This window comes from Rosa chinensis, chromosome 6, assembly GCF_002994745.2.
Source record: "Rosa chinensis cultivar Old Blush chromosome 6, RchiOBHm-V2, whole genome shotgun sequence".
In the NCBI taxonomy this organism is placed as follows: domain Eukaryota; kingdom Viridiplantae; phylum Streptophyta; class Magnoliopsida; order Rosales; family Rosaceae; genus Rosa; species Rosa chinensis.
In genome coordinates this window covers 44,481,448-44,615,428 of record NC_037093.1, presented here as the reverse complement: position 1 = coordinate 44,615,428, position 133,981 = coordinate 44,481,448, and the positions used below count along the sequence as shown (strand labels likewise).

Below are 133,981 nucleotides of genomic sequence, written 5' to 3'. Positions count from 1 at the left end.
GGAGATACTCTTCATACCATCCCATTGCAGTGGTTACAAGAATTGGACCATCTTTGTGTTTCTCATTCCACAACTTATCATTCCGGTTCTTCCATAGGCTCCATTAAAGAACCAACATTTTGTCAAACAAATCGGAAGACAAGGAAGTAGCTCTCTCAAGTAGCCAGTTTTTGAAATCCAAATGAGATGAAACATCAAGAACAAGATTGAAAGGGTGGGCACCCCAAATTTTATGAGCTATAAGGCATTGACATAAGATATGGCCCAAATTGATTATACGCATTTATATGCGTGTAATTATATCTAAAACACTATAAATAAGCAAATTCTCATGTCAATTAATATGTAATTAATCCATTTTTATTTACTGTGTAGGAAATAAGCGGAATTGCAGAAATGAGAGAAAATATTGCGAAATTGGAGTTTTCGAGAAAAAAATGAAATTATTGATGCGGTCAACCACGGTCAAAGTCAGAAAAGGAGCTGAATGAAATTATTCATAATTGTGGCCATGCACTTGAAATTATGAGGAGAGAAGGAATATATATATATATATATATATATATATATATATATATATATATATAAAGGGTTATTGTTTAATTAATCAATCATGATTGATTGATTAAACCAACAAGGAAATGGTGCACGTGTGTTTGGCTTCTGATGTTAGTGTGGCTTTTCTCTCACCACCATGTGCTAGACCACATCCATTTACCCTTTCAGACCATGTGCTGCTCACACTAGCACACTTAACGCATACATCTTTGACACGTGCCAGACCTCCTTACCCATTCAGCCCTCTTTCATCCTTGACACGAAACCTACCCTATATTAAGGGATATTTCTCTTTTCCTCAGGGAGAGCAGCGCAGGACACCACCAACAGTAGCCGCAGCCACATCAAAAACAGAGGCAGCCCTTTGGGCTGCTCTCTTCCCCATCTTCTCCTCCATTTTTCCTCTTTTATTTAGTTTTATTTTAGGGATTTCAAGGAATTTCTCACACAAGCTTCAAGAGCTCAATCTCTACAAGATTCAAGAATTGGGTAATTGTGGGAGTTATAATTCAAAAGTAGTCATGTTGGCTTTCTAGCTAATTGTGGCTATCATTGTTTTCTCCTACACTTCTCTTTTCTTTTCTCTTTGAATTTTGTAGTTTTAATTTCTATAATTATGGGTTGTGAGTAATTTTCTTGTTGGGTTTTAGGGTTGTGTCCCTAACCCAAATTTTGTGTAAAAGATGTTTAATTTAATGTAATGATGCAATTTTCATATGATGGATGTTTATATCTATTTTTATTGGGTTAAAATGCATGTCTAGGAGCCTAGTCAACTCTAGGGTGTGTATTTTGAGCATGTCTAGGATAGAGTTAGAGGCTTGACCCCCTCTAATTCCTAAGCTAGAAACCTTCAATTTCGTATTCGAGGGGTTATAAGCATGGTGATTTACACCCGTTGCGTGATTGCGCGGGCGGGTCGCTTAGTAGTCTAATTCCTCGATCTCTACGCCTCTTGATGTGAATTAGTGACCCTTGAACCGGCTCTAATTCATGCCAAGTGAGTCCCTACGGCCCTTGAACCGGAGTAGGAATACCATGAAAGGGAATTTCGGTCCTTGAGCCTTGAACCGCCTTGGATACGACTACCGCCAAAATAGGAAATATGCATCTATATTAGATTAGCTTCCGACACATGAGATTTGGGTGAATGAATCTCCCTAGCACCCAACATTTTCATTTTTATTGTTTACATTTCATTTTTATTTTTATTGCTTTACATTTCATTATTATTTGTTAAGTTAAAATCAAACCCCAAACATTAAACTCTTCCACTCATTTGTGCATATCCACCACTAGGCTCTTAGTTTTGATTAGGCTTTGGTGAAAACTAAAGCCGAGCATTGCTAAGGCTTGGTGCCTTAGATTAGTTTTATTTTATTTTTTTTGTTTTATTTCCTTTATTTGCTTAGTGACTTTAGTTCCGACCACCCAAGGATTGTGGGTTAGCCACTAATCCCGGTGGTACGATAAACTTTGGGCATAATATTTCCCTATCTTGACAATGATACGTACGCTTGCGTAAATGTGTATCCAAGTCACAAATCTTCCCAACGAAATTGACAGTGTAAACAATGAAGATCGCCCATATAACCTTTCAAAGATAAACAAGCACAAGTTGGCAACAAATTGTGAGAAGCTCTATACCCAAAAATTGCAACCTTTCCTGGAACTTTAGCTTTCCACAAAGCTTTCCACAATGGAGTATATGGGTCACCTCCTGAAGAAGAAGAAGACATAATATGACTCAAAGTAAAATCTCTAGCAACTTTATAAGCAAACTTTACTGAAAAGAAACCTTTCTTGTTCGGCTTCCATGTGATGGTATCTAGTGCTCTTCTCCGACTTAGAGGGATGCACATAACCTGTGTCACAACTTCAGGGGGAAAACAAGCATGCAATGCTGCCACATTCCAAGAGTGTGAGCCAATATCAATAAGGTCCGCAACTTTATCAAAAACAGTATTAGCCGGTTTAGATAAAGAGTGAGAAGAGATTGAGGGAATCCACTCATCTTCCCAAATACTAATGTGACTGCCATCTCCAACATTCCAAAGGAGACCAGCTTTGATAACAGGCCTAGCCTCCATGATGCTCCTCCATGCATAGGATGGTCTCTCTCCCATATTAGCAGTAAAAAAACTCCCATCGGGAAAGTAGATTGATTTGAACAAACGGATCACTAGTGAGGCTGGATTAGACATGAAATGCCACCCTTGTTTAGCAAGCATGCCAAGATTATGTTCATGTAAGCTCTTGAAACTCATACCACCCTCCTATTTAGACAAGCACATTCGCTCCCAAGAGCGCCAATGAATCTTCTTTTGATCATCCGTACTGCCCCCAAAAAATTGTGCACAAAATTGCTGAAGATCATCACAAAGAGATTTTGGAAGCAAGTAGCAATTCATCACATACTAAGGCACTGATTGAGCCACTGCCTTGATCAATGTTTCCTTCCCTCCAATACTATGGGTTTTAGCCCTCCAACTGACAAGCTTCTTTGTTAACCTTTCTTTTAAATAAGCAAAAACAGCCACCTTTGATCTCCCTACATGAAGTGGTAAGCCAAGGTACTGACCATGATCAGAAACTCTTTGAACACCCAGGATACTAACCAAAAAAAGTTGGGAATCCATACCAACATTAGAACTTAACACAACACTACTTTTTTGAAGATTTATTTGCTGACCAGAAGCTCATCCATAGATATCCAAAATAGCCTTGACACTCAAGCACTCATGCTCCGAAGCTTCACCAAACATAAGGCTATCATCAGCAAATAACAGATGATGAATAACGGGAGCTGAAGGATTCATCAACAAACCCTTTAGGGTGCCTTGAGCAACTGAAGTAGTGATAAAAGATGAAAATCCTTCTGCGCATAGTATAAAGAAATAGGGGGATAAATGGTTTCCTTGTCGGATTCCCCTAGTTGGAGTAATAAAACCAGTAGGTTTACCATTAATAATGAGAGAGTAACTCACAGATTTCAGTGAAGACAAAACGACCTCCACCCATTTAGAACAAAAACCCAGCCTTACCAAAATAGCTTCTAAAAAAGTCCATTCAAGACGATCAAAACCCAGCTTGAGTACGGAGCTTCTACATAAAGTAAGAAATCTCTTTAGCCACCAAAGAGTTATCAGAAATAAGTCTTCCTGGCACAAACGCAAAAGTTAATTCATAAGTAAATTTGTTGTTATATTATGATGAATTTGATAATCTTTCATAATTTCAGCTTGGTTATCAGTTGCAGAGAAACAAATGTTTGATTATTATACATTCATTTATTGTGTCATGCAATTTTCATTTTATGTTTATACAATAATTCTTTTATATCGATTAATTTTATTGGAAAAAAAAAAAAGGCTAATGTATTGACAGATGTTGAGCCCTGTGCATTTATTTCGCTTTCAACTCCAAAATCTTTAGGCCAACCATGCTTGCTTGTTTGACTTCCAAGCCGACAAGTCAAAGTATTCTTTCGCTGGCCACCTTTGAAAAATTTGTTTGGACAATAAGATCCAATCTTTGGCACATTTTTTTTTTTTTAATATATGGGTTTTAGAAAAAGTCAAGTTAGGACGCTCATCCCCACGCCCATAACATAATCTTTTGCTGCATTAGGGAGACGTAGTACATGTGCCCCGAGCATACATAGTTGAGTTACAATTATCCTCATAGAGGACATCTTGCAAGATATCAGGTGCCTCAATTAAAGAAAGATCCATAACATGATCTAAACTAGCAAAGTGAGCCAACATGTTGGCTACACTATTTGCTTCACGATAAACATGTCAAATTCTAACATAATCAAAAAACAAGCATATAATCTTTACAATCATCTAAAATCCGGCTAACCTCAGAGTTGTCCTCCATGTGATGATTAAGCGCAACAACTAATACGGAACAATCTTTGGCACATTATTGCTCACCTACAAATGCACATGGTTTTGAAAATATCTAGTCAAGATATATCATGCTCCCTTTCAATAACATTTAGTTTTCAATTTATTTTATTTTATTTTGATTCAAGAAATATAAAGTAGACATCTTATTGGATCAATAAGGATTTTCATATCTAGTTAAGATATATCATGTTCTCTTTCAATAACATTTTTTCAATTTTTTTTCTTTCTATTTTGAGTCGAGAAATAGAAAAGTAGACACATCTTATTGCACTGATAAGGACCTTTGATGTCACTGAGGTGGCAAAAACCAAAATATAAGTTATTATTACTAACCAAACATTTTTCTTACATCTGATCACTTGTTTCTCGTAAAGAATTAGCCTTTTTTTGTAAGGAGAAGAGAGAGCTAAAATAAAAAAAAAATCATTTTTTTTTATATAGAAAGAATTTTATATTTTGAGGAAAAAAACGACTATCTATATTAAATAAAACTAGGAGTACATCGATGCAAAAGTATAAATAAATAAGCAATAAAACATAATAAGATCCACAAGTGCATCTAACGATAAAGGTAACTAGATGTGACTTGATGCAGTGAGGCATCGTTGCACTGCTTATATCACTGTAGCACAGGTGATTCGCTCACCCGGAAATCGAAAACCACCGAGGGTGACAAAACTCGAACATTAACAGACAAGCTCCCCAGAACCAAAACTAGAAATATAACAAAATCAGCAACTGTTGCGGATCTAAAATTAAAAATCATACAGCAAAACACTGGATTAAATAGAATCTTACTTTAGTGCCCAAAACCGAAAGAAGACATTCACCTCCAACATTAACTCAAATGTTACTTTTTTTTTTTTGACCGTCAAACCTCGGTGTCAGTCAAAAGTTCAAAACATTAAACAATAATGCAACATTAGAATAAACTAGAGAGTTCGCCCGCGCGATGCTACGAGTTTGTGTTTTTTATAGGCGATAGAGTAGAAATCACAATCTTAGAATGTTTGCCGAATATGCTATTGTTTTACATATAATAAAAGTTGGTTCACAAACTTCTTCACTAACTCTTCCAAACTTGAGACAATTCCAGCAAACATGCATAAGAGAAGACAATTGGTAAGGAAACTGATGAAATACGTTCATTGGTTTAAAATGGTACTAACTTTGGAAGTAAGTTGTCATTTCGCATCTCTGCTAGTCCCACATTTCTCATTGATGAAATTTATGAAATCTTTTAAATCTCAGCTTCCACCATACTCTTCACCATCCTTGTTGACCTTTGGAAAAAAATTTCAATGTCGGATATCAACTCTCTCCATACTTGCATAGGATTTGCATTAGGCCATGTATTTATCCCTCTATAATCTCATTTTTCTTTTTAACATAATTCCCCTATCATGTTTTGTCAATGTCAAAACAAATTTACCAAAATACAATAAACTCACTTTTCAACCACCGTCAGTGCTAAGATCAGTCTAATTGCCCCTCTAGATAAGGATGCTACTGTGGGATCAACTTCACTGCAATTTGACAGAGAAGCACATCAATCAATGAAACTGGAAAAGACATTAGTATTAACATGATTAGCTTGATAACCACTAATCCACATATATATGTAACATGGTCAGTTTCCTAATGTGTGAAACTTGAGGATCCTGACCCTACTTCTTGATAGTTCTAAATCAGAAGATACTAAAATGAGAATAAAGTTGAACTAAAAAACAAAGCATACCTGATAGGGTGCATGCCTTAGTTATATTTCTCTTTCTCTAATTCTTCCATTATCAAATCTATGCATTCCTCCATTTCTGCCTTGTATGGATCACCAGCCTCTTCCACATTGCAAGTTGAATTAGATGCTAGAGAATACTTCTGTGTGGCTGAAAATTCCAGCAGGTCCAGCCTATATATAATCTCCTCCATTTTGGCTGCACGGGACGAATATGCCACAACCAACAATCCATAGACAAAGCTTTGTTTTCTTTTCTTCTTTCACGTTTGAACTTCACTTGGTGAAAAGTATCTACACAATTGCAAAATACTAATTGAATGATGATCTTCCATCCATTAGATAAAAAATGAACTCAACATACTATAAGAAACAGCAGACATAAGCTTTCATATTAAACTAAAATGGCATATATTGATAGTTCAAACACACAACCTGAAAGGTCTTTTAATTCAATTTTTACTGAAACAGCAATCAATTACAATCACTAAAGCTACCTTTTTTCATATACTCATGTCTTTAACGAAAATTTTAAGCATTTTCTTCTATTTCTAATATAAAGCAACCCTCTGATCCAATTAATATTTTCAAACTTGTCCTTCAATTTCTACCTACTGAATTTCCTAGCAAGTAGAATGGAGGAAAAAAAAATTAGGTCAATACAACACACTTAATCCAGTCCAACCAATTAGTCCTGGTACTATAATATTGGTCAAGGCTGTTGTAAATATTAATGTGGCTATTCATGTAATAGCAATTAGTGTTGCGTGATATATGCCAATTAAGATTGATTGGTGATTAACATAATATAATTAGTGATTGATTGATTGTAATCAGACGAGTGATTGATGTAATCGTTAAATAGTTACCTTTTGTAAACCTGAGGTACTCCTATATAAACCTCATTGTGAGATGAATAGAATCACTCCGTTTCTCATACTTCATTCTTGGTGTCTAAACTCTCCCTCTCTCAAATTCTTTTACTATCGTTTTACAACACATTATCAGCACGACAAGCTCTAGGATTCAGATTGCGAGTTGCGGAGAGAGGTGGTTCATCATTCAATCAAGAGAAGAGGAGAATAACTCCCAAGCTATTGGATTGGTTGGATTGGCTGAGAAGACAACCTTCTCAGTTCTGCACAAATAAGATGAAGATTCATCCGTTCTACATTGAGTTAAGTTCTCCAAATTCTAATTTTAATTCATGTTTTCAAACTTGATTATATGAACAATCGCCGTGATGCATGAACCCCCAAATTTACTTTATTAATTTATTTGGTTGATACATATATATCTGTCGTATATATTTGTTCATGTTTTTGGATTTGATTGACATATACCATGACACATTGACATGTAGGATTCCTATTTAATATTACTATAATGCCAGAAGCGTTTATTCAAATCATTGCTATAATAATGTGCATCAGTTCCTGTTAATGCCGTATATTACGCTCATCACCATAATGATTTCATTAGTGACTTTATGATATTTATTTACTTCATTACAATTTCTTAATGTTGTACATTAAGTCTATTGCCATAATGATTATGTAATATTTATGGGGTTAATGAAGCGTTAATGCCAGAAGCATTTAAGAAAAAAGAAGAAGACAGGTTAATGGTGAATATTAAATGAGGCTGAGTCAGAAGCTCAAATCAAGCCCAAAGTCACAACAACAAATCCGAGCCAGAAGCTCAAGCCCAAGTTGCAAGACCAGAACAGAAGCTCATCACATGTTGCCATGACAAAAGTTATGAATCTTCTCAAACTAGGCTCATCTAGTTGGATGCGATGTCTAGGCAAGGTTCAGATGAGGCTGTGTACTTAAGTGAGCCTCGCTCCACCTAAACCTCATCCTTCCTTACCTGGTCGTATTCAATTGGAGTTACAGAAAGGGTTGAGTAATAACTTTTCATTCCTTGGCAGACCAGTTTGAGCCCAGCAGGCCCACTCTCCCTCAGCATGACCTAGCAGCCCAGCAGGTCTCACACACCATTTGACTTATGCATGAAAGCCCGGGTCACAAGCCCGATAGGCTTCACTATCAAGCCCACTCCTTCTTTGGTCCAGCAGAATCAAAAATAAAAGGAAAAATGATTTCATATTGTAAATAGATTCACCATATTTAATATGTGTAATTAATTGCCAGAAGCATTTATTCACATAATTGTGTGATAATTAATCTGTTAAATTAGTAGCATGCAATTAATATCTCAACTGATTTGTGATTTTTATTTATCCAAATTTGTGAGATTATTTCAATTTGCTCAATTCAATATTATTGTGTTACTTGTCTAAATTTTCGCACTAGAATATATGTGTAGAAAATGCAGGTACCTAATGAACTAGAAGTTCTAAATGAACCAATAGTTCATACATAAATCGAACTTGTAGTTTCGATAATGCTATTTAAAAAACTTGAAGTTTCCTTCATAAATTCACCACACATGATAAAACCAGTAGATTTTACATGTCTAATCCGATTTTTCATACCATGTTATAGAACCTGAAGTTCTCATTACTTACTTATGGACCATATTACCCAAAGCACTAATATTATTTGTTCCTTTCCTATAATGTCAAATCTCAACATGTTTGACTTTGTTGCTTTGGAGGTTTCTGGAAGAAACTATCTAAAGTGGACTCAAGATGTGAAAATTCATCTGACTACAAAGAAGATGAGATCAACGATCGATACTCATGACAATGTCGTCACTAAGGCTTTTAAGGCGAGTGCCATAATGTTCATAAAGAAACATATGAAGAAAGCACTCCAAGTTGAGTATCTGATGAAAAGGATCCACAGACTCTTTGGGTCGCTCTGGAAGAGTACTTTAACTACCAAATGACCATTTTCTTGCCTGAAGCAAGACATGATTAGCAAGATATTGAACAAACCCATCTGCCCAAAAGAATACAAGGAGAGTCACTTTATTAATTCTCAGAATTGATCACTATCTTGTTGCTCACTGAAATGAACAACAACCTCCTGTTGAGGACTGATCAAGCCAAGCCCATCGGTACCTGAGCAGCACTTTTGCTTGAAGGAATTGATGTTGCTCATCGCAAACCTAATCTCGAAAGGAGAGATTGTGACCGTGGAAGGGACAAAGAGTCTGATCTTTTGAGACAAGTAAAGAGAGGTGGGCCCATAAATGGCTCATATAACCGGCCCTGGCCCCATGTTATAGTGCCCCTGCCTAACAAGCCAAAGTGGAAAGGAACACTGGTTCGGCCCGCCGCCACCAGAATCAGCATGATCTTTGTTATCGATGTAGAGGAATTGACTGCTGGTCCCGCACCTGTTGTGCGATAGCCGAAGCAGTAGATGAGTATTACGCCGGTCGCGGAACTCGAAATACCAACTTTATTGAAGGGTAATTTTCTATCGATTCCACACTAGAGATCATGGATTTTCAGGCAGTTACTGAACATACCAAGGATTAGAACTCAAAGACATGAGTATAATTGGCCCCTTGTGCCATATCTATTTCATCTTAATGAATGAAACATCTTCGGTTTTGGTGATTTATGTTTTCAATCATTTTGGATTATGAAAATGTGGTTATGTTCGAATATATTTAATTCAATAAACTTATTCATACATGTGATCCATTGAATTAAATAAATGAATAGGCATATTCTGTGGGGAAGTTTGTTGTCTGGTTAAAAGTGCTATTACACACACCATACTCCCAGATCAGAGATATTTTTCAAACTTATTGTCTATTCATACCTCTGTGACAACCGTATCAGGGCAATCCAACCTGATAGAGGGCTATGGCAAAGCCTACTTTATGTTGTCCAATGGTACTGAACTTACCATTAATGAGGCCTTATATTCTCCACGTTCCAGAAGAACGTTATTGAGTGTTAAGGATATTCAAACCAACAGTTACCACGTTGAAACCACTGAGAAAAATGAGTGGAATATCTTTGCATAACCTCTGAGTGTGCGGCCAGAAGCGTACATTGGAGAAATTGAAATCGGTTAGCTAGAAGCTAACTAATTCAAGCAACTACTTGCTATGGCATGACCTTTTGAGACACCCAGGTCAAAGTATGATGCACTGTATCCTCAACTCATAGCAGGTGCATCCCCTTCTGAATAAGGGTCTTGTATATAATGACACACTATGCCATACTCGTTAAGAATATTTAATACTAGACCATCATATGCAAAGACTAGTACATACACCACCATTTTTCTGCACAGAATGCAAGGGAAATTTGTGGACATATCCAACCACCATGTGGACCAGTTAAATATTAATGGTTTTGGTTGATGTATCGACAAAGTGATCACATGTAACACTATTGTCCACAAGAAAACGCTGCTTTTGCTAAACTCTCGCCCAGATCATGAAATTGAGGGCTCACCACTCGGATTATCCCATAAAGTCCATAAGACTTGATAATACTGGAGAGTTTACATCGAAGTCTTTTGATGATTATTGCATATCCTTTGGGATTGATGCTGAACATTTAGTTCCCTATGTTCACACCCAAGATGGTCTGGCAAGTAGAATCTTGGTAATGCGCACCAAGCTTCTAATTTCTGCATGGAGCTATGCAATCTTGCATGCAGTTATGTTAGTCCCATTGAGGCCCACTGCTACCAACCTTACTCCGTGTTACAGCTGGTGACTGGGTACGAACCTGATGTTTCGCACTTACGCACATTTGGGTATGCAGTCCTCGTGCCAATTGTGCCGTCACAACGTACAAAATTGGGTCCTCAACAAAGGATGGGCATACATGTCGATTATGAATCCCATCCATTATGTGCTCTTTCGAGCCCTTGACAGGCGATCTGTTTACCGCTAGATTTGCGGATTGTCACTTTGATGAGACAGTCTTCCCGCCGTTAGGGGGAGATAAGAACGTTACTGTTCCTGATGAACGACGTGAATTGACGTGGAATGTCCCCACTATCTTGATCCCCGAACCGCACAGTGTGATAATGAAGTGCGGAGAATTCTAGATCTACAGAGTGTAGCCCAAAATATGCCAGACGTTTTCTCTTATCTAGCTAAAGTGACGAGATCATATATACCTGCTGCAAATGTGCCTGCAAGGATAGACGTCCATGTAGGATGTGTCGTCCCAGATGGACGAGGTACGACCATGGCGGCTAACTAGTCATATGTCCCTGCCCTGAAGTGAGGTGAACTATTAGGTTCGAAGGATTCTTTTCCCTAGAAGAGAGTAAACTTGGCACAAACAAATCCTCTTGACATCGCAATCTCAAAACCGATCCATCTCATGAGATAAATTCGGATATGGGTCTGTCCTAGAAGAGACGATGTTGGGGGACGCTCCAACATTTGAACCCACTCCCGAGAATAGAGAAATCTCGGTAAATTTAGTGAGATTTGGAATCGGATTGAGATTATCATCGATGATATATTAGTATTTGCGGTGGCCACCGAAACTATAATATGCGATGACCTCGAACCTTGCTTTGTTGATCAATATCAATGAAGAGACGACTGGCTAAAAAGGGAAATAAGCAATCCAGGTCGAATTAGATTCCTTGACAAAGAGAAAGGTGTTTGAACCTGTTGTTCCCACACCTCCCCATGTTAAACCCATAGAATTTAAATGGGTATTTGTAAGGAAGCGTAATGAGAAAAATGAGATTGTGATACACAAGGCTCATCTAGTGGCGCAAGAATTTTCTCAACGCCCTGTGATTGATTACGAGGAGGCATATTCTCCCGTAATGGACGTCATAACGTTCCGCTACCTTATCAGTTTGGTAGTTTCCGAAAAACTGAATATGCAGCTTATGAATGTGGTCGTAACTTATCTCTATGGGGATCACGATACAGAGATATACATAAAAGTTCTTGAAGGACTTAATATACCCGATGCAAATAGTTCTAGACCACGGAACACGCTCTCCATTAGTTTTGAGGCGTTCACTTTATAGATTGAAAAAATCTTGACGGAGGTGGTATAACCGTCTAAGTGAATATTTGATCGGGTGGGGATATGTGAATAATAAATTATGCCCATGCGTGTTTATTAAGGAAACAAGTTCCAAGTTTGGAATTGTGGTGGTCTATGTCAATGACATGAATTTGATTGATACTCTTGAAGAGATCAAGGAAACCACAAAGCACCTGAAGTTGGAATTTGAGATGAAAGGCCTTGGGAGAACAAATTATTGTCTCGACCTGGAGCCCGAGCACAGTGCAGATGAAATTTTGGTCCATCAACCAAATTACATCCAGAAGATGTTAAGATGCATTAATGAGGATAAAAGCAAGCACACCCATGGTCGTCTGAAGTCTAGAGAGAATCGTATCGTCCTGCAGATGATAACGAAGAGATATTGGTGCCAGAAGTCCCATATCTAAGTGCAATAGGCACATTATTGCACTTGGCTTAATGCCCTAGACAGGACATCTTATTCGATGTGAACTTGTTAGCTAGATATAGCTCTGCGCCAACACACTGCCACTGGACTGGCATAAAAGACATTTTTCGCTACCTTAGAGGTACGGCGGATATGGGCTTATTCTATCTCTATGCATCAAGGAATGGATCAAACCCCCTTGATCCTCAGAATGACGTTTGCCTTGTTGGATATGCTGATATAGACTATCTATCAGACCCGCACAAGGCACGTTCCCAAATTGGTTATGTCTTTACCATTGGGAAAACTGCAATTTCTTGGAGGTCTACGAAATAGACACTTGTTGCTACCTCTTTGAATCATGCAGAGATACTAGCTCTTCACGAAGCAGTATGTGAATGTACATGGCTAAAAGCCATTACAAAGCATGTTCGAAGCACATGTGGACTGCATTCCACCACTGATGAACCAACCATTATCTACGAGGATAATGCTGCTTACATAGAGCAGATAAAGACGAGTTTCATCAAAGGAGACAACACCAAACATATTGTACAGAAGTTCTCCTTCAATTAGCAACAACAGAAGCATCAGAAGATTGAAGTTAAGCAGATTTGATTTGAAGACAATCGTGCAGACCTCTTCACCAAGTCACTATCAAAGTCTACATTCCAGAAGCATGTCCAAAGTATTGGTCTACGTAAACTATCTGAATTACCTAACATGTAATTTTCAGGGGGAGTCGAAATCAGGGGGAGTATCCTGAAGCATACTCGTTTGACCACGTGTACTCTTTTTGTCCTTCGTCCAGGGTTATTTTATCCCACTGCCTGGCAAGGTTTTAACGAGGCACATCTTTAGCATGGTCACCCCAATTATAGTACATCCTGAAGATGCTTTGATTCGACATATATATGCATTTGCTCATCTTTTCCCTTTGACCACGGGTTTCTCCCACTGGGTTTACCGGGCAAGGTTTTGGTGTAGCAACTCTAGTGCATCCCTCTCGTAGATATACTACCTACTTATGGTGCTGATAAGAAGACTCCACCTATTTCTGAAGCTGTGATACTTCTACTCCACACTCAAGCGCGTTGTGCTCTTTTTCTCCTTCGACCAAGGTTTTTTTTTCCCACAGGGTTTTTATTACTTGGCAAGGTTTTTGACGAGGCAACTTAGAAGCACATAGCAGGTGCAACACTATTGACATGGAATATCCAAGGGGGAGTGTTGTAAATATTAATGTGGCTATTCATGTAATAACAATTAGTGTTGCGTGATATATGCCAATTAAGATTGATTGGTGATTAACAGAATATTGACATGGAATATCCAAGGGGGAGTGTTGTAAATATTAATGTGGCTATTCATGTAATAGCAATTAGTGTTGCGTGATATATGCCAATTAAGATTGATTGGTGATTAACATAATATAATTAGTGATTGATTGATTGTAATCAGACGAGTGATTGATGTAATCGTTAAATAGTTACCTTTTGTAAACCTGAGGTACTCCTATATAAACCTCATTGTGAGATGAATAGAATCACTCCATTTCTCATACTTCATTCTTGGTGTCTAAACTCTCCCTCTCTCAAATTCTTTTACTATCGTTTTACAACAAAGGCCTGAATTTATTTTATTTATTTATTTATTTTTATGTCAAAATCTAGAAAGCTATTCGAATTTACATGGCCAATAACTGGGTAGATGAAGATGAAGATGAAGATGAATACACAATGAAGATTGAAGAGTATCAGAGTGAGAAAGAGCCAGGAAGGAGACAACCAATATAAAATAGGTGTGTTCGTTTGACTAATAATACTGTGTTGAAAGTTTAAAACGTGCTTGACCCAAATATAGTAATACACTAATAATGCAATTCTGCAAACACTGATGAGCCTCTAGGTACCTTCCTCCATCACAACCAGCACTATATATATATTGTAGCCCCAAATACTTCGAACTCAAACCAACACAGACAATTAGCCTTTCTCCACAGACAATTAGCCTTTCTCCACTTTCCTTTCAGCTCACTCCTTTCCTCTGATCACCAGCGGCTTGTTTAGCATCTCTCACATCCAATGGAGCACGGAGGAAAGCCCATGAAAATGAAAGTCAAGTTTGTCGACGATCAAGTCCCAAAGGCCTCAGCCTCAGACGCCATGTCTCTCCCTCTCTACATAACCAACGCTGTGTTTTTCACCCTCTTCTTCTCCGTTGTCTACTTCTTGCTCACTAGCTGGCGCGAGAAGATCCGTACCAATACTCCTCTTCACATGATTGATCTCTCTGAGATTGTTGCCATCCTTGCTCTTGTAGCCTCCTTCATCTATCTCCTCGGCTTCTTCGGCATCGATTTTGTTCAGTCCCTCTTTCTCCAGCCCAGTAGTGACATCTGGGCCGCCGACGATGACGAGGAAGAGATTATTCTCAAGGAGGATGCTCGTAAGGTTCCTTGCGGCCAGGCCCTTGATTGTTCAATTCCCAAAATTGCTCCAATTGCTTCACCTAAAGTTACCCACAAGGTGTCTTATGAAAAGCCAGCGATCGAGATTCCACCACCGACTGCAGAAGACGAAGAGATTATCAAGGCCGTGGTTGCCGGAACCATTCCTTCATACTCACTTGAGTCAAAGCTCGGTGATTGCAAGAGAGCAGCTTCTATTAGGCGTGAGGCTTTGCAGAGAGTTACAGGCAAGTCTTTGGAGGGTTTGCCTTTGGAGGGCTTTGATTATGAGTCCATTTTGGGTCAATGCTGTGAAATGCCAGTTGGGTATATCACCATTCCTGTTGGGATTGCTGGGCCTCTTATGCTTGATGGAAAAGAGTTCTCTGTCCCCATGGCCACAACTGAAGGTTGCTTGGTGGCTAGTACCAACCGTGGTTGCAAGGCTATTAACTTGTCTGGTGGAGCTACCAGTGTGCTATTGAAAGACGGAATGACCAGAGCACCTGTTGTCAGATTCAACTCTGCTAAAAGAGCTGCTGAATTGAAGTTTTTCATGGAAGACCCTGCCAATTACGAAACCATTTCCATGGTTTTCAACAAATCAAGCCGATTCGGTAGACTTCAGACAGTCAAGTGTGCCGTTGCTGGGAAAAACCTGTACATGAGATTCTGCTGCAGCACCGGCGATGCTATGGGGATGAACATGGTCTCCAAAGGTGTTCAAAATGTCCTTGACTTCCTTCAGAATGACTTCCCTGACATGGATGTCATTGGCATCTCTGGTAACTACTGCTCAGACAAGAAGCCTGCTGCTGTCAACTGGATCGAAGGCCGTGGCAAATCTGTGGTGTGTGAGGCTGTGATCAAGGGAGACATAGTAAGTAAGGTGTTGAAAACCAACGTGGCGGCCCTGGTGGAGCTTAACATGCTCAAGAACCTTACTGGTTCTGCCATGGCTGGTGCTCTTGGTGGGTTTAATGCGCATGCCAGTAACATTGTTTCAGCTGTCTACCTCGCAACTGGCCAAGACCCTGCTCAGAACATCGAGAGTTCTCACTGCATCACCATGATGGAAGCCATCAATGATGGAAAGGATCTTCACGTCTCAGTGACCATGCCTTCTATTGAGGTCGGCACTGTAGGAGGAGGTACCCAACTTGCGTCGCAGTCTGCTTGTTTGAACTTGCTTGGAGTGAAGGGAGCTAACAGAGAAGCACCAGGATCAAACGCAAGGCAGTTGGCCAGTGTTGTAGCTGGTTCTGTTCTTGCTGGAGAGCTATCTCTCATGTCTGCCATTGCAGCTGGACAGCTCGTCAAGAGTCACATGAAGTACAACCGATCGAACAAAGATGTTACAACTGTTGCTTCTTCAGAAATATAATCATCTAATGTCTTTTGACCTCGAGAATTTTTTGTGTACTGATCCCCCTGTAAATTTCTTCAGAAATATAATCATCTAATGTCTTTTGAGCAAATTGGCACATTAATTAACTAGAGTACTTCTGGTTCAATTCGATTCTTTGCTATTATTAGTTTGATGCAAGTGCTTCATTGCATTTGCCAATACTTTTTCTCTTGCATGGTTAGCACTGGTGAGCTAGAACAAACATGGATGTTCTATTACGTACATCAGCAAGAGAGACATTAGTTTGGTACTCAATTACAAAATTTTGATGATAAAAGAGATTTAATGGTGGAAGTGAAATGGTTGTCTTCTTATTTCCAGTTCAATATGCCATGCGCGGTTTTAGTACCTGGTGTATGGTCAACAATGGAGGACATCCGTTGGTCATCTTTCACAGAAACCAAGATTGGTTAGCAGCTAGGTTCTCTAAATGCTAGCAGTACCTTATAATTATCCAAGCTAAATGTTTTACCTAGTCACAAATTTAATTCGAATGAAGAACAGTTGTCAATTTTCACTTATCTACGAACCAAGAATTAGTAGTCACTACTAATTCTCACTTACCTACAAACAAAGAATTGCAATGTGTATACTCTTAGTCTCAAAGAATTGCCTTGCTCACATCAGTTTTCTTACGCCTGGGAAGTGGAAAAAATGAGATACATGCGGAATGGTATAAAGGATAACGAATCCTTTCGTTTGCTTTGTGTAATTTTGTATGTTTTCATGTATATTTCTCTGTTTGATTATTGATTACAACTCTGTAAATCAGTTGAAAGTTTTGGTCTGAACTTCTGTAATGCTAAACCTTGTTCTTCACGTGACTTTGTAGCCCAAAGCACTTGCTTCTTCACTTGGGCTTTACTAAATTGCATCTTGGCCCTCAAACAAGATCCTTACAATTGATATAGTTGTCTCCTCAATGGGATTTGTTGAACTCTGCGTACGTGTAAAACAAAACACGAGCATTTTGTATGAACAAGTAACCAAGTGATTTGGCTAGTAATTTGTCTTCACATCAAATTATATTGATAGGCAATGAGTCGATATCAGAACATTTTATGGGGCACAAATATTGCAGATCGACCAACTTTTGGGGCACGAAGATAACACAGCAAGGCCATTCCTTTTCTCTATACAAACTCAGCAGTAGACCCTTTCATTGTACACCTGCTCATTAATTCATATACTTCGATCATCATAACCTAGCCTGTGATGGAGTTCATCAAGCAGAGCAAATGTATCTGTTTGGCCTTGATCCTCATATTGGGGGCTTGGTCTTGTGAAGCCACCTCTCGCAGCCTGCAAGATGCATTAATGTATGGGAGATACGAGCAATGGATGGCTCATTACGGACGCGTATATAGTGACACTGATGAGAAGGAGAAGCGCTTCAAGATATTCAAGGAAAATGTAGCATTTATAGAATCTTCCAATGACGAAGCAAACAAACCTTACAGACTAAGTGTCAATGGATTTGCAGACCTTACAAATGAAGAGTTCAAAGCTTCAAGAAATCGATTTAGGGCTCATGAATGTTCCACAAAGACCACTTCTTTCAAATATGAAAATACTACTGTGCCAGCAACAATGGACTGGAGGCAGAAAGGAGCTGTTACCCCAATCAAGGACCAAGGCCAATGTGGTAATGAATGTTCTAATGATTTTTATGTAGAGATCAGGCTCTACAACTCCCCTTATAGACTTTAAATGATTTCTATTCTAACTGCCATCAATTTGCTGCAGGTTGCTGTTGGGCGTTCTCAGCAGTGGCAGCCATGGAAGGAATTACTCAACTCACAACTGGTAAACTGATTTCTTTGTCCGAGCAAGAGCTGGTTGACTGTGATGTTAATGGTGAAGACCAAGGTTGTGAGGGTGGCCTCATGGATGATGCCTTTCAGTTCATCAATCAAAACCATGGACTAAGTACCGAGGCCAATTATCCCTACACAGGTGTTGATGGTACATGCAATGCTAAGAAGGCAGCAAACCATGCAGCCTCGATAACTGGCCACGAAGATGTGCCTGCAAACAGTGAAAGCGCCCTACTTAATGCTGTTGCTAATCAACCAATTTCTGTTGCCATTGATGCCAGCGGATCTGATTTCCAATTCTATTCGAGTGGTGTTTTCACAGGAACATGCGGAACGAGTCTAGACCATGGCGTTACCGCTGTTGGTTATGGTGTCAGCGATGATGGGACTAAGTATTGGTTGGTGAAGAACTCATGGGGGACAGAATGGGGTGAACAAGGATACATAAGAATGCAAAGAGATGTTGATGCACCGGAAGGCCTCTGTGGTATTGCTATGGAAGCCTCTTATCCCACTGCATAACATACCAACAAATGAGATCATTGCCTAGTACCCTTCTAGGTATACAGTATGATATGTACATGAACTTGTGCTTGTAATACGTATGTACGTAAAACTACCATATCTGTAAGATATTAGCAAGTCTAATTCAGACAAAAATGGTGGATCTTTTCTCTGTTTAGTTGAATTATACATCTTTTCTCTCTTAGACGTCTCTTGCACTACAAGAACCCCGGCCCTAGTCCTGAAAACACCTAATTCTCTGCTTCGTGTTCGCCCAGCATCCTCAGGGTTGTGCTAACCTATTTTGTGGTCGACCACAGTGAACACTGGCGCACTGAGTTCTTTTGTTCGCCCTATTGCTGTGTCTTCCATCTCTAAAAGTTTTCAGACCTTGAATATCCCTCTTCATCCTTCAATATACAATTTGTGCAAGAAAAGAAAAGATCAGAAATCTAAAGTTGACACTAGATTGAAAGGAGAAAATCTTAGGACATATTGCCCCAACTTGTTCTTATCCTGAATGAGGGACTAATTGAAACATTCTGTCAAGTGTTAACCTTGTAGATGAGAAATACCACCACTAGATCAATGTGAATAACCAAGTGATAATATTAGTGCATTAACACTTCATCAAACAACAGCATAAGGATTAATTAAGAAAGAAAATGCACATGTGCAAAAGTTTATGACATCTCTCTTTTCTGTCGAGCTGAATGCACAATGATCAGTCTTTGTTAAATGCGTGTGAAGCTGTTGTTGAATGCATAATGAAGATACCCACATCTGTATTTTTTTTTTTTCACGGTACAATCTACTTGTTTATATGTCTGATAATAGAAAGAATCTAGTCACTCAAATAATAGAAAATTAATTATTTGTACCTAATAGTTGAATATGATTTAATACTGTTAGAGCTATTGAACTGTAATGCTCTTGTTTAAGTATATCAGATCCTTTCAATAAATGTTTCCAGTCTAAACTTAAATCAGAAACTATATATGACTTATAGGTATCCATTGCTCTCTCTGGAGTTTAAAGGTTGCCAAATTTTGTTTGCCTAACTTCTAAGTTTGCGAACACGACTGTTTATGCTTTGGTTGGCCACCCATGACTCTAAAAAAATTGTTTGCATATTTATCTTGTGGAGGACATATTATTGATTACTTGCAAAAGCACATGCTAATGAATCTTTCAAATCTGTTGAAGCTATCTGTTCAAGCTTGAACAGATTTGAATTACATTTTTTTCTCATCTTGTTATATTTCTTTTTTTATTGAGTCAAGAAATAGAAATGATCAAGGACCTTTGTAGTGATTGAGGAGGTCAAAGACCAAGAAATGAGTTCTTATAGGTTAGATCTAAAGTGAATAAAGTTTGTGTTGAATGGCTTGAGAAGTCAAGCTCAGTATGATTGTATTTATAGTCATTTACATGATTAAAGTCCTAGATGATTACAATATCAAAGCAGAATTCAACTCTATCATAACAGAAAATATTCTAGAATTCAAAATACAAGATAAGAAGGGTGAGATACTTGAATCTAAACAGATGATAAGAAACAGCTTCAATTTGAATTTGAATCATTTGAATGATATGGTTTATCATCCCCCCGCAAGCTGACTGAGCGGGCAACCACAGGAAGCTTGGAAGCCAATAGCTTGAAACGAACTGGAGATAGTCCTTTCGTAAATATGTCAGCAAGCTGATCTTGAGTGCATATGTAATCAACATCGAGTTCTTTTCTGATGACCTTTTCTCTGACATAGTGGTAGTCTACCTCAAGATGTCTTGTACGTGCATGAAAAAGTGGATTAGAAGCTAGAGAAATGGAGCTAATGTTGTCACACCAGATTTTGGGACATGTAAGAGATAGCTGCAAGTCTTTGAAAAGAGAGCGAAGCCAAGAAATCTCAACTGCCGTGTAAGCCAATTGGCGATACTCAGCCTCAGTGCTCGAGCGAGATACAGTACGTTGAGTTTTAGAACTCCAAGAGATGATGTTTTTGCCAAGATACACACAATATCCTCCGGTAGAATGGCGATCATCTGGATCTCCAGCATAATCTGCATCAGAAAAAGCACTAATGGAGAGAGAGCTAGGTTGATAGAATAGGCCATGAGTGGGAGTGTGTTTCAAGTAACGAAGAATTCTTTTAACTGCAACCCAATGGAGTGTAGTTGGTCGATGCATATACTTGCAGACTTGATTCACAGCAAATGCGATGTCAGGTCTTGTCAAAGTAAGATACTGAAGAGCTCCAACAGTGCTTCGATACTGAGTTGGATCTGAAAGTAAGGTACCCTCATGAATACTGAGGCGCTTTCCACTTACTACAGGAGAAGAGAGAGGCCTGGCATCCAACATGTTTGTGCGTTTCAAAAGATCAGTGACATACTTTGTTTGAGTAAGAGAGAGGCCATGTGACTTCCTTTGAACTTCAATGCCAAGGAAGTAATGTAATGGACCAAGATCCTTCATTGAAAACTGTAGGTTTAGTTGATGAATGAGAGTATCAATATGGGCTGAGCTGTTTCCAGTAATCAATATGTCATCAACATAGATAAGTAAGAAGACAGTAATGTTTCCATCCCTATATATAAATAGAGAGTAGTCTGCCTTGGACTCTTCAAAGCCAAGTTCTATCAAATAATCAAAGAACCTCTGAAACCAGGCTCTTGGAGCTTGTTTTAGGCCATAGAGTGATCGAACCAGCTTGCACACATGAGAGGGAAGGTTAGGATCAACAAATCCTTGAGGTTGTCGCATGTACACGTCTTCAGTGAGATATCCATTCAGAAATGCGTTTTGAACATCGAGTTGGCGTATAGGCCACTTGTGATGAACGGCAAGAGCAATGATAAGTCGAATGGTAGTATGCTTGATGACCGGGCTGAAGGTTTCAGAAAAATCAACACCTTCTTGCTGGTGAAACCCGTTTGCGACTAAGCGAGCCTTATAACGCTCAATACTGCCATCTGCCTTCTTTTTAATGCGGAACACCCACTTGCAAGGGAGAATATTCATAGTGGGATGAGCTGGAACAAGCTTCCATGTACCACTTTTCTGTAGTGCATTGAATTCAGAACACATTGCACTTCTCCATTGAGCTTGCTGCACTGCTTTGCTAAAACAGGTTGGTTCAACTTCACTGATATTAATAGAAGCATTCAGAGCATATTTTGGGTTTGGCTTGAGAGTCCCGGTTTTGCTTCGCGTTACCATATTATGTGGGGAAGAGGAGTTAATCAACGATGGTGCTTGGTGAGGTGGTGGGATGAGTGGATTATTATGAGAAGAGTTGGTGATGATTGAACTGGTATTTGAAGTTGCATGGTGAGTGTTTGAAATATTGGACGTAGAGATAGGAATAGATAATTGTGGAGGATTATAAGGAATTATGGCTAGAGTGGGAGAGTTGGTATTTGGTGTATTTGAATTAAGAAGTGGGCTAGGAGGGCTACTGTCAGATAGTGGAGAAGTGTTATTAATTGGACTTGCAGAGGATGTAGGGGAATTAACTAGATTATTGGGAGGCGGTGAGGATAAGGATGAAATTTGGTTAGGCGGTGGTGAAGGTAACGAAGGAGATAAGGTAGATTTAATAGGAGAAGATAAAGTGGAGATAAGATAAGGAAAGGAGTTTGAACCTGTGTCTGGTGAGGTAGAGGACGCCTTCGGAGATGTGAGATTGACTTGTTGGAAAGGAAAAGAATCCGCGTCAAATACGACGTGTCTAGAGAGATAGACTCTACCTGTAGAGAGATCAAGGCAACGATAGCCATGGTGTTGGAGAGAATAACCAATGAAAACACATAGTTTAGATCTAAGTTGGAGTTTATTAGTATTGTAGAAACGAAGATTAGGAAAACAGCTGCATCCAAAAACACGAAAAAAATTGTAATTTGGAACACGATCAAAAAGTTTTTGATAAGGTGACACAAGATTAAGAACACGAGAAGGAAGTCTGTTTATGGTGTAGATGGCAGTGTTAAAGGCATCGACCCAATATGAGGAAGGCATATGTGAGTGAGCGAGTAAGGTTAGACCCATTTCGACAATATGTCAGTGTTTACGTTCAGCCATGCCATTTTGTTCAGGATGTTTTGGACAAGAGAACTGAAGACCGATTCCATGAGTGTCAAGAAAAGATTTGAGAGCATTGTTTTTAAATTCCCCACCTTCATCAGTTTGCAATGTTTTGATTTTGGATGACAAAAGATTTTCAACATAGTCTTTGAATTTGACAAATATCCCAAGTACTTCAGATTTTAAACGCATTGGAAATAACCATGTATATCGAGAGAAGTCATCGACAAAGATCAAATAATATTTGTAACCACTATTAGATAAATATGGAGAAGTTCATACATCAGAATGTAACAATTCCAATGGAAAATGGGAAATTGAATTTGATGAAGTAAAAGGTAATTTGTGACTCTTTCCAAGAGGACAAGAATTACAGAATTTGATCCTAGACGTGCCCGAGAGAGGCAGACGTTTATTTGAAACCAAATTTGATAAAGTAGAACTAGCTGGATGTCCTAAGCGAAAATGCCAAACTGACGACGAAGCTTGAGTGCCATAGAGAGCAAACAACCCTGGATTATTAGCTGAGGTCTTGGAATTGAGACGAAACGGATAGAGACCGTTCTCACATTCACCCCGAAAAAGCGTCCTCTGGGTATGAAGATCCTTCACAACAAAATAAGAGGGATTAAATATGAAGTAACAGGAATTGTCATTAGCAAATTTATAAACAGAGAGAAGGTTATAAGAAGCAGTAGGACAAAGTAAGATATTGTTAAGATGAAAGGAAGAAGCGGGAGAGTGGAGACGAGAAGAGCCTATATGAGAAATAGGTAAGGGAGAATTTTTACCAGCACCATCAACATGATCAAGACCATGATACTCTGTCGGATTGGCAATGTTACTGATATCACCAGTTATGTGAGTATTAGCTCCTGTGTCAGTGATCCATGTAGAAGAGGAAGCACCATGATTGGCAGCCAAAGCAGTAAGTTTCTTGCTTGGAGTTCGACCTTCGTAGGACAGATTGAGTCGATTGAAACAGTCCAAAGCAGAGTGTCCAGGTCTAGTGCAAATTTGACATATTATACGACCAGTTCCGAAATGTTGTGGGAAAGGATTACCTGGAGCAGGACCAAGGATGGAGCCAGGAGCACGAGGAGGAGCTCGAGAGGGAGGCATGCTACGATTAGTATAAGTGTTTGGAGGTGAGATGATAGGACGACCACGGGCACCACCACGACGACCGAAAGGAAAGCCACGGCCTGATCCACGTGGTCTAGTAGCATGAAGGGCTGTTGGTACACCATCAAGAACTGGTTGAGCTTGTTCATTGAACCTTCTTTCAGCAGACAAGAGAAGAGCTTCGAGATCATCATAAGTAATGGGGTTGTCTCTGGCTTGAGCGGAACTAACTGTCGTTTCATACTGAGCACCAACATTGTGCATTACAATAGTGAGTAAGTCGCCTTCAGACATAGGGCTTCCAGCCAAAGCTAACTGATCAGCAATGGAGTTTATTTTGTCCAAGTAATCAGAGATGGACAAAGAACCACGAGTTGTGCGCATGAGTTCACCACGAAGCTGCAAGATGCGATTGTGAGATGGTGAAGCATAACGCTTCTCAAGAGATTGCCAGGTTGTTCTAGAGGAGGTGGATCTGGCAACGGTGGATAAAACAGCAGGAGTGAGAGATGTGTTGATCCATCCCAAGATCATTTGATCTTGTTGCAGCCAGGGTTCGTACTCGGGGTTGACTTCATCAGTGAGTTTACCATCTTTATCTTTGATGAAGCATGGAGGGCAAGGAGTTGAGCCGTCAACAATGCCCATGAGACCTCTGCTACGGAGGACAGGAACCAATTGGGCAAGCCAGAGGACGTAGTTGGAGCGATCAAGCTTGATAGTCATAAAGCTTGATACGGAAGGGGCGGTGGTGGACGATATGGGAGCAATGGTGGAGGAGGTGGTGGAGGAGGTGGTGGAGGAAGTGGAGGCCATTTGGATTTTCGGGAGAGAAAAAAAAAATTGGTCGTGAGACTAAATGGCTCTTGATACCATGATAAAGTAATCTGGGGTTCACATCCAAAACCAATTGGCAATGGATGGAGTGGCCCAAACCCTTATAAACTCATAGGCAATGTCCCATTTTTCCCATGTGGGATGTATATATTCTCAACACGCCCCCGCACGTGTGGCGAATTTTCAAGACATACACGTGGACAACTTGGGTGACGTGAAGCCCGTGTGGCCGTTAGGCACGCACACGTGGGTAACCCGCTCTGATACCATAAAGTGAATAAAGTTTGTGTTGAATGGCTTGAGAAGTCAAGCTCAGTATGATTGTATTTATAGTCATTTACATGATTAAAGTCCTAGATGATTACAATATCAAAACAGAATTCAACTCTATCATAACAGAAAATATTCTAGAATTCAAAATACAAGATAAGAAGGGTGAGATACTTGAATCTAAACAGATGATAAGAAACAGCTTCAATTTGAATTTGAATCATTTGAATGATATGGTTTATCAAGATCATGTATCTGCACTCCTCCAGAAAGAAAAATCAAAAACAGGAAAAGGGGGTCATTTATGTTTTCTACGAAGAAGAGAGGATTAAAAATCGTAGTGATTATATTTTCTTAAACCTCTAAGAAATCAAATAAGAAAGATATAGGGCTTAAAAATCACCTGGAAATATGAAATTACATGTATAGTGTTATGACTCATATTAAAACTTTTCTTACTGACTTTTGGGAAGCTAATAACATCTCAATATGGTCTTTCAAAAGAAAACAAACAACTATGATTGGTTGGCGACCTCATTCACCCAATTACTACAAACTAAATTTTGATGGATCAGTTAATAGCGATGGTAAAGCTTTCGCTGGTTTCGTCATTAGAGATCAAAATGGAATTGCCATTTGTGCAAGTTCGATTCCTATTGGCTTTGCTTCAATTCTTCAAGCAGAGTCGATTGGATTGAAGACCGGCTTACTCTGGGCAAGTCGACTCCAAATACCAAATCTTCAAGTTGAAGGTGACTCCTTATTACTAATTAAGATGATCAATCATATCTACAAGGTGTCGTGGAGAATCTTCACTCTATTGGAGGATATCAATCATCTTTCCTCTCATTTTATCAATATCTTCTTCACTCATGTATAGGGAGAGGCAAATATGGTTTTGACCATTTTGCTCATCTAGGTCAGACTTTATCTCAAAATAGTATTTAGTGTAGTCAGTTTCCTTCTTCTGTCCATCATCTATTACACTTTGATCAATGTTTGTATATGATCCTAGGGGAATTTATATATTATCCTTCAAAAAAAAATGTATAGTGTTATTTTCTCACTGAAATCAATAATATATGGTGTTAAAAACAACGAAGAAGGATATAAAATGAAAATCCAAACTGATAACTAGGTGTCATCATGGGCAGGGCTAGGGCCGGCTCTACCCTAAATTTTAAGGCTTAGGGTAGGGTCAGGCCGGGCCTAGTCAAAGTCAACAAAATTTAGGGTCAAGGCTTAAATATGCTAACCCTTACCCGCCCAAAAAGCCCGAGTCACTAGGGCCAAAAGGGCTGGGTCCGGCCGGCCTTCCAAATAGGGCAAAATAGGGCCGAAATTGGCCTAAAATGGCTTTAATTTGTTTAACAAAAAGAAATACATTATTCTTTTTTCCTTAAAAGGTGACTCCATGGTCATATAGGCAATATAAGACTCATTGTTTTTTGTTGATCATATTTAATATATATATATATATATTGAGATTAACTTATAAGTTATAACATTTATAAATATTAGTTAATGAGGTTATATTTAATTAATTATCTTTATAAATCTCTAAATTAATTTTTATTTAACAAAGGAAACAAGAATTAAAGAAAATAAAGCTTAGGAAATCAATTACCAAAAAAGAGATAAGTTGTATGCTATAGAAAAAAAAAATTTATTTTTAAAATAGAAAAAATAGAAAATATTAGGGTTTAAACGGGCGGGACTAGAGGGCCGGGCCGGGCTTAGCCCTAACAGGCTCAAACGGGTAGAGCCGAAGGGCCGAGCCGAGTTTCAATTACATGGCCCTTACCCTACCCTATTTGAGAAAGGGTTGGGTCGGCCCACCCTAATGCAAGGGCCGGGCGGGCTTAGAGCCGAAGGGCCAAATGGTGACCCCTACTGATAACCTTTCATTAGTGAGTAGAAGGGTTTCAACTATTAAGAACGTCAACAATCAATTATACGAGTCATTTTGGTCATACTTCACCACAGTCAAATCTTTATTTTTACTTCAAATTTATCTGAACCGTAGCCAACTTTGTTACATTCCCGGAGTTGGAAGCTCACCTCGATGGCAGTCATGGCACCACATGCGTGCAACAGAGTCTTGATGTCGTTAACACCGTTGCCCTCCTCGTTCTGCCAACCTAGTTGTTTAATACTGTGTTAGTTTGAACACGACACAATTATAAACCGCAAATACACGACCCCTCTACCCCATCATAAGCTGGCTTTCACTACAGACAATCTAGCCTAGCCTGGCTTCCATAACCACCACCACAAATCAACAAAGTCGGAGATGGAGAGAAGAAAAAGAAGAGACATATCACATTATCACATGGTGGAGTACGAAAAAGCCAGGAAATAGCTCTACCCAATAAACAACGCCTCTGTCTTCATTTGACTATTAAACGCGCTCGACCCAAATCAGTCAAACCGTAACTCAACCCTGACCACCTTCTCTACATAAATTGCACCCAAGACCCCTTCACACCAGCATTCAGTCCCTCCTCCTTTTCCGATCCGATCTCCGATCTCCTCCGTCCGATCCCGGCGCATTGAGATGGAGCACGCTACCGGCAAGGGAGGCAACAAGCCCGTGAAAACGAAAGTCAAGTTCGTCGACGATGAGGAGACCAAAGTCGTCAAGGCCTCCGACGCCTTGCCTCTGCCGCTCTACCTCACCAACGCCGTCTTCTTCACTCTCTTTTTCTCCGTCGCCTACTTCCTGCTCACCAGCTGGCGTGAGAAGATCCGTTCCAACACGCCTCTCCACATCCTCAATCTCTCTGAGCTCGTCTCCATTCTGGTCTTGGTTGCCTCCTTCGTCTACCTCCTCGCCTTCTTCGGCATCGATTTCGTTCAGACCCCAGCTCTCAAGGACGAAGAAGAAGAAGATGTTCGCGTGGTCCCTTGCGGCCAAGCCCTCGAGTGCCCGGTTCCCCAGATTGCCCCTAAAGTTGCACCGAAGGTGTTTGATGAAAGGCCGGTGACCGAGACACCCCCACCGACTGCAGAAGATGAGGAGATTATCAAGGCTGTGGTTGCCGGAACCATTCCTTCATATTCACTCGAGTCAAAGCTCGGCGATTGCAAGAGGGCTGCTGCTATTAGGCGGGAGGCTTTGCAGAGAGTTACAGGCAAGTCTCTTGAGGGTTTGCCATTGGAGGGTTTCGATTACGAGTCCATTTTGGGTCAATGCTGTGAAATGCCAATTGGGTATGTCACCATTCCTGTTGGGATTGCTGGGCCTCTTCTGCTTGATGGAAGAGAATTCTCAGTCCCCATGGCCACCACTGAAGGTTGCTTGGTGGCTAGTACCAACCGTGGTTGCAAAGCTATCAACTTGTCCGGTGGGGCTTCAAGTGTGCTTTTGAAGGATGGAATGACCAGAGCACCTGTTGTTAGATTCAACTCTGCTAAAAGGGCTGCTGAGTTGAAGTTCTTCATGGAAGATCCCGACAATTACGAAACCATCTCTATGGTTTTCAACAAATCAAGCAGATTTGGTAGACTTCAGACCGTCAAGTGTGCTGTTGCTGGGAAGAACCTGTACATGAGATTCTGCTGCAGCACTGGTGATGCTATGGGGATGAACATGGTCTCTAAAGGTGTTCAAAACGTTCTCGATTTCCTCCAGAATGACTTCCCTGACATGGATGTCATTGGCATTTCTGGTAACTACTGCTCAGACAAAAAGCCTGCTGCTGTTAACTGGATTGAAGGCCGTGGCAAATCTGTGGTTTGCGAGGCTGTTATCAAGGGAGACATAGTGACGAAGGTGTTGAAGACCAATGTGGCGGCCTTGGTGGAGCTTAACATGCTCAAGAACCTAACTGGTTCTGCAATTGCTGGTGCCCTTGGTGGTTTCAATGCACATGCCAGTAACATTGTTTCAGCAGTCTACCTAGCCACTGGTCAAGATCCAGCTCAGAACATCGAGAGTTCTCACTGTATCACCATGATGGAAGCCATCAATGATGCCAAGGATCTTCACGTCTCAGTGACCATGCCTTCTATTGAGGTCGGCACAGTAGGAGGAGGTACCCAACTGGCATCGCAGTCGGCTTGCTTGAATTTGCTCGGAGTGAAGGGTGCCAACAGAGAGGCACCAGGATCAAACGCAAGGCAGTTAGCAAGTGTTGTAGCAGGTGCTGTTCTTGCTGGAGAGCTGTCTCTCATGTCTGCCATTGCTGCTGGACAACTTGTTAAGAGCCACATGAAGTACAACAGATCTAGCAAGGATGTCACTGCTGTTGCTGCCGCATAAGATCTTCAAGATGCCGAGGTTTAAAAGCCTTGAGAGTAGATGGCTCTTAGGCAAAGCTTCCAGCAGAAGTTAGATGATATAACTGAGGGGGCCTCTGTTCAGGTCCCCTGCATTCTTTATTGTCTTTTCCTTTGTAAATTTTTGTATCTCCTGTTAGTACATTGGAACTCAATTTGAAAAACAACTGTTCTTCATATTTGGTAAACTATGCAAAAACTCTGTTGTGGTTCCTTTTTCAAACGTAGTTTTAAGCAACACTCTTCTGGGAATGTACATGTGAAGGGGTCCCCCGGCCATGAGAAACTTAAATGTGAGAACTAGAATTATACATGGTACATATTTTTCATTCAGTTAATGAGATAATCTGCAAACAGAAATGAACACAAGAAGCGCAAGAATGATTAAGCCAGTATCCAGGTCATATTACCTACCATGCCAAAAGTTGTTTTTTTTTTATGACATACCATGCCAAAAGTTGTGCGGTAAATTTGTAATCAAATGCTGATGCTTCATTTCATAACTGTCCGCACAAAACCAATTATAGATACTCTTGGAGCAAGTTCACCCGTTGGGTTACCGGATCACCTACTATTCACTGTTTTTTAGTGTATATTTTTATTTTCTGGATCACGAAATACACTGTGCCCGTGACCCAGGGCACGTAATACACTGTGCAGGTCACCATGGTAACCCAGAAAGTGATCCAGGGTGACCCAGGGCACGAAATACACTATACTTGTGACCCAGATGGTGAAAATAACACTAAAAAATAATGAATGGTGGGTGACCTGGTGACCCAACGGGTGAACTTACTTTTATAGATACTCTTATGAAGTTGTAAAGCCAGTAACCACACTGGGGTCCCTCCTCGGCCACCTAGACTGGCATACGTGAGCAATGACGAAACTTTCCAGGTAGAAGAGTCGAGAGAGTTTCATTCTCTCCTTGACTGAAGAAGACCCGAAATCTATAAATCCACGATCTTAATCCCTCAACTCACCAAAAAGAAGCCAGCTTTCAGCAAAATTGATCGAGATGGCAGCAACCCAAATCCCAGTGGTCGTTCTTGAATCCTCCAATGGCCGCAGGACCATGCCTGTGCTTGGCTTCGGCACAGCATCCAACAATCTATGAACTTGCTTTTATAGATACTCTTATGAAGTTGTAAAGCCAGTAACCACACTTGGGTCCCTCCTCGGCCACCTAGACTGGCATACGTGAGCAATGACGAAACTTTCCAGGTAGAAGAGTCGAGAGAGTTTCATTCTCTCCTTGACTGAAGAAGACCCGAAATCTATAAATCCACGGTCTTAATCCCTCAACTCACCAAAAAGAAGCCAGCTTTCAGCAAAATTGATCGAGATGGCAGCAACCCAAATCCCAGTGGTCGTTCTTGAATCCTCCAATGGCCGCAGGACCATGCCTGTGCTTGGCTTCGGCACAGCATCCAACAATTTACAACCAGAGGTTTTGATAGAAGCTGTTCTCGAGGCCATCAAGCTCGGTTACCGCCACTTCGACACGGCTTCCCTGTACGGCTCGGAGCAGAGTCTGGGAGAAGCCATAGCCCAAGCACTCAAACTCGGCCTCGTGGCTTCTCGAGACGAGCTCTTCATTACTTCCAAGCTTTGGCCTAATGATGCTCACCCTGATTTGGTTCTTCCTGCTCTAAACAAATCCCTTGGGAATCTTCAATTGGATTACCTTGATCTGTATCTGATCCACTGGCCCATCAGTGCCACGCCTGGGAAATTGAGTCACTTTCTCGAGGAGAAGGACCAAATGCCGATGGACTTCAAGGGTGTGTGGGCAGCCATGGAACAAGCTCAGAGACGTGGCCTCACCAAATCCATTGGAATCAGCAATTTCTCTACCAAAAAGACTCACAATTTGCTCTCTTTTGCTACTATTCCTCCTTCTGTCAATCAAGTTGAGATGAGCCCATTTTGGCAACAAAAGAAGCTCAGGGACTTTTGCAAAGCCAATGGTATAGTTGTGACTGCCTTCTCCCCATTGGGTGCCATAGGAACCAGTTGGGGTACCAATCATGTTCTCGAAAGCAAAGTGCTTAATGAAATCGCTGAGGCTCGGGGAAAGACTGTTGCTCAGGTCTGCATTAGATGGGTTTACCAGGTAGGAGCAACACTTGCAGTGAAGAGCTACAACAAGGAGAGGTTGAAGCATAATATGCAGGTGTTCGACTGGGAACTAACACAAGAGGATCTTGACAAGATCAGTCAAATCCCACAGCGCAAAATGATGCTTCGAGAAGAGATGGTGACGGCTACTGGCCCATACAAGTCCCTTGACGAGTTATGGGACGGAGAGTATTAACTTTACATTGTTTGAAAATGTATGTTTATTTGTATCAAAATAAGGGTGCCAGCTAGGTCATCCTGTATCCATGGCATGCATTGTGTAAGACTTTTGTTCGATTCTGGAAACGTAATAACGTATTGCTTGGTTTTATTCAAAAAACACTACAGATACTCTTGAGTATATAGATATAGATATTACTAGCATTTCAGATCGTACATTCTTCAAAAGACAGGTGAAAGGGGGAAAAGGAGGTGGGAAACCCAGCCTTGGTATATACCACAAAATTTAATAGAAATGGATGATATGGCACTGTACTCCAGCCGGTTATACAAGAAGATTGTGACTCTGATGGTATGCGGAAGTATATCACTAATAAAATAGTCATATAAAGTCATTCCATTATTGTTGGGCCTATACATGACTGGAATATGTTGCTTAGAACATGTTGAACTTCTCCAGAAGTGTGCTCACTCTTAACAAGATCTACCAACAGAGGAAATAACTGAGAAACGTGCCTCCTAAATGAAACCTTTTCCAAACCACTCAATGCCTGCAATGAAGAGACAGCTAAGAAAGTCCTGGTAGCCAATTCCTCCTTTTTTGCTGTACCCAAAGGAAGAATCCAGTGCAAAACTGGCTGACCGGTAGGCTTCTGCTCAGAAGATTGAAGCTCAGTACACTTTAGGTATATCTGCAATATGTTTTCACAGACTGCCACAAGTTTAGCTTCTATGTCCATTTCCTTGGAAAGAGATGGATTATCCACAAGTGCGTTTTGGAGGAAGTTAAGATAGTTTTTGTAAGATTCATTCTCAAAATGAACAATAGGTGGTGCAGTGAGTTCTAGGATGGAACACACTTTTTCCAGCTTCTTCTGCAGAATTGTCTCAGAGTTCAGTTGGTGAGCGTGCGATGCCACAAGAGAATATACTTCAAGAAGAACTGCAATGTTAGCAGCTGACAAAGTTTCTAGGTTTATTTTGTACAAATCAGCAGCGACCTGAAAAGAAAAAGGACAAGAAAATGAAATGACATATTAAAAAGAAAAATCGCATTAGCAGTCCAATTGTGTTTACAAGTAAAAGTTCACACAGATATAGTTCACTATCTAAATTTAGCTACTTAGTCGCAGTATTTTTGGAACATGATGGAAAAGATTACTAGTAATATCAAGGCTAAAGCATATACTAGGGTACAGCTAGCTGTTATTGATATTTGGTATCATACTTTTAAAACCAAATCAAATCTTGTTGCCTTCATTAAAAGAAGTTCCACAAGAAATCAAACTAAGCAAAAAATCTGTATTAATACAAGGGGAGAAAGGAAACCTGTAAGATGAGTAGCTGCATAGAAACATGACTCTTGATTCTTGAAACCACATATGAAGCTGTTTGCAAATTATCATCCTCAAGATCCTCATTTGAGTACCCCTGATCAGACGACATATCGATATCACTAAAAGATTCAGAAAGACCAGGAACATTGACATTATCCATGGTTCTCAAGACCTTCAAAAATCCAGGCACTGCAGATGTGGCAGCCTCCTTTAAAGCCAGAAAAATTGCTCTCCATTCATCTTCTGAAAGCCTTCCACCCACCTCACTAGACAAACGCATTAATGCAGCAACTCCTGCAGTAGCAGGACCCTGAATGGGACTTCTGATGAGTCCTGTCAGAATGGATATCACACTTGGTAGTTGAGACCTAACAACATCAAAGAAACTGACGAACAGATCTATGAGGCAATCCGCCGCAACAGCTGAAGTTTCAGAATCCCATGTACTTCCTTCAGGACGTGGGGACATCGAAATTGGCGAGGACTGGTCATTTTTCATGTCTGTATCTTTCTTATCGCTGACACCATTAAATATGGGGAAAATAACAGAATTGAAAACCGCAGTCCAAAACAGGTGTGAGAAAAGATGACCATGGTCCTTTAGAATGTTGAAAAGAACTTCCAAGGATCCTTTCCTGATAGCTGATCTAGGATCAGATGTTAGTTTGGACAAACCTGCAATAATAACAGAATATCAATCTTATGAAAGCTGAAATATTTAGGCAAGGCTATGTTTTTTCATAAAATTTGAAGATCATGCTATTGATGAATTTTAGCCCTTTAAGCATACTATGATCCTTCTGGTCAAATTCCCTCCCAACAATCACATAATAATTTATTAATTTTTCATATGCCTATGGCTTAAGAAGGTAATCTAGCTGAAGCTTGGGTGCATGTTAAGTGGCAAAGTTGCATGTGCATCTGTAGTAGTGCGATCTACAATGCTAAGAGATTGTAGCACTTTCTCAAAAAACAGCTTTAAAATATACCTGTTAGCAATGGAACCCAAAATGATGTATGATCATCTTTATCATTGAAATTCTCAACAGTTGAAGCACCTTCACTTGCGCTAGGACTTGAAGAACCACCAATCTCACTGTTCTTATTGTAAACAAGGCCTCCTTCTGCAAGTTTGACGGCACAGAAACGCAGAAATGCAATAGCATTGAGGCTAACATCACTATTGAATCTGCTATTTGTGAAGGTTAAGAGGCATCTAACACAATCAGTAAAAGTCAATGTCTCTGTCTCAGTTATGTAAGGGAAATACTCTCTGACTATCTTTTCCATGGTCTCAAAGGCCAACAAGACTATATTTTTCCTCTCATCAGCAGCAGCAATTGTGAAAACCTGACAACAGAACAACATCACATTATAGTCAATGCATTTTACAAAGGGGGAAGTTAATCCTCTTGGTTATTTAAAGCGGAAATATCAGCTGATTGGTATGCCTTGTTCACCTTTACTAGAACCTAAAAGAAAAAGAAAATAAAAGGAAAAAGAGGACAACTTTAAACAATCAACTGATGAAGTAACTAGATGAAATACCAGACAACTATACTTCGGCATGCTCCATGATCAAAGTTTTGCAAATAACTACATAAAACTAACAAGCTCTGCATAAATATACCCAAGCTTACCTTGATATATTAAGCTAACATTAAAGCATACAGATACTAAGGTACTACTGATGCTAAAAGGATTTGAACAGTTTGCCAGTCACAAATCTTTAAATGATTGTTCACACCAACTGAGTTTAACAGGCAGCACAACAAAATAAAGATTTTAACATACCATAAAAACACTTTTCCAGCCAGATTTCACGTTATTGACCCGGCTGAGGACCATTTGTGAAATGCACCGAACTATTAATTCCCTAATTTCTGTAGAGCTGCTTTTCTGCATAACAATCACAAATGGTCTTAAAAATTCATTCTGGAAATTGTAATTTGCCAGCTCCTCACGCTCTAAGAATTTCATAGCAAGCTGACGCAAGGAATCCATCACAAATATTGCAACTGAAAGATTCTCTGACAAGCCAACTGATACAAAGAAATCTGACAGTACATTCCATATTCGAGACCACACTAATCTGATGCGGTTCATATTATAATGCCTGCAAATACAAATATTCAGTTTTGATTAGCAAGATCCACCCAACTTCTGTATTCAGATAGAGTTGCTAAGCGCATCATCACAAAAATAGTCAAGAATGCAGATATATATATATATATATATATATATATATAGAGAGAGAGAGAGAGAGAGACTAGTGTATCAACTCTGCCAAAAATATCACACGTGGGGAGAGAGGGGGGTGGGTTAAGTTCTACATGAAAAGATCACATGAAACTATTTAAATAGAAGATCTTGTAATTTGGTGACTTTGACTACTCATAAAAAAATAGCATTGCAGCAGAATCCTATAAGAAATGCAGAAAGAATCTTACGCTATTTCAACTATTTTTGTGAGGCTGAAAACACGAGGATCTGTTGGAGACTGCAATTCTGACATGGAAACTTTACATAAGGACTTCACAAAAGCAACTATGGCTTCACTGTTCAAGCTTTGGCTATGAGCAAATACATGGTTCAACTCAAAATTCCCAATCTGATCCAGCAAATTCAAATTCGAAATAAAATTATTAATCTGTTCTGGAGATACCAGTCCCGAAGTGTTGATTCCAATACTAGTGCTATCATATGAACCCCCACGAACAACAGCCATCACAGCTGGATTCTGGATAGTTCCTTTTTTCTTTAGAGAAGCAAAACCAATAGGCTTTGGTGATTTGTCATCCGCTTCAACATTAGATCCACTGAAAAAGGTTGCATCAGTAGGTGCGCCCTCACCCAACAGTTGCAGATGCTCAATTCGGGAAAGGCATGTTAATATGTGCTCCCATGCTTCCTGAAGATGATTACCATCTTCAACGGCGATTGCTATTATTGCCTGTATACAGTAAATATTTAGGTAAAGCTGATATACAAGGACAATCCAGTAAGTCTAACTGAGGGCCATACATTTAACATGAACTGAAAGTAATAAATAAAATTTAATGATATATTCCACCTGGAATGATCTAAGCACTCATAATCTCTTCAATATTATCAATACAAATACAATTAACATATTTTCCAAGAAAATCCATATCTGCAAAAGATTTTGGAAAATACAAGTACAACACGATATACTGAATAACATACCTTCACAGCGTCAACATTCTTTTGCCGCATATCTGCAGCATTATGTAGATAAGTAAACTTTGCCATTGATGTGACAAATGCATCTCTCTGGGTCTGCATTCCCATCAGAGCAGTAACATGAATTGCATGTCGGAAACCCAGTAAGCATTGAGCAGTAGCAAGCCTGTCATCACTTTGGTCCAGAGTCACACTGAATGCGGCCAGCATAGGACCCCAGCAGGCCTCCACCATGAACCTCAATATGGCCACATCTGTCACAGAATGATAAACAGACCTGCGGTACCAAGCAATAATGAATTCCCAAATATTACAAGACTCGAATAGGCAGACAACAGCTGTCCCAATTGATCTCTGATCTCAGGTCTCAAACCAAATCAGTAAAGCCATAGGCTTGACTGGGATCAATTACTTCAATTTCCATAATGAAAGACAGATTTACGAGCAGTGAGCGTTTAGTACTGACTTTCAACCTACCACTCTCATGTTCCTTTGTATGAGACAAAGTATATACAAAACAGAGTTGAATTGCAACCCGACTCATATGAACAAAACAAGAAGCTGTCTCACATTATTGTATAATATTAAACTGAATCCAAGAAAGGATGATACTTGCCAAGAAAAGAAATTAGAAAGTAAGATACGAATTCAGCAAAAACAAATATCATTAGATATTATCATATAGCTAAACCAGTACTGCACTTTCTCACTTTTGCATGCTTGATCAGTCTACTAGTCTAGTAATAAGCCAAACACCCTGAGTAACAACTTAGAATCCATGAATATAGTTAAAACAGTTATCTCTAATAGTATTCATCTTAACTTACTCTGATTTCCCTGACTTCGCCTTAAATTGCTCTTGGATGTCCTTTATAAGAAGCCCATTTGCACCCAACGCTTTTTCTTCAGTCTGCTTCCCAGTTACTAGATTCAGGATACCATCCAGGCCCAATAATTTGTTAAAGCTGTTTTCCTGCTTGCTCTGTGGTACAGAAGAGTCAGCCTTCATCTTAATTTCATTTTTAACAATCTGATCATATAGTGCACCAAGATATTCCTCAGGTAGATCCTTGCCATCATCTATTCCTCGGTTGTTACGTATGAAATCGGCCTTGGTCATCTGGATAATCAGCAAATGCAGTATCAGCACACAGATTCGTTTTCTACTTAGGAATTTGAATTCTTTAAGAGAGAACAGAATGTACAGAGCAGGGTTAATGAATCAACTGAACTTCAAATATTTTAGCTGAAAAACCAAACAACAGCTCCCCAACAAGAAACAAAGAAGGAAACAACAGCTCCCCAATTTAAATTAGCAAAAAAAAAAAAAATCCCTAAACTCTGGATCTTTGAAGGCCATAAAGAACCTAGAATTGAATCCTCTCCCACAGATTACCCAACTCCCAAACCCCCCCCCCCCCCCCCCCCCCAAAAAAAACCAAAGTATACAATCTAGAAGATAACTTCTGAAAGGCGCTAAATGCATAACAAAATCAGATACAACAAGCAGTTTTAATCAATTTTATTTATCCATTCTAGAATAACATTTAAAATTTCTACAAGTAGAACTGGTAGTATCCCGCAATCACCTCCTCCTTCAAAAAAAAACCAAAACCAAAAGAAAAACAAAAATGGAAAATGATAAGTTGACAGAATAATATTTTTATCTGTAAAAAAAATGATGGTAAAGATTAATGATGTTATTATAAAGAAATGGATTTGACCCCTTGATAATTACAAGCACATCTTGGGAAACAACAATCAATAGGAGATGATGCTAAGGAGGAAACCAAAAAAATCTGAACATTCACCCCAGATGTTTTGATATGGAACAAAATGCCAAAACATGGCCCAAAACTTGATACTATTTGACATAAAACCAAAAAAATACAGGTTATACTACAAACCTTATCTTTAACCATGATATTATGGGCATCCGTGTTGAGCATTATCACAGAGTATGCAAGGACATAAGCAGTATCTGCACTAGTAAATGAATTCGGACTGCATTTACAATAACGCTCAGCAAACTTCTCCATGATTCGGTCAATTTTCTGTGCTTCTCCAGGTAACTTGAACCCCCGCAGGAAAAACCTAATTGCTTCACCAAAATCCATCCCTTTGAAATTAAAGGAATCTACATAAGCATGCATAACTTTTAGACAAAATTCTTCCCTTTCACCCAAATAGTCACCGATCATGGTTTCATTTAGGCCCGCAGTGTTGTTCTTCAGGAAAGAAGCCACATCTGCTGGAGAACCCCCAATTTTTTTTGTGCTTATCAGAAACTCAATGCCCTTGGAAGGTTTCCTATTGAACAGTGAGATACCTTTCTGCATTGAAAACAAAGAGATTGTCACTCAAGGGAGAGCCAGGCTTATTCCTGGAAAGACGAAAGCACAAAACACCAGACACAGAAGAGAAGGATGGGAAATTGATATATCCCAAATACCAAACAACTGATATGAAAAACAACCATGAAAGTCACACTGCATAATGAGTGGATACTCTTGCATTTTACAGAGTCTCCACCTGTAAATGAGGAGAATATAGCAGTGAAAATATAGCCCCAAACAAGTAAAGCAGAGCTCAACCTGCAGTTCAAGTTTAAAAGCTCGACGTTGCTCGAGAGTTGCAGCATCTGAACTTCCTTCTGGATGTAATTCATTGTCTAAAGCGGTTCCTTCTTCACCATTTAGGGTCAATTGATTCTCTGTTTTCTCTGATGTAGTGTCACTCTCATTGGTATTTGGTAGATAGGAGTCTCCCAGTCTCTGTCGGTCCATCCAAGCTCCCATTGACTTAATGATGTTAACCAAGCACTTCACTGATTCATGCCTGAAAGTAATATCCTGAACCGGAGATAATGTTGTTGTTGAACCAGAAGGTGGACCTAGAGCAGTTTTCAGAAGGCCGTTGACAATCCTGCAAACATCTGATGGAATTATAAGGGTTTTAATACATTTTACAAAAAACACAATGCATAAGGAATGACATTTAAAAAGGTGAAATATGTATATGTATGTCCTAGAGAGATAGATAGATAGATAGATAGATAGATAGATAGAGAGAGAGAGAGAGAGAGAGAGAGATATTCCACCATACAATGAGTACTAAGCTTGATCAAATGAAGTATAAATACTATCAAAACAGGAAAAAAAATTGGGTTTGAGCTAGACCTGGGGCAATATCAATCCTTAAATTGTTTGAAGCTAAAGCATGTTTCAAAGCTCTACACCTGAGTTTAATTTCAATAGCAAAAGGGCACCAGACTAGCTTTAAAAAAATATATAAAAAACAAAAACAAAACAAAAAAAAGATAAATAAAGTAGGCTACAGTAGATCCTTAATGATAAAAGTTTTTTTTTTTTTTCCATGGGTGTTAGAAAGAGAACAGATTTTTTTTTAATTTCAAAAGTAATATCTCAGCAAAAGGTCCAAGCAGACTGATTAAAAAACATATTTGTAATTTGGAGATTTCAAATTGAGGTTCTGAACTCTCATTCAGACAGAATCTTGAGTGAAAAACGTCCAACCAGACTGATTGAAAAACAATTCTCCTGCTACACGCACCCAACATTAATCCTTGGACACTCTAATACGTAATAACTAATTAACTATTTTGGAGATATGTTATTGCTTCTTACTGCATAAGTTCTGACCCTCTGAAAGTGTTAATGTACTAAAAATTTGTTTTTCTTTCCATGATCTTATCATTCTCTGAACAAGAAAAATAAGACTAGGGAAAACAAATATTGAAGTTTAAAAGTATTATTTCTAAATGCATTTTATAATCTTAAATATTAATCACAATCTAGTTGAAATAATAAAATACAGTCATTTGGAATTTCAAGTAGAGGTTTCAGACTATCACTCAAGACAGAATCTCAAGAGGAAAACATTCAAGCAGACTGACTGAAAAACGATTTTTCCTCTACATAGGATACAAGGAACCAACATTTTCAAACATTTTCCTTGGATCTCACACTAAAATATATTATGGAGATAATTTATTGCTTCTTACTGCATAAGTTCTCAACCTCTTAAAGTCTCGGTCTCATTTGAAACAAAGGCACCCCAATTATGCAAACTAGGTCATGAGTGCAGTTATCAAACAAAAAATTGTGTCTCCCAATTAGAATTCAACTCTCTCCAAAGGTTGTTATTTATGTGAGCTCTGAATGGCAAACTATAACATGTAACTTATCGCAAAACCAACAATAATTAGCTACCAAAAGAAAATGTTTTTTCTAATAGCATCTCAGTATGCAAGTAAGATCTGCAACAGACAAGTGCAATACCTTTCGAAAATGTTTGGGGAATCCACATCACAGTCATAGTTGACAAAAATGTCAATGATAATCTGTGGATCCTGAGAGATCTTCTCTAATAAATTGAGGACCGTCATTTTCTGCAAGAAACTAGGCTGGAGAACATTCTCAAGCACGCGTAAGACGAGCATGGGAAAAAATATACCGATTTCTGCTTTCAACCCTGATCTAAATTTTGATAACAAGCTCGTGAAAATAGAACACTGGAGCTGGAAAATAGCCATAACTGACAGCGCACTGTTTTTTAGCAATGATAAGCATAGGAACTGCTTGATGCCATTGAGAAACCTGCCAAGAAAATGAAACTATCAGGTTCCTCACGAGTAATTCATAAAAATAGCTGCAAAATGTGGCTGAAAAAACAGGATCTTCTACATCAATATATCAGAAACAATACACATCAGATGAAAAATGAGCAACAGATACGTATTTAGCTTTCGATCCTCTTCTTACTCCAGTCTTTAAAATGACATCCGTCGAACTTAGTTTTCTATAATAAAGACATAACTAGGCTCAAGAGTGATGCTTATTATAACTATTCAGTATTTTAATAGCTCAAAATAACATATAAATGAGTAGAATCCACAGTATCCACCCAACTCCCAAATAAAAGGTATGCTGGTGTGAGTGAAGGAATATAACTATTCTTTTTTCTCTGTATAAATGATGTTAAATCACTATAAAGTCCTTAACAACAACAAAAATGCCACTTGAAGCGCCATAAATCATTGCTTTATAAAGTGCCTGTACTGTATATGAATCCATTATACATGGCTTAGTCACTAGTTTAATTTCCCTCGATCTCCATATATACGCCTAAAGCAAAATGAAAGAAACAGAAACAACAGGCATTGCTCTGTCACTAGTTCACCATCATAGCTGGTTCATATTTCAGTTTGCACTAATATTACTGCTCAGTCACTCGTTTGCCACTATACCAGATTCAGATAATTGCTTACACTAATATACATGAATTCATCATACATTGCTTACTCACTAGTTAATATTATGACAGAATCAGAAACAACAACAGGCATCCATATTGCTAAGTCACTTTCCTCAGTTACCAGACCGGATTCATTTATTAGTTTGCTACTTATTATGAATCCATTATACATTGCTTAGTCACTAGATTAAATTGCCTCGTCTCCAAAAAAGCAAAATGAAAGAAACAGAAACAACAACAGGCGTCTACTAGAGTTATGAGATAAAATTAGATCTGATCACTTGCCTGTCATTAGAGAGCCAAATAGGACCCCCATTGTCCATAACCACCTTCAGAAGCTCCAACGACAATATTTTACCCCTCAATAGTATTTGATCATCAGAGTACTCCTGTGACGAGAACTTCATCGACAACTTACACAAATTCTTAAACAAAAGAAATCCATCATCCCGAATCTTACTACTACCACCTCCCTCGCCAGATTCAGCTTCATCATTGGACTCTCCAGCCCCCGACTCACCGCGTCCAGCGGCGGCATTTCCATTTTGCAATCTCCTGGGGGCCGGAGCCGCCATTTTGATACTATCAGGACCCCCATAACTAGCTTCCATAACCTCATTGATGAAATTCTGGCAGAACATAATGGAGCTCCCTTCATTCAGATTCTTATCAGTAAATTCCAGCAATTCGCTGACCGAAACCCTGGAGATGGTGACGTACATAGCATCGGCCTCCACTCTGGTAAAGACGATGACCATAATCTGAGCCAAAACCGACTTGGCACAGATCTGATTGGTCCCATTCAATCCACCAAGGTACACATTGTAACAAGTCCTCACAATACTCACCAAGCAGTCCCCTCTGATCGCCACTAACGGCGATCTAACGGCGGCGAGCAGAGCCTTGAGGACGGCGAGCTCGATCGCCTCGTCGCCGAGGCCACCGCACTTGCAGACGGAGTCGATGAGCTTGAAGAGGACGAACTTGGGGGCGGCGGCGTCGATCTGCCCGCGGAAGAGACCGAGGGAGAAGAGCTTGAAGGCGCATTCGAGGGCGGGCTCGACGACCTTGGCGTGGGCGGAGTCGACGGCGAGGAGGAGGGGGCGAGGACGGACTCGGCGTCGGGGAAGAGGAAGCCGACGATGGGGGAGTTGGGATCGTTGAGGGGGGAGTCGGAGAGGGAGTCGAGCTTGTCGAGGGCGGATTTGCAGGCGGAGACCAAATGGGAGTGCTTGCGCCAGGCGGCGTTCTTGATGATTTTGTCGAGGGAGGGGCCGAGGAGGCGGCCGGCGCGTGAAACCCCGCCTAGGGTTTGAGAAGCCGACATTGACGAAGAATCTGGATTAGTGGCAGGAGGAGGACCATAAGGGGCGGATCTGTGGGTTTGATTGGTGCATTGATCTGAGAAATGAGGTTAGATTTGAGAGAGAGAAAGTGTGAATGGTTTCGTTATGAGCTTGATTTGTTGGTTGTTGCCTGAAGGAAGGAAGGAAAGGAAGGAGGGAGGGGCCTGAGCCGACAATTGCGTAATCGGAATTTTCTAATAGGGACTGTGTGTGTGTGTCTAAAGCTTCATTGGGTTGTCGCTGTGTCATTTGCCTAGAGTATTCTAACGTAGTAGTATACCTTTGACCCAAATTCCCAAAACAATAATATACGTATTTTCTATGGATGTTTTTCTTTTCTTTAGGTCAAAATGAATAATCATTTTTAAATATTTTTCTTTTTTTGAAGAAAAATGTTCACTATTTTCTTTCATACTTTAATTATTTTCTTGATATATAGTTTATGTATTTTTTCTTTTTTTTGATGAGTTCCATATCTTCTTCTTGCTGTTCTATCATAAAGGGAAATTACCTTAAAATCCAATACTAAAAGTCTAATGCAAGATTTGGAATTTTGGATCAATGTGGCAATTATAAGTAAAAAGAATAAGATATGGTATTCATAAGGACTTAAGGAGGATAAAACAAGGATAGGATAGTGCTTGGTACAAATCAACTTAGAACTTCATACCATCTATTAAAATTTTATGATTACTTACCGTCTCTCATTGAGTGTCATTTAGTTAATTATTTTATAAAAAAAATTCTTTAAAGTCATTTTAAAATTAAAATAAATAAATAAAATATTCAAAAATATCAGGATTGAACAAATAAAAGAGATAAAATGAGCTAATTTCAAACGAATGGTATTCCTTGGCCAAGAAATTTCTTAGGCATGTCATAGCAAATTAAACTTCCCTCAAACTTCCCAGACTCACAGCTAATCTTGATAAATTCCATTTCACCAAATTTATGATAAAAAAAAATACAAAATTTAAATAATTTTTCTTTTATCTTGAAGATTAATCGAAAATCGGACCACAAATGTCCGTTCAGTTCATCACTTCGTCTTGTTAATACCATGGTTCTGAATGGGTCGGGTAGGTTCGGGTCGGCTAGGTTCGGGTCAGGTAGGTTCGGGTCGGTCGGGTATGTTCTGTTCGGTTCGGTTCGGTTCGTCGGGTCGATCAGACACTGAAAACGCAGGGTATTTATACGAATATCTTCTTCTCCAAAGAGACTGGCTTTGGTCAGCAAAAGCCAAACACAATGAGACCCTCTTCCGCACTTCAAACTGTCACCATCTTCAGCTCTCTACCCAAAACCTTAATAGGCTTTAATGCACAGCCACACTGTCAGTATCTGCAACTTTCAAAACCCAAGAGATGTTTACTGATAATAACAATGAGAGACAGAAGCAAGAACCCGAGGCCTTTGCAGAAGGGAAGGAATCTCAGCATCGAAGCCATTCAGACAATTCAAGCTTTGAAGAGAGCCAAGAAAAACGAGGGTCTTATGGAGCAAGTCTTCAATTCTAAGTTCAGGCGCTTATTGAAGCTCGACATGATGGCCGTGCTCAAAGACCTCCTCCGCCAAAATGAATGCTTCTTGGCCCTCAAGGTTTGCTCTTTACAATCTTAATTTCATTTCATTTTCTTCTTCAATCTCTGTTTTCTTGAATTTGTCTAAAAAGTTGACTTGGGTACTCTTTCGTTTCCTTTATTTCTTTGCTATAATTGAAGTAGATGATGAATTGGGTACTGAAATGTCTGCATATTACTTGTTTTTGCTATGTGTTTTCCTTGAAGACTCAGTCCCCTTTCATTTGAACCAGTTCTAGAGATTTTATTTATCTTGCTTTGTGATGTATTTTCCTTATAGTGATTATTTGCTTCAGTTTGTTGTTTCTATATGATGGAGTTGCTGTTCTTGATATCGTTTTTCCATTGCTTCTTACAGGTCTTTGAAGACATTAGAAAGGAGTACTGGTATAAGCCACAGGTTTTGCTTTATGCTGATATGATCAAGGTAATGGCTAGCAATGAATTGTTTGAACAAGTCGAAAATCTTTGCTTGTGCTTGAAACAGGAAACTAATTTACAGCCCGACATTGAGGGTTTTAACGCTCTCTTGACAGCATTATTAAGTTTTAACCTCCCTACACTTGCTATGGAGTGCTATTACTTGATGAAAGGCGTAGGGTGTGAACCAGATAGGTCATCATTTAGAATACTTATTAAAGGTCTAGAATCTGTGGGAGAGACAGGTCCCTTAGGTATTGTAAGGCAGGATGCTCAAAATTTGTATGGCGAGTCTCTGGAGTTTCTAGAGGAGGATGAAGAAATGGCAGTGAGTCAATGATGACTTCGTCGGATATGGTCATTATGATATTGCCTTGCAAGGAATTTGTATGAAAATCTGGGCCATGATGGATAAAAATATTGATTTCATCTCCTGGAGGATAAACTGAGACCGAAATTCTATGTAAAACTTAGAAGAAGTATGCAATAGCCTAAAAGTTGGGAACGGATCAACTTGGTTCTTTGTAACACTTAAACGAGTTGGTTCACATTAACTTTTTTGGTCTGAGTACTCGTTCACTTTGACAAAGTATATTTGCCACTTCTCGGTACATAATAGAGTCATGATATAACTTGCCATTGCAAACTCTCTTTTCCTTACCTAACCCATTTGACTCTTTATCAACTTCTTAACACCCCTCATGGCCTGAAAGTTGTAATGTGCTATGTTGGAATCAACCCCTGAATATGTGCTAACAAACATGTAACGGATACAGGAACAACTAATTGTTGTGCTGCTTTTATGAATATAAGCCACTTCCTTTTATCTTTTCTAATCTTCTTGATGAGGTTTCTGTCTATATAATGTTCCAGTTTAGGCTAATTTCTGTCTGAGAGGAATCTTACTCGGTTTTAGGATTTTTATACTGAATTGTCTTATATTTACAATTTCCTAGAAAATCGTTGCATACTAGAAGTGATGGAAATTAGATATTACAACTACAAAAATCAGGTTCACTCGTATTGTTTCATTTTTACTGTAGAATCAATAGACTTACCACGACGATACACTGATGATAGCGCTTCTTTGAGGACTGAGATGCACATTGTAGGTCTTTGTTTCCTCCTTTTCTCACACACTATCACCATTGTGGGTTCAAAAATGTTTAGCAAGTTGGTTATGGGTATTCTGTCATTTTAAAGTGTACAAAAATGTTTAGCACTGTATATGTGGCATACAGTTGTTCATTGACAACGAATGTGGGTATGCAGTACAGGCCCTGAAACTGATGCTGCAATGCTTTGCTCACTAGGATCATAGTCAGGATCTTCTTCTTACAAAACTAGAATTGTTTCCACCAGGAAATGATCAAGCGTTATCCAGCCTGGTGAACCCGCTGTTAATTCCCAAGCTTTGGAAGATGATCCCGACTATGATCAAAGTTTTGCTGCATCGTTTTCAGGGCCCGTAGAGTGTAGACCCAGCCTCAGCCCCACCGGTTGTTGATGCACAGTTTCACAAGGGAAACAGAAGAGCATGTCTTTTGGTAACAATAGCAGACCACTAAACAAATCAAATCTAAGGAAGCTGAAGACCATGGCTGAGATGCCCGGAAGTACCAGCTGCTACTGATGTCAAGACAAATGCAGCTAATCTAAAAGGCTGAATAATAGTCTGTTAGTATTTGCATTATGCAGCTTCAGCGGTGTCGATGAATTCTCAATGTAATTCAGTACGAAAAATTGTCAATAAAATATATGGAACATTTTCTATGAAGTCCTCTCATGTACACACTGAGATTTCTCCGTCTTTCAGCCACAGAACATTCATTTTTTTTGTTGATTTTCCTTTTCATTCCGAATGCACTGCATTTTGACATGTTCTATCATCTTCTGGTTTTTATTGGTGAATGTTAAATACTCTTTTTGAGCCATGGATCTCATGAATCATCCTACATGAAAGTTTGGCTTATTTCTGAAAAAAAAGTGTAGTTCCAGAATGGGGTAACTTTTGCCTTAGAAGCACTATCTGGTGAGCCATCTCCAAACAAAAAATATTCACAAAGCAAATACAGCCATTAAAGTCGGAATATAAACAAGAATGCAGTGGCATCACTTTAAATAATTACATGTTCCATCAAGTATTACACGTTCTAATCCTTCTATCATTACGAGACAAAACTGGGACCTCGTATTCCCTTTTTTTTTTCAACTTTCTTCTACAATTTTCCTTCTTTTTGACCATAACCTAAGCTTTTAAGGATAGCAGAAAAATTAATGTGACAAGGACTCATGACCAGGAGCAGTGTTCTATTCTTCAATGCATCTGGTTCCCATACTAGAACTGTTTCCCTTCAAATGTCTGACCAAATTGCCATTTTGGTGGAGCAACATTGTAAGATGTGAGTGTTTTTCCGCTACTGACTGTTACCTCAAAAGAAAGAGGCTGTCCTTGAAGATTGACATTGCTTTGCCAATTCTGTCCCCAGTTTCTAGCCATCGGTATCCACCCGGTTCTCGAACCCTTCACCTTAACAGCAAGCACTTCACCGTCCGAACCTACATTGGTAATCAAGACTTCATAGAAGTGAGAACTTCCACTCATAGTGAATCGCAGCCCTCCAATTCTGTCACACCTCACCCTGCACAAAAATGCATAGACCTTTTTGCTTAGTGCAAGCAATTAAAACCTGAACAAAGAACAGATAATTGTAAACAGCACATCTCCTTTACCTCCTATACTGAACTGGCACAATATCAGCCTTTTTCTTTGCAATTTCAGCAAATGCTGCCTCTGACATCTCAAAGTGTTCCTTGGGGAAATTGCACCAGCCACCATAATCTGCGGAGAGCCCAAAATTCGGTGGACAGAAATCAGTAGCAGTGAGAATAATAGTGGGACTCCCTTGCAGACACCATAAGATGTGGTCAACACATCTCAGCTCATAACAAGCACCACAAGTACTCCCTCTGTTGAACAAAATCCCACTTAGCGCAGCACTGTATTTCCCATAGCTAATCTTGTGAAGGTCCCCATAACCACAAGCTCCTTCTGCAACAAAAATTAAGAATAGACCTCAAGAACCCACTAACAAAGTTGAGAATATGTAAACAAAGAGCAGCTATTGTAGTCATAAACTTGAAAAATTTGCAAACCCTTGAATAAATTAGACCTTGAGCACCCATTTTAAAGTTGAACACTGAAAATCTGGAACACCCTAAACCCCAAAACCCTTGAAATACTGCAAATTCTTAATAGACCTTGAGAAACCTTCAATGAAATTGAAACCTGTAAACATGGACTAACATTATATAGGCAAAAGCCTGAAACTTTTGCAAATTTCACCATAAAATAGATACCCATTAAGCATACAATAGGCCTTGAAAACCCAATATGAAGTGGAAAGCTTGAAACTTCTGCAAAGTTGTTTAGACTAGAAGCAAGAAGAGTACCAGTAATGATAGATCCATCTGTTTCTTTGGTGAATGTTGCAGTAGCAGTCTTCCAATCTTCATCTTGGGCAAGAATGTTGCTCCATAGATGCAATAAAACCAAGCAGAGAAGAATTATGGCTTGAAGGGTTCCCATTTGAGACTATAAGACCTATCAGTGAGAAGTATGTGTGTACTTGAACTGGGTTCCTTTGTGGGTGAAGAAAGCTATCACCTTTCTGTGTCAAATGACCAGAATCTCCTTGCTGAGATGGAGCTAGGCTCGAAGTGAAGCTCTAATGGAAAAGATGAAGCACTTTGACAAATGGGTGCCTACAATGGCGGCCCTGGTTCACATTGGAGGGCACATTCTCCGAGGGCGAGATTAGGGGTGTGTTGGTCTCTGTACCAGGAAAAGATGGATGCTTTATTTCCTTTTATTTCTTTTTAGCGGGTAATGGAGACTCGGAAAATCTGAAAAGGGGGCTTTGGCGCCTGCATTTGTCTACGCTTCGAGGTTTGTACTGTAGTGATGGGGCGGACAGAGATACGGAAAGCTCGAAAGAAACAAATAGATTTTGGCGTTTGGGATCTTTGAACAAATATATACAATACAAAAGCAAATTACTGTTGGTGTAAATTAAAGTAATTTTGAAGTATCATTTAAGTAACTCATGACATATTTACTTAAGTGGAATTGAGTTGATTATTAAATTTAACTCTTTTTTTTAGTTTTAAACTTCGAGTTGTTATGAAATAACTCAAATAAGTTCTTGATTTTGAGATGGGATTCATTTTCATTCTAATTCATTTTTGTGTTAGTAAATGTAGGAAAAACATGTTCCGGAATCGACTCTCTTATTCCAATACTCATTCGAATTAAGTAAACGTATCATCAACATCTATATAAAAGAAACTAATGACAATGAATGATACACATCTCTCGTATTCTCTCTTATATCCCTCTTTGTATGCTCCTATCTTCTTCTTCTTCTTCTTTTTTCCTAAACTCCATAATATAAGAGGTTTTGGTGCAACCTTCCTTTTTTTTTCTTTTTTTTTGGCCACAATCATGCTCTATGAGTAATTTATTTATATAATCTTTTCTTATTCTATAGTTCTTGGAGCCCTATGCTTTGAGTAAACTCCATAATTTAAGAGGTTTTAGTGCAACCTTCCTTCTTTTTTTTTTTTTTGGCCACAATCATGCTCTATGAGTAATTTATTTATATAATCTTTTCTTATTCTATAGTTCTTGGAGCCCTATGCTTTGAGTACAATAATTGAACCTCATGTTCAACATACGACACTGAAAGTTCTAATATTTAGTTCAGAATCAGGTCTGAAGTTTTATGAGTATGTAAAATTCTTTGAACATATCATACAAAATATCATGTCTTAGAACCTTATTTTCTTCAAGTATGGAGCTTTTTGTCTATCTATATGATTCATTGTTCATTATAACACTTTGAACCTAAGTTTCGAATTTTTTTTTTTTTGAGGATTATTATGAATCAAGAATAATCAATTGGGATAATAAAGTCAATTTACAAAATATAAAATAAGAAAAATAAAGTAAATATAGTGGAACGTGGTGGTGGTTTTTTTCAATGCAAAACGCAGTGGTGATGGTTTCTATGAGATAGTGAGAGTTATTTTTAACTACCTCCCCACATACTAACACATTATTAAAAAAACAAAAAATAAAATAAAATAAAAAATCTCTACACACAGTGTGTGCAGGCCGATGCTAGTTATTATTATTGTACGTTGCAACTTTATGATGCTGATAAGTACATACCAACATTTGGTAGAATTAGGTGAGTTTTGTAGTAGTCTATATATTTTGTGGGTCTTGTCTGTATTTGCAAGGCAACTAGACGGTTGCATAACTAAATAGACACAATCTCGTAGTGATAGAATGAAACGAAGTGTTGCTCAAATTATTTTCAGTTAACAACATAGTGAGAAAATTGGTTTTTTTTGCACTAGTATTGTGCATTTTAAGTATGTCAAAATTACTATACATGAAATGGAGTAATCAATAATGCACTTTTTTGCTAATTGATACATCTTAGAAACTTGGAAGACAAAAGAAGAGTGTAAATTTTCGTTATTACCCGAAGATTCCCTCATACTTGGTCGTAATAGAGGATTTAACATTCATGTATCATGTCTTCCCTATTATATTATGTATATTCATTAATTAATACCTAATGATAGCTAGACCAGTTATATATATATACACACACACAGCCCTTCTTGGTTGCGGATATCCTCACCTAAGCAAAAGGTGCGGATTTCTAGTTTTTCCCCACTTTTCGATCATATTTTCACATCTTAACCATTCAGTTTTTAGGTCTTAATGTATAGATCACTTCTGCAAATTTTCAGCCAATTTAGTGATCTTTAAGGCATCAAAAACTGCAATTTACTATTATAAACACGAACGGTTCCTGTTCGACAGATTCGGTTCGTTCGTGTAAATTGCAGTTTTAGATGCCTTAACGATCATCAAATTGGCTGAAATTTTGTAGAGATGATCTATACATTAAGATCTAAAAACAGAACAGTTAAGATGTGAAAATATAATCGGAAAGTGGGTAAAAATGGGAAATCCATACGTTTTGCTTAGGTGCGGTTATATATATATATATCAGATCCTATCCAGAGCAAGGTTAGGGTTTAAGATCACTTTTCGGTCGCATATCCACATCTTGACCGTTCATTTTTTAGGTACTAATGTATAGATTATCTCTGCAAAATTTCAGTCAAATTGATGGTCGTTAAGGCGTTGATAAATGTCTTAAAGTTAGTACGGTTCAGGTTGGACAGATTTAGTTCGTCCATTGGTTTGAACGAGTTAAATATCTTATAGATCATCAATTTCGCTGAAATTTTGCAGAGATGATTTATACGTTAGTACCTAAAAACTGAATGGTCGAGATGTGGATATGAGACCAAAAAGTGACCCTAAACTCTAACTTCGCTTTAGATAGGATATTATATATATATATATATATATATATATATATATCATCTCTGAAAATTTTCAGCTAAATTGATGATCGTTAAGGCATTGATCAGGTTGAACAGGTTCAGTTCGTCTATTAGTTTAAGCGAGTTAGATAGCTTAACGATTATCAATTTGGCTAAAAATTTGCAGAGATGATCTATACATTAGTACCTAAAAACATATCGGTCAAGATGTGGATATGCGACCAAAAAGTGACCCTAAACTCTAAATGCGCACTTTAATTTTAAAGCGGAGCTTTGCTCTGGATAATATTTATAAGGACATCCTTACTTAAGCTCAGGTACGAATTTTCAGTTTTTAGCCACTTTTCGATCACATATTCATATCTTAACCGTTCAGTTTTTAAGTCCTAATGTATAGATCACCTCTGCAAAATTTCAGCCAAATTGATGATCGTTAAAGCATTCACAACTGCAAATTACAACAATATACACGAACGGTTCCAATTCGACAAATTTGGTTCGTTCGTGTAAATTGCAGTTTTGGATGCCTAAACGATCATCAATTTGGCTGAAATTTTGCAGAGATGATCTATACAGTATGACCTAAAAACTGAACGGTTAAGATGTGAATATGTGATTAAAAAAAAGTGGCCTTTGAGAAATTGTGTGTGTGTGTGTGTGTTTATATATATAGAGTAGTCATTTATTTACACAATATTGTACACTTCCCTTTAAAAAAAGGGTTACAGTTTAAAAGTGAAAAATAGGTATGTTGTTTGAACTCTCCTTAATAGGTTTTGCAGCTAACATAGGCAAAGGTCAAGTTCTTGAAGCTGAAATGTGGAGTATTTATCTTGGTTTGTAGGCTGCGCATGGTCTTGGTATAAAAAAGTATATGCTTTATAATTGAATCTGATTCGGAGACTCTAAGAGCATCTCCAATGGAGTACTCAAATGAAGTGTGTCAAAATTGAATTTGAAGGATGACTTGGCAATGTTATTTCTGTTCAACTTCTTCTCCAATAGATGTCAAATAGATGAGGGTGGAGAAGATGTGCAGCGGTGAGGTCATAGATGAAGAAGAAGGAGCTATGAGAGAAGAGATATGGGTAGGAATCTGAAAGTTTCAGCGTGGGTAGGAAGAATGAGAGAGAGAGAGAGAGAAAGAGAGAGAGAGAGAGAGAAGGAAAGAGGGAGAACGGGAGAAATAATAAAATAATAAAAGACAGATGAGTTTGGTGCTGTCAAATTTGATAATCCAAGTGAAGAGGTCATTTCCACATTAGATTTGACATATGGGTTGGAGTGATTTCATATGTCTTTTATTACCGTTAAAACCCTCCACGTGAATTTGACTAATCCATTGGAGATGGTCTAATCACTTTGTTCCAGAGCCGCAATTGTGACAATCATCCTTTTGGAGCATTTCTTAGTAGCTACAACTTTCTTCACGTTATTTGAGGAATCAGGAATAAGTGCTTAACCATATCTATAGAGAGAGAACTATGTTAGCAGATTACCCGGCTAAATTCAGCCTTTCGTTGAAGCTTGGATATCAAACATTGATGAAGTTTCAATTGTAGCTGCCCCGGCCATGCCTGATGAACCTAGTGGCTAGTGGTGCTTCTCGCCAGCGTGCATGGGCTAACCTTCTGTTTTTTTCTTTTTGTTTCTGGGCGTTATGCCTCCTTTACACCCAAAAAAGAAAAGAAAAGGGAAATGATAGTGAGGACATATGACTCAGGTCGTTGACTCTGTTTTTATTATGCCTGGCCTAGTAAGATATTAAGGCACCAAACACATACTCAGCACCATCTTATCTACAGTATAATAATGCTAACTCGGACATTTGTATACTTGGCCTCATTCACTAACTCATCCGATAATAAGCAACAGATAGATACTTCTCATTCACTAAAATTAATGATGCGCTAGGATAGAAATGAACATGGAAGGGATTTGTGGAGCATAGCCATACTCTGAAAACACGCACAATGAAGCATTTACTTCTTCTTAAATGTCTACGGTGAGAATTTAACTCTTACATTCTCCGTCACTAAACCCGAAACCTCTAAACCAAAGATCAGGACCATAGAAAGCAAGAATGAGTAAAAGAGGATAAACAGTTTTCGACTTCTTAGATAGTCATCTTAAGCCTTTCGGAAAAAAAAAAGATAGTCATCTTAATGGGATTTATCTTGTAGGATGTAGATATGTAGTGAATAAGTGAGGTGTTATGAGCCTCATTTCTGTTATTCCTGGGGACGGTGGGATGCATATAGCCTCACTTCGAAATAAATATCAGCGTGGGATTTGTTTTACTTCTATTCTTCAAAATTCCAACATTTATGCAGCCAGCCAACAAGTATGTCTCCATGAATATTGATAGAAATAAACGAGCGAATGGTGAACCAGAGTTCAGACAGATAAGCCACTACCAACGACTCTTGTTGAGTACGGCCATACTCGAGCACAGAAATGGAAGAGCACGCTGTTATAATGAGCAAGCATGTTCTCTCTTACGTGCCTACGGCGGGAATTTAACTCTCGACTTCCCTGTCTCTAAACCTTAAGCCTTTACAGAAAAGAACACAAACATAGAAAGAATGAGTAAAGGAGGAAAACAAGGTTCTTACTTTATAAAATGAATATCACTGTGAGGTTTTGTTTTACTTCTATTCTTCAAAATTTCCAACATTCACGGAGATTTATGACACTCATACTATGATATCTTTCAAAGGTACAATGCAGCTGGTTGGGGTATTATTGCCTTTCTCCCGAATAACGATTGAATTGTGGTCGCCACCGCCATTGCTGTTATTATGGGCGTTATTGCTGATGGTCTTGGGAGAGTGATACAGATTGAATGCTGCTTGATCCAAAGTTCCTTCTCTGTAAACAAACACACTGTCATCTTCTTCCATTTTTCGCCACTTCCTGTTTCGGTCTTTAATTCGATGGAGATCATGGAGTGGCATTCCTCTGAAATATACCAAATACAAAGTAAAATCAAAAGCTCATTCAGTTAATAAGCCCCTCAGAATCCAATGTTTCGTGTTAATAGCTTTTCAGATAAAAGCATATAATATGTTATCTTGCCTTCTATGTCAGTAAAGATGTACCAAAGAACAACAAGGTTGTTAAATGTATCATGCATGTAGATAGATTCGTGAAGATTAATTAAATCTAGAGCCTACGTGACCTCTGCAGATTATTTCAGACTGTATTAAACTATTCCCATTATAAAATGATATTACTCCCAATTTTCCAGAAATTAGAGTTCCCTTTTTCTATGTAAAAATAAATAAAAGATACATTGCTTATTTAAAAAAACAAAAAAAACACAGGAGATGGTATATATTTATTTTGAAGGGTAAAAAATGAGATGTACAAATAGCACCACTCAAACATGAGAAAAATATGAATTATATCATACATTGTGTATTCAACTGATTAGGTTAACACACGAAACCTGATTTGATTATTTATGACATCACATTTTTCATAAATAATAATAATAGAACATGTTAACCTAAACCGTTACAATCACTAAACGAGACAAATCATGAAGTTTGTTTATCAGATAAGATGCACTCACGAAACGAAACAAATCATGAAGTTTGTTTATCAGATAAGATGCACGATCAATTTATTAATTATGCTATTAAGTTCATATGAATATTTCCAACCCCAATAGACCAATTCCAAGTAGTATTACAACTTAGCACGTTACGACCAAGCATCCACAAACTTTGAAACTAACAACCTCTGCCAGTGTAATTCAATACCGAACAAGTGAAAACCGTCCACTTTTGAAGTTTTCTTTCATTAAAACTTGCATCTTAATCTAAAGAATGAACCTTTTCTTAGTTTCTTGTGTGCAGTATTGTTGGGTGGGTTAAAGTGCATTTCCAAAATTTGGGCACTCAAAAATCAAAATATTGGTGGGACTTTGTCTAGGAAGGGACTATGGTCCAAAATTGCCACAGTTGCTACACATGTTTTTGTTGCATACAATGACAAATAACCCACCCACCCACCCCAACTAGTCCAACAAACAAAATTAAAAAGCATAACAAGTTGTTTAGGCAACTTAATCAACAAGATTAGAATGATTATCTCTCAAGAAAAAACTTAATCAGAATGATTAATTAACACCCACAACACATAAACAAACCCAGCAGACTGAGCAGAGCAAAGCCAAAACCCAAAACCCTCAAAGAATAAACGAGTAATAATAACAAAATCGGGAAAAGCAAAACCCCAGAAATGAAAAGAGAAAGCAGAGGGGGCTCCGTACCTTATATGGAAGAGATCGGAGATGTCACACATCTCGAGGTAGAAATTAACGGCCTCGAGGAAAGCCCGGTAGGAGTAGATGTGGAGCCCATCGATTCTCGGGTAGGGCAGCCTCGGCCTCGGCAGCAGCTGCGGCTCGTTCGCGGCACCCCACTTGCTCCTCCACCCTCCGGCGGCGGAGAACACGTACTCCTTCCACATGACCGCCGAGTTCGGCGAGGCCGCCGCCGCCGGCCGGGATACGAAGCCCAAGGTGGCCATGATGGGCTCGAGCTCGTCGTGGGTCATAATGGGTTTGAAGGTCCGGGTGTACCAGAGGGCCAGCTTGCGCATAGAGCCCTTCATGTAGTCCTCCGCCATGGGAAGAATCAAAGAAGAAGAGAAGAAAGAGAAGAGAGGAAGAGAGATTCTGGTGAGAGGGACAGAGACGACTTTTGAATGTTGGATTCGGTCAAGGGAGTCTTACGTGGGTTTTAAATAGGGGGAGGGGTTTTCAAATATGGAAAGGGTTTTAGTGACTTAGCACCCAAGTTGCGGGAGTGACGGAGATGACTGGTCGTCGTCGGTCGGAGGAGAGAGTAGGAGGAGGATTTCGAAAGCTGCGAAATGAAATCTGCTTTTGCCAGTTTGTGGGATTCTGTGATTTAAAGCTGGGTGTGGGTGGATTTGAAGCGGTGGTGGACTGGTGGGTTGCGTGCTTAGGATTTGGATGAGTCATGAGGACATGAGTCACAGCGTGAATGGTGTTTTTTTCAATAGACAAGTTCATTGGTCATTACCATTTTAGGGGACTGTGTGTGACTGTACGTAGCAAATTGGCCTATATATGGAATTGTGGGGAATAATATGATGGGACCTTATGAACAATTTGGCAGGTTTTGGTGAAGGAAAGGAACATTGATGACAAGATCTCTCTATGGTAAAAAGACTAATGATTCGAATGTGAATATGATGGTATTGATATCGATTGGATTCCATTCGCTCTCTCGACGACGTTTTTTCGGGGCACCGTGGGTGGGACTTGTGGCTCTTATGGTGGTGTTCAAATTAGGGAGCTTTGTCTCCGTCACTTTTTAACTGTGTTTCTCGGAATTTCAATTGTGTTTTTGTTGTTGTTGTTCTATATGAAGGTCTCGGAGAACTAATTTCGGTATCGTTGCAAACTATTAGGATTTGGGTCGAAATAAAAAACATTTCTCGTGTTTGGAAAAATTATTTGCGTAACCAACAATTAATTAGTCGCCGTCTTATTTTCAAGGGTCTTTGACCCAAAGCATCAAAATCAGTTAAAATTGTCTCACTTAGAAACAAAGTTTTATTCTCACTAACCCGATTTGAAGCAAAATGACAATTTTACACTTAATTTAATTAGTAAATTACATTTTGTGCCACTCTCTCTCTCTCTCTCTCTCTCTCTCTCTCTCTCTCTCTCTCTCTCTCTCTCTCTCTCTCTCTCTCTCTCTCTCTCTCTCAGTCGCTCCCTCCTTGTCGGAGTAGAGCCAGACCGAATTCCGGCTTCTCAAATCTTCAGCTCATCACGACGAAGACCTCAGGATGCTTCGAATAGAATTCCGGCAACCTCACCAACTCCACGTTGGCTTATTTGCTGCAACCATCAATTCGAATCGAATCGAATTCAGGCTGCTTCGTTCATTTCCAAACCACCCCAACGTCACCAGCTCCACGCCAACGTATGCCTTGCAACCATCAGCTCGAATCAACCTTCTTCCCTAGAACCCGCGCCGCTCGCCCGCTCCCTTGCTTAGCCTGCAGTGCGGCTCTTCGAGACTCCAATGAGGACTGGAGGTTCAGAGAGGTGAGAGAGGTCGGCGGCGAGCTCTAGAGGTGATTCGATCTGGTGATTTTCTGGTCCAGCTCTTGACTTGGGTGCCCAGAGCATTTTCTGGGTGCCTAAATCAGATTTTTTTTGTTTTGTTTTTTTTAAGTAATGGGACAAAAGGAAAAAAAAGTTTGAATGTCTATTAGGGGGCAATAGACGTTTTGAATTGTTTGAATTGATGTAATCTCCTCGTTTTTTTTTTCTTTAATCAAAGTTTTATTTGTCTAATTTTAAGAAGATTAGTTTCCATTCCGGTGACCGAAAGTTCTATTGGGAAGCAATAGATGTCTATTGGGGGGCAATAAACATTTCCGGCAATCTATGAGATCTTCGACGACGGCGAGGTTTTAAGAAAAGTCCGGTGGGCGGCAGCCGGTGACCGGAATCCGGCGAAAGTTGGCTGGATTCCGGGCTCCGGTGCAGTCTCTTATGGTTTCTCTCTCTTCCATTCTCTCTCTCTCTCTCTCTCTCTCTCTCTCTAAGTAACAAAGGGGTGAGGGTAAAATAGTCTTAAAAATAAACAAAAAACAAAAACAAAAAAACTTAAGGGGGTATTAGGGAAGACTTCCTTAGAGTATTTTGGGTAAGGGAGAATCAAAAAAAAACTTAATGGGATAAATGGACAAAAACCCTATTTTCAAATATCACGAGAGGGGGGCCGACACTGACCAACAACTTTAGGAATACGATTTGGCTCTTCAATACGCTAACAACCTTAGAGTTTGGTGGCGAGCAGGCTCGGCTTGACCTATTTAACCCAGTAGAACACTAAAAGTAATACTACTATGAGCACTTAGATTTGGGAGTAGTTTGACTACACCTGCACAAATTTGCACCTTGAACAAAGTCTTATAGTCAAACCATTATCTTGTGTTGACAAGTTGTTATCTGTCCAAAGTTCCAAACAAAGTAAGTCAGTTATAATGATTCACTTGCACCACCTCCCTTGGACGAGACTATACTGGGCCCTCGATCATTAAATTCAACATTCATATCCCTCAACCAAACTGAATTAGAAAACGAACAAGAAGAACAAGAACATGGAGAAGATGTGACCCAAACTTAGGGAAAAAAAATCCAGAATGATGCAAAGTTGTTAGATCAAGACCTAAGACAAGACAACGACGAATCATTCTCCAAACCCAACAGAAATCTTTGTTGAACCTAGTAAACCTAACTCGAAAAGTTGCGATATGAAGTTACTAGATTTTCAAGCCAATTTGTTCAAATAGAGGAAGAGATGGATAAAAAGCAGAGAGGTTCATCAATCCTTGTTAAGACTAGACGAAAACGTCTTGCAGTTTCAAAGAGGTCAGAACCGCTGTGCTTGTCGCCGCCTCCATTAAAGAATAGCGTTAGAGTGAGCACGAAGAGGAATGTCGCTAAAGAGAGATTAGGGTGTGGCATATTTTTTATTTATAGAGTAGACAAATTAAGTCCAATAAAGACGGTGAAAATGTTTACTACTACACATTATAGGATCCCAACAATAAGAGAAAAAGAAATTAGACTTTTGAGGGCAATTGGATATGTTGCCGTGGGTGGTCCAGTGTAGCACTTGCCACATCTTTCCTGGCTAGGTGGCACACATTCGCAGCAGTTACAACATGTCATGCAGGTAGTCATGCATGTTCTCTATCTTGAATCACTAGTAGGCCTCATCAAAAAGCCCGCGGATCAAGTGGGCCGATGGAGCCCTGCCGATCCTGAGGGCCAAAAGCCCTTCCCTGCCCGTCAAAAGCCCGCAAAAAACCCGACCAGGCCTATGAAGCCCACAAACAAAAAATATTATATAAATAACACAGAAACTGTTGTGCAGAATATCTAACTTCGCTGAATTACTGGGAACTGCTCGAACGGAATTAGGAGTTGTACCCTATATGCACGGAAAGCCCAATGTGTCTAGTTTTTTAGGAATTTTATAGTTTGCAATTTCAACTTTTCTAGAATGAGTTATGGAAATTTAAGTGAAGGAAGTTCAGTTTGAACGAGAATCTGCAACACATAAACTGTTGTGCAGAACACCTAACTTCGCTGAATTACTGGGAACTGCTCGAATGGAATTAAGAGCTGCACCATATATGCACGGAAATCTCCATGTGTCTAGTTTCTGATAAATTTTACGGTTTGTGATTCTGACTTTTCTAGAATGAGTTATGGAAATTTAAGTGAAGACAGTTTTGCTTCGACAGGAATCTGCAACATCTTTTACAAGTTCATGTCTAGAACCGTACTTCGCTGAATTACTGGGAGTGTCTCTGATAGAATTAGGAGATGTACTCTATATGCATGGAAAGCCCCATGTGTCTAGTTTCTGAAGAATTTTACGGTTTGCGATTCTGACTTTTCTAGAAGGAGTTATGGCAATTTAAGTGAAGGCAGTTCAGCTTGGACGAGAATCTGCAACATCTTTTACAAGTTTATGTATAGAAGACCCAACACATATATTTGGAAATCTTCAGTGTGCCACATCATCATTATATGTGTATGTGTCTCTTTCTGTGAGTGTGAATTTGTTGTAATTTGGCTTATGGTGAAATTGGACATTCTCATACTTCTATACAGACTATGTACCTATATATTCTATATGTCATGACTATGGTTGACCGATTCGATCGGATTCGAAAATATGGTGAAATTGGCTAAATTTTTTACCACACTCATAATTTATTGTAATAATCATATCCAACGGTTGGTTTTTCCATTTTCTTTGAATTGATAGAGGTTGCCCTTTGGAAGGTATGATATATAAATATAGGTTTATAAGAGTAACTAAGTTTGACATAGTTGATCGAATTCGAAACGAGAACCAAATTGGTTGGATTTTCTACAACCACCACAAAACATTACAATCTCTCCATCGAGCGGTTGATTTCTCCGAATTCATTTTCCATTTCATGGTTGTTTTAGAATGAACCTCAACAATTTAAATGCAATGTACAAGTTATATAACTTTAGGAGGCAAATTGGTATATACCAACGTATTTGTAATTAAAATTGAAATTTTTATCTTATGTCCACCCACATCCATCGATGGAATATTTACAGACGTGATGTGAAAAAATAAGCACATTTCGCAGTCATCATGCCATCGGTCAACTAAGAAGACATACAAGTGATGACGGTTGACCAATTCGATCGGATTCGAAAATATGGTGAAATTGGCTAAATTTTTTACCACACTGATAATTTATTGTAATAATCATCCAACGGTCGGTTTTTCCATTTTATTTGAATTGATAGAGGTTTCCATTTGGAGTGTATGATATATAAATATAGGTTTATAAGAGTAACTAAGTTTGACCTAGCTAATCGAATTTGAAACAAGAACCAAATTGGCTGAAATTTTTACAATCACCATAAAACATTACAATCTCTCCATCGAGCAGTTGGTTTCTCCAAATTCATTTTCCACTTCATGTTTGCTTTAGAATGAACCTCAACAATTTAAATGCAATGTATAAGTTATACAACTTTAGGAGGCAAATTGGTATATACCAACGTATTTGTAACTAAAATTGAAATTTTTATCTTATGTCCACGCAAATCCATCGATGAAATATTTACAAACGTGATGAAAAAAAATAAGCACGTTTCACAGTCGTCACGCCATCGGTCAACCAAGAAAACATACAAATGACTACGGTTGACCAATCCGATCGGGTTCGAAACTACGGTGAAATTGACTAAATTTTTAACCACACGCATAATTTATTGTAATAATCACATCCAACTATCGGTTTTCCCATTTTCTTTGAATTGATAGAGGTTACTCTTTGGAATGTATGATATATAAATATAGATTTATAAAAAAAATTAGTTTCTTTAAATATTTATTATAAATAAAGCCCACAAGGCCCATCCCAAAAAAGCCCGCAAGGCCCGGCCATGCCCGACCTGCCATTATTTAAAAATATAGTAAGGCCCGGCCCGTTGACGAGGCCGACTTGAATGCAACGCGCACCTCTGGTCCTCTTGTCAATGGAATGGTCTCCCCCCCCACCCCAAAAAAAAAAAAACCAAATTTTCTACTTGCTTCTCGTTCATTTTCTTAGAGGGGTTAGAGCTTGAATCTTATTATTGTGTACATTTGTCCATCTTATTAATAATAAAATAGGGTTGGCCGTGTAACTTTTCTTGTAATATCTATGAGTTAGTATTACTTAGTTTTATAAATATATATATATATATATATATATTTATAGAAAAAGGTTAGCCAAATATTGTATTTCATAAACAGTACCAAAACGACACACTCCTATGAGTCCTCAATATATAATAATTTTATATATTTATTACAAAAAAAAAAAACAAGCAAGCAAATGTAAATCTATTATACTAATTAAACAGTTATATTAAGCTACATAACATTTACTACAATAATTTGCAATGACTTAATTATTCTCAATCTTATTATTTGATTCACAATGCTCTTATTAGTTGTGGAGACTAGGTTCAAGCAATGGAGACATGGAGTTATGGACTGTGAGCGTCACCGCCACTGATGGTGTCCATTACATCTTTCTGAAAGCAGAATGTAGTATATAATGTTAAACCGCATCTAATTCCACCAATTTAATTGTATCATCAAAAATGAATTTAGCCTTTGTATCCACAAATTCAAATACATAAGTTGATTATGGGAGAGAAAAAAAAAAAACTAAAGAACAATAGAACAAAGAAGAATTTAGAGGGGAATGATTTAGGGAAGAATTATGGAATCTGTAAAATAGAGAATCTGTTGGAGTTGGAGCAGAATTTTTTTTGGAGACTTTAATTTTTGCTTCCCTATAATAGAGAAATTATAGGGAAACTGTTTGAGTTGATCTTAGCTTATTTATTACTGCATCAGTTACTAGCATATCCTTATGATAAAGAGAATTCAATACTACGTAAATCCGTACCCCCACTTCTTTGCCTGCCTCTTTGGCCGCTGCTTTGGCTTCTTGTTTGGCCGCTTCTTTGGCCGCTTGCATGGCCGCTTGCCTCAACCAATTGATCAACGACCCTAGTTGTTTCTGGTCACCGTAAACCTATAAAGAAAATGAAATCAATAAACTCCAAACTTACCAAGATATATATATATATATATATATATATATATATACACATATATATGGAATTAATTGAAATTAGTAATAGGAAAAAATGCACCAACAGTGTTTGGAGACTCTGAGGACTATCAAAATGATACCTGGATTTTCAAATGTATCAATGTGATACCCGAACTTCTATTTTGTTGTCAATGTCGTACCTATGACAACTTTCCGTCACGGTGCTGTTAATTCTGACCACGTGTGACACACGTGGGGTGCAAAATGAGGGCAAAAATGACTTTTTCTCTCCATCAAATTTTGAATGAATTAATTCAAAATTAAAAATAAAAACTGAATAATTATTACATTAAAAATAAAAGTAGAATAAATTTTTTTGCTTTGTTCTATTACCCAATCCAATACATTCTGACCATGAATCAAAAATCAAAACTTCCCTGACCATGAAATTCAAAGAAACCTATTCATTATGATCTACTTCAATTTGGATTTGGATTCTTTAGGAATATATTAGAGCTAATTCAAATTTCATTTGGATTTGGATACCCACTGAATCTCCACCCGAAACTCCATCTCCAAATCTAGCTTAGCCACCTTTCCTCCTCCACGACCACTCCCACCTTAGTGACAGTGATCAAGATGAAATATTTGAACCTAGCAATTCTTCATGTTCATCCTCTTAAACCCAGCAAAAATGCCCAAAAAAAAAAATCCTAGCAATTGTTCATGTTCATCTTCTTAAACCCAGCAAACCCACTTGAGCTTTCGAAAGAAGAGAGACTGATGTGGGATTGAGCTTCAATTTGGAAGAAACCCATTCTAGCCATTGATCTCAAATTAAACCAACAATCAAGAGGGTGAAATAGCACTAGATATTCATCATCATCATCATCCGAGTATTAGGATAAGTTTTCAGAGAATGCAGGGCTAGCTAAATCTAGAGATAATTAACACAAGTCAAATATCAGTCCAAAAGTACAATGGTAACAGGGTAGGATTAGAAAACTGATCAACTTGTTGGAATAGCTAACATAACCCAACCCCAAACTATCAAAATCCGAAAGGAAATCCACTCATAAAAGCTCAACTAACTTTCCTGGGAAGGAAATAGCAAATTTTTCAAATGAAGTACAAAAGCTGCTTGCTTGAAAGTTGAATCATCAGTAGCTGTTTGAACCAATATTTGGCAAGGCTCACGTGGCAGATAGGTGGGCCCGACCCACACAGCGTAATGAATATCCGCGGCTAATTAGCTGCTGCACATTAAAGATTTACAAAGTTGATTCTCAATTAGCCGCGGCACATTAAATGTTTATTGTCAAATTTATGACCAAAGATAACGTGTGCAGAGAACCGTTATTAGATCGGGAGAGACCAAATGAATCAGGCATAGTGAATGGCCGCGGACCCACAAGTCATAATGAATGACCGCGGCTAGTTAGCCGCGACACGTCAAAGAGGTTGATTGTCAGGAGAAACGTTACCGAAGTTTGGGGCAATTAACTTGAATGAGCATCAGGAGGTGTTATTGCCAATCATCAGTTACAAGACCTGATTGATTGCTCATAATAAAATTAATCATTGATAACGATATCACAAACATGAATACTGTTCTATTTGTAATCAATGCAGTCTTAACTGTAAAGGCTGAGATTGTTTCTTTTCCTTCATTCAGTAGTTTAGCTTCACTATAAAAAGGACCATAGGATTCATTGTTAGAGGTCCTCGACCAAACGCTTTACGCGATTACTCAAATTTTATCTCAATACATTTCAACATTTCAGCAAAACTTATCAATCTTTACGTGTTTATCTTATCGCTTTCTTTACTGGTATTTATCTTTCCTGCACTTTACTTTGTTGCTCTTTACATTCAAGCAGTTTATCTTCCTGCACTTTTATTTTCTGTCGTTTACTTTACGTTATTTACTTTGTACAAAATATAAAATCACAAAAAAAGAATCACTTTCACCTCAATCACCGAGTTACACAGCACGAAGACTGCGGCTAGTTAAGGCCGATCCGTGCTAAAGTCCTTTCATTCAAGGCAGAGAGAACCCCGCGGCCGAGATCGATCCTTCCTCGGCCCACAATCAACTGATCAGAAGTCACATCAGCGCAAGATCTACAATCTACAACAAAACCTCGCTCGGCCTACCAGCCGCGAGTTGGCACGCCCGCGCACACGTCACCACTCCAGAAGGACACGTGTAAGCCAAAGAAGACCTCGGCCCAGTGACACGTGGCCGAGACGATTTTTGAGCGAACAGTAGCAAAGCAAAGCAAAACAGAAAGAAACAAATTTGGTTGAACCAACAATCAAGAGGGTGATTTTGGTGCACAACGTGGTTGAGGGAGAATAGAGGGGAGAGAGACCAGTAGGAGGCCTCTTGAATCACTCTCACCCACCTACCTAAATTCAAATCCGGACAATCCGATCCAAACCAAGGTCAGCGAACAAGAACTATCACTCGGCCCCAAATTCGAACTCCAATCGAAATCCGACTTCAATCCCGCCGTCGCTCAACACGCCGCTTTAGTCCAATCCAACGCCAAGCCAGCGACTATGATCAGAACCCCGAGCGGTAGTCGGAGCCGCAATCCCGCTTTGAGTACTGTCAAAGTTTACAGAGAACCCAATCCATATCCAAATCCAAATCCAAATCCCAATCCCAATTTCCCAATTTCAATTTCAATTTCGTCTTCCAAAATGAATGACAGATGATGGAGGTCAATGGAGTGCGCCGCCGATCCTTTCGTCGAGGTCAACTGCGTCGGCGCCGTGTGCCTGAAATCAAGGAGTATTGAGGTGTTGTTGTGGGAGGAATCGGCGAGAGAAGTCACTCTTTTTAGAGAGTGGTTGATCGAGGGGAGAGGAAGAAGACGAGAGGTGGAGGGGTAAAAAAAAATTAATTAAAAGAATTAAAGGTAAATAGATCATTTTTATTAAAAAAATGTAAAATGTTTTTACCAAAAAATAAATAAATTAAAATGTCAGTTATATGGGCAAATCAATCTTTTTACCTTCATTCTGTACCTCACGTGCCTCACATGTGATAAATTTAACAGAGCCGTGACGGAAACTTGACGTGGGTACGATATTGACAGCAAAATAGAAGTTCAGGTATCACATTGATACGTTTGAAAGTCCAGGTATCATTTTGACAGTCCTCAAAGTCTCTAGACATTGTTGGTGCATTTTTCCCTTAGTAATAATAAGAATATGAGAACAACAACAATAAAACAATGGCATTAGCAACAATCAATTAGAATATATATATATATATATATATATATATATATGTATATGTACATGAGTACATGTCTTATATAGTAATGTAGTAGACGCTAACCTTATCTACGGGAAGTGGTGGAGTGTGTAAGTCGCTGGGAGTTGGTGTCTGAAATCACACACATAGATGTTTTAAAGTTCATGTAGTATCACCATCCCTAATTTAAAGTTATATACAACCATATATATAAAAATGTACCTTCGGCTTCTTGGCCTTTTCGTTCTCAAACTCATCAGCTGAAACCTACAGAGACAAGAATGCCATATATTATTGAATATATGAAAGTGAAAGTACTAATTAAAGAGAAAGTGCATGTACGTGTCCCTTTGTGTACACACATGAAAATAACTAATGTATGAGTTACCCTTGTAGTAACTAAGAGAATGGCGAAGAAGAAGAAGAGCACAGTTCTGAAGACCATTTTTGTACTCTGTCGCATCTAAATTGCTACAAATAAAACAATAGCAAATGATTGTAGTCGCAGCAGAACAAAAATCTAATGTGGTATAAATAGTGTCAAAATTAGGTAATTCCTTGCATAAACACTACCAGTGGTTATGTTTCTATAGTCATATAGATGCATGTGGATATCACATGGCAAGCATTGAACCCTATAGTCAAAATTAGCTTAAATGGACATGATAGAAAGAAAAAGCATTTGCAAGCGTTTCGAAGTAATTAGTATAGGACCTAGAATTGAAAGGTATCAAACGAAAATGCTTGAATTGGTCAAAATGGAAAACTTGCATGTGTAAGTTCAGTCCTATTTAAGTAGAGCAAATGCCTAAGGACCCATCCTCAGTAGATTGAGAAAAGGAAAGATGAAAAGCAAAAGGACTAAATTTTGCTGTCTACCTTGTACTTTTAGGGTTTCATCAGTTCAATCACTCGACGGAGATGTATAAGTGTTTTTCGGTGACTACTGGACATGTTATTGTATTTCAGAGATAATTCATTAATACTACTTTTAGGGTTTCATCAGTTCAGTCCCTCAATGGAGATATATCAGTATTTTTCGGTGAGTACTGGACATGTTATACAATCTCAGAGATAATTCATTAATACGAGGGTAAGATATGAGGTTTACCCCAACAACTTAATCCATGATCTCGATCCTTTCACTTCTTAAAGATTCGGGAGGTCAATGTCTTAACTTATAAGCTAGGTAAGTTCAGTCAGGTCTTCGCCGATGAGATCTCTTATAGTAGGCGGTGGGTGGCTAATATTTAGGCCATGGTGGCAAAACTTCACCCTTTGTTCTTAACTTCCAGTTCATTCTAAGGAAAATAGTCAATTACGGTTCATTATCTTATACAATTTGAGATATGTGGAGTATGTCTAGGATGCCCCTCGTTTTTTTTACTCATTGACTTATTCTTTTACTTTTTAACCGATCGTTATCTACAAACAATCATTAGTTTCAGCTTTTTTTTGAGAAATTTGGTTTCCAGTCATATATCTGGTCAAGTAATCTTGACACTTGGTTGTGCTTCATCCACGTCACATTTTTCCTGAAGGAGTAGATTTGTGCAGGTGTATTCCCTTATATTTGGCCCCAAAAATCTAATTTACTACAAACATGGTTTTAAAGGAACTATTGGGCCGCCATTAGAATCACCTAACAGGAAAGAGATGCGAGCTTATCCTTGGAAACAAAAGCAAGCCCAAAATAGTGTTGGAGAATGTGGGAGGGACTCCCACATCTAAGAAAAGGTTTAAGGCACTTGTCCTGATAAGTGTTCCCTTTGAACACTTGTTAAGAGAGAGTGGAAATGCCCAATGGGTGGAGGCAAACGCTACTGTGTAAATAATATATATATATATATATATATATATATATTCTCAGGTGCAGACGTCCGTATCAAAATTTCGGTACGGATTTCCGGTTTTCACCTACTTTCCTAAAAACTGAACGGTTAAGATGTGAAAATGTGATCGGAAAGTGGGGGAAAACGGGAAACCCGTACCGTTTGCAAGGAACAGATGTCTGCACCGTAGCCGGACTCTATATATATCAAAGATGGGCCTTGGGCCAAAACTTATCCTCTGTTCTAACAATCTAAGACAGAAATTTATCATACAATGGACCAATCAATTGTTGTTGGTGTCAAATCCCACATTGAGAAGCCTAAGAAATTCAAAGGTGTGGATTTCAAAAGATGGCAGCAAAAGATGTTGTTCTACTTGACAACGTTGAACTTGGCCCAAGTCATTACTTCTGAGGCTCCTCAAGTACCAAAAGAGGGAGACATCCCTGCTGTAACTCTTAAGGCTGTTGAAGCATGGAATCAAAGCGAGTTCCTATGCAAGAATTACATTATGAATGTCTTAGGTGATTCTTTGTATGATGTCTATTCATCATTCAAGATGGCTAAGGAGTTATGGAAATCCCTCGATAAGAAGTACAAATCTGAGGTTGCAAGTGCCAAGAAGTTCATCATTGGTAGGTTCCTGAACTTTAGGATGAACGACACCAACTCTGTTGTGAAGCAAGTGGAGGAAATCCAGATCATTGTTCAAGAGTTAGATGATGAAGGTATAGGCCTAAACGAGACTTTTCTTGTTGGTTCAATCATTGAAAAATTACCCCTTCTTGGAAGGATTTCAAAATATATCTTAAGCATCTAACTGAAGATATGAACCTTGATGAGTTTATTCTCAAACTTCATGTGGAAGAGGATCACTGCAAGAATGAGAAATATGATATGAAGCAAAAGTCAATGTAGTTGAAGGCAGCACCTCCAAGACTAAGTTCCCTCACAATCAAAAGAAGAAGGGGAAGGCTGCTGCCAAAAGAGCATTCACTGCCTTAAAGGCAAATACTTTCAAGAAGAAAATTCAAGGTGGCTGCTGGGTGTGTGGGAAGCCTGGTCATAGAGCCAAGGATTGCCGATTTGCCGCCACAAGAAGGAAGGGAATTCTAGAACTTCTAACCAAGCAAATATGGCAGAAGATCAGTTTGTTGTTGTTGTGTCTGAGGTCAAACTAATGACTAATACTAATGAATGGTGGGTTGACACAGGTTCAACAAGGCATGTGTGTGCTGAAAAGAACATGTTTGCTATATATGAACAAGTATCAGGTGGAGAAAATCTGTACATGGGAATGCTAATACTACTGCTATTGAAGGAAAGGGAAATGTGGTTCCCAAACTCACTTCCGGAAAAGAACTCACACTCACTAATGTGCTGCATGTTCCTGAGATTTGAAAGAATCTAATTTCTGGTTCCCTTCTTAGCAACAAAGGCTTGAAGTTAGTATTTGAATCAGATAAGTTTGTACTTACCAAGGGTGGGATGTATGTAGGAAGGAGCTACCTTATGAGGGGGCTTTTCAAAGTTAATGTACTACCTACTATTAATAATAATAGTGCAAGCAATAGCACTGCTTCTATCTACTTACTTGACTCCTTTAATTTATGGCATGCTAGACTAGGCTATGTTAATCATCGCTTATTGAAAAGAATGGTGAATTTGGGACTGTTTTCTAAGTGCAATCCTAATGATAGTGATAAACATAAATGTGAGATCTGCATTGAATCAAAGTATGCAAGCACTCTTATAAATCTATTGAAAAATCCAATGAAGTACTTGGATTGATTCATAGTGACCTTTGTGATTTTAAATCAACTCCAACTCGTGGAGGAAAGAATTACTATATATCATTCATTGATGATTGCAGCAAGTTTTGCTGTGTCTATTTGATAAATAGCAAGATGAAGCTTTGAATATGTTCAAGATATACAAAGCAGAAGCGGAAAATCAATTAGACAAGAGAATCAAAATTCTAAGATCAGACCGAGGTGGTGAATACGAATCTAATGAGTTTTTTGAATTTTGTTTTATACATGGAATTGTGCATCAAACAATTGCACATTATACCTCAATGAAAAATGGGTTGCTGAACCTAAAAATAGAACATTGAAGGATATGATTAATTCCACGTTGACCAGTTTAGGTGCACTACACAATCTGTGGGGTGAAGCACTCCTTGCTACAAACACAATTGTTAATAGAATTTCTTATAAAAAGAGTGAACAATCTCCCTATGAAATCTGGAAAGGAAGATTGCCTACATATAAAACTATGAAAGTGTGGGGTTGTCTTGTAAAGGTTCAAATTCCTCTTCCAAATAGGCAAAAGCTTGGACCAAAAACGGTGGATTGCGTGTTTATTGGTCATGCAAATAATAGTGCTGCATATCAGTTTTTGGTTCACAAATCTAAAAATGTGGAAACACAAGTAAACACTATCATTGAGTCTGCTGAGGCTGAATTCTTTGAGGATATATTTCCATTCAAAGATAGATCATGTACTAGCAGAAAACGAGTACATGAAGATGAAAGAATACTTGCCGAAAATAATGAAAATGATGCATGTACTTCTAAGGTTCATGATCAAGATTTGGAACCACGAAGAAGTAAAAGAGCAAAGGTTGCAAAAGATTTTAGACCAAACTTTATGACGTTTATAACTAAAGAAGAACCTCAAACATACAAGGCTGCAATTGAGTCATCAGAAGCACCCTATTAGAAGGAGGCAATTCAAAGTGAAGTAGAATCCATTAAGAATAAAAATACATGGAAATTGGTTGATTTACCACCTGGAAATAAACCAATTAGATACAAATGGATATTCAAAAAGAAACTAAGACCAGATGGTACCATTCACAAATATAAGGCTCGGTTAGTAGCAAAAGGGTATCGTCAAAAAGAAGGTCTTGAGTTCTTTGATACTTACTCTCCTGTCACTAGAATTACTTCCATCTGAATGTTAATAGCAATTGTTGCTATATATAATCTGGAAATACATCAAATGGATGTCAAAACGGCATTTTTAAATGGTGGATGTCAAAACGGCATTTTTAGAGGAAGAAATTTATATGAAACAACCTGAAGGGTTCATATTCAAAGGTCAAGAGAAGAAAGTTTGCAAACTTGTATGGACTTAAACAAGCCTCAAAACAATGGCATGAGAAATTCGATAATTCAATGATGTCTTATGATTTTTCCATAAACGAATTTGACAACTTTAAGCAAATCAAAAATACTTATGTGATTGTGTGTCTATATGTGGATGACATGCTAATAATGGAACCAACAAAGACATCATTAACTCCATAAAGAAGATGCAAAATTCTAGTTTTGATATGAAAGATATGGGGTTAGCCAATTAATTCTTGGAGTGGGAATTCTATGAAATTTTGATTGTTATATTCAAACCCAAAATAGTTGAGGGTAAAATAGTTATTTGTTGTTAAATTGTGTATGTGAGACAAAAATTTGTTGATGGAGTAAGTGAGATAATTTTGGTTGATTTTGGAGCTTTGGGTCAAGGACCCTAATAAAAATTCTATTAAAGAACAAAATCTAAATTAAAAATTCAATAATAAAAATCCAAAACTAATATTCAAAAACCAAAATCTACATAGATTCAAAGTGATCATCAATCACCAATGCTAGTTTAATATGGTAGTATTAAAGGTTAGAGAATAAGAGATTGAGAGAGATGATCAAAGGAATTGTTGGTATGCACGTACATACGTCCTAGGCACAAGTATCGGAAGCACAAGACTCGTATCGCCAATATAAGAAGTAAGTAAAGCCCCCAGTTGGCGATCCCGATATGTCACGGGGCGATATTGGGATCCCGAGCGTCCCACACCGAAAGAAACAGAGCCAGACTCCCACAAATGTGCTACTATAAGGGCATCTCCAACAACCCAAAGAGGTAACTGTTTACTATCACTTTCCATTATCATTATCTTATAACGATACTGACTTAGGCATCAGAGCGTTGCAGGCCGGCACACTCGGTCTTCCCTCTGACCTTCGTCTGTTTGTATAGGGATGTCACTTGGTTGGTTCGAATCAGTTATAGGTATTACCAACTTCAAAATCAAAACTTTCGATTTCAAACTTGAGCTACCAATTACCAACTAAAATTTTCGGTTTTTAATCATAACTACCAAATTCGGTATTACCAACTTTAGAACAACTAATTCTTTGTAATTAAAATTAGAACGAACAAAACTAAGTTATTCAATTTTATAGTCGTAAACTTTGTACTCATCTCATAATTATAGCTTTCTTTTGTATATATGACATCAAGTTTGAGTTATTTTTAATAAAACTAGGTTATTTAACCATCTTTGACTAGGTTACTTAAAATACATGTACTGTTAATGTAGTATATGTAGTAATGTTCATACTATTATGAAATTTTTTATGTTTATTTCTTAATATACATGTATGTGTATTGAAAACCATAGTATATAAAGCTAATATTTAGATAATCGGTAGATTCGGTATTTACCAAAACCAAACCAACTTTTTCGGTATTTTTCGATTTCGGTTTTATCGGTCTCGGTTACCAAAAAATTGGTTTACCAAACTTAAAACATCGGTTGGTATTCGGTTGGTTTGGTAATTACCAAACCAAGTGTCAGCCCTAGTTTAGTAGATAAACAAGACCGATAGCAATAGTAGAATACCACGACATCCCGTGTTTAGCTGGACTTGACCCCTCTCGAGAGAGTTGAAGCAGGAATTATAGCTATTATATACTAGGGTTCTAGGCTTTTGGGTCTTAGATTCAGTATGATAGTATATCATTTGAGAATAAAATTATAATTGGAGATTTAGAACTCACTTTTTTTTTTTTGGATTGATTTAAAACTTACTTACAACAAACTAGACAAATAAATATATATTTATTATGTATATAAATTTAAAACTTTTCCCTATTATATTTAAAAAAATACTGGTCGATTTGGATTCCGCAGTTGAAGCACAAGAGAAACCAACCCAACCCAGTACATAAATGGTTTAGTAGGTACTAGACCGGCTTTCAATTTTCAAAGTTAAAAAATCTTAACCCAACCATATTTATCGGTCAGTTTGGCCGGTTTGTACCCTATTTTACACACCTGTACTTGAGAGAAAATTTGGAGGTCCTCCCAATAGAAACTTTCTATTAGAAACAGATTTAATTTTATATAAGTTGACAAAGTTTGTTGATAATTTAAAAAGGGAAAATCGTCCGTATAGTACCTGACCTTTTCCCCATTCTAAACTTTAGTACCTCACGTTCAGAAAATATCAAAACGGTACCTGAGATTCTGACCCCGACCGAAGAAGGGTATCTGGAGCCATTAGCTCCGTTACAGAAACTGTTAGTTGGAGGATATTTTCGTCTTTTTATGTCTTAATAGTTAATACATTATTTTTTTTTCTCTCTCTCTCTCTCTCTCTCTCTCTCTCTCTCTCTCTCTCTCTCTCTCTCTCTCTCTCTCTCTCTCTCTCTCTCTCTCTCGTCCTTATTCAAACCCAGCAAATCCAGAAATATGCCATCAACAATTTGGTGGAAGAAACATGCCATCAACAACCGCCTCCGACCTAGAAATCTCGTCGGACCCAACTTCGACACCCGGCTAGTTGCATCTTTATATCATTGATTGGTTTTCAATCAAGTAGAAGAGGGGATTTGTTTGCTCCATCTTTGAATCGGAAAGCACATGGCAATGACCTCCATGGCATCCAATCCCTTTTTGTTATGCAAATCTCGCCTTGCTCTTTTACTAATTACAACAAGAGGGGATTCCCACTTAGACTTTAGTTGTTACTTCAATTCCATTTCAACAACCCATCAACGGGGACTACCTGGAACAAGAGTTCAATGGCCATTGCAGAATGGAGCTTTGATCAAGAACACCGCCAATGATTCGATGCTTTCATAATTCTATGGTTTCCTTTGAAATCTTTTGGGCATTCTTTTCAGCAAATCATAATTCGATGCTTTCATAGTTTTATATTCTGAATTATGATTTCATAGATCTAGAATCTAGATCGCAAAGATGGAGGTTTGATCAAGATTCAAGAACACCGCCGATGAACTGACGAAGATGGAGGTCTTGAAGATTCTTGAAGACTTAACTGTGCCCTCCGTCGCAACGGCGCAGTATACCGCCCTCATGGCCTCCGTGAGTTGGATTCTAGGCTTCGAGAGGATCGATTCAGTGACTGAAAGTCTGAAACATAGACCAGATGCGCTGAGAAAATGGGATAGTTGGAATTACCGATCTGGATCTCGATCGTACCCCGTTGCGGGTCGGGCGATCAGGATCGCGGGCCACCGCCAAACCGAGCGATCCCGGCATCTCTGAGTTAAAGATTCAGGGGAATTCTTCCTCTAATGGTGGTGGTGGTGCTAATAGTAACGTTCAGAGAGCCAAGAACTTTGCTTGCAGGGCTCCCCAAGAAATTTCAGCATCCAAGACTTTGAATTGGGCAAGATCTATGGCGTTGGTTCATATTCAAAGGTTGTGAGAGCAAGGAAGAAGGATTCAGGAATTGTCTACGTATTAAAGATCATGGACAAAAAAAAAAAGAGGCAAGGGCTACGGCACTGAGCTTCTTGGGGTAGAGAAAGAAGAGGAAGTGGTCTACGACGGTACGGCACCGACTTGGGGCGCCGAAGGCGAAGCGAGTTTGGCATTCCAGTAAATATATATTTTTTAAATTATATGAAGAAAACTAAGGAAAATAAAAAATAAAGGGTAAATTGGTCATTCAATGATCAAAATATGACAGCTGTCAGCTTTCGTAACCGAGCTAACGGCTTTAGGTACCATTCTTCGGTCGGGGTCAGAATCTCAGGTACCGTTTTGATATTTTCTGAATGTGAGGTACTAAAGTTTAGAATGGGGAAAATGTCAGGTACTGTACGGACGATTTTCCCATTTAAAAAAGATGAAAGTTTAAATATCAAATTTAGATGTCTAATTAGAACCACCATTCTCATTTTCGTAGGATTCAAAATAAATCTTGCAAATTTGAATCCAGTTCTCTATGTTGGGCCAAACCCCTAAACATCAAACCAGGGATTTCATTGGGCCTGAACACCTTAGCCCTCAAGAATCTATCCCATCTTTTACTCTTTATAAATCCACCAGCTTCCTCAGTCAGCCACTGCTGACATGACACCTGAGAAGAAAATGGAGCTCCTCCTCCATCTCTGCCTATTCTCTCTTCTCCTACTCTCATCAAAACCCATCTCTGCAGAAGAAGAAGAAGACTCATCACCCATAATCTCAAGGTTCCAAAAATACCTCCAAATCAACACGGCCCATCCTAAGCCCCTGTACCAGGAAGCAGCCGATTTCATCCTCTCCGAGGCCAGCTCCCTCTCCCTCGATTCCCAGACCCTCGAGTTCGTCCCCGGCAAGCCCCTCCTCCTCCTCAAATGGCCCGGCTCCGACCCTTCTCTCCCCTCCATCCTCCTCAACTCCCACACCGACGTCGTCCCGGCCGAGCACGACAAGTGGGCCCACCATCCCTTCTCGGCCCACGTCGACCCGAGTGGGAAAATCTACGCCAGAGGCTCCCAGGACATGAAGTGCGTCGGGCTTCAGTACCTGGAGGCCATTCGACGGCTTAAGGCTTCTGGGTTTAAGCCCACTCGGACTGTTTACTTGTCTTTCGTTCCTGATGAGGAGATTGGTGGTCATGATGGCGCTGAGAAGTTTGCTGAATCTGATGTTTTCAAAGCCTTGAACGTTGGGATTGTTCTCGATGAAGGTCAGCTTCTACTTCTAGTCCTTTATGCTAAAGTCTTGGTAAAAAAGAAAAAGAAAGAAGGAGTCTTGGAGTGATGGAGTGTGAATTTCACTCTTTTGCTGATGATTGTGTGGTTTGGGTGATTTGGTGTTTTTCAAAACAGGGTTGGCCTCGCCGAGCGAGCATTACAGGGCTTTCTATGCGGAGAGGTGCCCATGGTGGCTGATCATCAAGGCTACTGGGGCTCCTGGTCATGGGGCTAAGCTGTATGACAATACTGCTATGGAGAATATATTGAAGAGCATTGAGAGTGTGAGGAGGTTTCGTGCTTCGCAGTTTGATTTGGTGAAGGCGGGTTTGAAGGCTGAAGGGGAGGTTGTCTCGGTCAATATGGCATTTTTGAAGGCTGGCACACCCAGTCCAACTGTAAGTTTACTCATTTTGGTGCTTTTTTGTGCGGGATTGTGGTGGTCAATTGTAGTTCTTAGTGTAATGGATTATTGTTCTTTAGGATCAAATCATGTTTAAAATGGTTATCTTACATGTGATTGCTGACTCTTCATGTTTAAGAGTTGCGAGGGACCCAATAAATTTTTGTTGTAGTATGCAGTACTGCATTGCAGATTCACCTAGTTCTGGACCACCATTGTAATAGGCAATTTATATTTTATGATATCAAATGGAACTGAACAGACTGTTTGCTGCATAGTCAACAGAATGGCTTGTAGGTTGTAGGTGCTATTGAAAATAGGAATGTAGGAACATAATTCCAATAGATCATCATTGGTTTGTAGAGAGCTACAATTCACATGTTAGGGGGAGTTGTGAGGCTGTGGTGCAATAAAATGTAATATGATTTTATTTCTATGGGACATAAAATGTTCAACACTGAAATTAGTATCATGTTTGAAGATGTTTCTTCTTCCCCTTTCTACCAGTCATAATATTTTCTTTCTGATGATAAATGCTCCCCCTTTTTTCTGTGCCAGGGTTTTGTCATGAATTTGCAGCCATCTGAAGCAGAAGCTGGGTTTGATATTAGGGTCCCCCCAACCGCTGATCAGGAGTCTTTGGAGAAACGGATTGCTGAAGAATGGGCGCCTTCTTCACGGAACATGACATTTAGGGTAATTAGTTCTTTGATCCTTTTAAGTAGAAATTAGTGGATACTTACCAATGGATGAGTATAATATGTGCACACCAGGATGAAAAATGCTCAAATCAATACAATTGCTATTCAATATAAAATTAGAAAGTATTGACTGAGAAATTCAATATGGTGTGGTATATGCAGTGGTTACAGTGCACTAAATTCTAGAGCCTACTGAAGATCGCTGTGATTAGAAGGATATTATACATAACATCACATCCTTGCTGATAAAATATATGGAAAAAGCTTTCCTCCTTAAACTCATATGTCATACAACCGTACAAGCGTGTTCTTGTTTCTTGCCTAAAAATTTCTGTATTTGAACTCTATGCTCTAATGCCCTGTTAAATTTGCCACAATCACTTCAAATGTATTTTGAACTGTATGCATTAGATTTAGCTTAGCCTAGCTGCATTACATCAGTGGAAAGTGAACTACCGTATGTATGGCAGTCCAAAGTTTCCATTTTCAGGCATAAATGGATTATGGTGAAGTAATATGAATAGTCTAAATCCATGCTAGTTTCTCTAATTAACGTCATAGCTTGGGCAGTTCAAGCAGAAGGTTTCTGTGCTTGATAAATCTGGGAGGCCAGTCCTTACAGCAACTGACAGTTCAAACCCCTGGTGGGCCCTGCTAGAAGAAGCGGTCAAAAAAGCTAATGGAAAACTTGGTAAACCTGAGATTTTTCCTGCTTCAACAGATGCTCGCTATTTCCGGCTACAAGGCTTGCCAGCAATTGGATTCTCTCCTATGGCTAACACTCCTATTCTGCTCCATGACCATAACGAGGTGAACAGCCAAGTTGTTTTTATTGTTTTTTGTATAGACATCCTTTGGTTGTTTTAGCTCATGCATCGAAAATTTATGTTATTCCCATTGTTCATTATCCAATTTAGCTTCTTGTAATCTGACCATTTATTTTCATTTTGTTGCAGTTTCTAAACAAAGATGAATACTTGAAAGGAATCAAGATTTATGAATCCATTATCAAATCTTATTCATCTTATGCTGAGCATGTGCCGGCGGGCTTGAGAGATGAGTTGTAGAGGAGAAACATGGTTGAATCCTTTTTGCTAGAGGACAGCATAGCGTGTTTGCCCTGTTGTAATATATTTGGAGATCAGAGTTGTGTAATACTGTAACAATAAGAGGGAAGCTGGGGGTTCACCTTTAACTATGCACACGATCTTTTTATTGTAAGCTGGTTGGTGTTTTGGTAAATAGACATGGTTTTAGTGATATAGATTGATCCCTCATGGAATTTGAGTTTCTCATTTTATCCTATGCTTTGTTCCATAATGCATCAATCAATATTAGCAATTCATTCTTGACAGAAAAACAAATGCTATTTTCCATCTTATTGCACTTGATCACAAAGAATTCTGTTGAAGAAGTTTCATGTTTGGTGGATCAAATTGAAGGGCAATCATGACAAAAACAGTTATGATCTCCCACCATTTTATGTTCACTAATAAACAGAAACCTTCTGCTGGTAGAAGGAAAAGGTGCCGTCTAAAGTTGAGGGACATTCGATGCTCATCCAAGCTTTGCAGCTTATAGTTTCTGGAAAGCTGATGAGCTGGAAAATATCTGCTAATATGAAATCCGCCATTGTTGGCATTGTCTCTATCAGCTCCAATGTCATCAAACAATTCTGTGAGAGTCCATTTTGAGCACCAACTTGGTCTTTTAGGAGGCTTCTTTTCACCTCACGTTTTACTGATATATGGGGTCAAGAGCGCTTATGAACCTCTGCTTCTCCTACCAATAATCTCCACAGGAACATACTCCATCTTGAAAATGGTGGTACCGAATGGGATCTCTTATCACAATAGTTCTCTGCTCCAACTTTGCTACAAGTTTTGCAAATACATGACAGTCTCCACAGATCCTGAGGTTTTTCCTGACCCTAACAGTCATTCCCTTAGGCGAGTTCATTATACCAAATACAATGGCCAATCTTTCACTGTGCGATAGAAGAGAAGCCTCCCTCTGTTCTCCCTCAAGATCTTGCAAAACAAAGTTCGTATCTGGAACATAACCTATTCCCATGAGTCTATCAATCAAGAAGCTTAGTTCCTTATTGATCTCTTCTATTTGTGGATGCGAGTCATCTCCCATAATAAACGCATGGATCTGTTTGTTCACTTCAATCCAACTACACCCTGGTTCTTTGGTGATTCCTCTGGCTCTCATACTCTTCCTAACTTCTGCAACATCATCCCATCTCTGAGAAATTGCATATAGATTGGATAATAATATGTAGGTTCCAGCATCATCAGGGTCCATTCTCAGAATTTGTTTGGCAGCATGTGTAGCTAGATCAACATTCCGATGAACCCTGCATGCGCCGAGCAAAGTCCTCCATGTCACTGCATCTGGTTCACATTGCATTTCTTGAATCAACCTTGCTGCCTCGTCCAGCTTCCCAGCCCTTCCAAGAAGATCAATAACACAACCATAGTGCTCTCTTCCAGGATCAATCCCGAAGAGCTGCTTCATATTCTGGAAGTAGTACCACCCCACTTCTAAAAGCCCTGCATGACTACAAGCAAACAGAACCCCAAGAACTGTGATGTAGTTTGGTTTTGTCCGCGAAACCTTCATTTCCTCGAACAACTTCAGTGCCTCTTGGCTGAAACCATTTTGAGCCAACCCTGCAATCATGGTGCTCCAAGAGATTACATCCTTCTCCACCATCCTCGTAAAAACAGCATTTGCATCTTCCAAACTTCCACACTTGCAATACATATCCAGAAGCGCATTGTTCAGAATTAAATCCGGACCATACTTCAGTGCATGAACATGGACTTGTCTCCCCAATTCCAAAAGTGCCAATGCCGTACAGGCTCTCAAGACACTTGTCAACGTCGCCTCTTCAGCTCCAAACCCTGCCCTCTTCATCCTCTTGAAAAGATCCAGCGCTTCATCGCCATCACTATTCTGCGCAAAAGCTCCAATGATAGAGCTCCAAACAACCGAATCCCCAGTCACCATCTCATTGAAAACGCCTAGCGCATTATGCAAGTCACCCAATTTCGAGTAGACATCAATCAGAGCACTCCGAACAAACACATCCGACTCTAACCCCACTTTAACAATACAACAATGCAGCTGCTTGAGATTCCCTAACCCCTCGCAAGCCCTCAAAACCGAAGAGTATGTGAAGCTATTCGGCCACACACCCTCTCTACGCATCAAAACCAAAGACTCCAATGCCTTGATGTTCATCTTGGCATGACAATAAGCTGAAATCATAGTCGTCCAGGAAATCACATTCCTCTCAGGCATTATGTCGAACAGTTGCTCTGCTTCATCCAATAGAGAAAACTTGACATACATGTTTATGAAGATGTTGATCAAAAAGGTTTGGGGGTGGTGCCCATTTGAGAAAACGTGCTTGTGGACGAGCCTGCCTTGTTGAACGGCGCGACGAGCCAGGCAGCACTTGATGAGCTCCGAGTAGGCTACTGAGTCGGCCCAGAGTCCACGTCTTTGCATAGCTTCCATGGCCGTGATGGCTCTGGGGAGGTCTCTCTGGTAGCAGAAGTGGGTGAACTGTTCGACCAGAGTCGGTGATTCTGTGACGGTGGCCATGTGAGAGCAAGAACGTGAGAGTGAGAGTGATAGTGGAGGCCATGCTTTGTATTTGAACTTGGAGACGGCTCTCATTTGAGGACAGAGAGCGGGTACTGAACTTGGAGATGGCTTTACCACTTTATTACCCAAACGCATCGTTTTAGGTACGAGAGAGGGAGAGACTAGAGAGTAAAGACCAAGGTTTTTCAATTATTGTTTTTTTTTGGTCAAAATTTTATTTTATTTTTTAATTGAAAAATTTTCTTTTTAATAAACTGCAATTACAAACTGATAACGGTCACATCATTTATTAAAAGATAAAAAACTAAAGACAAACATCAATAAACTAAGACCAAGAACTCTCACTCGAAAGAGGAGACACGAACATGTCAATAAATCTAACAATGAGGACAAGATTAAACGACTGATCGAGCCTAGGAAGCCTTTAGGTTACCCTTGACAAAGTCAAAAAAAAAAAAAAAAAAAAACAATGAGGACAAGATTAAACGACTGACCGAGCCAAATTGAACGAAATAGTAAACTGACACAGGTAACCACAATAGAGAACTTTTGGATGTGTCATCCTAAAATCTTCTAATCACTTCAACGTATATGCTGATAATGAAACAAACGGTCTTAAGCTGGAAGAAAACTTGGGTCCTATTAACCGCGGATCTGCTACTCAAATTCAGGAACCCAGTAGAATCCATGAGGACAACCCTAACTTAAAGAGCCTGAATTTATTTGACATAACTAGGACAAGTGACCACAACATAGAACTATTGGGTGAGCCACCCTACAATCTTCCAATCATATGAAGGCAGGTTGGTAATGAAACAAACGGTCTTAAGCTGGAAGAAAACTTGGGTCCTATTAACCGCGGATCTGCTACTCAAATTCAGGAACCCAGTAGAATCCATGAGAACAACCCTAACTTAAAGAGCCTGAATTTATTTGACATAACTAGGACAAGTGACCACAACATAGAACTATTGGGTGAGCCACCCTACAATCTTCCAATCATATGAAGGCAGGTTGGTAATAAGACTCACGACTTTAAGTCGCCAGAAAATAGAGTTTGATTGACAACGAACCAGTGACTCACTAGAATTAATGTCAACAACTCTAAAGTCTCAGAAATTTCAATAATTTCCGTTACATTTATACCTTTACGAGAGACAGGTGTAGGAATGTATACGAGGCAAATACCAACGTGATTCAGTTCGGTTCATATGTTTTTAAGTGATCTCAAGCCCGACTTGAGCTTAATCAACTTCGTTCTTAAAGATATAGAAGTTGCTCATCAACTCACGAGTTCAAACTCGGCTCGATTTTCCTATTAAGCCTAGTATAAGATATTTTTTTACAACACGAGCCAAACGAGTGCAATACGACCCAAGCTATAACTGTATGGAGTCCATTTACGGCCCCAAGCGGGAGAGTCCTCTTTAAGTCCATAAAACCCCAAAAGAAAGACGTGGCAGGGAAGCAAAGGAAGGTCCGAATCCATTTGTCCCCATCTTTCGGCAATCGCCGCCTAGTCGGAACTCCCGATACCTGACCCACCAGCGCAAGCAATCATGTCCATGATTGATTGAGTGAACCAGCGTCTTAGGGTTTCTTTTTCCAATTAGAATTGTGGGTTCGAGATTGGAGCTTCGAAAATGTCTCTGAGAATCAAGGTGGTGGTGGACAAGTTCGTACAGGAGCTCAAGGAAGCTTTGGATGCGGATATTCAAGACAGAATCATGAAGGAGAGGGAGATGCAGAGCTACATCGAAGAACGCGAACGCGAAGTCGCCGAGCGCGAAGCTGCTTGGAAAGCCGAGCTCTCTCGCCGTGAGGTCATTTTCCTTTTCCCTATTCCCTTTTACTGTACCGTTTTCAATTGAATCCCATTACTTGCTTGAATTTGTGTTTTTCATTCCTGGGTGTCTTCTCTTTGGGTTTGCATTGTCAAATTTCCCTGCTTTTTGTTTGTTTTAGGAACCCAGTGGTGGTTCAATTTTTTTTACAGCCATAGCCCATGGTGTTTCTTGATGCCTAATATTATTTTGTTAGATGACCGATGAAGAAATGGAGTGAGCTGTGTATTTGTCTTGAGGAGAAGTTACATTGAAATAGAGAGATAGTCACCGGAGAACTTGTGCTTTTCTTATCGACTTATAATGAACCACTGAACACTCGACTCATTTCTCATCGACTTATAAGTTGAAAGTTCTGATTTGGAACCTGGTTTTTTAGTTGCACTTCATGTTCATGACCATAACATTTTCTCTGATAAGTTGTGTAGTGGTTGCAATTTTCATTCACATCGTAATCGTTTCTGTAACAGTCTTGAGTCTAGGCTTCTTCTCAGGAAATTCAGCTAAGGCTATTTATGTGGTTGTATTCATCACTGTAATCACCATTGTTTAACAAAGTGCATGCTGTAACACTGTTTTCTGTTTTAGCCTCATAAACGTTATCTTGTTTCAGGCAGAAATTGCCAGACAAGAAGCAAGGCTGAAAATAGAGAAGGAAAACCTTGAGAAAGAGAAGAGTGTTCTGATGGGAACTGCATCAAATCAAGATAACCAAGATGGAGCTCTTGAAATCACTGTAAGTGGTGAGAAGTATCGATGTCTTAGGTTTGCCAAGGCAAAGAAATGAACGCATTAGAAAGCAGGATGAAAGAAACGAAAAAAAGAAAAGAAAAAAGAAGCTAATGCTTGCCTTGATTGTGTTATAAGTTCTACTTGCTTGGAAAGTTTTCAAACTTCATTCGTTGTATGAAAGGTCCAATTCGTGTATATCCAGGCATATAATTGGAAGCATTGCCCAAAGTCCTGTCATTTGTTTTGATTCAAAAGGGTAAGCAGGTTTTGTGTGCTCGAAAAAAAAACACTAATCTTGGCAATGATTGCATCTCAACTCCAAAATACCTTGAACCATACCTGATAAGTAGTGTAGTTTGACCGATTTGTGCTACATGATTACTTAATTAATTCCTGGATTGTTGTCACATTGCAAGTTAAAAAACTTTCAACATCTTTTTAGCTCATGCTTTGTCGGTGTGATTCGTTGAAGTTAAGTAAATGTTATGAGTGATATGGAAATGGATCGTGTGTAACTAACTTGAGTGGAATTGACTTGGAGTTTTGAGATTTTGAAGCAATATTGCATTGTTAGTGGGTTCTTTCCCCAAAGACTCAAGCTTCCTATTGATTGTAATAAGATGCATATCCAAATTTCGTTAACGATTGTCAAGTTAAAGGAAATAAAAAAAAGGAAAGAAAAACCAATCAATTAACCAATCAAACCATTGTCAAGTTGTCTTGCATCCAATAAGGCAGTGCATTCCCCCCAAAATAATAAAAAAAATATAAAAAAAAGAAAGAAAAAAAGCAGTGCATGATCGATCGATAAGTGATACCTTTGTTTTCATTTGCAGTGAACATTACATGAGGTTATGTGAATAGCACCCGGAATTTTATGGGCACTTTTTTTCGAAATTCCGGTTGTTGACTGTCATGAAAAAAGTATATGAGATTGCCCGCTTTGGCTGGTAGAAGAAAACAGACTTTGTTCAAACCTGTTCGGGAAAGAATCTGGTATAAGATTACGGGCTGGAAGGAGAAGCTGCTGTTCTCAAGCTGGGAAATAAATTCTGTTAAAATCGGTGATTCAAGCTATGCCCACCTATTATATGAGTGTGTATCGTATGCCATTGCATTTGTGTCACGAATTATCAGGACTTTTAGCTCGTTTCTGGTGGAGTCGAATGAAAGGAAAGAGTGGGATTCCTTGGTCTCAGCTGTGTCAATGTAAATTGATGTCCGACCTTATCACAACTGATGGGTTATGCAATTATCATTTGATTAATTACTAGTTCCTTCTAGTGTATTGAGGTTGATTCTATATTTTCTATTAATTTACCTCTATATCCAGTTCCAGATAGATCAGTTATGTGGGCATTACACTAACAGGGATTACTCTTCATACACACTACGTAGTGGTTGTCCACGCAGCAAACTGTATTCAGAGATTACTCTTCATGCATTATGGACTTATGCTAAAAGCATAAACAGGTGTCCTTGCTCACTCCATTCAAGAAGGGTGTTGGTGATTGGAATAAAGGAACTTTTGCTGATCTATTTCATCATGCTTCTTCATTCTAATCACAATCAGAATTGACTATGGTGTTATTGAGCAAGCTAGGAATGAGGAGCTGTTTCAATGTAATTAAACCAATGCACAGCTTTTTATTTTCACAAAGCCAAACCTTATTTGGGCAACCGCTGCTCGCACTACTCTAACACAACTTTCTTCCCCTCCACATCTGTTACAACGATGGAGAAGACTTTGTTGATGTCTCTAGAGGTCGAAGAGGTTTGGGGGCAGTGTTACGTGATGAATGTGGTGATTTCCTTGCAGTTTCTAAAGGCTTGTCAGGTCATTTCAGTGTCAAGGCAACCAAACCTTATGCAGTAGCTCTGGGCTTACAAACTCTTCATCAAGCAAAATTTTTAAGTCGGTTGACATTATCGTGGAAATGGATGCGCAGGAGGTGATTAATTAATTATTTCAATTTCTTCTTCTTCTCAAAAAATAAAAAAAGGAAAAAAGAAAAAAGCTTCATTTTCGGCGGTTGACGACCTCCACTCATGTAGTGGGAGTAGTGGGAGAGGGAGTTAATAATAGCAGTTATGGTTCCTTCTTCCTCGTCCAAAATCCCGCCCTTTTCACCAACTTTCAAAATCTACAGAGACTACTACCCTATATGAATAAAATGGCCAACACTAACACTCACTCAGAACTGCAAATTAGGCAAGCAGAGGTCCGAAGAGAAAGAGGAGCAATATGATGAGCCTCGACTACTTCTATGTTAGATTGCTGTTATTGCTGTCCTTATTTTGCTTCGAATGTGTGTTTGGCAGAGAAAGAGGAGCAGGTTCAGGCTTGCAGACCATCAATGTAGATCGCAAGGCCAAAAGCTCTCTTCTTTTTAATGTCAAGAGCTTTGGTGCCAAAGCAGATGGCCAAACCGATGACAGCAAGGTTCGATCTCAATTCTTTCTTCCACACCCTTATTTTCTTGAAACCCTTTTTAGTATTATTCTTGATTCAAAATCCCTTTTAGAATATCACTCATTTTAAGTTGAAGCTTAATCGAGTTGAATGTGATGTTAGCCATGGATGGCTCTTATATACCAAAAACATGTTACCCAGCTTCATAGTAAGCATGGATACTTTGACAAGGAGTACTTAGTAATGGTGCTTGTAATTGCAGGCCTTCACAGCTGCATGGAAAGAGGCGTGCCAGTCCAAAGGTAGAGTCCACCTAATAATCCCAAGAGGAACATACATGATTGGCCCTCTTAAGTTTTCAGGCCCCTGCCAAAACGTATCGGCTCTAAATCTTCGAGTAAAGGCAAGACTATCTCTCCATCAGTTTGACATTTTTGCAGTTAATAGCAAGCCATTTGCTGATGATTTGATTTTGAGAAATGAATACTTACTTGCAGGGTTACTTGAAGGCTACAGCGGAGTTGTCCAAGTATGAATTCGGTGGCGGTTGGATTGAATTTGCTTGGATGAAGGGGCTAACCTTGACCGGAGGCGGAACCTTTGATGGTCAAGGTGCTAAAGCCTGGCCTCACAATAAGTGCTCTAAAGACTCCAATTGCAAACTTCTTCCAACTGTATGTACATGTTCTACAGCTTGCCCTTTTTGTTCTTTTAGTTCAATGTGTTCACAACTTACATTTGTATAAGCTCTGCTATATGAAGGACTCAATTACTTGGCCTTTTAGTTAAGATTAGAAAAGGTTACTTGTAGTACTAAATGAGGAATTAAACTCTTTGTATTTATTCCCTTTTCAGAGTTTGAAATTTGTTGCAATGAATAAGACAGTGATCCGGGGCATATCCTCGGTGAACAGCAAGTTCTTTCATATAGCTGTTGTGGAATGTCACAACTTCAAAGGTAGTAAACTCAAGATTCAAGCCCCAGAAACTAGTCCTAATACTGATGGAATCCACATTGAACGAAGCTCGAGTGTGTACTTCTCTTCGTCACACATTGCTACTGGTGATGACTGCATCTCAGTTGGACAAGGGAACTCCCAAGTCACCATAACTAGCATTGCTTGTGGACCTGGTCATGGCATCAGGTATATACATTTAAATTCTCTCAGTAATATGCCTAGCCTCTTTTAATTCGTTCAAATTAACTAATAGATGAAACCTGACTAATCGATCTCATTGTAATTCTAGTGTGGGAAGTTTGGGAAAATATCCGAATGAAGGAGATGTTAGTGGGCTTGTGGTCAGAGACTGCACCATTTCAGGTACCACAAATGGTATTAGGATCAAGACATGGGCTAACTCTCCAGGTAGAAGTGCAGCCACCAACATGACATTCACAAACATCATCATGAACAATGTGACCAACCCCATCATAATCGATCAGACATATTGTCCATTCACGTCTTGCGCTTCTAAGGTAATCAATAAGGTGTAAACATGCATGTTCAGTCTATTTCTGGTCTCTGTTCTAGGCTTCATATACACTAAAAAATTTATATAAATACAATCTGCAGGTGCCATCAAAAGTGAAGCTGAGTGACATTTACTTCAAGAACATAAGAGGGACCTCGTCGTCTCAAGTAGCGGTTGCACTTGAATGTAGCAAAGGGATTCCATGCCAGAACATTTACCTTGAAGATGTTCATCTGAACTTGTCATCTGGGAAGAAGGAAGCCACTTCAACTTGCAGTAATGTTAAAGCCAAATTCATTGGCACCCAAATCCCACCACCATGTACTGATTAGTTTTCCCTTTGTTATGTGGATTGAGAATAAGATCCTGATTGATAGTTTCCACTTGAACTTTGATGTTGAACTGCAATCCTAGCTGTTTCAGGAAGGTTAACTTGAGTTTTCTTTGTGGATTTCTGCGTCGAATAGTATAACAAAGCTTTAAGGCCTAAGAAGGATCAAGGAGACCTGTAAGCAATTAGCAGGAGTCATAAGAATCACTCATCAAATTCTTTTTGAACAAAATTTATTGTACAATATCAACAATTTTGGAGGGTGATGTTGGTCGAGTATACTTGCGAATAATGGAAATGGTTAGGTACACTCAAGGAGTCAAGGTGCATGAGATATGTTAGGTAAGCAATCTATAATCATTTGGTCAAAACCAAACAAGAAGATCCGGTGATGGCAGCAAGCTTCATTTGATTATCTCAGAACAATAATTGCATAACTTCATTAATGTCTTGAGATTTTTAGTTGTGCTTATCACTATGTAAAATCACTTGATATTTTGTTGACAAGAACTTGATGAAAATATGATAGAGAAAAACAAAGGACATATATAATATACTCACTTTTCAATTGTTACATTTATTTTTTCATTTGATCAAAAACATGACATACTTTCGATTTACATTAGAACATATGGTTTTAAAATATTATATTATTGTATTCATTACTTAGATGGCAACGCGCATTTGAGCCGTAAGCTTGGTTTTTAAAAATTCAATACTGTCGAGATCACGGGTTTAAATCTTTGACATCGTGGGATCATGGAAAAAAGTTATCATTTCTACTCTGTATGGCCTCTAAAATAACGACTATGGTATTTAAAAAAAAGAAAAGAAAGCCGAGAAAGGAAAAGAGTATAAAAGAAGAATAATAGTATAGTAGTAAGGTTGGATTCTCTTGGGTCATTTCCATTCCCATTCCCATTCCCACACGCCTTGTCGCTTTTTGGTGTTTCTATATAAACACCAAACGCAGTCGGTGAAGTTGAAATCGGAGACGAAAATGGAGAGCGCTTCAGAATTGGTGGCATTTCCGCTGCTGACGACGCCGATCGAATCGAACTACAGAGCCTGCACCATCCCTTACCGCTTCCCCTCCGACAATCCCCGCAAGCCCACCCCCACTGAGATTGCTTGGATCGACCTCTTCCTCAACTCCATCCCTTCCTTCAAGTAATCCCCATTCCCTTTTCAGCTCCCTAAACCCTAATCACTTCGTTTTTCTTATTCTGTTTGTGAATTTTGATCCATTTCTTTTGGAGCAGGAAGCGAGCTGAGAGTGATGCTTCAGTCAATGATGCTCCTGCTAAAGCCGAAACGTTTGCTCAGAGGTAAAACTACACTGAATCACTGATTTGCTTTGCTTTCTGGTAATATACTACACTGTGTCAAGTGATTAGGGCTAGTTTTCGAAATGCCTGTAACTTGTTTGTGATTGTGCCTGAAAGGTACTCTGAAATACTTGAGGACTTGAAGAAGGATCCTGAGAGTCACGGCGGTCCGCCTGATTGCATTGTAAGCATTATGTTAATTTTGATTGAAACTTTAGTAATGTAGTGATGATGTTACTGTTGTTGTGTTGATATGAGCTGTTTTGGTGGGGGTTCGGGTTGGGTTGGGGGATTTTTTTAGCTACTTTGCAGACTCCGTGAGCAGGTTCTTAGGGAGTTGGGGTTCAGAGATATATTCAAGAAAGTCAAGGTGAGTGACTCTGTTAACTGTTGTATTGCAGTTTATTGTAATGAACTGTGTCCTTGACTGAATTGGAGTTTGGAAATGTGATTGGACACTTCAGGATGAAGAGAATGCAAAGGCCATAACCCTATTTGAGAATGTCGTGGATCTTAACGATGCTATTGAAGATGAAGGCAAGCGGGTAGAGAATCTGGTTAGAGGAATATTTGCAGGGAACATATTTGATCTTGGTTCTGCACAGGTATGCAGATTTTATAGTTACATAGAAGTGTTTGTAAAGTTGATTGATAAATCAATTTAATGTCCAACTAAGGCTTAGTTCTCCACTGCTTGGATTTGGTTGCATCAGAGCTTTACATTTGAGCTGACATCATACTGATACTTATTGATATGCATTATAAGATGGTTCTTTTGTACACAACTACATTTTAGAACTAAAGCTTTCAGTGGAGTTACTTGACCTTTTTTCTTGCCCTTATTATTGAAGCTTGCTGAAGTTTTCTCAAAGGATGGTATGTCTTTTTTAGCTAGTTGCCAGAACCTTGTCCCTAGACCTTGGGTTATTGATGACCTGGACACTTTCAAGTTGAAATGGAGCAAGAATCCTTGGAAAAAGGCAAGTTTCTTGTTAAGTAACAATACATATCTTTGGAAGAAGCTATACCATTATATTACTTCTTGTGTAGTAAGCAATTATGTTTTTTGTCTTCACAGGCTGTTATATTTGTTGACAATTCTGGTGCCGATGTTATTTTGGGTATCTTACCATTTGCAAGAGAGTTACTCCGTCGTGGTACACAGGTATGCAGTCAGATCCGGTTTCCTCTTTGCAATGTATCTGGTTCTTGTGGTAGAAAGTCCAGAAGTTTTCTAGAATCCTTTGTTTTTCAAAGAAAAATTCTGTAGTATATGTATTAAAGTTGCATCGTCATAATGGAATGTTGTTTTGAGAGCTGATTTCTTTTCCTTTTCCAAAACTTAAATTGCTTTTATGCCCCCTGTTTCAATGAGTTGCATTCTTTAGTCTATTTTGACATGATCACCTCTTTCTTATTTTGCAGGTTGTGTTGGCAGCTAATGACATGCCTTCTATCAACGACGTAACTTACCCTGAACTGATTGAGATTTTAGCAAAGGTAATAGCAAAACTTTAGAATATATTTTGTTCAAAATCTTGGTTGACTCTGACATTATAAGCGACAATTCAACAGCTAAAGGACAACCACGGGAAGCTCAAGGGTGTTGATACTACAAATCTTTTCATTGCCAATTCTGGTAATGATTTGCCGGTAAGGGAATGGTATTTCTTAGTTGTTGTCAGATTGAATTGATGCGAGTCTGTTAAAGGATTATGAAATATTAATCTAAGAATAGCCTTTTTGTCTTCTCAATTCATCGCAGGTTATTGATCTTGCAAGCGTGTCACAAGAGCTTGCCTACCTGGCCAGTGATGCAGACCTAGTTGTCTTGGAAGGGATGGTAAAAACCTAAAATCCCTCCTGGATTCTTATTCAATTGTTGAATCAACTAGTTTATGTTGAAGATAATTTATGTATATACTGGAAATAGAGTGAATGAAGTTGGCATTATTACTGTGGTAGATATGGATGCTAAAAATGGTGCAGTGTGCGGAATGTTGGATGTGTTCGATATTTATCTTATCTTGCTTTTGACAGGGTCGTGGGATAGAGACAAATCTCTATGCGCAGTTCAAGTGTGATTCCCTGAAGATTGGAATGGTAAGTTTTGTTGCTTTAATGCTGATTTAGTCGAGGAGTTTTTCTTCATTTCTGCACCGTATTAATCTTGTGCAACTTATGTTTCCATCTCCCCCATCAATAATCAGGTGAAACATCCAGAGGTTGCCCAGTTTCTTGGAGGACGGCTATACGATTGTGTCTTCAAATACAATGAAGTTTTGAGTTGATAATGTGCTGATTCTTGTCTGTATTACTCCTGACCCATTCTATTCTAAGTCATGCAGTAGATGAAGTATTAGGTCCTTTAGCGACGGGAAGATCTTATATATGTGAACTTTCAAAATTTCCTCTACTGATAAATAAAAATGGAAATTGTCACACGCGGTTCTGTTTCACACGCGGTTCTGTTTTATGAATGTGAGAAAGATAAGAAAGGAGTGGATGGAGAATACCCAGTTTAATATGATTTGAGCGTTTAGTTTTTGTTTATTAGGTCAGATTGAAGGAATAAGATTCGTGTAATGCTGAAGTAAAGAGAGCACATCTCAGAACAAAAGAGAGAAGGATTTCAGAAAGTTAATATCTGCGCCAGTCTAATCAGGCAGGGGAGAGACCAATTTAGACCCAGTTGGTATTCTAGGGTTTTACTATAAGAAAACTTTGAGTTTGTACGGTTCATCGTTTAATTTCATCCTTTTTCCATTTTTAATTTTTACCTTTGTGAGACCATATAACAATCTTTTAGACTTGGCAAAAAAAAAAAAAAAGGAATAAAAACAATGTCTATTGTTGTTTCCAGTTGCAATTATATGAAATACTTTCCATGAGTCTAGCCATGTTATTGATAAACTTGAAGAGTTGAAGGGAAAGCTTACACAGTCGAAAATCCATCACCGTGGAAGTATTAAACAGGGAAGAAAAGCAAGAAAGATTTTGGTTTTTAAGGGGATTTCATATTTTAATTGATCACTTCTTCTTGGTGGGATATGAAGCCATTTTGTTGATACCGCAGATTCCTTCTGCCTTTCCTGTGTTTCTCTTCATCCTTATGTATCCCTTCTCTCCCCACTTCAGTCCCCATGAGTTCTTCACAATGATGTAATCCAACCCCTTTGATGTTCCATAGCCGACTGCTGCTACACCATGATCTAGCTCAGTACCACATCGCCCGTTGAACACACCCTGCAAAACCGAAAAATCCAAGTAACGATTTGTAAAGTTCCTCCTAGCATTACTTGACCTTTTGAGTATCGAGTTGAAATAGAGGAGGGATAGTGTTATAAAAGGCTTACCCCACTGTAGAACTGGAAATCTCTGTCAGAGGCCTCAATAGCAACACTAATGGGCTGGTGAGCCAGTGCCTTGAGGAGAGCTTGTTCACTATTTTGAGGCACATCTTGATAACCAGATATGGTCACCACCTCTGATTGTCCCTGAAGATTACAAAATCACATGTCAACAAGAAGCCATGGTTTGTTGATAGCTAAATTTGATTCAAGAAGTATAAAGCAGCAGGTGACCGCAGTTTATATTACCCTTGATTCCTCACAAGTTCCTTCGTCCATGATATAGGGGTATTCTTCCTCCTTGTGAAGCCCACCATTAGAGATGATAAATTGAAAAGCATAGTCCATCAAACCGCCATTGCAGCCATTGTTGAATGATTTGTCACAATCTATCAGTTGCTGTTCAGACAGCGATGTTAGGTTTCCTGTGACTATCTGGTTTATGCCTTCAACAGCAGCAACTGTAGAAAATGCCCAACAGCTACCTGCATAACATTATCATCTTTGCTCATTAGTAGTGTTCGCTTGCCAGATATTTGACATGTTATATTATCGGATTGTAAATCACAGTTCAACATATAGTGTGTGAGCTTTGGCACATACCACATGAACCTTGGTTCTTGACTGGAGTAACAGCTCCTTTCTTTCTCCAGTCCACAGACTTGGGCAATGCCTCTGCTACGTCGAAATCACGGTAACTGAACTCTTCTTCAGAGGAGTCTCTCCTTCTTGGGGATTCACCTTTTAGCCCCAAGTACTTGCTTTTGAACTCTTCGTGGCTCAAGTCAGCAAACTCATTCAATCCAAGCCAGTAGCTGTCAACATCAAGCTTCTTATTCCTTTCATCAATGTGCTTGACATTGTCTCTGAATATCTCGAACCTATGGAGCTTCTCCTCCATGTCGTGGTAAATCTTGCCATGTTTCGATATCCATGACTCGAAGAGCTCAATGAACTTGTCCATGGAAGACAAGTGCTCGGGTGAATAACCCACGATCGAAAAATCATGAGCCAGACAATAAGTGCCTAAACAGAAAGGCACAATGAAGAGCAGAAGGGAGACTTTGGAAAATGAAGAGAAAGCCATTAGTGCAAAGCAAGGGGAGAAGAGAGGGTAGAGAGGAGGAGATGAATGGATGAATGTGAAGGACGGTATGAGTGGTCTTATATAGTGTTTGATTTCATTGTACTGGGGTTGCTTTCAATTTAAGTGGTTGAATTGTTTTCTACAATACTGAAGCTTTACGGTTGGTCCTTTTGGCAGGCTTTTGTCCCAAGCATTCTCATTTGTTTAGGGGTAAAAAAAAATATAATTCAAAACGTGAGAATTGCTGCCCTTCTAACTTTATTGTGTAGAAGCTTATTACCTGGAGTTGGTAGCCAATGATTGCGTTTAAGTTATGGGCACCATCTTGTACCATTGTCTGATTGTCAAAGCTCAAACTTAAAGTCACGGACTCTATCATCCTTGATATTAGACTAATGCGTCATCGGTGATTTCTCCTCTTGTATGAGGATGTGTTCAATGCTCTTCGATATATAAGAAAGGTTAACGAGCTATTCATATCTTTTTTTTTTTTCATATTAAAAACTTGTTACTTTCTGTACTTTCTCTAAAAAATAGTTTAGTCCAAAATTTTTAAATTAAAAAGTTTAGTTTTTATTCTCATGTGCACGTCTAAAGTGACTATTATACCCCTCACTTCATTTTTTTTTTAAATTTTATTTATTTTATTTTATTTTATATTTTTATATTCTCTCTCAGCTCCATCTCTAGCCAGAGCCATTCTTGGACTGTATGGCAGAGCTGCCAAAGAAACAAGCGGCGGGGGCTAATTGGAAATAGTGATTGGCTATGGCGGATTGGAAGTAGGGATTGGCGGAGATGGATTTGAAGTCGGGTCGAGCGGAGGTGGGCTTGGATTGGAGATCGTTGTCGGTGGAAGTGGGCTAAAATCTAGGGTAGGTGCAATGGTGATTGCAACGTTGAGCCAGTAATTAATCAAACGTTATGCCAATAATATAGGTTCAATTCCACTGAATTGATTTGAATTGGAATTAGTAGTGAAGGTAGAAGAAGAACAAACCTGTTCGATGAGGCGGTGGACGGGGCCTTCCATTAGAGATGAGATTGGGGGTGTCCTTGTAGGAGGTGATGAAGAGGCGGAGCAAATTGTAGGTGAACTTGGAGGGCATGTTGTAGACGTAAACCCTAATAGTCATGGTGAATGGGTAATATGAATCTGTGAAGGAGGTTTCGGGTTTGTAAATCAGGTTCGTGTGGAGTGGCTCATCAGAGAATGGGGCGGGGTCGTCGCTGCAGAAAGAGAAGAGGACGGAGAGGTAGGGTGTCCGATCTAACTTAACCAGAAAATGGGTCGACATCGATGTGGATGAACTCGAGGTCGGATACAAACTTAGAGAGAGAGTAGAGAGAGCCAGAAAAAATAAAAAACAAAACGAGAGGAAAAAAAATAGAGAGAAAATAAAAAAATAAAAAGTGAGGGGTATAATAAACATTTTGTACTTATTATGTGAGAAGTAGAGAGAATAATGACTAAACTGTTTAATTTAAATTTTTTGGATTGTTTTAGAGAAACTGAAATTGAGAGGAAATCACTGTGTATTCTTAGTGATAATAGGGGTCTCTTTATATAGAGGATTACAATGCATAGAGTCTGAATCATACAAGGAAAGATAATCTCTAGATTCTTCTAATTAAGCTCTATTACCACTAGGTCAAGTAACCTAGAGTTTGAGCCAAACACAAATTAGGGTTTTACTTGAACACTCCCCCTTGTGTTGCCCAAACGTGGTGCTTCTCTCGTTGCCTCATTAAAAACCTTGCCGAGTAACAAAAACCCAGTGGGACAAAAATAACCTCGATCAAAGGGGAAAAAGAGCACAACATACCCTTCACTTTTCGAGACCATACATGTAAACATCTCCCCCTGATGTCTGCATTTCCCCCTGATGACAACAGTCATGGGAGTTCGGATAACTTCCGTAAACGATGCTACCAACATACATGTAAACATCTCCCCCTGATGTCTGCATCTCCCCCTGATGACAACAGTCATGGGAGTTCGGATAACTTCCGTAAACGATGCTACCAACATGTTCCTCGAAAGTGGAATTTAGGCAATGACTTAGTGAGCAAGCCTGCCACACTGTCCTCAGATTGAACCTAGTTCACTTTGATCTCGAGGAGAGTTTGTTATTGCTGATTATCCTTGGTGTTGTCGCTTTTGATGCAGCCTTGCTTCAAAACAAGCAGCATTATCCTATATGCTCGTAGGCTCATTTGTGGTAGACTTCAAACCACAATTGTTCGAACATGCGTAATTATGGATCCAATCCATATACATTCACGAACCTCTTCGTGAAGAGCAATGATCTCTGCATTGTTTGAAGATATAGCGACTAGGGTCTGTTCTGTAGACCTCCAAGATATCATGGTCTTTACCCATGGTAAACACTTAACCATTTTAGGAATGACCTTTGTTTGGGTCAGAGAGATACCCAATATCAACAAAACCTTCCAAAACACATTTTGTTTTGGGCTGGGGATAATGGACGCAGGCCAGTGTTGGCGGCATTCCTGGTGTGTGATGGGTCAGAATCCATCATCTTTCTATAGGGATAGAACAAGCCCATATCAATCGTACATCTCAAGTACTGAAAGATATCTTTTACACCAATCCAATGGCATCGCGTTGGCGCAAAGCTATACCTTAGCGAACAAGTTCACTTCAAATGAGATGTCCGGTCTTGTGCATTGAGTTAAGTACAATAATGCGCATATTGTACTCAAGTAAGGCACTCCTGCCTCTAGCACATCTTCGTCATCATCCTTTGGACGAAGAGGATCCTTTGCAGGATCAAGATTGACTACGAATGATCATGGGGGTGCTTGAAGGCTTGACCTTGTCAAAATGCTTAATCATCTATCAACACGGTGCTCAAGTTCCAAACCGAGGCATAATCGTGTTTTCCCAAAATCTTTCATCTCAAACTCGGATTTCAAGTGTTCAGCTGTTTCCCTTAACTCTTTAAGGGCTTCCAATGTAGATCAAGTCCAACATGAACCTCGATAGAATCCGAAACTTGTTATGGAAACGCGTGAGCATATCCCTTCCCAATCAAGTAGTTATCTTAGTGAGTGTTTCAACCTTATTGTAAACGCGCTCCGTGGTCTAGAGCCACTTGACTTGGGTAAATGAAGTTCACCATGAACCTTCATATATATTTTGTATCTAGATCCCCATAGAGATACGTGTTGACCACATTTGTAAGCTACATGTTCAGTTATTTGGAAATTACTAAACTAACAAGGTAGTGGAGTGAAATGACATCCATTATGAGAGAATATATCTCATCGTAGTCGATTCCGGGGGCGTTTTGTGAGAAACCTTGCACCATAAGGTGAGATTGCCATCTCTTTTTCTCATCATGCTTTCTAACGAAGACCCATTAGTAAATAGGTTTTATGTTAGGAGGTGTTGGCATCACCGGCTCAAAAACCTTCATTTTCGTTAAAGAATCCAACTTAACTTGGATCGTATCTTTCCATTTCGGCCAAATCTCTCTATTTTGGCATTCATTCATCAACGGAGCGTGGTTCGATGTCATCAGACTCAACACACTCATGCGCATGTGCAACTACATTATCATTATGATGGAGTTTCTATCCTACGTCTCATGTACACTAGTGTAATTTTCATAGAGCTCTATATTCTCAGGAATAGGTTCTAACGTTGAGGCGTCCCCCAACAATAACCCTAACCCGGAAGATTCTCATGAGACGGATTTTGAGTCTTGATGATCAAAGGATTGGAATGTGCCAAAGTGTCCTTCGAACCCACAGGCCTCCCACGCATCCTAGCTGGGGCCTTGGCCTGTAATGCCAGAGTGCCACTCTCTTTGGCATTGGCGCAATGCCTACCTCCGTGTAGGGTGGTGCTACGTCCTCTCGTAGGGACGTACTTCCTTGCAGGCATGTTTGTAGCATATTTGTGTAATCTCGTCACTTTAACAGGGATCGAGATGAGACATAGTGGGGACAGGCCACGACAATTCCTGTCGTTCCTACTGAACATCTGTGTTCTTATCTCCCCCTAACGATGGGAAGACTGTCTTATCAAAGTGACAACCAGCAAATCTAGCGGTAATGAGATTGCCTTGCAAGGGCATTAAGTGGCGGACGATTGTTGGAGTCTCAAATCCAACGTAGATGACCATTCGTCTGTAAGGACCCATCATAGAGTGCTGTGGTGGCGCAATTGGCACATAAATGGCTCACTCAAATATGCGTAAGTACGATACTTGTACCTAGTCACTAGCTGTAACGCAGAGGTACATTGAGTGGCGGTGGGTCGTAGACGAATTAGCATTGCTGAATGCGATATTGCATCACCCCAAGCGAATATAAGGAGATTGGTGCATATTACCAATGTCCGGACTACCATTGCAGTCATTTTTGCAAGACCATTTGGGTGTGTACATGGGAATGTGATGTCCAACATTAGTCCCATTGCAATATCCATCGAAAGTCTTTCGATGTAAACTCTCTAGCATAGTCAAATCCAATTGACTGAATAGGATGATCCGGGGAGTGAGCCTGTTGTCATATGATATGTGCTAGGAGTGTTGTATAAGCAGCATTTATAGGTGGACAATGGCACAACACGTGACCAGCGTGTTTGCGTGTCAACTAACATCATGAAATTTTTAAGCGTCCGCAAGTTGGTTGAATCAATCCACAGAATCCCCATGGATTCTATGTAAGAACAGAATGAGTATGTTCATTTCCTTTGCATAGGATGGTCTTAGTCCTAATTTCCCTAAGGAACGGGATTTGTAAAATGAGGGAGAGGCTTTAGAAGCAACCAATGAGAATTTTGGTTAGGCCTGAGCATCTGAAATGATATTTGAAGCAAGTTGGTGATTCCAGCATCACCTGGGGAAACATCACCATGATGGACGCCATCCATGGCGTTATGGATAGGGACTGCGCCATCCCTAGGCTGGTGGTGGACGGACGAGGTGCCTTTGGCAGCAGCATCGGTCACACTTAGTCCAGGAATCAACTTTTGATTCATGCTTCATGTCGCTCGAGAGAAAGGATGTCCATGTGAAGTCTTTAGTAGATGGATCATCATATCATAACTAGGATGACCTATTCTGTCGTGACAAAGCCAATATGTTTCTAAATCAAAGAGATCTTCTCTCATAACTTTATTGGATTTAATAGCTCAAATAGTGACATAAAGTCCACTAGAGAGACACATAAACTTTTCTAAGATGCGCCTTTGTTCGCAATCATTAGAGGTATTGCAAAGGGACTCATTTCCGTTCTCTACATGCATTTTTGCATGGAATCCGTTGGGAATTCATAGGTGAGATTTGCCCTAGGAGCGTAGAGAGTTTTTGCGACAGTAATCAAGGTGCCTTTTGGCAAGGGGAACTTAGGCTATTCCATGTCCTTGAATTAATACTGATGACCCAGCCATCGTAGTCACAATGTAATATGCCTAGAATCAAAATTGAGTCATAATGAAAAGAACTCGAAATTTTATTCATAAGCCAACGGAGTTACATCATTGTCTCTTTAACCAAAGAAAATCTAATCCAAAATGCTAGCTAATGCAAAACAACGGTAGTAGTCTAACTTCTTTCGGTAATTCCAAAATAAATGTGACCAGGTGAGTAGAGAAATGTCGGTGCAGCAAGGCTCGCTTAAGTACCACAAATTTCAGAACCTTCCTAGACATCACACTTACTTTGGGTGAGCCTACTTTGAAGAAAGACCAAACCATTGACATTTACTACAAAAATATATGGCAATTGCCTATTACATCTCTTGGAAAAATAAAGACTTAAACAGAATTGACGATCTATTGATCCCAGCCAGATTTTTAGTCTTCAACCCTTCACTCTAGATCATCTTTTTGATCTTCTTGTTCCACATAGTAAGCTTCTCTTGCTTCACAATATGCTTTGTAGGCTGTGACAATTTCTTCACGAGCTCTACAAATGTGTGCCTAATGATCAGACACTCCACATCGAGAACATACATCTCTTTGCTCAAACTCCATTGATTGAGGCGCTTTGAAAGCGTCATTCAGATGGCTCTTAGTGTTGGTGGTGCCACCAATATGGCCAGCGGCGTTGCCTCCCTCTCTCTTTCCACGTTGACCTCTTCAGTTCCATGTTCGCCTATTTTGGCTATTACCTTCCCAAGTAGAGCGATTATATGGACCAGAAAGTCTAGAAGTATCCTAAGGTTAGGTTTTCGCTCTTGGCGCCTTCTCTTAGGGGCGTGACTATAATTGGATTCCGGAATTTGCCCTATTTCCACGGATCTTGAATTATAGTTCTTCAGAAGGATGTTGTCATGCTTTTTAGCGACAATCATAGCTCCAATGAGCTCATAAAACCTTGTGATCTGTCCTGCAGTAACATCAATTTGATAGTTATTAGCAACCATCAATGAAGAGACGGGGAAGGTAGAGATAGTCTTCTCAATCAACATCGCATTTGTGATATCTTTATCACAGAATTCCATTAAGGATTTAATGCGAAGTGCTTCCGAGTTGTAGTCAAGAACTGACTTGAAATCACAGAAGCGGAGGCTATGCCATCTCACTTCTAGGTCAGGAAGCAGGGAGTCATGGACGTTGCCAAATCTTTCTTCGAGTGAGACGTACAGCCTTCTGGGGTCTTCTTCATTCATACACTCGTATTGGAGCGAATCATCCATATGACGAGTCATTAGGATGATGGCTTTCTCCTTATTTTCCTCCAAGGCTGCTCTATTTGCTTCCAAAGCTTGAGCTTGCTTAACAGTTAGCACGTCCTAGCTAGGCTCGAGAATCGTATCTAGGATTCCATCGGCCTTGAGATGCTGGCGGACATCACGAACCCACCTGTGATTTTCAGAGCCAGTTGTTCCCAATGGAGCAAAGTCTAATTTGTTCAGGTTACTCATCCTGAAAGAGAACAAGAAAAAGCGTTAGTTTTGGAGCGGAAAAAGCTACCACGAAAACATATAAAATTTATGAGCGTAGTCGCTTCCAAGAAATTAGGAATTTCTGAGCGTAATCGCTTCCAAGAAATTCAATTCCAAGAGGTATTGGATTAGATCGAAATAATGACGTAAGTGGTCGATTATAAATTCTCTACAAACTCTAAGTTTAGAGATCTCTGCAAGCTCCAAGCTTGGAGTGAGCACGAACCCCCACAGTTCGGCTTAATTAGGTCTCCCCTATGATGAAGAAAGGGGGGGGGGGGGCGGAGTAAGAAGAAGGGAGTTTGCAAGTCTCCGAAAAAGAAGAGAAATTGAATTAAAAAACTCTAAAAAAAGGGAACGTTTAGTAAAAAATACCTTGAAATAGGTCGCTGGAAAATTTGGCCGAAAAAGTTGCGGGAAAATCTCACCTGAAAATGCCCAGAAAGTGGCCAGACAGTTGATCGGCGTGACTGTGCTGACATGGCACTGGTGCTGACGTGGTCGCTGACTGGATGACGTGGCCGCTGACTGGGCTTGCTGATGTGGCAGGGGCTGCGTCAGTGGGCTTCTGGCGTTGGGCTTTTGGGCTGCTCGCAGGGCTTCTGGTTTGTGGGTTGCGAGCAAGGCTCCTGGGCTCGGTTGCTGTGCAGGAGCAGGGAGGAAGGGAGGCTGACGGTTCACCAGCGTGCAGCGGTTCTGTTGGCCGGTTTTGGCCGTAATTTCACCGGTTCCTAGCTTCTGGGTTTGGGATGCCTTTGGTTGTAGAAATTCATGGTAGAAAGCAGACTGGAAGAGTGTGAACCGGTCAGGGAACTCTGGTTATCTTCTTGCGGCCGGTTCGGGCTTTTTCCGGCCGGTTCTGGGGGTGGCGCTGCCGGTTCTGGACTCCTGAGATTGAGAGCTCCAAGATGGGTGGCGGAGGTTTCTGAGATTGAAAGGCTACTAATTTAGGGTTTCAGGGTCAGAGCTTCATGCTGATAACGTGTTTTAGAGAAACTGAAATTGAGAGGAAATCGCTGTGTATTCTCATTGATAATAGGGGCATCTTTATATAGAGGATTACAATGCATAGAGTCTGAATCATACAAGGAAAGATAATCTCTAGATTCTTCTAATTAAGCTCTATTACCACTAGGTCAAGTAACCTAGAGTTTGGGCCAAACACAAATTAAGGTTTTACTTGAACATGGACTAAATTGTTTTATGGAGAAAAGTACAGGGAGTAAGAAATATATATATATATATATATATATATATATATATTTTTAGTCGAAACGATAACTTTATTATCAAGTTGATAAAATTACAAAAGAATATGTCACGTAGTGATCCGTAAATATAAGTTTTCCACACATAGTGCTGTACTTACATACGCATGTTCGCAACATCTATTTAATTAGGTGAAGTCTACTGCGCAGAGCCGCACTTTTTGCCCTTAGGGGATGACTGACTCCTAACAGGAGCCAAAACAGAATCCTTCTCCGCAGGGAATGATTTCTTTCCCATAGGGGATGTTTCTTTCCTATAGAGTAAGCTAGCATGGGATTTCCTCTTGGAGCTTGATGACGGCTTGGCCCTCAGAGCACCACCAATCAGTCAGTTCTTTCTCCCTTTCCTGGCCTAGAGTTAGCAGGGATCAATTTAGCAATAGCAAGACTAATCTCCCCAGTCAATATGTCATCCAAACCAAGTAACACTTCCCCCAACCCCTAATCAGGATGATCCTCTGATTTAGCAACCCTACCCATTTTCAGGGTGAGTCATGAAAATCGTGGGCATGTCGCTTACCCAAAGCAGGGAAAGCAAATTCTGGAGGGATGAAGGGTTTAGCAAATCTGAACCTCTGCACTTAGAGTCTCCGAAGTCAGCAGTGACGTCGGCGTCACCTCCATTGTGGGTACATGCACAATAGTTAAGGGTCAATCTAACCTACCCACCACACCACCCTACACCAAACTCCTTGCAGCAACCTTGAGACCGCCTACGTGGCCCCCCTCACCACCAAACACTAACCTCCATACAACCAAGGAAGGGGTGGTAGATGCCACTGCCCTCACATTCTATGGCATAACAACTATATTGGTTGCCGTGCCTGTCGGTGGTTGAGGAACCCGAAAAGTCAGAAATCTACCTCTCTATAGTCCAGCCTCCCACAAAATCTACACAAGCGACGGTTATGTAAATATTCAAAATCCAACACTAGAAAGAGTTGAAAAAGTGATACATCCTAGCAGCAAAAAAACAATCCCACATCCATCACCACCAGCACCTGCATCATATTGTCTCGATTAAGTCGACGCTGGTCAACATACAAGTATCTCTCGATGGCCCATCAATTCGGCGATCTAGTAGGCCAACAAGAAAGCCGGTGGAACACCATGCACCTCCACCCAAATCAGGAGCTAATTGAGACGCACCTGTTGAACATCGTCGAGCCTGTCGTAATCCCCAAGCACCACCATGGAAGATTTGAAGAACCACAGTCCTTTTGAGAAAACCCACTGATTGTTCACGGGTTTTGAAAACAGTTGTCAGGTCATTCCTAGATTGTCACCTTCCCCTTCATTGGCCAGATGTTTGCCATCGCATCCATGAACCAATCTGAATCAAGCATTGCTGGATTAGTCAAATAGCAGCACCACCAAAAAGAGATATGTGCGTCCTTCTTCCATCACCGCCGGCTCCAATGAGGCTTGGTCATCTTTGATGGCCAACGCCTCCCCCATTCGGCTAGGTAACATATCGGAAAGAAAAGAGAGAGTTTGAGGGTAGGGAGAGCCTAACGGCTAGGGTAGAGAGATCGAGGGGTTTCTCTCAGTGTTATATGTATCTTAGCACAAAATTTCATTCTATTCATACCTTTTAAATTAGCATCATTTGCACTACATTTTTTTCTCTTCGTCCACCTCTGCATCACATTTCCGGTAACATCAATCTAACTGGCCATCCTCCAATCACCTATGGCATAGCCACTAACAGTGAGTTATAATTTAATTCATCATGAACTAATTTTCGACTTTAGCTGGATTGTTTTTGCATATTTCTTGTTATCATGTTTAATTCTTTCATCGTGCATTCTTGCAGAGATTCAGTTTGTTTGATTTTGTCCTGTCCCCTGTTTTTTTTTTGTAACGGCAAATGTTCTTTTGATACTAATAATTAAGAGGTAGGGGCTTTCCTCCCTTTCATGAATAAAGAAAACAAAAACAAAAATTATTCCCAACTAGGGAATTGTATAAGTAGAATTACAGGAGACAAGGGCCGAGAGCACCTTAATTTTTTTTTTCCTGCAATAAAATGGGGGAGAGGGTGAAATAGCAAACAGAAGAGAAAGCAAAAAATTAAATGGTTTTTCCTTTAGTTTTTTTTGAAGCGCAAAGTTGGATTCGAAATGCCTCTTCAAAAGAGTTAATTTGATTTCAGTCTAAAATTTATTCTCTGTATTAGATGTAAATCAACACAAGTATTTTTTATTAATTGCGGTCCTATGACTCACCTGCCACATATGATTTCTTTCTTTTTTAGTTTTATCCAATTAGTTGTGCACTTTTGCATTCCTATTGTACCCTTTTGTAACAAATTGCCATAAATTGTCTTCATAATTAACATTATTAAAGAAGGTCAAACAAGAGTTTATGGAATACTAAATTAAATTTATTTTTTAAATAATATTTCCTAAAATCACTATTCTGAATCAAACTTAATTATTAGTGACAATTAATGACTGTCAGAAGGCGACAGCGGTGGCTAGCGTCGAACAAAGGGGGCCGCGATGGTTCTTCTCCGGCGAGAGGAGCTGTGGGCAGGGTCGGGGTCCCATTTCAGTTGGGTGCCCAAAGTAAATTTGGGTGTCCAAGGGATGGTCCTATGGGCCTGGGCCGTTGGCAGTTTGGTCAGCTCTAGATGGATTTTTGTTTGGGCCTTTTTGTTTAGGGCTTTGCTAGTGGAGTGTAAGCTAGCTGCTGTTTGGGTTCGCATTTGGGATCTAGGAGACTTCTTATGGGCCATTTATTTAAATGCATATTGGACATGGTTATTTGACTACTTAGGTACAAGATTGCTCTCTATTCGACGTATTATTTTGCGTGGAGTAGGCAAGGTCGGTCACACTACCACCAGTTACCTTGATAGGAGGTTACCCTCTATTTGCCGCATATTGTTGCGTGGAAGTATGGTCGACCATACTATTGGTATTGTTTTACATAGCCCAGATTCTATTCGGGGCCTCATCAAATGCTTAATTGCATCCTCTACTATCCTTGCTAGGTTTTATTTCCGATGCTTTGTTGCATCTAGTACTGCTCCTGTTCTTTTATATTTTGATGTAGTGTCTACATCTATAAGTTGTAATTTTTCTTATTATTATTATTAACAAAATGGCTGACTATTACCCTAAAAAAAATAATTTTTTTTTTCAAGAAATTTTAAATACACACCCCTAATTACTTAATACACATCCCTATTATTTTATATTTCAAATCAAATTTTATAGGTAGGTTAAATGTCCAAAACAGACATCTATATATTAGAAGAAAAAAAAATTGAATCATGCCTATATTTTTTTTACATCTCTTCTTCTAAACCTAGACGTTGTAATACATCTTTCTTCTCCACACTTCATCATATCAATTTCGACCATTGATATGGATTCTTAAGACCTCGCTCAAAAATCTTCAATTATGTTGTGTTTGGATGAAATAATTATAAATTCTTGAGAAATTTTAAAACGATGGAATCTACCACTCCAACAATTAGAATTCCATAAATTGCAATTTTCATTATTTGGTTGTATTTATTCAAAATTTGGAATGTGTAATAAATTAAGAAGATTTAAAACAAGTTAAAATATTGAAAATGAAAATAACCTTGTTTTGAAAACTAATAAAGTAAGAAAAGTAAACTTTTGTAAGGAAATTCGAAATGATACATATTTTGATGGAAATTGAAGTGAAGAATTCGGACAATCAATTCATTCATTTCTTTCTATAGAGAAATTCATAATTTCTAAGTATAGAATGTCAAACGAGATAATTCATGTTAAGAAGTATGAACTGCTTATTTTCATTTTAAATATCATATCTTTTTCCTTCATCCAAACACACTGTTGAGGTGTGAGTTCTTCATCTTGTTTATTATTCTCATGTTTTTTTTTTTACCCCCGCCCACCCCCCCGACCTCGAAACTCACAAGTTAATTCTCATGTTTAAAGATTTGAAGGGAACAATAATAAATCTTTAAGGTTTTCCCAATATTTAACAGAAGTATTCAATATAGTAGCCTTAATATAGTCAATAATAGAATATTTCATGATTTTTTAGATTAAGGGTATTTTAGGTACTTTAGGTGTGTATTTAGTAAAATATTAGAATGGTAAATTAAATGAGTGGTGTATTGAAAATGGGGTGTGTATTTAAAATTTCTCCTTTTTTTCTCTCCTTCCATGGCTATCTTGTTTCCAGCACATACTTCTCATTTTTTTTTTGTTTCTTTCTTTTCCTCTCATACCTATATTTTTTGTGTGGCTTCTTCCTTCTTAGTTCGATTTTATGGCTTACTAACGTGAGTTCTTCAATTTGCAGCTATCTTTATTATACATTTGGTTAAGAAGTTTTTGCTTACCTTTGATATAGAATCGATTATGGTGTTAGTCAATCTTTGTCCTAGAATTTATGTTTGAATTTTAATTTATATATCTAAGTTTTATATACACATCCCTATTTAATAGATACACACCCCTAATTTTTTTGTCCATCTTCTTCTTTAAACTTCCTCTTCTACCCTTCTTTTTTATTAGGAAAAATTTATTTAGACATATCTAATTATTTGATACTCAAATCCTGATACTATTATATGACCTTCCATGTATGACCATCACTCACTGCATGTTCTTCTAGTTTCAAAGAAGGTGAGAACGCAAAGGTGCTGAAGTGAGGCTAAAGGAGTAAATATACAATTGACATTCACAACTATAATCAAATCATCATATAAAGGCAATTAATAGAGTGAGGAATTGAGTAGGAGGTACTTGTTATTGTCAGCATTCATATAATAATCTATTAAACATATTAATCAAATTGTTGTATTATTCTCTATGTGAGGGTCAAAATGAACCTAGAGATGTATATATGAAGATTGAAACCTAAAGATGGACTCTATTCCGATCTATCCACTTTAGATCAACAATGTGAACAACTGGTGGCACCAAAGGTGGGCAATTTGATAGAGGTGATGCAAGGATGAGATGGATGGTGGTAGATTTAATGAATTGATGTAGTCCTTTTAATTGTTTTAAAAGATGAAGTTTAAAAGGAAAATTGGATAAAAACATAAGAAATATATAGATATGTGTAAATAAAAGTTTCCTAATAAGAAAGAAGGGCAAAAAAAGAAGTTTAAGGAAGATGATGGAAAAAAAATAAATTATGAGTGTGTTATGTGTATCTAGTAAATGGGGATGTGTATATATTCATACCTTTTGATTAGATTGGTAATATATTTTATGTTTTTTTTGTGTGCTTCGTATGTATAGGTGTACTTACATGAGCATTTGCCAAGCATAATTAGCTACAATGAGCCACGCTCATACTATCGCCAGCGATACCAACAACCACCAACGGTGTAACCTACGGAAACATAGCCAAGCAGGCTATCACCTGAGCCCCATCTCACCCCCAGCTCGCAGTTGACGCGCTACCACGCTCCGCGCCAAGATCGCCTCGCTGAAGCATCAAAAGCTGGGAACTGAACCATATAAGTCCCACATTGAAAATAAGGAAGAGATCAGTCTCTTCCCCATCTATAAAAGGTCCACTTCTCTCTCCTCATTAATTACGCATTTATTACTTACCTACTGCTATTCTGTCAACATAAATACATTGACTAACTTAGGCATCGGAGAAGAGAATACTGCCCAGCGCGGTCTCCCTCTGACGCCCTTTGTATTTTACTTGACAGACAGCGGGAGCTCTGAGAACATCACAAGTAGCGGTCTGCCCATCAGACCAGTGTTAACCAAGATTTGGCCACCACTAAATCTTAGACATTAACATTGGCGCCGTCTGTGGGAATCCTTGAGCAAAAGGCCATCCCACCACAATCACTATGACTAACGGTAGCGGGGGAAATGCTGAAGAGCAGGCGGGCTAATCCGCCAACCCCCATCCCACCAACCCCGCGACTAACGTTAACCGAGCATTATTCAACACTCCGGTCAACCCTAGCGTGGAACCCCAAGATACTCCCCAGGTCCCGCTGACTCAAACTATAGAGGAGGCCCGACCAGGCAGCAGTCGCCCACTAGGCCAGGACCTTGCCGCTATGTATGAACTGGCATTGGCGGACCTCCACAAGGCAAATAGGGAGCGCAGGAAAAGGCCGACTCCCAAAAGTAAGTGGCCACGCTAATATCAAGATTCCACGAATTGAAGAAGGCACTGGAGGCAAACGCTAACCCAGCGCAAAGCGAGCAATCGCAGAGTACCAGAAGTAGTTTACCCAACACCGATAGATTGGTACCCGTACCAATCATACAGATGCAGGTACCGCTGAACCCATCAGAGCTACTAGGAATGGGTCCACCTCCCCCACCCTGAATAATGATAGAACAAAAAGCGGAGTCACAGCCGCACACCAACTGCTCCGTAGCCAGGGTTAGAACTGAATGTAATCCACCTGCCCCTAAGCGGGAGCTGGCGCAGTTAAACCTCCATGTGGGGCTCACTGGCAACCGCCCTAATCCTGGAAAGGATGCAGCAATTAGAACAAAGGCTAATTCGAGCAGAGGCAGGCACCCCAGCGCCAATTCCAAATCCGCTCTTTGCGTCCAGGCTAGGGCCATTCACCGCTAGGATCCTGCAGGCCATCCGACCAACACATGCAAAGAGGCCAAAGATTCCACAATATAGTGGCATGCTGACCCCTTCGTCCATATGGAAACCTTCAAAAAAGTCACTAACAACAAGGGATTTGATGACACCACCCTCTGCCACTTATTCAGCGAAATGTTAGATAGTGAGGCAATGAGTTGGTTCATGGAATGCTCATCGGGATCCATCAACTCATTCCACGCACTATTAAACGCTTTCCTATCGCGGTTCATCCTGTTAGCTGCCGGACATCACAACACAAGTCAGTTGTTCAACTTCAAACATGGCGCAGAGGAAACATTGAAGGCATTTGTCACCAGGTAGAGAGCGGCGGCATCCCAGTGCCGCAATCTTGATAAAACAATGGCACTGGCAGCCTTTAAGTAAGGACTCCTAAAGGGACCATTTCTCTACCATCTCAACTACAATCATCCAAACGCTGCGTATGACCACGTCATGAGCGAGGCCGTCATCCACTTGTAGGAGGAGTTCATCACATACGGAGAAACCCCACCACCACTGCCAACGCCAACAAAGTCCACTCAACCCTCCTCCAGCCAGCAGGAGACCGCTTTCAAAACGTCCGCTACGCCGCCAACTGATAAGAAAAGAGAGTGGCAACAAGGAAACTACTAGAACAAGTGGCAAAAGGACTAGTATTACCACAAGGCCAACCGCTCATCCCATGGGGATAACCGTAATAAACAGACGGAGTCTTCCCAGCGGTACGCAGTGTTTACAGTCCTCATTAGGGGTGTGCAAAACACGGTACAAACCGGCCAAACCGGTCAAAACTGACCGGTAAATATGGTTTGGTTTAGGTTTTTTAACTTTAAAAATTGAAAGCCGGTTCAATACCGAACCAAACTATTTATGAATTGGGTTGGTTTGGTTTCTCTTTTGCTTAAACCGCGGAACCCGAACCGACCGGTATGTTTGAAATATAATAAGAAAAAGTGTTAAATATATATATATATATATATTCATTTGTCCAGTCATTGTAAGTAAGTTCTAAATATCTAATTATAATTTTATTCTCAAATGATATACTACCATATCAAATCTAATGCCCAAAGGCCTAGAAGTCTAATAAATAATCGCCACAATTAATTTGATCCTCTCATATCACATATCTCAATCTCTCATTCTCTAACCTTTAATACCACCCTATTAAGCTAGTATTTATAGCTAAGCCATCAAATAATTCAATCACTTTGAATCTATTCTAGATTTTAGTTTTTGAATATTAGTTTTGGATTCGATTATTGTATTTTAAATTTAGATTATGCTTATTTAATATAATTTTATTATTTAGATTGAATTTTACTAGATTTTTTTTTTCCATAAATAGTATGTTAATATAATATAGGTTAAAACCGCCTAACCGACCGAACCAAACCATCTTGAATTGGATTGGATTGGATCGGATTAAGCTTATTTTTTTTAATGATCGGTTGTCCAAAATGCTTAAACCGCTCACTTTAGTATAGAGACGGTTTAGAGTCAAAACTGAACCAATCCAATCCGTGCGCAGCCCTAGTCCTCATAACCTCGTATGAAGAGATATATGACCAGTGCAAAGACTAGATCCCACCGCCACCCCCAAGAATGTACCTAAGGGTGGGAAAACCAAGAAACACCGGTAAGTGGTGTAAATACCACAAGGACAATGGTAACAACACCAACAACTGCAACGCTCTCAAAACGACAATTGAGACTTTGTATCGTGATGGCAAGTTGGACCAGTTCAAGGTGCGTCAACCGCCTCTAGTGGTTGCCAACATCGAGCCCATGCGCGGCATCAACACCATCGATGGCGGTGCTCTGATCCCCAACATGTCTCATAGGGCAAGAAAGCGCTATGCACGCGCCAACCACCTCAAAGAAATTTGCAACATCCGCTATGAGAGATCTGCTAAACTCCCAAAGTCTGGTTGGGAACCCATTACCTTCTCGGAGGAAGAAGAGCGTGGAGTACATCTACCCCACAATGATCCATTCTTGATCGCCGCCATGCTCGATAAATGGTCCGTGGTGACAGTGGATCCACTGTCAATGTCATCTTCAATGGCTGCAATAACCAATTCCAGCGGAATAGGAAATTACTCCAAGATCACGAGCCCTTGCTCAGTTTCTCCGGTGACGTCACACAACCACTAGGTTCTGACTACATGCGCCTAGTCATCGACGCTAGCCCATGCACCACGGAGATACATACAGAGTTCATCGTTGTCGACTGCTTCAGTTCATATAATGCCATCATTGGTCGACCGGCGCTCAACAAACTAAAGTGCATCATAGCTGGATATATGCTTCTTATGAAGTTCCCTACACCCAACGGGACAGGCTGAGTGAAAGGAAGTCAACAGCTGGCATAAAAGTGTTACTCGACAGCTGTAGCATGGTCAACGCGCCGCCATGAGATCCTAACGGTGTGAAACCATGTGTCGTTGGCAGATGCAATTGAAGATCCTAGGGACGAGGAGGAGAAATATGTAAAAAAGGAACCTGTCGACCCATAAACATCCTTGAAGGTTATCAGCATCTCTGACGAGCACCCTGAGCGGACAGTCCTCATCGGCGCTCAGCTAGCCCCAGAGATAGCGGCAGAACTCACTCAGTTTCTACGAGACAACGCCTCCATCTTTGCATGGTCCTACGCTGATATGCCGGGCATCTCCCCTGAAATCATCACACACAAGTTGAGCATCACATCGTCTTTCTATCCGGTCAAGCAGAGGCGAAGGGCCTTTGACGAAGAAAGATATTGTGCAATAGCGGAAGAATTCGCCAAACTCTAGGGCATTGGGTTCATTTGCCAAGTCAATTATCCTCAGTGGATTTCCAACTTGGTCATGGTTAAGAAACCTAGAGGAAAGTGGCGGATGTGTGTAGACTTCAAGGGTCTCAACAAGGTATGCCCCAAAGATAGCTTCCCGCTACCCCGCTACCCCGGGCCCGCATTGACCAATTGGTTGACGCTATAGCAGGACATGAGTTGCTCAGCATGATGGACTGTGATGCCCCAAAATTTCGTATTTATTTTCCGAGGATTTTCTGGAATCTAATTTGTGGTTATTGGATAATTTTGTGGCTCGTGGACAGAGTGGAAGTGTTTCGAACGAATTATTAGTCGAAGAATATGGTTTTAGGGGGGTTGCAAAGGTTGACTTTTTATACGTTGGTTTTCTCCAAAAACTTCCTTCATGAAAATCGTAGTGTGCGTCGATACGAGTTCATGGACAAGTGGAAAACGGAAATCGGAGTTCGTATGAAGAAGCTATGACCGTCGAAAAAAGTTTCCATTTTGGTATATATGGGATTTTTCCCGAAAAATATCAGAAAAATTCAGATTTCCATTTTGGGAAATATTTTCTCTCTCTTCTCTCCCGAGCCCGCTCGTAGCTCTTCACTTCGCCGGCTTCGCTCTTCCTCCTCTTGCCACCATCGGAAGTGATTCCAAGTGGGTTTTGTTCACCCCAACCTCCTTTACACGTCTGTGGAAGTGATTCTTCATGATTCGAGCTGTGGTGGACGCTGCAAGGCCGAGAAGATGCTTTCCACAAGGTGGCTTGCATCGATTCAACTCGTGGATGTTGAATTTTGGAATTGTAATTCTAGGGTTTCAATCGGGCTGATTTGTTCTAAGGTAAAATTCGATCGATTGGTTTATAATTGGACTTTAATGTAGTTATGAAAGTTGTAATTGGAGTTGAGATGAAGAACTTTGGGGTTGGAAGTTTTTCCAAATTCTGACTTTAGATTGGTGGCGGGGCCGCCACTGTGTTGGTGTTTTCCGGCGGTTTACTGCCACCTCAGGGATAGTTTCTGTTCCTGAATTCGATCTATTCGTCGATACGAGCATTTCAATATATAATATGTAATTTTTGGAGATCGTATGAACATGTTAGGGTTTTTACGGTTTCGGACCTTTCGATATATCTATCTGTGAGGACCCGACTATTCGATCGACTTGTGGTTTTGTCACATCGATCGTAAAAGCATTCTTGAGACTTTGGGTGGTCTCAGATGAGATTTCGCCTCGATTGGAATCACTTTAGGGATTTTAGTTCAAAACAAGGATTTCAGACTTAAAACATTTGTTAATCGTTACTGATTTGAGATCATTGGTGAATAGGTGCTTCTAAAGATGAATTGGACAAGTTGTTGGTGTGAGTGTTAGTTCGGTTCTGTATAGAAGACGCATCGGGATTTTGAGGTGAGTAATCTCACAATGTTCATTTACGAACGAAATCACCTTTATCGTTTTGAGAGTTATTTAGTTAACTGCAAACTATAGTTGGTATTAGTGGCATTCCTGAGTGAATGACCAAGTATGTATATATATATATATATATATATATATATTTATATTTATATTTATATATTTACGTGAAATATGTATATTCTTATGGGTTGATGGGGGAATTATAGGGATTGATGTGTTTCATTCTATTGTTTTGGGACTTGACTTTTCAGGAAACATTGTTTTAGGAATTGGGAATTTCTATTGTTTGAAAAGTGTCAAGATTTGGTGTGAGTTGCTTAATGTTTTGATCTAACGACCGGGGGTCGGAAAATCTGAGAGTCACAAGTGGTGATTTCTCCTTTTGATTTGATTTAACATTTTGGGTCCAGTGCGACTTGCTTAATGTTTTGAATCTGACGACCAGGGAGGTCGGGATTCGGAGGTCAGGGGGTGACATCTCCTTTTGAGAGTCGAGTAACTTTGGTCCTGAGTGACCTCTTTGAAATGTTTTGATCTGACGACCGAGGAGGTCTGAGGATTTGGGGTTGCTGGGAGTGACCTCAGGAAAATATATCGGGACTTCACGCCTTTGGCCGGGTTTGTGGATACGATCAATTAGAGCTCTAGTATATTGCTATTGTACATCATGGGGGGTAGCGGAGAGCTATTTGATGTTCATGAGTACTTGTTTTAAAAGGGGGTGTCAGGGATTCTTTCTTTTAAATGTCTAGGGAGAACTTTGTATCATAATTAATTGTCAGAGTTTCAATTTATATGATTTCATCACGGTATGACTTTTATTGTGATTGTGTTGTGTTCTTTTGGTAAAAGAATGGGTTGCATTGGGAAAACAGGATGTGTGTTTCCTTTTTCACGAGTTGATGGGTTTTCGTTGGGTGAGTGTGCGTGTGTGTTTTGAGTTACTCATACAGGTTTGCAAAAACTTACCAGGTTTGTTGTGTGACAACCCGGTGCACCATTCAAACGGTGTAGGGGTTAATCCTGCAGTTTCCTTCTTCTTCTGTATAGTGTATAGTAAAAAAATGTCCATAATGTTCAAGTAAATCCAGAATATGTGTCTGGCCCAAACTCTAGGTTACTTGCTCTAGTTGTAATAGGGTTTATGTTAGAGATATTCTTGGAGGTATTCGTAGATATCAAATCATTATACGATTATGTTTCCATGTACAATTCTATCTCTATGCTTGTAATCATCTATATAAAGAGGCCTCTATTATCAATGAAATCACAACTCAATTCTCTCCCAATTTCTGTTTTCCTAAAACACGTTATCAGCACGAAGCCCTAACCTTGAAACCCTAATTTCATAACCCTCAAATCTGAGCAACCACCGTTGCACACCTTGAAGTCCCCAATCCCAGGAGCCCAGAATCAGAGGCGGAGTCACCGGAACCGGTCGGAAAAGTACCGAACCAGCCCTTAGAAGAGAAAAAGGATCTTTGCCCGGTTCGCAATGTTCCAGACTGCCATGTACAGTCAAATTTGGTCTCAAACAGCGCCTTAATTCCAGAATCCGGGAACCGAAAAAATAACGCTAAAATCCGGCCAGAAAGTTGTCGGACCGACCTGCAGAAGCGCTGCACATTCTTGAACCAGTCAGACTTCCAGAAAAAAAAAAAAAAAAAAAAGAGAAGAAAAAAGAGAGGAGGAGTTGCGGCCAGGCCCATTGCCAGAAAAGAAAAGAAAGGGAGCGGGTCCAGAAGAAGGAAGAAAGAGAAGGAAAAGAGAGCGGGCCCAAAAGAAAGAAAGAAAGAAAAGGTTGGGCATGGCCCACATGCTGGGTAGAAGAAGAAGAAAAGAAAGAAAGAAAAAGGAGGCGGCCCCACGTTGGCAGAGAAAAAAAAAAGGAGAAGAAGGAAGCGGTCCATTTGGTCAAAGGATCTCCAACCTCCAGCCTATTTTTGTCAAAGGGACTTTTCAACCTCCCGCAACCAATATCCCAACGACTTCAAAAGGAGGTATTTTTTATTAAACATTTCTGTTTTCTGTACTTTCAATTTTTTTTTTCTCAGGGACTTGCAACCTCCCTTATTCTCCCCCATTTCTTCTTTCACGGGAAGACCTAAGTCAAATTGTGGGGGTTCGTGCTATCTCCAAACTTAGAGTTTGTTGAGATTCTCCCAGCTTGGAGCTTGTTGAGAATATATGATCAACCACACACATTGGGAGCGACTACGCTAAGAAATTCCTAATTTCTTAGAAGTGACTACGGTCAGAAATTCATAATTTCTTGTGAGCGATTACGCTCAAAAATTTATATTGTTTTTTTGGTAGCTTTTTCCGCTCCGAAACTACCTCTTTTTCTTGTTCTTTTTCAGGATGAGTAACCTGAACAAAGTGGACTTCGCTCCATTGGGAACAACTGGCTCTAGATATCACAAGTGGGTTCATGATGTTCGCCAGTATCTTAAGGCCGATGGAATCCTGGATACGATTCTCGAGCCTAGCGAGGACGTGCAGACTATTGAACAAACTCAGGCTTTGGAAGAAAATAGAGTACCCTTGGAGGAAAATAAGGCGAAAGCCATCATCCTAATGACTCGTCATATGGATGATTCGCTCCAGTATGAGTATATGAATGAAGAAGACCCCAGAAGGCTGTGGGTCTCACTCAAAGAAAGATTTGGCAATGTCCGTGACTTCCTGCTTTCTGAACTAGAAATGAGATGGCATAGCCTCCGCTTCTGTGATTTCAAGTCAGTTCTTGGTTACAACTCGGAAGCACTTCGCATTAATTCTTTAATGGAATTTTGAGGAAAAGAGATCACAGATGCGATGCTGATTGAGAAGACTCTTTCTACCTTCCCCGTTTTTGCTTTAATGGTTGTTAAGAACTATCGAATCGATGTTACTGCAGAACGGATCACAAGGTTTCATGAGCTCTTTGGAGCTATGTATGTTACTGAAAACCATGACAATGTCCTTGTGAAGAACTATAACTCGAGACCCATGAGAACATAGCATATTCTAGAGTCCAATTATAGTCGCGCCCCCTAAGGGATGGCGCCAAGAGCGAAATCTTAAATTTAGGGACAGTTCTGGATGTTTTGGTCCATATTCTCACACGGTATCGAAGAGGTCAGCGTGGAAAGAGAGAGAGAGAGGCAATGCCTCTGGCCATGTTGGTGGCGCCACCAACACTAAGAGTCATCATAATGATGCTTTCAAAGTGCCTCAATCAATGGAGTCTGAGCACAGAGATGAATGTTCCTGATGTGGAGTATCCAATCATTGGGCACACAATTGCAGAGCTAAAGATATTGTCACCTCCTACGAAGCATATTGTGAATCAAGAGAATGTGGAACAAGAAGATCAAGAATGTGATCTAGAATGAAGGGTTGAAGACTTCAAATCTGGCTGGGATCAATATCACCAATTCTGTTTAAGTCTTTATTTTTCCAAGAGATGTAATAGGAAATTGCCATATACTTTGTAGTAAATGCCATTGGTTTAGTTTTTCTTCCCATAGGCTCATCCAAAATGGGTCTGATGTCTAGGAAGGTTTTGAGATAAGTGGTACTTAAGCAAGCTTTGCTTCATCAATATCTCTCTACTCACCTGGTCATATTTATTTTGGAGTTACCGAAAGAAGTCAAACGACTACCTTTGTTTGCATTAGCTAGCATTTGAATTAGATTCTCTTAACGGTTAAGAAACAATGATGTGCTCCGTTGGCTTATGAGTAAAATTTTGTGTTCTCTTCATTATGACTCAATTTTGATTCTGAGCATATTACTTTGTGACTACGATGGCTGGGCCATCAGGTTCTGTTTAAGGACATGGAATAGCCCAAATTTCGCTTGCCAAATGGCACCTTGATTACTGTCACATAAACTCTTTACGCTCCTAAGGCGAATCGAACACTATTGAGCTATTTGAGTCAACGGATTCCATACGGAAACGTATGTAGAGAACAAAAATGAGTTCCTTTGCAATACCTCTAATGATTGCGAACAAAGGCGCATCTTAGAGAAGTTTATGTGTCTCCCTAGTGGACTCTATGCCACTATTCGAGCTATTAAATCTAATAAAGTGATGAGATAAGATTTCTTGGATTTAGACACATATTGACTTTATCACGACAGGATATGTCATTTTGATCATGATATGATGATCCGTCTATTAAAGACTTCACACGGACATCCATTCTTTCGAGTGAAATGAAGCAAGAATCAAAAGTTGATTTCTAGACTAAGTGTGAATGTCGCCGCCGCCTCTGGCATCACCGCCTTCTACCGCAGGCCTAGGGCGGTCGTAGTCCCTTCTAATGATACCATGGTTGGCATCTCCTATGGTCATGACACCATGGATGGTGTCCATCATGGTGATGGCGCCTCAGGTGCTGCTACAATAACCAATTTTGCTTCAATTAGAGTTTCAGACTTTCAGGCCCAACCAAAATCCCCATTGGTTGCTTCTAACGCCTCTCGCTCATATTACAAGGCCTATTAGGATTGAGACCGTCCAATTCAAAGAATATGAACATACTCATTCTGTTCTTACATAGAATCCATGGGGATTCTATGGACTGATTCAACCAACTTGCGGACATTTAAATATCTCATGATGTTGGTTGACACGCAAATACGCTGGTCACGTGTTGTGCCATTGTCCACTTGTAATGCTGGTTATGCTGCACTCCTAGCACATATCATATGGTAACAGGCTCACTCCCCGAATCATCCTATTTAGTCAATTGGATTTGACAATGCTAGAGAGTTTACATCGAAGACCTTCGATAGTTATTGCAATAAGACTGATGTTGGACATCATATTCCGATGTACACACCCAAATGGTCTCGCGAAAAAGACTACGATGGTAGCCCTAAATTTGGTAATGTGCATCAATCTCCTTATATCAGCTTGGGGTGATGCAATATCGCATGCAGTTATGCTAATTCATCTACGACCCACTGCCACTCAATCTACCTCTGCGTTATAGCTAGTGACTGGGTACCAGTATCTCGAACTTACACATATTTAAGTGTGCCATTTATGTACCAATTGCACCACCACAGCGCTCTATGATGGGTCCTTACAGATGAATGGGCAACTACTGAGACTCCAACAATCGTCAGCCACTTAATGCCCTTGCTAGGCAATCTCCTTACCGCTAGATTTGGGATTGCCACTTTGATGAGACAGTCTTCTCATCATTAGGAGGAGATAAGAACACGGATGTTCAGCAGGAACGACAGGAATTGTCGTGGTCTGTCCCCACTATGTCTCATCTCGATCCCTACTAAAGTGACGAGATCACACATATCTGTTGCAAATATGCCTACAAAATAGACGTCCCTACGAGAGGATGTAACTCCACTCTACAAGAAGGTAGGCATGGCACTAACGCTGTAGAGAGTGGTACTCTGGCGTTACAGGCAATGGCCTCAGCTAGGATGCGTGGGAGGCCCGTGAGTCCAGAGGATACTTTAGCACCCAATTAATCCTTGGATCATCGGCACTCAAAATCCGTCTTATGAGTATCTTCCAGATTATGGTTATCGTTGAGGGACGCCTCAACGTCAGAACCCATTCTTGAGAATATAGAGCTCTTTGAAAATTACACTAGTGTACATGAGACATGAGATAGAAACTTCATCATGATTGATGATGTATTCACGCATTCCATTGCTCATGAGTTTGTTGAGTTTGATGACATCGAACCACACTCCGTTGATGAATGAATGCCAATGTAGAGAGATTTGGCCTAAATGGAAAGACGTGATCCAGGTTAAGTTAGATTCTCTAATGAAGAGGAAGATTTTTCGAACCAGTTATGCCAACACCTCCTAACATAAAACTTATTGACTAATGGGTCTTCGTTAGAAAGCGTGATGAGAAAAAGAGATGGCAATCTCACCTTATGGAGCAAGGTTTCTCAAAAAAGGCCCTAGAATCGACTACGATGAGACATATTGTGGCGACCTGAATGATTATACCACAACGCCGTAATATTAGGCCAATAGGAGCTCGATATGTAGTAGACGTACTGTAGACCTACCAACTTAATACTACAAGGCCTTTTGAAAATGCAAATTTTAGAAAATAGGAGACCAAGAAAACTTTTAAGAAGGGACTTTAAATCAACAACCCAACATTCAAATGAACAAATCTGGAAATGCTTAAAAAAATAAAAATAAAGTGGGCAAGTGCACTGTGATGCCTTAGGGCTTACATCATAACCGAAATTAAAGGAGTTCAACAATAACAATAATACAAAGGACTGAGGCGCGCTCCCAGGTAGGCGGACCTCATAGAGTTCAACATTGAAAGAAAAGCAGGTAAATCGATAGAATACCAAAAGGGAAGTACTTCAAGAGACAGGGACAACGACACACGGACTCGGCCAACGACCCACTTCTAATCCAAATAGTCCGGAATGACCTCGTTGTAACCTGAAATGTAGGGGTGAGCATTTCGTCCTCGCTAGCCTAATAGGGGCCGACCCAACCTTAGTTAGGTTTGAAAACTAATAGGTAAAACATAGCTACTAGAATATCGATTGTGCGCATTTGTAAAATCGAGTAAAACAAATGCAAACAAAAACAATCACAGTTGTTTCGTTTCAGGAAATCATATGCAGCATGCTTTACACAACTTGGAGCTCCGAGATACCTACATGCCGGCTAAACTAAAATAAATCGGTGACCGACCTGGTTCGTCATCCTTCGAGAACCAGCCAACTACTCTGTAGTCCTTGTGACTACAAGTAGCGAAAGTGTCCATTTCCTGGCCCTGAGTCTCCTATGACTGGTTTACTGTCTGTACTCACCTTTCCTCGACAAACATAGGAGCACAGCCCCCTCCGGAGGTTCACGGTTATCGACACCGTGGGATCCCTATGAATCAACGCGTCTAGGTCCCATTCACTTTCAGGTCACAAGCACACACATACAAAGGGTACAATATCTCAACATGCAAGTCTAGCCTCGGTTTTCGCCATCAACAATTATCAGTTATGAAAACACAGGTATCACGAGGCATCGACTAATGAACAACCAAAAACATAGTTGTAGGCAACATAATATTATACTAGAGCATTCCACATATATCGAAAAGCCACTAACAAGGAATGGACAACTCACCCTACCTGGAAATGCCGGCGTATTCCACACTCTGATGCTTTCCGCTTAAGCTTCCTTAACGATCGTGTTTCCTGAACCATTACTTAGTTTGTAAGTAATTATCTAGGTAAACATCATGATCAACTTTAAGTAATCGCGCACACTAAATCCTTTTTATTTCATTGAGGCCATTAACTACTTTTTAACCTTTACCAATTTGGGAAACTACTTTCATTATCGCTCCGCTAAACTTTCACCAATCCGAGCGACCAAAGTCGAGTCGATTCTCACGTTTTACGAGGTCGGTCAACCCTGGTCAACTTTTAACCTTTGACTTTGACTTCTGACTTTTGACCAAGTATTCCTTTATTTACCATTATTTCTTATTTATTAAAAATAAATAAATAAATAATTATAAATAAAGTTTCACTTTCCCTTTTAGTCAATTACTCCTCCTTTTTCACCCTTTTACTTATACCATGATTTTTACCTCCACACTTTCACTTTTACCTTTTTACCGAATTTACCTTTACTTTCACCTTCTTCACTTTTTACCACTTTACCACGGTAAAAACTCATTTAATCCAACTTTTACCATTTTCTTCATTTTCTTTCTCTTCCAAAATAAAACACCTTTCTTTTCTTCTTCCTTTTCTTTTTCTTTTGGCCAAAACTACAACAACAATCACCAATTTCCAACACTTTGAAAATTAAACCAATAAAATCCTACTAATTAAACCATCCTCAAAGATCTAATTTTCACAATTTTTCCAACAACAATAATGGCTCAACAAAAATCAAAATCAACCAAATAAATTCCAAAAATTCTAGGGTTTGTCCAAAACCCATTCCTTACCCTTTCTTCTTCAAAACTCACGGCCTAATCCTCCTCCTTGGCCTTCTTCACTTACAAATCCGTCCAACATCATCATCTCAACCAAAATTAAACTCGAAAACAAGGTTGCATGGATAGATCCTTACCACAAATCCTTGCCAAACCCGTAGCCTAGCCTCTTGACTTAGGGAAAATCAGGTTCATGTAATCAAAATCACAAATCAAAATTAAAAACTCGGATTTAGGAAGAAATAGGTATAGATCGGATGAATAGAGGCTAGATTAGAAGGAAGATTACCTTGATTTGAGCTTGGAAAGAAGAAATCACAAAATTTTAGCTTCGGGTTCTTGGGTTTTTGGAGGATTGAATGGCCAAATTTCTTGATTTTGACTGGAGAAATGGAAAGAGGGGAGGAAGAGGAGAAAATCTGGAAATTTTGGTGAGGATTGGGATTCTGGCGACTGCGGTGGCCGGAGGCAGTGCGGCGGCGTCCGGTGGTGGGGCGATTTCAGGCGAGAGGTAGAGAGAGAAGCTCTCGGGTAGAGAGAGAGAGGAAAGGGAGAAAATGAGGAAGAGGCTAGTGTTTGGAGAGAGTGTTTTGCCTTTATACCTCTCCCTAATTTTAATTGTGAAAAGTCTAATTTGCCCCCTCCTTTTGGGCCAAGTGGGCTTGGGCTGCTCCATTTTCAATTTCCTCTTAATTTCCCTTAAACCCACTCCGAAAATACATCTTCAAACATCCTTATTTCTCCGACATCTCACCTAATCCTTTCGGGAAAATTTTCCGGGCTTGTCCTAAGCTTCGATACTTTAAACATAGTTTCCTAGACCCAAATTGAATTTTCTCTAAATTCTTAATCCTTTTATAATGGGCTCAAAGTTTTAACCTAAGCGTTAATACTTGTGTACCTTACGAATATGTAGTTTCAAACGTTATACGACAAATTAAAATAAAAAAGAAAAAGTACGGGGGTCTACACATATTCTCTCGTAATAGATGTCATTGCACTCCACTATCTTGTCAGTTTGGTAGTTTCTGAATAACTAAACATGTAGCTTGCAAATGTGGTTACTACGTATCTCAATGGGGATCTAGATAAGGAATATACATGAAGGTTCATGGTGAACTTTATTTACCCAAGTTAAGTGGCTCTAGACCACGGAGCGTGTTTACAATGAGGTTGAAATGCTCACTAAAGTGATTACTTGATTGGGAAGGGATATGCCCGTGTGTTTCTAAGACAAGTTCCGAATTCTATCGCGGTTCATGTTGGACATGATCTTCATTGGATGCCCTTAAAGAGTTAAGGGAAACTGCTGAACACTTGAAATCTGAGTTTGATATGAAAGATCTTGGGAGAACATGATTATGTCTCAGTTTGGAACTTGAGCATCGTGTTGATAGATTCTTAAGCATTTTGATAAGGTCAAGCCTTCAAGCACCCCCATGATCGTCCGTATTCTCGATCCTGAAAAGGATCCTCTTCGTCCAAAGGATGATGACAAAGACGTGCTAGAGGCAGAGGTTCCTTACTTGAGTACAATAGGCGCATTATTGTACTTAGCTCAATGCACAAGACCAGACTTCTCATTTGTAGTGAACTTGTTAGCTAGGTATAGCTCTACGCCAATGCAACGCCATTGTATTGATGTAAAAGATATCTTTCGATACTTGAGATGTACGATTGATATAGGCTTATTCTATCCCTATAGAGAGATGATGGATTCGGAAACATCACACACCAGGAACACCGCCAACACTGGCCTGCGTCCTTTATCCCCATCCCAAAACAACATTGGTGTTTTGGAAGGTTTTGCTAATGGTGGTTATCTCTCTGATCCACACAAAAATACTGGCCTGCGTCCTTTATCCCCATCCCAAAACAACATTGGTGTTTTGGAAGGTTTTGCTAATGGTGGTTATCTCTCTGATCCACACAAAAACACTAGCCTGCGTCCTTTATCCCCATCCCAAAACAACATTGGTGTTTTGGAAGGTTTTGCTGATGGTGGTTATCTCTCTGATCCACATAAAAGTCATTCCCAAACTGGTTATGTGTTCACCATGGGCAAGACCACAATATCTTGGAGGTCTATATATAGAACAGACCATAATCGCTATATCTTAGAACCAGGCAGAGATTATCTCTTTTCACGAAGCGGTTCGTGAATGTATATAGATTAGATCCATAATTAAGTATGTTCAAAGCAATTGTGGTTTGAAGTTTACCACAAGATGAGCCTACAAGCATTTATGAGGATAATGCTAATTGCTTTGGACGAATGAAGCAAGGCTACATCAAAAGCGACAACAATAAGCATAATCAGCAACAACAGACTTTCCTCGAGATCAAAGTGAACTAGGTTCAATCTGAGGACAGTGTGGCAGACTTGCTCACTAAGTCATTGCCTAAATTCCACTTTCGAGAAACATGTTGGTTGCATCGTTTGCGGAAGTTATCCGAACTCCCATGACCATAGTCATTAGGAGGAGATGTAGACATCAGGGGAAGATGTCTACATGCGTGGTCTCGAAACGTGAAGGGTGTGTTGTACCCTTCTTCTTCTTCGATCGAGGTTATTTTTGTCTCACTGGGTTTTTGTTACTCGGCAAAGTTTTTGACGAGGCAACGAGAGGAGCACCACGTTTCGGCTATACAAGGAGGAGTGTTCAAGTAAATCCAGAATATGTGTCTGGCCCAAACTTTAGGTTATTTGCTCTAGTTGTAATAGAGTTTATGTTAGAGATATTTTTCGAGATATTCGTAGACGTCCAATCATTGTACGATTATGTTTCCATGTACAACTCTATCTCTATGCTTGTAAAATCCTCTATATAAATAGGCCCTATTATAAATGAAAACACGACTCAATTCTCTCCCAATTTTTGTTTTCCTAAACACACATAATAATTTATTATCTTTGGAACAGTTGCTAGTTGCACTACGGATTATACTAGTTTGTAATCATTAATCACCACTACTCACAGAATTGCTAGAGATCCTCAGCCAACTGATCATCTATACAAGTATAATTGATCCAAGGAACTATATGATTAGGCATTAAAGTTTCAATTGCAAACGAGAATTAAGTATGAAAGCTACTGAGTTAAAATAAATTAGGAACGAAAGTGATAGTGTACAAAATTGAGGTATCAAATTGAATGGTAGAAATCAAATCTGACTCTCTATTGTTCCCTTTTTTCTCTCCGCGACCTTGAGAGTCGGTGGCGCTAATCCCCGCCCGCCATGGGCGCTTTTGCTCGGAGCTCGTCTCCGATCTGAGGCTCCGTGCCTCTCTTTTCCGTTTCTCGGCTTTTCCCTTCTGTTGCTTGTCTTCTTTTTTCATCTCCCTCTCAGTCTGTTCCTCATGACCCAAATCCTCTTCTTTCCAGATCTGTTCTTCTTCCTCTTAAACCCGTTGATGTCATCGTGGGTCGCTCTCCGGGGCGGATCTTATCCCTTTCCTTCTGCCATAGCCTGTAAATATGCTCCTAGGAGCCTGGTTCGAAACGGGGTTGTCCCGTTAGTGCATCGGGGGACACTACAAGGAACTGAATGCCCTTTGGGTACCTGTCCCTTTGATCCATGTTTGGATCTCACCTCCCTCTCTCTTCAACTGGCTTTTCTGGTTGATAATTTGGCAGAAGAAGTTCTCCGTTTTGGAGATGGTTTGAGTCCTGGATTTCATGCCTTTGTATCTGGATTGCAGTTGTTCGGGTGCTTGATTGGACCTTTTCTGGTGTCGGATCGTCCAGGTGCAGCAAGCTTCACTCTTCCTCCTCTTCGGTTTAGGCCAGATTGCGAGTCCGACTTCGTTCTCGACGGCGTTGCCACTGTGAAGGATAGTCTTCGGCTTTCTGTTGGGCCTTTTGTTTGCTACTCTGTTGTTGTATCCCTGGGCTTGCCTGGTTTAAGCCCATTTGTATTTGGTTTTCTTGTTTCTAGGCCCAGTGTGTTGGGTCTGTTTGTTAGTTTGGTTGTGTTGTACTTTGTTCAGTTGGTTTAATATATTTCTCTCTTTGCCAAAAAAAAAAAAAAAAAAAAAATTTGAATGGTAGAACAATAAACGGAATAATCTAAACTTAGCAGCGGACAATGCAATAGGTGCATTTGGCACAAAATAGAACTCTTCAAAATTCCACTGAAGTTTAGGACCATTATCAGAAAATCCCCACCAGAAATTAGCAAAAGCTCGGAGTACAAAACGTGTCAAGTGGACTACTTGTTGTATATAAATTTAAATTCACTAGCTACCAACTGCGATTACAATTGGCTAGGTGTTGTATTCAACCGGTCAAACCCTCATGTCCAAAAGTTATTAATCAGTTTTATACAACTGGAGTCTGGTGTAGGACAATTGGTTGTTGGGTTTAGCATCTTTTTATCACATGATTCTGATTATGGGTTTATAAAGTATAGAAAACTCGCCTCCCCAAGTGTTATATATATATATATATATATATATATATATATATATATATATATATATATATATATATATGCCCCTTCTTGATCGTAAACAGACTAATAACCTTCAATGGCCACCCAAAGAGATATTCCTTCTTCATCTTCTGGTCTTCCTCAGATCCCTAAATGGACGTATGATGTCTTCCTCAGTTTCAGAGGTGAGGACACCCGCACAAACTTTACAGATCATTTCTATACTGCTCTGCAACAGAAAGGAATTTTCACATTTAGGGATGATGAACAACTTGAGAGGGGTAAAGCCATATCGCCTGTACTATTGAAAGCAATTGAAGAATCAAGATATGTAGCTGTCATTCTCTCAAAAAACTATGCGAATTCAACATGGTGTTTGGATGAGCTTGCGAAATCTGTTGAATGCATGAAACTTACGGGACAGAGAGTGCTCCCAGTTTTCTTTGATGTGGATCCATCTGAGGTACGTAAACAAACAGGGAACTTTGGCAAAGACTTTTCCAAGCATGAAAAGGCATTTGAAGACAACCTGGACAAGGTGCAAAGGTAGAACTGCTCTTACTGAAGTTGCCAACTTATCTGGTTGGCATGTGCAAGGGTAACTAAACTTACTATTTTTTGTTTTTATCTTACTATTTTAGTATAAATTAAAATGAGAAAAAAAAGAAAAAAGAAACGTATTAAGCTAGCTTTCTGCATGTTTCCTTCATCCACTAAAATGGTTTTGTTGTATTTTTTAGTAGAAACGATAATTTTATTAAAATGCTTATATATTCTTATCTATACTATTATTAAGAAAATATAGTTTGCTTTCCATAACTGATTTTTTTTTTACCAATTTACCCTTTATATATTAAAATACTTTGAATCAGAAATAAAAAATAGGGATAATAAAGTCAATTAACAAAATAAAAAACAAAAATTAAATTAAATGTAGTGAAAACGTGGTGGGTGGAAACTTCCACTATTTTTAACTACCTCCACCACACACTCTTAATAAAATAATAATAATAAATAAAGAAAACCAACATTTGAAATGTCAATACTAGTATCTTTTATGTTAAGCCAATTACCGTTAACATGATTAAACTTTTGAAATGTCAATAATACCTTCACATAATAATAAGCTATTTGATAAAAAAAATAAATTAATAATTAGGATACAATAGTAAATTAATTAAACTTCTTTCACAAAATATGGACCAGTTGCCATATAGGGGGCACAATATTAACAATTTTTTTTATTATTTTAATTATTTAATTTATTTTATAAAAACAAAAGTCAATTGAAGAAACACTTCAAGCTGGTGGCTCACAAACTTGCTAGATCAGCGTTGTCATTAGTACAGGCTATGTATTGTAAGGATCAGGGGTCCTTTGTGGCTCCATGATTTAGTTGATGGTAATTAGTTTGGTTGACTTACGAGGGTTCTCGCTTGAGAACAGGTTATCCCTTTCTTGATGCTCATTGAGTTAGTAAAGTACATTTTCAATAAAAAAAAATGTCAATTGAGATGTGCGGAGCACATGTTAAGAAGCTGGTTATTAAATAAACGAATTTGATGATAGATTGCTAGCCTAGCAAATTAGATTCCCCGCATATAAAAAAAAAAAAGAGACAGTACATATCAACGTGTTTAAAAAAAAAAAAAAAACTATGTTCACATTTAACTGTGGTAACTGGTAACTAGATAAAAATTTCTAATTAAGCAAGGCTCCTTGCTCAACATATCAAGTATCAACTAACACCTTCTTCAAAGTGATTCCTTTTCCCTATGGGGAGTGATTTCCTTCCTCTGGAGAATTATATTTTCCCTACAGTGGATGATTTCTTCCCTGCAGTAGATGACTCTACTTCCCTGTGTTAAATTACCATATACATGCTCACAACATATGCACATAATCATAAAAGGGACCAAGGCTTACCTTCAGCAATCACTAGCATGGATTCCATCTTATGCTGCAAACACAAACACTGAATATAGCCTTCTGTTACTTACCAACTTGCTTCTCAATGGACAGAACAATATGCAAAACGTCAGTAGTAATCAGGGACCAATTCATCTGTATATATAGGAGACTTAACCCTCAAGAAGCTTCCCATTAAAGCTATCCATATCGGTTTAGGTTTCCTAGTTAGATTCCTAATGTAACACTTCATTGTAGTCTTTCTTGCAGACTAAGAATAGGATTACTTACCTTAATGAATAGATACACTGCTTCATTAAGTTACAAGTATTGATTTACAGTTTGTATCCATGTTAAACTAGGATTGATATTAAGCTAATCATCAATTACTTTATGATGATATGTGTTATGTCCATATTTGATCTTACAATCTCCCCCTTGGACTCACACATATCATGCTCGATGATTTGCACCAGAGAACATCAAAACCTACTGAACTTACTGAAGCGCGCGCTAGATAACAAACTCAAATCGAAAATCCATTCCAACATGGTCAGATCACAGTTACTTATGCAGAGCAAGAAACAGTATACATTTTAACAAAAATGCAGAGTTTCAAAACCACAAACACAAGCTCCTGCAATCCACATATGTCAAACCAGAAGTGATACAATATATGTTAATGTGTATCAACAAGTAAACATATATTAGGTCCTACTTTACGTTTCTAAAACCAGAAACTCAAGCAAATTTACTGAACACTGATGGCTTAAAATTATTGCTTGAACCTCAACATCATGCTATACATGATTTAAGCCATCTGATAGCAAGTATGATATTCAAAACAAGATGATAATTTCCAAAACAAAACAATAAAGCTGCAGCAAAATCATAACTGGAAATACCTCAAAATTTTATTGATAATCAAAACTGTCATTACAAATAAGTTGTGATAACCAAAAGTCAAAAATATCACAACTGAAAATACAAGAACTCAAGAACCTTAAAATTTTAAATTGCTCCAACTAGACTCACTCTACTGAACCTAAGCATCTAGATTAGCTAAAACTCCAATGCTTGTTGTATGCTTCTGGAATGCTGCTACTGACAAGGCCTTGGTGAAAGGATCTGCTAGCTGTGAATTTGTGTCAATACTCAAAACAGCTATTTCACCATGCTTTACTCTTTCTCTAACACTGTAATACTTTAGATCAATGTGTTTAGAATTATTTGACCTTTTACTGTTCTTGCTAAAGAAAACTGCAGCCTCATTGTCACAATAAATCACAAGTGTTCCAGCCACAATGTGACTCAATACTTTGGTCTGCATGAGAAAATTCCTAATCCAAAGTCCTTCACACACAGTTTCATATACTGCAATAAATTCGGCTTGCATAGTAGAAGTTGAAACAAGTGTTTGTTTCATGGTTTTCCAAGCAATAGCACCTCCTGCAAGCATGAACACATATCCACAAGTCGATTTCTTGGAGTCTGGATAATTCCCTGCAAAATCCGAGTCTGAGAATCCAATGAGTTTCAGATCCTCCACTTGTCTATAAACTAGCATATAACCCTTAGTTCTCTGCAGGTACCTCAACACTTTCTTCCCAGCTACCCAATGCTCATGGCCTGGATTGGATTGAAATCTTGACAAAATCCCTACTGCAAAAGACAAGTCTGGCCTAGTGCAGACTTGTGCATACATGAGACTTCCTACAAGTCTGGCATAAGGCTTTGATTCCATATTTATTGGGACTTTGCTTCTTGATTAACTTATCTCCTTTGGACATGGGAACTTCTCCAGCTGCACACTTCTCCATACCAAATCTCTTTAAAACTTTGGTAATATAATTCTGTTGAGACAAACCAAGTAGTCTCTGTGCCCTATCTCTTTTAATTTCAATACCTAGTACATAGGATGCTTCTCCTAAGTCTTTCATGTCAAAATTCCTTGACAGAAAACTCTTGGTATCTTTAAGCAATTTAATGTTACTGCTAGCCAAAAGTATATCATCCACATAGAGTACCAGAAAAATAAAATTGTTCCCAACTGTCTTCAAATAAACACATTCATCAACAAGATTTTCTGTAAATCCAAAAGTAGAAATCACAGAATCAAATTTCTTGTACCACTGTCTAGAAGCTTGTTTAAGGCCATAAATTGATTTTCTTAATTTACACACTAAGTTTTCACTTCCAGCTTGTACAAAACCTTCTGGCTGCCTCATATAAATCACTTCATCTAGTTCACCATTCAAGAAAGCTGTTTTAACATCCATCTGGTGCAGCTCCATATCAAAATGAGCCACTAAAGCCATGATTATCCTAAACGAGTCTTTTGTAGAAACTGGAGAAAAAGTCTCAGTAAAGTCAATGCCCTCTTTCTGTGTAAAACCCTTGGCAACTAATCTTGCTTTATGTCTCTCTACATTGCCATTTGCATCTCTTTTGGTTTTGAAAACCCATTTACAACCTATAAGCTTCTGGTTGGGGTCAGGTTCAACTAATTCCCAAACTGCATTTTGACTCATGGAATTAATTTCTGCTTCCATTGCTAGCTGCCATTGATGAGATTCACTACTTTCAATGGCCAGATTAAATGTAGTTGAATCATTGTCCTCTGCACAATCCATTTCAATTTCTGCTTCTTATAGATAAACAATGTAGTCACTCTCTTCCCCCCCATAAGTTGGTTTTCTTGCTCTCTGTGATCTTCTAGGTTGAGCCACTGGAGGATTTTGAGGTTCAGTTACTTGACCAGTTACGTGGTCAGTTACTTGACCAGTTACACGGTCAGTGACATGGGCAGTGACTTGACCAGGTACAGTTATTTGGTCAGTGACATGGGCAGTGACTTGACCAGGTACAGTTACTTGGTCAGTGACATGGTCAGTTACATGGGCAGTGACTTGACCAGTTACTCGACCAGGTATAGTGACTTGGTCAGTGACATGGTCAGTTACTTGATCAGGGACAGGTACTTGGTCAGTTACATGACCAGTGACATGATCAGTTACATCTTGTTCTAAAGGCAATGCTACACTTATATTCTCATCTGACACAATTTCCTCAAAATCTGAGGTTAAATCCTCAAAATTTGTATTGTGAACTTTTTCACTTAGAAACTTTACTTGAAGTGTTTCAAAAATTCTAGGTGAATGATGAGCAGAATATAATTTATAGCCTTTTGATTTATCTGGATAACCTATAAAATAGCAACTAACAGTTTTGGGGTCAAGTTTATTCAAGCTTGGATTATAAATCCTAGCTTCTGCATGACATCCCCAAACATGACAGTGATGAAGACTAGGTTTCCTGCCACACCAAAGCTCAAAAGCAGTATTTTCTATGGCTTTGCTAGGTGTCCTGTTGCAAATATAATTTGCAGTTTTTAAAGCCTCACCCCACAGAAATTTAGGCAAACCAGTCGTACACATCATGCATCTAACCATGTTCAAAAGAGTCCTATTCTTTCTCTCTACAACACCATTCAGTTGTGGATTATAGGGTGTTGTGTATTGAGCTTTAATTCCATTGTCTTGCAAAAACAAGGCAAATGGACCCTTTTGTTGGCCGGATTCAGTGTACTTTCCATAGAACTCTCCCCCTCTATCTGACCTCACTGTTTTGATTTTCTTTTCTAGTTGATTTTCTACCTCAGACTTAAAGATTTGAAAGGCTTTCAATGCTTGTGCCTTTTCTGAAAGTAGATAAATATAACTGTATCTAGAAAAGTCATCAATGAATGTGATAAAATACACATTCCCACATATAGTTTGATGCCTAAATGGTCCACATATATCAGTGTGTATGAGTTGTAATAAATTTTGGCTTCTATATGCAGTTTTCTTTCTTATGTTGGTTATTTTTCCCTTAAAACATTCTACACAATCTGTTAGATCAGAAAAATCAAGTTCATTTAGGATTTTGTTTTTCACCAATATTTTCAGTCTCTCTTTTGAAACATGGCCGAGTCTTCTATGCCATAAAAATGCAGACTTTTCATTTAGTTTGGTTCTTTTAACACCTGTTAAAGTGCTAGTACTGTTTGTGTTATCTTCAACAAGTAAAATTTCTTGTTGAGCCATTGAACAACTTAACTGTAAATAATCATTCGAGATAACACCAGAACCAATTTGAACAGAATTTTTAGAAATAAGAATTGCATTACTATCAATAACAAGTCTACAACCAGATTTTACTAAAAGAGAAACTGAAACCAAATTCCTTCTCATGGAAGGTACATAAAAATATTGTCCAAAACTAACAATTTTCCTGATCCTAAATCGAGCTTTAAGGTTCCAATAGCCTTGACTGCCACTCTCATGCCATTGCCTACACACAGGTTCACTTCATCACTTTTTGGGATTCTCCTCCTTATGAATCCCTGCAAAGAATTAGTAATATGAATAGGTGAGCCTGAATCTATCCACCAAGACTGTGGTTCAACATTTATAAGATTAATTTCTAAAGAAAAAACTGTATTAGAAAAAATCTTACCCTTTTTGGCTAACCAGTTCTTATAGCCAGTGCAATCCTTTTTCATGTGTCCTACTCTTTTGCAAAAGTAGCACTTGAATCTAAATGGCCTGTTTTCCTTGGCCACTGCAGCTGTTGAACTCTTAGTTATGGCTTTGGTAGGCTTGAGCTTGTTCTGGGGTTTTTCTTCTTAGGCTTCTCTATAAGATTTATGGCTGTAGCAGGTTCTTTTTCTTCCTTGATCCTAGCTTCCTCATCAACACAGATTGATATAAGTTCATCTAAAGTCCAATTTCCCTTTTGTGAATTGTAACTGGTTCTTAGATGACTAAAACTGTTAGGTAAGGAATGTAGTGCATAATGCACTACCTGCTCATCCCTAACCCCCATCAATAGCTCCCTGAGTCTGCTGTTTATATTGATCATCTTCATGATATGCTCTCTAACTCCCCCTGAACCCATGTACTTCAAATCATGAAACTCCTTGGTTAGTCTAGCTGCTTCTGCCTTTTCACTCTCTTTAAACTTAGCACCTATGAGTTCCAGAAAATCTGATGCTAGCTCAGGCTCTTCTATACTTCCCCTGACAGTTTTGGACATAGAGGTACGAATGAGATTCTTAGCCATTCTATTGGATCTATGCCACTTCTTGTAAAGGTCAGTTTCTTTCTTGGTGCTCTTTTCATTCAACTCTATAGGCTTATCCTCAGTAAAACAATAGTCTATATTCTCATGCATTCCCATATAGTTCTCTACAGAATCTAGCCAAGCTCTATAGTTGGTTCCAGTTAACATCAAGACACTGTTCAAGTTCATGTAGGAGTTACCTAAGGAGCAAAACAAAAATTCATGTGAGTTCTTAATTTGTAAAGAAAATAACATTAAGTTTTCTGCGTTTTATTTAGCTTTAAGCAACCAAAACAAGAACATACAGAAAACCTAAACAATTCATACTTGCATTCATATCAGTCCATAACCAAAAACAATGCTAAGCAACACTTTTGAGCAGAAGCATAACATTCTGGAGTACTTTATCAATATGCCATGTTCAATGAAAACAAGTTATCCAAAGAAATTTATCCACATCTTTAGACAGAAGAAAAATTTCTAAGTATCCGAATTTATTTTCATCAAGCATGCATATTGCTGTTTTGTATTCTAAAACCATACTTGACCACTTCTTTGGAAGATAAAATTGAAGCATAGTTTTAAAACACAAAACACAATTTCAGTTTTGTCACTCGATCAGGTACTTGATTAGTGACCTGACCAGTTACATGGTCAGCGACCTGACCAGTTACATGGTCAGTGACCTGTCCAGTTACATGGTCAGTTACCTGATCATTATTTTCTGCCAACATCAATGAAGAATGCTTTGTGCATCATAATCACTTATGCCAACAGAAAACCACAAAACCCATGAGCTTTTAACTTTATATTCTACCCAGATTCATCCTTGTAAGAAAATTAAGCTCTCGTATCTGTCAATTTTAATAATGTGTAAACAAAATCTGGGAGATTTTTGTTCTTCATGCAATTTTACACAATCACAGATACAATACCATATCATCAATCAATTCAACATGCATATTCAAGCATAACCAAAATTGATTTGATTCCAAGAAACCACAGAACAATCAAGAAATTGTAAATTTCATCCGGTCACCATTTACTCTAACCTAACGCACGCCGGGAATGCAACTAGTGTTCTTGAGCACAATCAAAAACTCAATTATCATGCTATGAATCGAAATCAATTTCACAGAAAAAACTGTTTTTGCTTTTCCCCCAATTTGCTGCTAAAAATCACAGCGGAAGCATGAATTTGATATTTAACCAGATGCAGCAATCGACTTAAGTAACTTACCTTGATTAGTTACATGACCAGTTACATGGTCAGTTACCTGATCAGTGACTTGGTCAGTTACTTGACCAGTTACTTGATCCGTAAAGCCAAAACCTCTTTTTTTTTTTTTTTTTTTTTTTTTTTTTTTTTTTGTGTTTGTATTGCAAAACCCTTCAACGATTTTGATACTTGTGAACCTATGCTCTGATACCAATTGTTAAATTACCATATACATGCTCACAACATATGCACACAATCATAAAAGGGACCAAGGCTTACCTTCAGCAATCACTAGCATGGATTCCATCTTATGCTGCAAACACAAACACTGAATATAGCCTTCTGTTACTTACCAACTTGCTTCTCAATGGACAGAACAATATGCGAAACGTCGGTAGTAATCAGGGACCAATTCATCTGTATATATAGGAGACTTAACCCTCAAGAAGCTTCCCATTAAAGCTATCCATATCGGTTTAGGTTTCCTAGTTAGATTCCTAATGTAACACTTCATTGTAGTCTTTCTTGCAGACTAAGAATAGGATTACTTACCTTAATGAATAGATACACTGCTTCATTAAGTTACAAGTATTGATTTACAGTTTGTATCCATGTTAAACTAGGATTGATATTAAGCTAATCATCAATTACTTTATGATGATATGTGTTATGTCCATATTTGATCTTACACCCTGCACCAAAGATCTTAGCTTACAACATGCTCCCCTTCGATTTATTGTGAGTTTGTGACCACAACAGGATGACCCCTCTTCTTCTTCTTCTTCTTGCCTAAAGCTAAATGGCTAAAGCTTCGAGGGGATGGAGGGGCCGGAGTGTTCACAATATGCACCTGACGATGAAGAGCAGGAGATGGAGCCGTAGCCACCACTAGCAGCTACGGATCAGTAGCACTGAAACCCTGAGTAGCAGGACTAGGACCCTTAGGGTAACCCCACAACAACAACCGAACTACCACCAACCACGATGCCCTCTGACTCTTTGAGTATGAACCCGTTTGGTAATCCACAACCTCTTTCTGATCATCCATATTTTGGGAATATGGTTTGATTAAGGCCAATGGTGTTTTAGAAAAGGAGTATAAATATTGTACTTGGCTGCCCAGCTATAGGCAGCCACTCCTAATAATTAAAATACGATGTGATTGGTAGAAGCAACGATACAGGTACGAGTATTCGGATACGATACGATCTGATACGTGGATACGGCAAATATTAAATGTAATAGGATACGGGTACGTGAAGGATACGTTAATTAAAAAAAAAAAAATATATATATATATATATATATTAGCAAATTACTAGCACCGGCGTTATCATTCTAGCTGGCAGTCACACACTCCACCACGAATAAGAGTCTCTGGGTTGGAAATCAAAACATTGAAGCAACAAACAAATATGAAGCACATGCCGTATAGAATATGTACCCGCTTCAACAAATGTGAGAACTGAGAGGAAACTCCAAGCAGCTAGAAACTGAAGAACAAATATGAGAAGAAGAGCAGAAGATGCAGAACAAACGTACACGAAGCAGCAACAAATTGAAGCTCCAAGCTCCAACCGAATCAGCTGCAGAACGAAGTGAATTTCTGTAGAAGGTCGTCTCGATCTGGGTTGAGCAAGAAGGCTTGTGATTTACGAAGAAGACCAGAAGAAAAGAGACGCAAAGCATGAGAAAGAGAAGAAGTCTTGAGCAGAGAAGGTTGTCTCGATCTGGGTTAAGCAAGAAGAAGAGCAGAAGAAAA

The 133,981-nt window shown here is 39.2% G+C and overlaps 15 protein-coding genes across 25 annotated transcripts; 9 read left to right on the top strand and 6 right to left on the bottom strand.

Moving 5' to 3' along the window:
• The first annotated feature begins 14,534 nt into the window (after positions 1-14,534).
• LOC112170480 (3-hydroxy-3-methylglutaryl-coenzyme A reductase 1) lies at positions 14,535-16,505 on the top strand. The gene has a single exon (XM_024307788.2). It carries the CDS (start codon positions 14,663-14,665, stop codon positions 16,409-16,411), a length of 1,749 nt encoding a protein of 582 aa, XP_024163556.1. The 5' UTR covers positions 14,535-14,662; the 3' UTR covers positions 16,412-16,505.
• A 799-nt stretch (positions 16,506-17,304) lies between these two features.
• Positions 17,305-19,120, top strand: LOC112170481 (senescence-specific cysteine protease SAG39). The gene is made up of 2 exons (XM_024307789.2): positions 17,305-18,080; positions 18,182-19,120. The coding sequence occupies exons 1-2, from the start codon at positions 17,651-17,653 to the stop codon at positions 18,772-18,774; spliced, it is 1,023 nt and encodes a 340-aa protein (XP_024163557.1). The 5' UTR covers positions 17,305-17,650; the 3' UTR covers positions 18,775-19,120.
• An 8,172-nt stretch (positions 19,121-27,292) lies between these two features.
• LOC112169394 (3-hydroxy-3-methylglutaryl-coenzyme A reductase 1) lies at positions 27,293-29,573 on the top strand. Its single transcript, XM_024306416.2, has one exon. It carries the CDS (start codon positions 27,633-27,635, stop codon positions 29,337-29,339), a length of 1,707 nt encoding a protein of 568 aa, XP_024162184.1. The 5' UTR covers positions 27,293-27,632; the 3' UTR covers positions 29,340-29,573.
• Positions 29,574-30,248: 675 nt separating this feature from the next.
• On the top strand, positions 30,249-31,819 carry LOC112169395 (non-functional NADPH-dependent codeinone reductase 2). Its single transcript, XM_024306417.2, has one exon. It carries the CDS (start codon positions 30,702-30,704, stop codon positions 31,671-31,673), a length of 972 nt encoding a protein of 323 aa, XP_024162185.1. The 5' UTR covers positions 30,249-30,701; the 3' UTR covers positions 31,674-31,819.
• Positions 31,820-31,982: 163 nt separating this feature from the next.
• Positions 31,983-43,090, bottom strand: LOC112169393 (brefeldin A-inhibited guanine nucleotide-exchange protein 1). Its single transcript, XM_024306415.2, is given in 12 exon segments — positions 31,983-32,658; positions 32,987-33,669; positions 33,984-34,344; positions 34,789-35,110; positions 35,445-35,947; positions 36,202-36,475; positions 37,026-37,318; positions 38,106-38,531; positions 38,793-39,123; positions 40,500-40,817; positions 41,761-42,580; positions 42,583-43,090. Coding segments are annotated over 12 exon segments (5,160 nt in total). The 5' UTR covers positions 42,803-43,090; the 3' UTR covers positions 31,983-32,049.
• Positions 43,091-44,032: 942 nt separating this feature from the next.
• LOC112174380 (protein THYLAKOID ASSEMBLY 8-like, chloroplastic) lies at positions 44,033-46,702 on the top strand. Of its 7 annotated transcripts, XR_005801153.1 has the most exons (4): positions 44,033-44,420; positions 44,760-44,828; positions 45,865-45,929; positions 46,184-46,702. XR_005801153.1 is itself a non-coding variant. In XM_040507729.1 (3 exons), exons 1-3 carry the CDS (start codon positions 44,070-44,072, stop codon positions 46,103-46,105), a joined length of 432 nt encoding a protein of 143 aa, XP_040363663.1. In that variant the 5' UTR covers positions 44,033-44,069; the 3' UTR covers positions 46,106-46,701. The 7 variants fall into 7 exon arrangements, 6 of the variants coding, with proteins under 6 accessions (XP_040363663.1, XP_040363661.1, XP_040363662.1 ...); XM_040507729.1 differs by lacking the exon at positions 45,865-45,929 and having other exon boundaries at positions 46,094-46,701; XM_040507727.1 differs by lacking the exon at positions 45,865-45,929 and having other exon boundaries at positions 46,099-46,700.
• A 211-nt stretch (positions 46,703-46,913) lies between these two features.
• On the bottom strand, positions 46,914-48,812 carry LOC112174377 (expansin-A20). Its single transcript, XM_024312134.2, has 3 exons — positions 48,275-48,812; positions 47,555-47,873; positions 46,914-47,463 (listed from the first exon to the last, which is right to left on the bottom strand). The coding sequence occupies exons 1-3, from the start codon at positions 48,408-48,410 to the stop codon at positions 47,160-47,162; spliced, it is 759 nt and encodes a 252-aa protein (XP_024167902.1). The 5' UTR covers positions 48,411-48,812; the 3' UTR covers positions 46,914-47,159.
• A 5,031-nt stretch (positions 48,813-53,843) lies between these two features.
• On the bottom strand, positions 53,844-56,559 carry LOC112173144. Its single transcript, XM_024310714.2, has 2 exons — positions 55,533-56,559; positions 53,844-54,214 (listed from the first exon to the last, which is right to left on the bottom strand). Exons 1-2 carry the CDS (start codon positions 55,889-55,891, stop codon positions 53,950-53,952), a joined length of 624 nt encoding a protein of 207 aa, XP_024166482.1. The 5' UTR covers positions 55,892-56,559; the 3' UTR covers positions 53,844-53,949.
• Positions 56,560-61,648: 5,089 nt separating this feature from the next.
• On the bottom strand, positions 61,649-66,202 carry LOC112172152. Its single transcript, XM_040509647.1, has 5 exons — positions 66,082-66,202; positions 65,916-65,960; positions 65,778-65,825; positions 62,276-62,404; positions 61,649-61,895 (listed from the first exon to the last, which is right to left on the bottom strand). The coding sequence occupies exons 1-5, from the start codon at positions 66,154-66,156 to the stop codon at positions 61,848-61,850; spliced, it is 345 nt and encodes a 114-aa protein (XP_040365581.1). The 5' UTR covers positions 66,157-66,202; the 3' UTR covers positions 61,649-61,847.
• An 8,470-nt stretch (positions 66,203-74,672) lies between these two features.
• On the top strand, positions 74,673-77,733 carry LOC112172056 (aminoacylase-1). Of its 2 annotated transcripts, none has more exons than XM_024309222.2 (5): positions 74,673-75,294; positions 75,437-75,699; positions 76,263-76,400; positions 76,967-77,215; positions 77,362-77,733. In XM_024309222.2, exons 1-5 carry the CDS (start codon positions 74,694-74,696, stop codon positions 77,470-77,472), a joined length of 1,362 nt encoding a protein of 453 aa, XP_024164990.1. In that variant the 5' UTR covers positions 74,673-74,693; the 3' UTR covers positions 77,473-77,733. The 2 variants fall into 2 exon arrangements, with proteins under 2 accessions (XP_024164990.1, XP_024164991.1); XM_024309223.2 differs by having other exon boundaries at positions 74,674-75,294; positions 76,976-77,215.
• A 20-nt stretch (positions 77,734-77,753) lies between these two features.
• LOC112172055 (pentatricopeptide repeat-containing protein At2g03880, mitochondrial) lies at positions 77,754-80,118 on the bottom strand. The gene has a single exon (XM_024309221.2). The coding sequence runs from the start codon at positions 80,096-80,098 to the stop codon at positions 78,188-78,190; it is 1,911 nt and encodes a 636-aa protein (XP_024164989.2). The 5' UTR covers positions 80,099-80,118; the 3' UTR covers positions 77,754-78,187.
• Positions 80,119-81,421: 1,303 nt separating this feature from the next.
• Positions 81,422-83,888, top strand: LOC112172764. 2 transcript variants are annotated; one of them, XM_040509517.1, is made up of 3 exons: positions 81,422-81,849; positions 82,484-82,606; positions 83,439-83,888. In XM_040509517.1, the coding sequence occupies exons 1-3, from the start codon at positions 81,670-81,672 to the stop codon at positions 83,439-83,441; spliced, it is 306 nt and encodes a 101-aa protein (XP_040365451.1). In that variant the 5' UTR covers positions 81,422-81,669; the 3' UTR covers positions 83,442-83,888. The 2 variants fall into 2 exon arrangements, with proteins under 2 accessions (XP_040365451.1, XP_024166002.1); XM_024310234.2 differs by lacking the exon at positions 83,439-83,888 and having other exon boundaries at positions 82,484-82,839.
• A 159-nt stretch (positions 83,889-84,047) lies between these two features.
• LOC112172763 (exopolygalacturonase) lies at positions 84,048-87,128 on the top strand. 3 transcript variants are annotated; one of them, XM_040509516.1, is made up of 7 exons: positions 84,048-84,554; positions 84,815-85,045; positions 85,278-85,418; positions 85,513-85,689; positions 85,871-86,160; positions 86,264-86,492; positions 86,590-87,125. In XM_040509516.1, exons 1-7 carry the CDS (start codon positions 84,540-84,542, stop codon positions 86,818-86,820), a joined length of 1,314 nt encoding a protein of 437 aa, XP_040365450.1. In that variant the 5' UTR covers positions 84,048-84,539; the 3' UTR covers positions 86,821-87,125. The 3 variants fall into 3 exon arrangements, with proteins under 3 accessions (XP_040365450.1, XP_024166001.1, XP_024166000.1); XM_024310233.2 differs by having other exon boundaries at positions 84,316-84,554; positions 84,925-85,045; positions 86,590-87,128; XM_024310232.2 differs by lacking the exon at positions 84,048-84,554 and having other exon boundaries at positions 84,562-85,045; positions 86,590-87,124.
• A 586-nt stretch (positions 87,129-87,714) lies between these two features.
• Positions 87,715-90,592, top strand: LOC112172332 (damage-control phosphatase At2g17340). The gene is made up of 12 exons (XM_024309628.2): positions 87,715-87,989; positions 88,082-88,147; positions 88,265-88,331; positions 88,449-88,517; positions 88,612-88,752; positions 88,999-89,127; positions 89,226-89,312; positions 89,573-89,647; positions 89,723-89,800; positions 89,913-89,990; positions 90,188-90,250; positions 90,358-90,592. Exons 1-12 carry the CDS (start codon positions 87,820-87,822, stop codon positions 90,436-90,438), a joined length of 1,104 nt encoding a protein of 367 aa, XP_024165396.1. The 5' UTR covers positions 87,715-87,819; the 3' UTR covers positions 90,439-90,592.
• A 424-nt stretch (positions 90,593-91,016) lies between these two features.
• LOC112172333 (cysteine protease XCP1) lies at positions 91,017-92,648 on the bottom strand. Its single transcript, XM_024309629.2, has 4 exons — positions 92,101-92,648; positions 91,747-91,982; positions 91,504-91,644; positions 91,017-91,393 (listed from the first exon to the last, which is right to left on the bottom strand). The coding sequence occupies exons 1-4, from the start codon at positions 92,582-92,584 to the stop codon at positions 91,178-91,180; spliced, it is 1,077 nt and encodes a 358-aa protein (XP_024165397.1). The 5' UTR covers positions 92,585-92,648; the 3' UTR covers positions 91,017-91,177.
• Positions 92,649-133,981: the final 41,333 nt, after the last annotated feature.

Excerpts from the sequence above, each read along its gene's own strand:
- LOC112172055 (XM_024309221.2), bottom strand. The coding sequence starts at position 80,098 with ATGAGAGCCGTCTCCAAGTTCAAATACAAAGCATGGCCTCCACTATCA.
- LOC112172333 (XM_024309629.2), bottom strand. The coding sequence starts at position 92,584 with ATGGCTTTCTCTTCATTTTCCAAAGTCTCCCTTCTGCTCTTCATTGTG. Across the intron at positions 91,983-92,100 it reads CAAGAACCAAGGTTCATGTG|GTAGCTGTTGGGCATTTTCT; the intron begins GTATGTGCCAAA and ends AATGTTATGCAG. Across the intron at positions 91,394-91,503 it reads ATTTCCAGTTCTACAGTGGG|GGTGTGTTCAACGGGCGATG; the intron begins GTAAGCCTTTTA and ends TCGGTTTTGCAG.
- LOC112174377 (XM_024312134.2), bottom strand. The coding sequence starts at position 48,410 with ATGGGAACCCTTCAAGCCATAATTCTTCTCTGCTTGGTTTTATTGCAT. Across the intron at positions 47,874-48,274 it reads AGATGGATCTATCATTACTG|AAGGAGCTTGTGGTTATGGG; the intron begins GTACTCTTCTTG and ends TTTTTGTTGCAG. Across the intron at positions 47,464-47,554 it reads GTGCCAGTTCAGTATAGGAG|GGTGAGGTGTGACAGAATTG; the intron begins GTAAAGGAGATG and ends ATTTTTGTGCAG.
- LOC112172056 (XM_024309222.2), top strand. The coding sequence starts at position 74,694 with ATGACACCTGAGAAGAAAATGGAGCTCCTCCTCCATCTCTGCCTATTC. Across the intron at positions 75,295-75,436 it reads TGGGATTGTTCTCGATGAAG|GGTTGGCCTCGCCGAGCGAG; the intron begins GTCAGCTTCTAC and ends TTTTCAAAACAG. Across the intron at positions 77,216-77,361 it reads TGCTCCATGACCATAACGAG|TTTCTAAACAAAGATGAATA; the intron begins GTGAACAGCCAA and ends ATTTTGTTGCAG.
- LOC112173144 (XM_024310714.2), bottom strand. The coding sequence starts at position 55,891 with ATGGCGGAGGACTACATGAAGGGCTCTATGCGCAAGCTGGCCCTCTGG. Across the intron at positions 54,215-55,532 it reads TCCGATCTCTTCCATATAAG|AGGAATGCCACTCCATGATC; the intron begins GTACGGAGCCCC and ends GGTATATTTCAG.
- LOC112172764 (XM_024310234.2), top strand. The coding sequence starts at position 81,670 with ATGTCTCTGAGAATCAAGGTGGTGGTGGACAAGTTCGTACAGGAGCTC. Across the intron at positions 81,850-82,483 it reads CCGAGCTCTCTCGCCGTGAG|GCAGAAATTGCCAGACAAGA; the intron begins GTCATTTTCCTT and ends ATCTTGTTTCAG.
- LOC112170480 (XM_024307788.2), top strand. The coding sequence starts at position 14,663 with ATGGAGCACGGAGGAAAGCCCATGAAAATGAAAGTCAAGTTTGTCGAC.
- LOC112172332 (XM_024309628.2), top strand. The coding sequence starts at position 87,820 with ATGGAGAGCGCTTCAGAATTGGTGGCATTTCCGCTGCTGACGACGCCG. Across the intron at positions 89,313-89,572 it reads TACTCCGTCGTGGTACACAG|GTTGTGTTGGCAGCTAATGA; the intron begins GTATGCAGTCAG and ends CTTATTTTGCAG. Across the intron at positions 90,251-90,357 it reads ATTCCCTGAAGATTGGAATG|GTGAAACATCCAGAGGTTGC; the intron begins GTAAGTTTTGTT and ends ATCAATAATCAG.
- LOC112169395 (XM_024306417.2), top strand. The coding sequence starts at position 30,702 with ATGGCAGCAACCCAAATCCCAGTGGTCGTTCTTGAATCCTCCAATGGC.
- LOC112169394 (XM_024306416.2), top strand. The coding sequence starts at position 27,633 with ATGGAGCACGCTACCGGCAAGGGAGGCAACAAGCCCGTGAAAACGAAA.
- LOC112172763 (XM_040509516.1), top strand. Across the intron at positions 85,419-85,512 it reads CTCTAAATCTTCGAGTAAAG|GGTTACTTGAAGGCTACAGC; the intron begins GCAAGACTATCT and ends ACTTACTTGCAG. Across the intron at positions 86,161-86,263 it reads GGACCTGGTCATGGCATCAG|TGTGGGAAGTTTGGGAAAAT; the intron begins GTATATACATTT and ends TTGTAATTCTAG.
- LOC112170481 (XM_024307789.2), top strand. The coding sequence starts at position 17,651 with ATGGAGTTCATCAAGCAGAGCAAATGTATCTGTTTGGCCTTGATCCTC. Across the intron at positions 18,081-18,181 it reads CAAGGACCAAGGCCAATGTG|GTTGCTGTTGGGCGTTCTCA; the intron begins GTAATGAATGTT and ends AATTTGCTGCAG.
- LOC112174380 (XM_040507725.1), top strand. The coding sequence starts at position 44,070 with ATGAGACCCTCTTCCGCACTTCAAACTGTCACCATCTTCAGCTCTCTA. Across the intron at positions 44,421-44,759 it reads AATGCTTCTTGGCCCTCAAG|GTCTTTGAAGACATTAGAAA; the intron begins GTTTGCTCTTTA and ends TGCTTCTTACAG.
- LOC112172152 (XM_040509647.1), bottom strand. The coding sequence starts at position 66,156 with ATGCGACAGAGTACAAAAATGGTCTTCAGAACTGTGCTCTTCTTCTTC. Across the intron at positions 65,961-66,081 it reads TTCTCTTAGTTACTACAAGG|GTTTCAGCTGATGAGTTTGA; the intron begins GTAACTCATACA and ends TTGTCTCTGTAG. Across the intron at positions 65,826-65,915 it reads AAAAGGCCAAGAAGCCGAAG|ACACCAACTCCCAGCGACTT; the intron begins GTACATTTTTAT and ends GTGTGATTTCAG.